Here is a 136,687-nt window from a genome sequence, read left to right on the forward strand (position 1 = left end):
AAACATTATACTACATGTTTGCTTGTGACTTCTGAACGTCTCACAGACCTCAACGCTAAGCATCAAATGCACCAATTTGTGAAACTCAAACCATTTGAGAACATTAGGTGATTGAGCCTATCATGGCAATAAACAGTACAGCCTGTTTTGACGTTCTCAAAAAATAGGCCTACGGTAGACCTACACCTGGATTAAGGAATTGAGTGTTAGACTGAAAATTTTACAAGTAGGCCTATTCAATGGTTAGTTTTGTTGATGGTTTTGATTTCATAACAGTTAAAGTATTCCTGTTTGTTTAAAAATACATTGGCATTTATTTTCTATGCATTCCTTTTGTACTTTTGACTTGAGGTAGTTTTTGTTACAAAATCGATAGTTATGAACTCAACATTCATACTCAACCTCATCTCACAAAATATTCAAAATGATAACGATATTGACTATGATAGAAATAATGAAATATTCTTCTCAGGCAACTTGAATATCATTATCATTATATATGAAAATAATTAGAATGACAGAGATGGAGAGAGAGCGTTTGAATGAAACGTCTGTCGTGAATTTTGCCAACAGCAGCTCATAAGCTTAGAGGAATCCTTTCACCTCATGCATCTTTAGCGGGAAATATTTGACGTCTCATCGGCTGATTCTTTCTCAGCTCTGATTGATGGGCGTAAGTGACGTCATGGATAGAGGTTTAAAAAACCCATACTTATTGCAGATAAATTATAACAATGAAAATACATTTTTTCTTGGAATTGAACCAAAATATGGTTGGTGATTTATTTAAATAGCTAGTGGATATTGTTGAAGGATTATAAGTTAAATAAATATGTCATATTCAAAGGAATACTTGACTGTGTTCTGGCTACGATGTTAGGTGTGCGTGCGTTTGTCCATGAAGCTCTAGTAAGCGAAGGTAACTACCAATCACAGTTGAGGAAGTTATAGCCAATCAGAGAACTGGAATATCCCGCCCAGAGAGAGAGAGAGAGAGAGAGAGAGAGAGAGAGAGTTCTGGGGACTTATGAGTTGCTGTTTGAAAAACCTACCCGAATATCCATACAAGTTATTTAAACGCTCTAGCTATGGGGGACGTAGCTGAATTATTTTTATCTTTTTATTTTTAAGTGAATTAGGTATATTTTCTTCAAATTATATAGATACAGTCTCTTATAAGATGTTTTAATAAATTGAGGGATATATTCTGATTACTATAAATCATTATTTTTATTCAGAAAAGCCGTCTTTGTAACGTCATTAAGAGTAAGATGAATTTCACAGCTTGTCTTTGCCTTTTGTTGTTGGTTTGAGCGAGATCTTTATTATATTGAGCTTAAACAATTATGTAACTTTGTAACTTTATTTCTTATTTAGGTACATTTCAAGTATAAATGTAAATGAACAAATTATTAGTGTTACAATGTCAGCAACATACATATTTCAGATAATTAAATGATGACTTAGAACTGCAAATTTTATGTAAAAGCAAGCTGAAAACAATTATTTAATAATACTAAAATGGACCTTAAATATTTATTATTCAAATGCCTACGAAAAAAGTCCTTTAAAACGAAATATCTCGTGTGAATTTCACTTGCTTGCCAACAGCACCCCATAAGCCAAAGAAACCCTCTCACCTAGTGCGTTTCCTTAGCGGGAAATATCTGGCGTCTCATTGGTTGATTCGTCCTTGTCTGTGATTGGTGGTTGTATGTGACGTCATGAAACTCGTAATCTATGAATGAATTTCACTGGGTAGAGGTAAATTACCTATACTTATTAAAAATAAATTAAGACTTATAAATTGCAATTTTATTGAAAACAAGTACAAAATATTAATATTTTTACAACAAAATAAATAATGAAACTTGTTCAAATACGTAAATTACACAAATATGTCATTTTTTAAGGAATAATGAACTGGGTTTTGGCTACGATGTTAGATGTGTATGAGTGAATTTGTAAACAAAGGAAACAACCAATCACAGCTGAGGAGATACAGCCAATCAGAGAACTGGAATATCATGCCATGAGAGAGTTCCGGTGATTTATGAGCTGCTGTTTGAGAAACGAGTCCGAATTTCAATACAATTGGTTTTAAACGCTTGAGCTATGGGAGATGGACATAAAGACTTTTTTTGTTTTTAAGGGAATTGGAGATATATTCTCTACAAAAAAAATATAGAGAAAGTCCCTCGTAGTTTTACTTGGGTATTTTATCATAGGGATACATTTTAATTACTGAAATATTATGTTTATAAAAAATGCGTCTTTGTGACGTCATGTGGACTAGGATGAACTTTAAAGCTTGTCTAAATGACTGGTCAAATCTGTTTGCTGGTTTTGAGTGAGTAACACGTGGCTAATATTCGATATTCAATTAAATACTATCATTTTATCGAGCTTATTTAATGAAGGAACTACAGTACATGACTGTAATTCGTACTTTGTTACATTTTAAGTATATAATTCGAAGAAATAATTGATTGGTCTGTTTTGGTTACGATATTAGCTCGAAGTGTGTGTGTGTGTGTGTGTGTGTGTGTGTGTGAAGCTATGGTAAAGAAAGGCAGCGACCAATGACAGCTCAGGAACATATAGTCAATCAGAGAACCGGAATGTACCGCCATGAGTGCGTTTTGAGCATATTCATATATCCGTTGCAATTCGGATAATTAACCTGAATTTCTATTCACACGCTCTATCTCTTTGCGACGGGGCTAAGATTTTATGTTTTTAAGGGAATTGGTTATATTTTTTGTTTTCAAAATATAAAGAAACAATCTTTAAGATGCATTTATAATATATTCTATCAGATGAATAAATTCTGAGTACCAAATCATTATTTTTATTAAGAATAATACGTCTTTGGGACATCATAAGAAGTAGGATGAACTTCACAGTTTGTCGAAATGACTGATTAATTTGTTTGCTGGGTTGAGTTCGGTGTTAAGTAACACGTGGCTATTATTCGATGTTCAAATAGATACTATTACATCGAGCTTACGTAGTAAAGGAACCGCATGACTGTAATTCGTATTTTGTTGCATTTCAAGTATAATATATAATGTTTCGGGCTAGGGTGACCAGATTTTGAAAACTGAAATGAAGGGCACCTAAATTTACGCACGGAGTGACAAGTCCTTCTCAGCATTGTCCATTGCCCATTTGATTGACTTTTCATTTGTTTTTAAAGTACGTTCAGTTTAGATTTTTATTACAGACAGCTGTTTATCACATGATCAAAGCATTACAATATTACAATAAAGCAAATTTTGCAGCTTTAAAGAATATTATAATTAAAGTGACTTGCCGTAATATATTGAATGAATTGCAGACAGTAAAATACGCATATTGAAAACCTTTCCATGATCATTTTAGAATTATTTTCCTTATTTGTCTTATTTTGCACTGGATCCAACTTCCCTCAAGAGATGATGTTTGATTAGAGCATGTATGATAAACTCAGAACAGGGCTAGTGTATATTGTTTTATTAATATTTAAAATACGGGGCAAAGGCATCCGGGGAGGGTCAATACGGGACAAATGTCCTAAATATGGGATAATCCCAACACCTTGTGCAACACTGTGTATAGGGTTTGCCAAAGAAAACATCTAAGAAATTCAGAGCAACTGCAGTTTCACACTAAACTCTTGCATTTCATGAAACTTTGAATATGAGTCTATTATAGAAGTAAATAAGTCTAATGTAGAATTTTTTCTGGCATTTTTAGCATCATAGTCATGCCATTGAGCTCAAGGTCAAGCAACCATTATTGGTGGCGAACAAAATAGTCAAACATCCTTGTACTTATGTGAATCGTCTGAACAAACACACGAGTCTCTAATTCAGCACCAACTGATATTGTTTAATGTAAATTGTCACCATTATCTGGCACCAGAATGCAAAGAAGATATTAGAAAACTGAATCATGTAGAAGACTGAAGTATTCTTCACCACATAAACACATAAAGACTTCTATTGTTTTAAAATGCATGCGTCTTATATCTTCAAGTTTTATCTTATCTTGTCTGTACGAAAGGGCAGTCAATCTTACAGTATAGCAGTACAACAGTTGGTTGTTTCTCTGAAGTAAAACAAAATACGTACATATGCAATCACAATCTCTCTCTCTCTCTCTCTCTCTCTCTCTCTCTCTCTCTCTGAAGTAAAACAAAACACGTTCATATGCACAATCACAGACTCTATCTCTCTCTCTCTCTCTCTCTCTCTCTCTCTCTCCGTTCTTCCTCTGAAGTAAAACAAAACACATGCATATGCACAATCTCTCTCTCTCTCTCTCTCTCTCTCTCTCTCTCTCATGTTCTTCCTTTGAAGTAAAACGAAACACGTCTATATGCACAAAATCTCTCTCTCTCTCTCTCTCTCTCTCTCTCTCTCTACAATTAGCAACAACGTAATATAAACTGAAAGAAGACTAGGCCTACCCTTCCAAAAATGTGTTCTTATATCAAATTTCACTTGTCATATCCATTAGTAACTGTCAAAAGGTAAATCACCTTTAAAACTACGCACAAAAACACTAAACTCACTTTTCAAATCACGTGGGTCAGACCTGCCAACTTTGATACCGGTAAATGCGTTGGTAATTCGAGTTATCATCTCATACTATTCATAGCCATGTGGGGTTTCGATTGAAAATATGTTCATGACAGTTAATACTATTTATGGCTCTCTCTCTCTCTCTCTCTCTCTCTCTCTCTCTCTCTCTCTCTCAATTAATGTCAGCATTTATTAAGATATGAATAATGCTTTCTTTACCTTTTAATGAATGTATGTTAGATGCACACCCTTTTGAAAAAAAAAAAAAAACTGAATATATAAGGAAAGATTTAAGATAAAGTTAACATATACTATGAAAAATGTGTCAATTAAGAATAGATCTGGAAACAGAAATATTGTGAAATATCGTATTCTGTATTCTCTATTCATTTCATGTCAAACATTTAAAAACATTTTTGTGAGAACCAATTAACGGCATTAGGTAGATATATTTAGGTCTAGAGGTTCGTTAATTATTATTATTATTATTATTATTACTATTATTATTATTATTATTATTATTATTATTATTATTATTATTATTATTAGCCAAGCTACAACCCTAGTTGGAAAAGCCAGATGCTATAAGCCTAGACTTTCCAAACCAGTAATCCATACTAATAAATTTACACAAAGAAATATATTTGAGAAGCCTTTTTAATTGTCAGTACTGAAAAGTCATAATTTAAATTTAATCCATGATTTATTTCACGGTAAATTCTTTCTTATTCTCTAATCTTAAATAGGGATCCCTTCTTTTGTAAGACTACGTTGAGATACTACCGCTAGAGAGTTATAGGGTCCTTTGACTGGCCAGACAGTCCTACATTGGATCCTTCTCCCTGGTTACGGTTCACTTTCCCTTTGCCTATACATACACCGAATAGTCTGGCATATTTTCTACAGATTCTCCTCTGTCCTCATATACCTGACAACACTGAGATTACCAAAGAATTCTTCTTCACCAAAAAGGGTTAACTACTGCACTGTAATTATTCAGGAGCCACTATCCTCTTGGTAGGGGTAGAAGAGACTCTTTAGCTTTGGTAAGCAGCTCTTCTATGAGAAGGACACTCCAAAATCAAACCATTGTTCTCTAGTCTTGGGTAGTGCCATAACCTCTGTACCATGGTTTTCCACTATCTTGGGTTAGAGTTCTCTTGCTTGAGGGTACACTCGGGCACACTATTCAGTCTGATTTCTCTTCCTCGTGTTTTGTTAAAGTTTTTATAGTTTATATAGGATATTTATTTTAATATTATTCTTAAAATATTTATTTTTTCCTTGTTTCCTTCCTTCACTGGGCTATTTTCCCTGTTGGAGCCTCTGGGCTTATAGCATTCTGCTTTTCCAAATAGGGTTGTAGCTTAGCAATTAATGATAATAATAATAACTCTAGTCAATTTCTTTTACACTTTCCCTTTCGTGGTTATAATACGTAGGCCTATATCATGTTTATCACATATCACCTGTCATGATCTTCACACACTTATAGCCCATGTATGTATGTATGTGTATATGTGTGTATGTGTGTATGTATATTCATCCGGCCGTCATGATGACGCAGCACTTTTTTCTATCTATTTTTGGGTATTACTGAAATTTACTGTAAAGATTACTTATCATGTCTGACGTCTCAAGGCAAAGCTTAAGCGAGCCAAAGAACCAACGAGATTTGCTTGTCATTCGCTGGGGGGGGGGGGGAATCATATGGCGTAATACATTTATGTTTTAATGGTCAAATCCACATTAACAGAACATTCGATAAGTAAATCTTCGACTTCTTCTCGATAGACTATATTATCAGGCATTCTAATGTCGAGAAATAGATTGTAAAGTCTTGGTTCATATAACTTGAAACAATCTGACACGATTTATTAGTTATATAATGTGAATGGCGAGCGATTGTGACGCAGTTCCGGTAGGCCCTGCTGCTTCCTCCGGTGCCTTAGATGACCGCGGAGGTAGCAGCAGTAGGGAATTCAGCATTATGAAGCTTCATCTGTGGTGGATAATGTGGGAGGTTGGGCTGTGGCACCCTAGCAGTACCAGCTGAACTCGGTTGAGTCCCTGGTTAGGCTGAAGGAACGTAGAGAGTAGAGGTCCCCTTTTTGTTTCAGTTTCATTGTTGATGTCGGCTACCCCCCAAAATTGGGGGAAGTGCCTTTGGTATATGTATGTATGTATGTATGTATGTATGTATGTATGTATAATGTGCAGCAAATTTCTACAATATTTTCGATATCCATTTCTAATAGATTGGTGAATAATATATTGCACACATCCTTAAAACTCTCCTAGCTTTGACAGTCAGCCAGTGAAACTATATCAATAGGCTACAGGAGTAGGCTGATTCCTTTTTTAGGGGTGTAACATCCCTTATTAGAATTGCTTTTCTGTTTATTATATATTTCCCAAGTTGTTCTTTGCGTAAAATGTAATAGACAGAGTTTTAATAGTAAATTATAATAATGACTCAGCCTATCAGCCTATGTGACATTCATCCAGACATTTCTTTATAAAAGCAATTTCTGAGATTATGTCCTAGGTTTTTACCACTACATTATTATTATTATTATTATTATTATTATTATTATTATTATTATTATTATTATTATTATTATTATTATTATTATTATTATCATCCAAGCTTGAGGGTACACTCGGGCACACTATTCTTTCTTATTTCTTTTCCTCTTGCTTGTTTAAGTTTTTATTTTAGTTTATATTTGAATTTATTCTATTGTTACTGTTTCATTCAATTATTAATTACTTCTCTTCTAGTTTATCCATTTCCTTACATCCTTTCCTCGCTGGGCTATTTTCCCTGTTGGAGCCCTTGGGCTTATAGCATCTTGCTTTTTCAACTAGGGTTGTGCTTAGAAAGTACTGTAATAATAATAATAATAATAATAATAATAATAATAATAATAATAATAATAATAATAACAAAGCAGGATGGTATAAGCTAAAGGGCTCCAACATGGAAAATAGCCTAGTGAGGAAAGGAAACTTAAAAACAGTTAGAACAGTGTCAAAATTTACTCTCAAGCGAGAGCATGAGTTACAAAATACAGTCCATTAATACATCCGTATCCTGTTTTTTCTAGCTTACGATAACGTTCTCCTAACAGCTGTTTTCATCACCGGTCAACTTTCACTTTTTAATAAAGTGTTTTTTTTTTGTTTTTTTTTTTTATGGTTACAGGTGTCTGAACTGAGTCTGTGCGTGTCCTGTTGGTATTATAATGGGGATATCTTCAATTGGATTTGAAACTTCAGACCCCAAACTCACAAAATAGTTTTATTATACCCACTACTACTATAGATTTAAATGCTATAACATTATACCAGCTTGCTAGTGATAATTTTAACATTGTAATGAACCAGATTTGCTTATACACACGATGGTAATGTACCTGAGTGTCCTAAACTAATGTAATATTTATATACACATTTCTAGATACGAATTATTGCAATTAACTCATGGCATTCTTTTGGGGTGAAGAAAGGACATCATATCAATAATCATGATATAAAAGTAAGTATTTTACGCATAGAAAGAATATAAAATGAATTAAAATAAGGAAGAACAATAGAGAAAATAAAATACATTATGTATTAAGGTATTGATAAACCAAGATGTACTATTAACAATGAAACGTCCGAATAAAAATGGGAAAATCGAAAAAAGCATAAATTTGAAGTTTGAAGATTAATAGGTAATATATGAGAAGGGGAATTATGTGTATAGTTGAATTAAATAATAATAAAATCACAAAAAAGTATTTAAAATCAGAATATAATTTAAAATCAGAATAAGAAAGAAAAAGATAATTTTTCCTTATCTTTTATTATGAAAATTCAATTATATTATATTAACATACATTTTTTCTTTTATAAAGAAGTATTCCTTTGCAAATTATATTTTACATTTTTGAATAAATATTATAATATCTATTATACAGAATAAGAAAGAAAAAGATAATTTTTTCTTATCTTTGATTATGAAAATACAATTAAATTTGATTAACATACATTTTTTTCTTTTATAAAGAAATATTCCTTTAAAAATTATATTTTACATTTTTGAATAAACATTATAATATGAATCAGAATATAATTTAAAATCAGAATAAGAAAGAAAAAGATAATTTTCTCTTATCTTTTATTATGAAAATTCAATTACATTTTATTGACACATTTTTGTCTTTGATAAAGAAATATTCCTTTACAAATTATGTTTTATATTTTTGAATAAACATTATAATATCTATTATAATATGAAAAAAAATCAGAATAAGAAAGAAAAAGATAATTTTTCCTTATCTTTTATTATAAAAGTACACAATTACATTTTATTAACATACAATTTTTTCTTTTATAAAGAAATATTCCTTTACAAAATATATTTTATATTTTTGTATAAACATTATAATATCTATTATAATATGAAAAAAATCAGAATAAGAAAGAAAAATATATTTTTTCCTTATCTTTTATATTGGAAGTACAATTACATTTTTTTAACATACATTTTTTTCTTTTATAAAGAAATATTCCTTTGCAAATTATATTTTAAATTTTTAAATAAACATTATAATATAAAAAGAAATTACAATTTTATTTTATTATTTTTCTAAATATGTTTTTAAGTTAGAAACACACTGATTATGAAACTTCAATTACATTTTATCAACATTTTTTTCTTTTATAAAGAAATATTCCTTTACAAATTATATTTTATATTTTTGAATAAACATTATAATATGAAAAAAATTACAATTTTTTTTTATCAACACATTTTTTCTTTTATAATGAAATATTCCTTTAGAAATTATATTTTACATTTTTTAATAAACATTATAATATATATTGTAATATGAAAAAAAATACAATTTTATTTTATTATATTTCTAGATATGTTTTTAAGTTAGAAACACACTGATTATGAAACTTCAATTACATCTTATCAACACATTTTTTTTCTTTTATAAAGAAATATTCCTTTACAAATTATATTTTACATTTTTGAATAAACATTATAATATATATTATATGAAAAAAATACAATTTTATTTTATTATTTTTCTAAATATGTTTTTAAGTTAGAAACAAACTGATCGAAATCATCTACAGCGAACGATGCCACATTTTTTTCTTTTATAAAGAAATATTCCTTTACGAATTATATTTTATATTTTTGAATAAACATTATAATATAAAAAAATACAATTTTATTTTATTATTTTTCTAAATATGTTTTTAAGTTAGAAACCTACTGATCGAAATCATCTACAGCGAACGATCCCACTGGCACGATGGCAGCAGAGCGGTGACGGCCAGCGATCAGTTATACCTGTACGTTTACTCAGGTTACCGGTATTCCTCCGGTAATTATACCTCGTGACATAACGCAAGTGTTTTCTGGTTACACCTGTAACTCATGGAGGGAGTCAGATACAGAAAGGTAATTGTTATTTAGGTCATTGAAGGTTGGTGGACTTAAGTCCCCGTGTCATCATAGGCCTTCGTGCCTAATGTAAACAAATCATGTTGGGGTCTGCCATTCTTAATTTTCCTTCACGGGTTTTTGTTTACTGATTATTTTGTTGTTTGCAAGCTCTATAATTTGTAAAATATTTCTTGTTGAGGCTTTTTAATCTATGAACCGGTCAAATTATTGACGTACGTTATAAGGACTGGTGTATTAATGAGAGAGCTGGCCTATATATTTAGTTGGCTAAATTATAGAATAGTGCAGTAAAAGTTTTGTAGAAAATAAGACTACTTTTCAATGTATTTTATGATGTTTTGAATGTTTTTAAAAACAATTCCAGGCGGAAATCAATAATTTTTGAGTTAGGGGGCTCGAATAACGTAACTGAGAAGCGATGGCTTTCCGCTAGGTATCGTCATTAATTATGTTTGGAACATCATAGAATATAGAGTACTTGTGTAAATGGGTTGATATTTAAATCATCTATTTTAAACTTTTCCTGCTAGATATTTTCATGAAAAACCTGTCATTGTAACAAAAAAAAAAAGATACCCTAATTAAACCGATTAAAAGTAAGAGACACGGTCAAAACACTGGAGCTTTTGATTCACAGGATTTCTGGAAGCATAGATAATGGGGGTTTCCATCCTATTATCTATGGAGTTCATGGCTACGTTTGTATCACAAATAGTTCCTTACTTAATTAAGCTAATTATTTTTTAGGTTTTGCTCTGCCATATGCACGCTTCTCTCACGATTAAACACCATCTCGTTGCTCTCAAGTTTTGGCAAGTGGAACATGTTTCACTACACCCGTTATCCCTGTCGGCTAGTATTTCGGTGTATTGTACAAACTTGAAGGGGCTCTCTTGCTTGAGGGTATGCTTGGGCAAACTATTCTATCTAATTTCTCTTCCTCTTGTTTTGTTAAAGTTGTTATTATTTATATAGGAAATATTTATTTTATTGTTCTTAAAATATTTAATTTTCCCTTGTTTTCTTTCCTCTTTGGGCTATTCTCCCTGTTGGGGCCCCTTGGCTTATAGCATCCTGCTTTTCTAGCTGGGGGTGTAGCCTAGCAAGTAATAATGATAATACTGAATACACACTTAACAAAGGGCCAGTTCTAGCTTCACGCTCCCTCATCTGTTCGAACATGGACTTGGCGTCCACATCCAATGATCAGATTAAATATATCTAACATGTCTACCCTAATCAAGTATATTAGTGAACTTTATGGATTTTATTAGTATTTCAGGTAGGCTAAACAGTTGCCCGTTCACTGTTACTGGTACTCTACCATCGAGAAACCTCGCGGTTTGGAACCTAACCCAACCCTACTCATTTTGGGGGTTGTCCCCTTTGGTTTTATGGTGGACATTGTCTCCTTACTCTCATACATTGGGTGAAATTAGAGAACAGTGCAAGAAAAGTTTTGTAGAAAGTAAGACTGCTTTACACAGTATTTTGTGATGTTTTGACCTTTTTTGATAATCATTTCAATGTTTGAGTTAAGGTGGGTCGACTATCATAACTGTAAAGGTATGGGTTGCACTAAATATTGTCATCAATTACGTTCGAAACCCCTTAAAATATGCCATGTACCAGTTGAGTTGTATGGTATTTAAATTAACTATTGTTTATGCCAGTCGTCATCATCATAAAAATTTAGTCATCGTAATAATAAAGCAGTTAGCGTAATCACAACCGAATAAAAGTAATGAAACATGGTCAAAACACAGGAGCATTTGTTTGCCAGGACTTCCAGATGCATAGAAAACGTGATTTTCCATTCCATTTTCTATGGAGTCATTCATAGCATTGTTCATTGTATTACAAGTGCCTGTACCTCCTTACTCGTTTAATCTAACTATTTATTAGTTTTGCTCGTGATTAAACATAAACTCATCGCTTCTATGTTTTGGCAGGTGGAACAAGCTTCCCTAAGTGCATTAGGCCTATGGGCTAATATTTCGGTGTCAATTATCAATTATACAAACTTATCAAAGGTGTGAATGCATACTTAACAAAGGAGTGATTTTTTGCTTCACGCTCCAGCCCCTGTTCGAACATGGACTTGGCTTTTCTTTCCCATTATCAGACTAAATATATCCATCACACATTTCTGGCCTAACTTCATTATTAACATGATGAATAAAATAAGAGCTATAATTATATTGTAGACAGTATTCCAATATTGAAATTAGATAACAGATTTAGACTATAAAGCATTGGGGCCTTTTTGTTCGAACAAGTAACTTACGACGGAAGCACCACCTGTCAGCGTTTTTCTGAACTAGCGGGTGGAAGGAGGCTCCTGTGGCGTGTGCAAAGATGACAAAAGGAGGAAAACGGGAATTTTTTATTAATATCTGTAACTTCTTAAATAGAGTTTTCAGCAAGTAGTATATGGGATTCAAACTAAAGTATTTGCGAAGATCTATTCAATCATGGGAGTTACAATGTCCTAATTACTATTGGACTGTTCTATAATGAAACCAAACATTGTATAGTCCATTTCTTTTAGCGATGCATATTTGCACCGACTCGCGGCGGTGCCCTTTTAGCTCGGAAAAGTTTCCTGATCGCTGATTGGTTAGAATTATCTTGTCCAACCAATCAGCGATCCGGAAACTTTTCCGAGCTAAAAGGGCACCGCTGCGAGTCGGTGCAAATATGCATCGCTAAAAGAAATGGCCTATAGTACTGTACCACCATGACAAACTTCGAGACATCCAGGCCAAGAGCGAGGCACAGCGAGCAGACACGAATGATGCCAAGAAGCAGGCTGTCACCTGCAGGTACTGTGGGGAGAAGATCCATAGAGGAAATCCACCCTGGCACATTTGAAGGACTGAGTGCTTGGCTTATGGCAAGAAGTGGTGTGCTTTCGGCTGCGACATTCACATCGACTGTGCTTTAGGGTTCAGATCGGACCTACGTGTCAAGCCGTGACACTGCTGGCTATGGCATACACTGGTTGCTAGAGCTGCGTGGTCGGCGTCAATGTTATCGAGTGTATGGTCATGAACAACGCAGACCTTCTGTCGGTCTCGATGTTGATGAAAGCAGGAAACAAACAGGATACTGTATTAGGGTCTTGGGGATGGCCGGCAGTCTCTAGTTCTTGGAAGTTGCAATCATCGCCTTAAATGGTTTCAGTTTAAAGCCTTTTGGTCAGTAAATTGATACTCTGAATTATTTAACGTTTTACTTGGGTCTTGTGTTGTGGTTTGATAGACATTGTAAGGCAACTTAGGGTTTTAATGTGGCTGCCAAGTTGATTTAGCTTTAATAAAAATAATTGCTGAAACTTTGTAATAATTGTTACTTTTTTCTTGCGTGTTAAATGCTGATAATGCTGAAAATTAGTTATCAGTTTTCAGTATTATTAATAGCAATTACATTGTGTTTATCTCTCTCTCTCTCTCTCTCTCTCTCTCTCTCTCTCTCTCTCTCTCTCTCTCTCTCTCAATTGTATTCAGCCAGTCATTCAAATTGAATTGATGTAAGAATTATGTATTGTTACATTATAATTACAGTATATCTTTGGGAGGTGTTTGTTTGAGCTGCAAGTGTTGAAGACACATGTTACACCTGCTCATGTCAGCAAGTGTTCTGTTTGGAGTTTCTTCACTCAGTGCTGTAGTTTTGCGAATTTGCTTCAGTAGTGAATCCTAATATTGAAATCTTGCCTTTTAAATCTAAAATTGTTGTTGAAGATAGTTTTGCTGTGGTGTAAAGTGACCTATTTAATTACTGTATATTAGTGTTTTTATTTGGAAAACTATTTTTCATTGTTATTTCAGTATTAATTTGTGTCGTAATTTGATTGTTGTTCAATCTTGTTGCTTATAAGTTTTTCATTCCTTTGAAAAATATAAAAGTTCAGTTAAAATTTTGTTTGCCGTTGACCTCTCGCTGACAAAAAAGAACCGAGGCTTGTGGATTTGATAACTTAATTTTGTTCAACCGAACTGAAATTATGAATGAAAGCGACTGTAATGGCTTACGGATGCGTGGTGTTCAAAAGCCATCCTTGGTGAATAGCATACAAAAGCCCCCTCTCACCGATAACACTGGCGAAGCTTTCTTTGTTGATATAGAAATGGTATGGTTTTGATTTCATTTAACATTTTAGTTTTTTATTTCTCATATTGAATCATTATAGTCACTTCATTGATATATCTTTTATTTAATATTGCAGAGTAATTTAACTGTACTACAGTATTTGATTCACATACTAAACCACTCATAGTGTAGGGCCTATAGGGATTCCTGTTTAAAGGTTACTCATGAATGGCAGATGCAAGGGACAGTGACACTACCCAAGGAGGACAATGCCCTAGAGCCTGACTATATATACATATGATCAGCACTCAAGCCCCCTCTCCCCCCTAGTGAGAACCAGGGAGGGACAGGCATAGTTGATTGATGACTTAGCAGGTAAACCTATATTCTCTCCCAAACCTCCCAACCTTAGCTCACAAGGATGGTGAGGTTGTATACACTGCAAGAAACTATCAAGCTAGAGCGGGTGTCGAACCTCACTCTGGTAGGTCTTCAGGCAAAGTAAAAGGTGTTGGGTGAGTTTGTTGAAGAGTGAAGAAGTTTAGGGGACCAAGAAAAAAGTTACAAGAATTAATAGTGATTTTTTCCCACCTAAAAGACAAACCCTTGTACTTTTTTTTTTTTTTTTTAGGAGTATCTAAAAACAATCTGAAATACTGTTTAACAAAGTACAGTCATTCCCTGTCATTCACTACTGTTAGGTAACAGAGATACCTGCACATTCCATGTCAGTAAATTATTGATTTTTCCACTAAGTAAATGCTCACTGCCGTTATCAAGTCTCTTGTTTTCACACAATTGACTCCTCCCCCTAACCAAGCCCGCTGTATTCTCACAATAACTCAGCTCTCATACCAGACTTCAAAATACCGGCATATTGGTAATGAATGATTTGTCAAAACTGAAAGATTTACTGTACTCTGGCAAACCTTCCCTTGCCAACTCAACTGTCATTCTGAGGTTCCCATGTACTTTAGGGCAGTAAGTTGACCATGCTCAATAAAAAATCTTTTAACAATATTTAATATGTGTACAGTATGTTTCGGTACTCTACTGTAGTGACTATTAATGTAATCTGTACTTGATTAAATGAGGTCACGGTATTACGGAAACACTATGGAGAGTATCTTCAAGGTACCTACAACTAAAAAAAAACATTATAGGAATACATTTACGATTATACCTCGAAGAGAATGGCAACTGTACAGCAGTCTAAATGGACTTGTCATCATTGCTGTACAAAAAGTATAGAATTAAATCTTTCCTGGAAAAAATGTTAATTTTTGCAAAGTTAAGTTGTTTGTAAACATATCTCAAGAGAGGTGTAAAAATACTGTAAAATATGTATCTTCATTGTTGCAACAACCCACTTGGGGTCAGAGAAGAGGACCAAGGTTTAGGGAAATCTAGGATGGGAGGTTTCCTTCACGGATTAAAGATAATGGTGAAACTATTCTCGGGTGCTTCGTCTCCTCCTTGATATTTTGTAGAAAGTCCCCAACCTAAAGACATTCGGAGATACTAACTCAAATCAACTGAAATCATGTCTCACTTATTGTATCAAAAGTTTGTATGCTATAATAAGATAAAAAAAGAGAGTAATAAAACAATATGTAACTGTTCCAACACGGAGTACTTACCTCAAACTACTTTCTTAGGAGTACCTGGGATCTCCTCCCATCCGACCAGAGTTTTGTGTAGTTTACCTTTCTTCCGTTTTCTGTGAGGGCTAACCTCAGGCGGATTGATACGTGCCCTGAGGCTAAGCCCGGGTCAGGGAGCGTGCTAGCTTGGGTCTCGACCCTCAGTAAGTTCTCTGGTCGCGTCGCGATATCTCGACGCTCTCCTTAATCTCAGTGCGACCCTTTGTGCATTTATTCATATGAAACAGTACAAATTGTAGCTGTAAATTGTAGGCATGGGAGTCAGGTTAGGCCTACCCTAGATCAAAATTCGCCGTACAAACAGCCTTTGCAACATATCATGTTATACTTCATCTGGTGTAATACCTCCCACAACTTCTTGTTTGTGATGCCCTGTTCCTTTCTTGGCTTTTGTAATATTTTTTTCTTCCTCAAATGAGTGAACTAATTTAACAAGGCCCTCCTCAGTCAGTTCAACATCATGCCCTTCAAGCAATTCCAAGTCGTCGTTCTTGCCCACTTTCTGGAAGATTTTGGCTATCATTTTCTGTGTACTCTGTGCCAATTCCACTATATTTACTATCTTGCTAAAGGCATTGTCCGGACCCTATCCATTAAAATTTGAGATGCTGTCTGACCACAGGCATTTACTGTCTGTGGTTTCATGTCCTTGAAGGACTCCTATACCTCAGAGGCAGTCAGCAATGGAGAAACACTCCAATCTCTTCCAGGTCATGATCGTCATCCATGGCCTGATTGGAGTCGGGTCATAACCTTTCTTTGTATAGGGCCTTAAAAGTTTTTGACAAATCCTTGTTTAAAACGTATCCATGAGTGACATAGGCAAGGAACAAGGTAATTGCCTAGAGACTGATCATATTTACAGTAATCCTGGCAGTTTGGTAAAATGGTCTCGTACATTCCTGTATCCTGTATCACACACTAACAGTTACTGTACACCTTGGAGCTTTTTGATGGCATGAATCTTAGGTGTGTCTTGGCAGTGAGATATTTTCATTTATACACAGGCTTATGTGATGCTTGTAAACAGAAAGAAATTCTTAGGTGATGTTTAGGAAGAGTTTATTTTTCCATATGTCTGTTGCTTCAAGGAAATGAAAATGGTGACTCTCCTTGGCACCACCAGCGGTGTCAATGGTGCAAAGGTCTTGTTTCGAGAGGTATATAATGATCATGTTAATGTAAAGATATACTTTATATGACCATATACTGTATGGTACCAATGTTGAACTAAGTCATGGTCGTACTAACTCAAAATTACACTATGGTCATAAAATATACATCGTGGTCATATCAATATAAGAAGGTTACAGCTATTGGATTATACTGTAAAGGATGGTTTAATTTTGAAATATACTATCATCTGAGGTAATTGATAATACCATAACGAGACAGCTCAAGAATAGGTTAGGTAAAATTAAAGGTCCTTGACTTAAAAACTTAACCCTTTTACCCCCAAAAGGACGTACTGGTACGTTTCACAAAACCCATCCCTTTACCCCCATGGACATACCGGTACGTCCTTGTGAAAAAATGCTATAAATTTTTTTTTTTTCATATTTTTGATAATTTTTTGAAAAAAATTCAGGCATTTTCCAAGAGAATGAAACCAACCTGACCTCTCTATGACAAAAATTAAGGCTGTTAGAGCTATTTAAAAAAAATATACTGCAAAATGTGCTGGGTAAAAAATAACCCCCTGGGGGTTAAGGGTTGGAAATTTCCAAAGAGCCTGGGGCTAAAAGGGCTAATTGGTTCCAAGAAGCTGTTAGTAAGTTAAATTTTGGCCTAGAGTATGCCTTACCTGAACCCCATGCCAATAATTTCCAGCTACAAAAGTCAACAAATAATCAGATTTTATATGAAATAGATATCTGGTTATTACAAATGTCATTTTTCTTACTGTATTGAATGATATTATATTGTTTGATTACAGTATTTCTTGATTTTGTCTTTGTTATTTTCAGTCGGATGTGTGTTTGTATCTCCGAATATTTGTAAGTCGAGGAATTTCTATATGTACATACTCTAACTCTTATGTAATTGCTCCGGAGTATTGGAATGAGTAGACCATGCACATACTCGGAATGCTTTGTAAAGGAGTTGGAATAACTTTTTTCACTATAGTCCATTTCTTTTAGCGATGCATATTTGCACCGACTCGCAGCAGTGCCATTTTAGCTCGGAAAAGTTTCCGGATCGCTGATTGGTTGGACAAGATAATTCTAACCAATCAGCGATCAGGAAACTTTTCCGAGCTAAAAGGGCACCGCCGCGAGTCGGTGCAAATATGCATCGCTAAAAGAAATGGAGTATAGTATTTATTCTATCTGTTCAGGTTCTTGTATGTAGAGGGTGTAGAGGAACCTTGGAAAGTAGGTTTTCAATGTTTTGGTGATGGCAATATATCAGATGTTGCAGAATATTTAGGAATCACTTTGCATACTGAAATTTATCCTTTTTTATGTGGGGAAAATTAATAAGCCTTTCTAGAGAAAAGGAGAAAAAGCCTGCCCTAAGAAGTCTATCCTTTAATAAATTGTATGAGTGCACTAAAGTATGTTACATTAAATGATTACAATACTGCGATCTTTATCACATAGAAAAGGGAATGATCGAAGAAGCATTCTAAGTTGAGCACGGCTAATCTACATATCATCTTTGAAGTTATATGTATGATAGTAATACTGTAATACATTGTTGTTAATGTTGTTACTGTTCTTAAAATATTTTACGGTAATTTTTCGTTACTTTTCTTGTAGTTTATATATTTTGTTAGTTCCTTCCCTCACCAGGCTATTTTTCCATGTTAGAGCCCTTGGGCTTATCGCATCCAGCTTCTCCAACTAGGGTTATAGCTTAGCTATTTTTATTATGATTATTATTATTATTATTATTATTATTTTTGTTGTTACTATTTGCTAAGCTACAACCCTAGTTGGAAAAGCAAGACGCTATAATTATGCCCAAGGGCCCCAACAGGGAAAATAGCCAAGTGAGGAAAGGAAAAAAGGAAAAACTACAAAAGAATTTTAAGAACAATATTATTAAGATAAATCCTTCATGAATAAACTATAAGAAACTTGAAAATAACAGGAGAATAAAAACTTCAAAGTAATAAGAGGAGAAACAAGATATAATAGTATGCCTTTGTGTACCCTTAAGCAAGAGATCTCTAACCAAAGACATTGGAAGACCATGTTACAGAGGCTATGTCACTACCCAAGACTAGAGAACAATGGTTTGATTTTGGAGTGCTCCTCTCCTAGTAATGATAATAATAGGAGAAAATGATAATTAATTTTGGTACTACTACATTAATAATAATCAAAACCATAACAATAGTAGAACAAAGGTGATCAAATATCCTGAATAAGTAAAAGCATAGAGATGGAACTCGAGATCTAGGTTAGTGATTAAAAATCTGAGATATATATACCCTTACCATCCCACAATTGAAGGCATGCCAAGGATGTGCTAAGGTAATCCATTGACTGCACATTCTCATAGGGTTATTTTTAAACCACAAACAATGGTCATTTCTTTGTGGCACAAGCATATTAATTTTACTGTAATATATTTAAATTTTTTTATGTATCTTTGCCCTTTTGCTCTGCCATTATTAGTAATTGTATACATTATTTAGCAGAAAAGATGTTTGCCTACTGACGTTATCTGTAATATAAAAACCCCTAAATTTTAGGATAATAGTGTTACTGATGTATACAGTATTATAAATCAGTTATACTTGATAAGATTTTTTACATTATTTTTTTAATATTATAGATTTTCTGAATAAATTTATTGCATCGCATGTATGAGTTTTTTTTTATTTAAGATGTGCAAGAAATTAGTGATTTTTCTTTTCTCGAGTGATCGTTTCATTCAAGGTCGAGAATATTTAAAACGTATTAATTTTCTCTGGTGTAAATCTTAAGATATGATTTTCCCCTTTCACCTGTTTGGCATCAGTCCCAACATTGATTTTATGGGGTTGAAGTGACATTGTTTTCCATGTGACTGAACTTGGCATTCAATTCTCATTCCTTGTACAGTATGTTGACATTTTGTAAATGTTATCATTAATATTACAATATAAGCTGGCTGTTTTACCTATAAATAGTTACTAACAAGAACTTTTGAACTACAGGCGAATGCTTTATTACTACAGTTGCAGAAGAAAAAACTTTTAGCCCTTATTTTTTGTCCATATTGCCGGCTTAATATTGTATAGTACACATCACCTTTGGTTGATTGGATGTTGAGAATTGATTGAATCGTCTCGCTTCTGGATAGGTGATAAAAGGGCAAAACCATAGTTAAGGGAAGCAGTGATATCTGCTGTCAGTCCATGCATCTAAATTTGCGTTCTCCTTTTTTCCCCTTTACACATTATTTTTTCAATATTAAACTTACCCGATAATCATGTAGCTGTCAACTCCGTTGCCCGACAGAATTCTACGGGAGGGATACGCCAGCTATCACTATACTAGAAGGGGGTGTACTCACAAGCGCCACCTGTGGCCAGGTACTACAGTACTTGTTGTTGACGCCACCTCACTTTTTCCTCTGTCGTGCTTCCGGCAAGACGTTCTTGGATACGCTTATGATTTTGGAGTATTGTTCACGGTTTGGTGAAGTATTTCTCTAAATTTGCAGCTATTCGCTATACTGGAAACTTCTATATTAGCTTAGTTAGCTTTTGGAATTAATTTGATTTATTATGGTGACGAAGAGAGTATTAACTCTCTTTCACCTTTAAATGGCCGACCCTTCCCTTAGACGGAAGTGTTGGTGTCTAAGAGAGTATAGACTCTCTTTCTTAATTTTGCTTACAAAAGTTATAGATTTATTTTATATCTCTCCGCCTCTTATAGGCCTCTTCGATTAACTTCCTTTTATTATAAACTTATTAAAATTAATTTTTATATTTGTTTATATTCGACCTTCCTAATAGTAGGCGGTCTTTTCTTGGTACCGAAGTTAATTAACTTTGAGCCCGTCATTTCGGTTTTACCTGTTAACATATTATGCTATTTTAATGTCTTTGAAAGATTTTCTTTGATAGTCTCGTACTGTTTTCAAAGTTGAACTAACGTCTCTGCAGTTGTTGACGTTCAGAACGTTCAACTTGCGCTCTATCGTTACGATAGAGAAAGAATTTTCACAGTTTCACGTTGCAGTAAGAGTAACCGTGTCTAGCGTTTTGTTCATTCTTTCTTAACTTAATGGTTTTAATCCTAATAAAGGAACTTTTCATTTTGGGAAATATTTCAGTTTTTTCCTTTAACAATAATATGTTTTAACGATATATATGATTGGGCTCTTCTCTCAGGTTCTAAGTCAAGAGAGAGAGAGAGAGAGAGATATAGAGACGGAGGGAGAAAGAGGAGGATAAACGTTTCATTCAAGTGAGTAACGTTGTTATCGTTTTTGCTCTTCTCCCTAGTCTCTTTAGGGGAAGAAGGTAAACGTTTCTAGAGTGATCTAGTGTTTAGTCTCTTTCCAGCCACTGAATTATTTATCTTTCATTAGATTTTTCTGTTACATTGTAATTCTGTTTTCGCAATTACTAACTTTTGAGAAAGGATAGAATTGCGTGTTTCAGGTACAAACCACTTAAAGTTTCGAGTTCAGTGAAATAAGTGCAAACAGAAAATCAAAGTGATAAGTGATTAGTGCGTGAGGGTACTTCTGTGCGCGCCAGTCGTCCTCCCGGTCCGGGACCTCTTGCAAGCTCCCAAGCCCAGGGGAGAAGCAATGTCGAAGGGCAAAAGGGTTCAGCAGGCCTTGATCGGCGCACAGAAGTATCCTCGGTGGTTGCGGGCGTGTCTTACCGAGATCGTCACTCCCACCCGCAGACGATTGAGCCCTTATTTTGCTCGTCTGCAGAAAAAATTTAGGGGAGAAAACGCTGGTCTCAGGTCTCAAGACCTCTTAAACGTAAAGTCCAGACCTATGCCAGACGTACGAAGTTAGAGTTCAACAACCCGGATGCAGTCATTGGGTTAGCTCTGACTCCCCGCAGTCATCAGTTGAATGCACTCCGCCTAAGAGGAGTAAGGTTCTGCCGCAACAGATCTCTGCTGTTAAGGCTTTACCTCAGCAGACCTTAGTGTCTGCCGACCCCAAGTTGACTCTACTGCAGTCCATGCAGTCACAACTTTCGGTCTTGATGCGTGAGTGTCGGGCTGAGAAGGTTGCGCCTCCGCCTGCGCTCGCTCCGCCTGCGCTCGCTCCGCCTGACCGCAGCCCCGCCTGCCAGGCGTACGATGTTGAGCCACGTTATGAGTTTACTGATCCCAGTGGTGTGCAGCTCCCTCCGCCTTCCTTAAGGCAACCTCAGCAATGGGAACAGGAGGCTTATACCTCTCTTCCTCCGCTTCCACTTGCTGTTCCACCAGTGAGGCAACACTCGCTTGAGGTACAACAACCTCTCCCATCCATGAGTCAGTCTCCTCAGCTCTCGCTGCAGCGAGCTCAACCCTCCTCAAGGCAAGCACCTCAACACCTTAGCCTTGCGCCTCAGGAGCCTCAACTTGCGAGACTTTTACTGCGTTCTGCGCAGCCACTTCCTTTTCGCTCTCAGCTCACACCGCAGGAACCTCAACTCGTTCCTCAGGAACTTGCTACTGCGCATCCGCCAACCACTCAGCAAGCGCAACCCTTGAGTTCAGCCACTCATGCCAGGAGTCAGCCTCCTCCACCCATGAGCCTACCTTCTGCTGATCAGCCTTTGCAGACTGAGCCTCAGGTGTTCCCTCAACAGAGTCTTGAAGAGGAAACCACAACTATTGTTGTTCCAGCTCGTTCTGACTCTGCTGTTCAGCTTACCTTACCTCCATTGTCAAACATTATGATAATGGAGGTTATTTGTATTACTTATAAAAATATATTTGTATTCCTTGCAATATATTTTTAACAATATCGCAAAATATGGCAAAAATATGAATCATGAGTTATGAATGTAAGGTTAATATTATGTTGATATTAAAACCCCATGCAAGCATGCATAAAGCACTCTAGCACTGGTCATGGAATTTCTGAGAAATGTTAAACGCCATGCACACGCTCTGCTTACCTTACAGCATGCTCTACATACAGCATGCTCTGCTTACAGCATGCTCTGCATACAACATGCTCTGCATACAGCATGCTCTGCATTCAGCATGCTCTGCATACAACATGCTCTACATACAGCATGCTTTGCATACAGCATGCTCTGCATACAACATGCTCTGCATACAGCATGCTCTGCATTCAGCATGCTCTGCATACAACATGCTCTGCATACAGCATGCTCTGCATTCAGCATGCTCAGCATACAACATGCTCTACATACAGCATGCTCTGCATACAGCATACTCTGCATACAACATGCTCTGCATACCTTACCGCATGCTTCCCAGTCACACATCTTTGGTTGTTGCCAACTCACTAGACTGTCAAGCAGTTTCATAACGTTGCCTTCTAGTCTGCTGCTTTTGCACCAGTGAAACCCTCACTGAGAGAACTTAGCTTTTCTAGGATATGGTCCCTGTAGATGAGAAAGTTCTTTTCTCCCTCCTTCTGATATTCCCTTGAGGACTCTGTCATTTGGAGGGAGCCTTTAGCTGCGTAGCCTCCTATGGACTTTTATTTAAGCATAACATGCTTCCAGGGAAGGTAATGGTTCCACTGCAGTCGCTAATCCCGTCTGTTACCACACCTGCTCCCATAGACCTTGAGCTGTGTTGCAAGACATGCAGTCCAAGCTTAGTCCTTGTTAGAGGATTTTTTGTTTACGGAGTCATTGTGTCACGGGGAAGACGTTCAACAACCAGCAGAAGTGACTTGTTGTAACGCAGTGCGGCAACCTCAGCAACCCGATAAGGAGTTGTCTGTACGACCCAGACAGTCTAGACAGATTCGGGTTGTCACTGTACTTCCTCGCTTGCCCATGGTTGACAGTTCACAGACTGTGCAGCAGTACCATGATCTTGTGTCCGGCTCCGTCAGACGACTGGCTTTTAAGAGCTCCCACAAGTCGTCGCTGTCTGGAGATTTTCAAATGGACTATGGATCTGACCAAGGAACTGGGCCTCCTGGTCAATTTTGAGGAGTCTCAGCTCGTCCCATCCCAGACCATTGTCTCCTTGGGTATGGATCTTCAGAGTCGAGCTTTTCGGGCTTCTCCGTCGGCCCCAAGGATCTTCCAAGCCCTAGAATGCATCCAGAGCATGCTGAGAAGGAACCGATGCTCAGTCAGGTAGTGGATGAGTCTAACAGGGACACTTTCATCGCTGGCCCTGTTCATCGGGTTAGGGAGACTCCACCTCCCCCCCCCTTCAGTATCATCTAGCTGCTCACTGGATAAAGGACATGACGCTAGAGACGGTCTCAGTTCCTGTTTCCGAAGAGAGGAGGTCTTCTCTCGCGTGGTGTAAGAACAGCTTTCTTCTCAAGGAAGTCTACCTTTGGCTGTTCAGAAACACGACCGCCGTCTCCTCTCGGACGCATCAGACACGGGCTGGGGTGCGACTTTGGACGGACAAGAATGCTCGGGAACATGGAATCAGGAGCAAAGGACACTTCACATCAATTGCAAGGAGTTGTTGGCGGTTCTTCTGGCCTTGATAAACTTCAAGTCCCTCCAGCTTAACAAAGTGGTGGAGTTGGACTCTGACAACACCACAGCCCTGGCTTACATCTTCAAGCAGGGAGGGACTCTTTCGTGGAAGTTGTTCTAGATCGCAAGGGACCTACTCATCTGGTCTAAAGATCGAAAGCTAACTGGTAACGAGGTTCATTCAGGGCGGTATGAAGGTCATGGCAGATCACCTCAGCCGGAAGGGTCAGGTCATCCCCACAGAGTGGACCCTTCTCAAGAATGTTTGCAGCAGACTTTGGGCCCTGTGGGGTCAGCCAACCATAGATCTGTTCGCTACCTCGATAACCTAGAGACTCCTGTTGTATTGTTCTCCGATTCCAGACCCAGCAGCAGTTCACGTGGATGCTTTTCTGCTGGATTGGTTCCATCTCGACCTGTATGCATTCCCGCCGTTCAAGATTGTCAACAGGGTACTTCAGAAGTTCTCCTCTCACAAAGGGACACGGCTGACGTTGGTTGGCTCCGCTCTGGCCCGCGAGAGAATGGTTCTTAGAGGTACTGCAATGGCTGGTCGACATTCCCAGGACTCTTCCTCTAGGAGTGAACCTCCTAAGTCTACCTCACGTAAAGAAGGTACACCCAATCCTCCACGCTCTTCGTCTGACTGCCTTCAGACTTTCGAAAGACTCTCAAGAGCTAGGGGCTTTTCGAAGGAGGCAGCCAGAGCGATTGCCAAAGCAAGGAGAACATCCACTCTCAGAATCTATCAGTCTCAAGGGGAAGTCTTCCGTAGCTGGTACAAGACCAATGCAGTTTCCTCAACTAGTACCACTGTAACCCAGATTGCTGACTTCCTGTTATATCTAAGGAAAGTAAGATCCCTTTCAGCTCCTACGATCAAGGGTTACAGAAGTATGTTGGCAGCGGTTTTCCGCCACAGAGGCTTGGATCTTTCCACCAACAAAGATCTACAGGACCTCCCTAGGTCTTTTGAGACCTCAAAGGAACGTCGGTTGTCCACTCCAGGCTGGAATCTAGACGTGGTCCTAAGGTTCCTTATGTCATCAAGATTTGAACCTCTCCAATCAGCCTCTTTTTAGGACCTCACATTAAAAACTCTTTTCCTCGTGTGCTTGACAACAGCTAAAAGAGTAAGTGAGATCCACGCCTTCAGCAGGATCATTGTTTTCACATCTGAAACGGCTACATGTTCCTTGCAGCTCGGTTTTTGCTAAACGAGCTTCCTTCACGTCCTTGGCCTAAGTCGTTCGAGATCCCAAGCCTGTCCAACTTGGTGGGGAATGAACTGAAGAGAGTACTTTGCCCAGTTAGAGCTCTTAGGTACTATCTAAAAGGTCTTAACCTTTACAAGGACAATCAGAAGCCTTATAGTGTGCTATCAAGAAACCTTCTTTTCCAAGTTCTAAGAACTCAGTTTCTTACTATTCAGGCTTCTGATTAGAGAAACACATTCTCATCTGAAGGAAGAAGACCTTGCTTTGCTGAAGGTAAGGACACATGAAGTGGGAGCTGTGGCTACTTCAGTGGCCTTCAAACAGAGCCATTCTCTGCAGAGTGTTATGGATGCAACCTATTGGAGAAGCAAGTCAGTGTTCGCATCATTCTATCTCAAAGATGTCCAGTCTCTTTACGAGTACTGCTACACCCTGGGACCATTCGTAGCAACGAATGCAGTAGTAGGCGAGGGCTCAGCCACTACATTCCCATAATCCCATAACCTTTTAACCTTTCTCTTGAATACTTTTTATGGGTTGTACGGTCGGCTAAGAAGCCTTCCACATCCTTGTTGATTTGGCGGGTGGTCAATTCTTTCTTGAGAAGCGCCGAGGTTAAAGGTTGTGATGAGGTCCTTTAGTATGGGTTGCAGCCCTGTATACTTTAGCACCTTTGAGTTGATTCAGCCTTCCAAGAGGAACGCTGCGCTCAGTAAGGAAGACGATCTTATTAAAGGCAGAGTAACGGTTCAAGTCGACTTCCTTACCAGGTACTTATTATTTCATTGTTATTGTGGATAACTGATTATATGAAATACGGGATACTTAGCTATCCTTTAGTCTTGTACACTGGTTTTTCACCCACCCCCCTGGGTGTGAATCAGCTACATGATTATCGGGTAAGTTTAATATTGAAAAATGTTATTTTCATTAGTAAAATAAATTTTTGAATATACTTACCAGATAATCATGATTTAATTGACCCACCCTTCCTCCCCATAGAGAACCAGTGGACCGAGGAAAAAGTGAGGTGGCGTCAACAACAAGTACTGTAGTACCTGGCCACAGGTGGCGCTTGTGAGTACACCCCCTTCTAGTATAGTGATAGCTGGCGTATCCCTCCCGTAGAATTCTGTCGGGCAACGGAGTTGACAGCTACATGATTATCGGGTAAGTATATTCAAAAATTTATTTTACTAATGAAAATAACATTTTTTTTATTATTATTATTATTATTATTATTATTAGCTAAGCTACAATCCTAGTTTGGCAAGCAGGATGCTATGAGCTCATTAGCTCCAACAGGGAAAAGTAACCCAGTGAGGAAAGGAAGCAAGGAAATAAACTAACTACAAGAGAAGTAATGAATAATTAAAATGAAGTAAATACTTTAAGAACCATAACAGCATTGAAATATATCTTTCATATATAAACTATAAAAACTTAAAAAAAAGTGGTAGAGAAATAAGATAAAATAGAGTGCCTGAGTGTACTCTTAACCAAGAGATCTCTATCCCAAGACAGTGGAAGACCATGTTACAGAGGCTATGGCACTACCCAAGACTAGAGAACAATGATTTGATTTCAGTGTGTTCTCCCAGAAGAGCTGCTTACCATAGCTAAAAGAGTCTCATCTACCCTTATCAAGAGGAAAATAGTCACTGAACAATTATAATGCAGTAGTTAACTCCTTGAGCAAAGAAGAATTGTTTGGCAATCTCAGTGTTGTCAGGTGTTTGAGGACAGAGGAGAATGTGGAAAGAGTAGGCCAGACTATTCAGTGTATGTGTAGGTAGAAGAAAAATGAGCCTACCATAATCATCATGCATGTGATTTCCATGTGCTAACGGTCAGCATGCTACATTCCAGTATACCTGTGGTATATATAAACTTTCCATCACAGCTTGAGCAATCTCGGTTTGACCTCTTGCCCAGCCGTGTCACGAAGACACCTCTGACCGATCTCTCCCTTTATACGTGTGGGAGTGACAGCATGTGCTGGAAACATATTATCCAGCCGAGTGATGAGAACATCCATGACCAATCTCTCCTTGCTTACACATGGAAGTGACAGTTCACAACCGTACCGTATTGTCTCGGGAGAACGACCGTTGCGCATTTTCATCTCGTAAGCAAGGTGAGAGGTTACATATTGGCAACGTTACCTTCCCTATAAATTCATTTCGGTACGTGGTTCTCGTATTCTTCCGTGACTTCTGGGTCACAGAATGTTGGTTTCATGTGATCGGCAGGCAACCATGATTGTGAGCTATTTAGATCTTTAAACCACGTGATGGGTTTCCCTCTTGCTTTTCCAATCATGTTTTGTCTTCACTGGAGCATTCTGATTGTGTTCTCTCCCAGCAAGACAACACTCCATACAGTTATTTTTCCCTAATCGTTTCCCACGAGGTCTCCAAAAACCGTGATCGGGAACTCTGCAACTGTGATCGCTGGTCGTGATGGAGAAACATGCAAGCGGTAGCCATAATCGAGAACTATGCAAGCCGAAACTTGCTATTTCTTCAGGTGATGGTTACCTTCAAGTTGCTGGGATGCCACATCCTGCTCGCATGGTTGATATCAAGGTCCCTTCCCAAAGTAGGACAGGCATTCGATTGCTCTTTTCTGCCCATTGGCAGAAACAGTACGGTACTATGAACCTTCCCCTTGTGGTCAGGGTAGGCCGTATGCCCTAGCCTCATTTGCAAAGTAATATGATAGGTACTGGGAATGAACCTTCCCCAATTAGGCCAATCGTCACTCTGGGAAGGAGCTCACGTACCTGTTACTGTAATGTGCTCAGTTTCCACAAGAATGAGCACGTGTTAAATGTGCTCTGTTCTCAAGAGAGTTGTCACCCGCTCTAGCATCCGTTACTTGCGCTCCATTCACACGAGAACCAGCACATACGCTATATCCCGGTGTTCAGTTCTCCTGTGAACAAGCACCCTCACTAGCTGCCGGCTTTCAGTTCTCACAAGAAAGAGCACACTCATTAGCTCCTGGTTCTCAGTTCTCGTAATTATGGGCACACACTGTAATACCCAAGAGGTATAGTTAGAAGAAATAAAAATTATTGTAACAAAGGTTTTTCGAGAATCTATTTATCTTTTATCCTGTAATACTAGCATCCGCTACCATTGATCTCTTCTTATGAGGATGAGCACAGGCACTGCCAGTAGGAATAAAGAGTGCCACACTTCTTTTCCATTCATGGAGGTTCGACCTCTCTCTCGCTCTTCGGAGGATTGAAAAGCAGTGGGTGCCTTCATAATAGGAGGCAGGAGTTGCCGAGGCACAAGATGACTAACTGTATCAAGTCTCATGACACGTTGACCAATACCTCTGCGTGGGAGGAGTTTTTCTATGGCAAAACTTGACTCTGGAATGGGTTTAAAGGTTGCTCATGAATGGCAGTGGTAAGGGACAGTGACAGTGCTCTAGAGACTGACCATATATACATGTGATCAGCACCCTAACCTCCTCTCCATCAAGCTAGGATAAGGAAGGGCCAGGAAATGGCTGCTTATGACTCAGCAGGTAGGCATATAGGCTTCATGGCACCAGGTATGGGAGCTCACGCTCCTGCTACCTCCGCTAGGTCTCTCGTAAGACAGAACATGAGCATTATGGGTTAGAACATTGGCAAGATGCTTTGGTGTGTCTGTCTCCATTGTTTATCGATTAAGTGATGGCATTGATGATAAAGGGATCCGACACTCAACAGTAGAAGTCTTCCTAGACAGGTCTATTGGCTTCTGTAGTCAATTGTTCCGGGTGGAGGAGTCAATGAGTGTCTATTAGCTTTTGCAGTCAATTGTTCCTGGTTGAGAAGTCAACAAGAGTTTTGAGACAGGTTTTTGACCTCTTTCCTCTGAAGAAGTTTGTTCTACAAACTTTGTTCAAGATGGAGACGGCAAGCACAGTTCGTGCCGCTTTCTGGAGAGGGGACTTATTTACTGTTCATATGAAGGATGCATATTTTCAGATACCTATCCATCGATTGAGCAGGAAGTACCACTCCTTGATGGAGTGGTGTACCGTATCAATTGGTAAATAGAAATAACATAGAAAACAGAGAAACTATTCCTGTAATAGTAAAAATGAAAGAATATCAAGGTTGGAAATATACATCTATAAATACAATGACAACGTTTACTTTATATAAAAAATGTATACTCGATTTCAACTAGATTACAACTAGAAAAGTCACCCAGATGCTACAATGGGGAGTGAACCCCCAAGCACATGTCATCACACTATGCAGAAAAGAATAGTCCACATTTCCTTCTTATATGAGCACAAGGTTGCCTATATCTCTAAGGAATGGAAAAAAACATACACAACCCCTGTAGCCTGAAAGTCTTGGATTCTTTGGTTATTTTGATCGCCAAGAACTCTCCTCAAAACTCTCGGGTAGTGATATACTCTACTTTGAATTATTCTATATTTGTGAATTAGGTTATGCATGAGTGATGGGTTTATGGTTGTCATTTGAATTTACAGATCCTCAACTTACAAACACAAATCCAACTGAAATCTTATATCTCAGACATCCCTTTTACCCCCAGGCTATTTGGAAATTTCCAACCCTTAATCCCCAGGGGTTATTTTTTTCTAGCACATTTTGCAGTATTTTTTTTTAAATTGCTCTAACTGTTTTAATTTTTATCATAGAGAGGTCAGGTTGGTCTCATTTTCTTGGAAAATGCCTGAAGTTTCTCAAAAAAATTATCAAAAATATGCAAAAAAAAATTTAAATAGCAGTTTTTTGCAAGGACGTACCGGTACGTCCATGGGGATAAAGGGATGAGTTTTGTGAAACGTACCAGTACGTCCTTTGGGGGTAAAAGGGATATTGTATCAAAAGTTTATAATGAAATACTGTAATCAATACTATATTATTTAATAAAGTAAGCAAGACAACATTTTCAATAGGAAACAGGATTATTTGTTGACTTTTGCTGTTGAAAATCTTAGGCATGTGAGTGAGGTGAATCCTACCCTAGGCCACAATTTAACAAAATTCAACTTACAAACAGCTTCTTGGAACATAATAAGTTTTAAAGTTGAAGACATTTTGTATTCTATTAAACAAAATTGATTTTTCTTATTGTACAGCACCCCTAGTAATGGTTGTTTCAGAGCCTATTTCCCGACATACAAAAGAAAAAAAAAGTTTGGCAGGTGTTCCACTGTGGCACATATGGTTTTGGCAACTGCCTTACACCTGTTTATTAATCGAAAGACTGTTGTAGTCTTTCTGGACAATTGGTCATTATGAGTGAGAGCTGTAGTTTAATGGTGGGTTTTTTGTTGAAAATAATCAATTTGATTTTAGAGAATGTTGAACTTTACATCTTGACAATTTGTGTGAATTTGTTTATTTTACTTACGTTAAACCTTTCTCTACAGTCGGGGTCAGACATGAGTGCCACTACCAAGAGTGTACGGTCGTCAGGAGCAGTCCACAGATCATTCCGCTTGGCTAGATTATTTTTTTACGCTGTCCTATTTTCGCTCACCACGCTCATCATACTAGGTAAGTGATGCTTTATGTTTTTATATTGGATTAAGATGTTACAGGTTGTCTTACAAATTGTATTATTATTATTATTATTATTACTACTACTATCCAAGCTACAACCCTAGTTGGAAAAGCAAGATGCTATAAGCCCAGGGGCTCCAACAGGGAAAAATAGCCCAGTGAGGAAAGGAAATAAGGAAATAAATAAATGAAGAGAACAAATTAACAATAAATCATTCTAAAATAAGTAACAACGTCAAAACAGACATGTCATATATAAACTATTAACAACATCAAAAACAAATATGTCATAAATAAACTATAAAAAGACTCATAGAAAGTATTTAAGCTTGAATGTGTTTACACAATGGAGATCTAGCATTAAGGCAGTTCAAACATCTCATTGTACTGTACATTGTAAAAGGTTTTGGCACGAAACAGTACAATTGAAATTGTATTTGTTTCTTTCGGAATGTAGGTACAGCAACTGTTGATGTACGATTGATCAGTAAACTATAGAATACTTATAAGATTGTGAGCATTCCCTCCTGAGCTCTACCCTTAAACCAACTAATCGCTTTTAAAATGTTTGCAAATTTTCTTTCTGAATCGCACGCTATTCCTGAGGTTTAAAACTGTAGAAATATTGTAGAAAATTACCCTGAAAGTGGCGTGTATATGATTTGTTGACTTCTGATCTTATATGATGATATGCAGTAGCTCGTTATTGTTTACTATTTTACATTATACTGAGAGAGAGAGAGAAAGAAAGCTCTGCTAAAGAAAATGTAATGTATACTTGGGTAAAAGAAATATGCGCAGACTATAAATGTCAGTTGTCAGTTATAACTAGAACACCATCAAATGAGAGAGAGAGAGAGAGAGAGAATTATTTGAGTTTAGAAGAATTTTTCGCTAAAATTGTCGTCCTCGGCATCCTTCCTCGTTTGGTTGGGCGTACCTTAGGGGTCATTGTGGGCTCTGCAATCTCTTTGCTAGAAATTGAATGTTAAGCAAAACCTATCAACTTAATCAGGTACCTACAATCAATCTTATTTGAAGTAAAGAAAACTGAAAAGATTGGAATTTATGAAGACTTCTCCCAATTTAAAAAAATATCTAGTCGGGGTTTTAGCGAGTTGAAGTAAATTCAGCTTACCCATCTAGAATACTGTCTTGTAACCTCCTTTGCTTCATGTAAAGTCTGTTTTTAAATATTAAACTTAGCCGGTGAATATATAATAGCTGACGTCTCGGACGGCTCGACAGAAACACAAAAACTCGCGAGCGATCGCCATGAAGGTTGCGGGTGTGCCCACCAGCGCCGACTATCGGCCAGATACCGCATATACATGTAAACAGCCTCAGTTCTTCTCTGTCGGTCTTGTCGACAAGTTGATTCCGCTCGCTGTTGACCTGGAGTTTTCGTCATTCTTGGTGAAGTACTTCTTTTTGGTTTTGAGCTTTCGCAGTGACAGGTGTTTTTCTCTTCAATTAAAACTCTTGAACCCTTTTTTGGATAGCGTTTATTGTTGATGACTTTGGATTGTTTTTGGATTTTCTTTGACTTTTCAAAATGGCTGACCCTTCTCCTATCCCTGGACCTAAATTTCGTAAATGTAATGCTAGGGATTGTAACAAACGTCTTCCCAAGGCCTCTCTCGACCCACATACCGTGTGTTCTAATTGCCGGGGTAAAACCTGCCAATTAGGAGATCGGTGTGATGAGTGCGTGGTACTTTCGGAATTCGACTGGCTAGAGTTTGATAAATATTCTCGTAAGCTTGAGAGAGATAGGGTGAGGAGAAGTTCCTCTAGGTTGTTGGATTTTTCCTCCTCCCATGCCCCTGATCCTAATCCTTCCCCTGTAGTAGTTGTTCCTGAACCCTCTACTAGCACTCATGAACCATCCATGCGGGATATGTTGCTTGCCATTCAAGCTTTGGGGGAGAGAGTTGAGTCGTTAGCATCGGACCGTAATCAACTCATGGCGGATGTGAATGTGTTAAAGTGTCAGAGTGCCACATTAGAAAATCGTGGGGATAAAGTGATTAGTGCGCAAAGTGTTTTTAGTGTTGCGACCGAGGGTTCGTCTGTTCGTGCTTGTCGTTCACCTAGTCCGAGACCTCTTTCAGGCTCCCCTGCACCAGGGAGAAGTAATGTCGTAGGACTTAAGGGGACGAGAGGCTTTAACCAACGAACAGACGTTCCCTCTGCGGTATCGGGCGTGTCTCGTCAAGATCGCCCCTACCATAAGACGAGCGAGGCTGTTTTCTCCTCGTCATCCGAAGGCTTCTCGCAAAAGAAACCTTGGAGCAAAGTTTCTAGACCCTTAAAGCGGAAGTCAGTCCCTTCAGGACAGGTCCAGCGTCCTGGCTGTAGCCATTGGGACAGCTCTGACCCTTTGCAGTTGTCGGAAGACTGTTCTCCGATTAAGCGTAAGCGTAACACGGGCTCCGAGAGTCTCAGTAAGAGCAATGTTTTGCCGTCACAGACGTTACCATCGTCTCGGCCCGTACCGACTCCCGTTGATCCTAAATGGGTTGTCCTGCAGGATATGCAGAATAAGCTTGCCTCCCTTATGGAGGAGTATACTGTTGAGCAGGTTCACGATGATCCTCGCCGTTACGCTGATCGAGACTCTGGCCGTCAGCCGCCCAAACGAGCCTTTACTCGTCCTTTTGACGTTACGAAGCGTGATGTCGGTAGTTTGTCATGACAGTCACGTGACTTGGAGCCTCACTCGATGCAGTCCCGTGTTGACTTTCAGACGCTGCCGCAGTCTCGTGTTGACGTTCAGCCGCTGCCGCAGTCTCGTGTTGACGTTCAGGACGTTCACCAACCAGCTCAGTTGCCTTGTTTTGACGTTGAGCGTCAAGCACCGCAGTCAAGGGTTGTTTTGACTGCTCAGTTTAGGCAGTCAAGGCAGTCTCGACTTGACGTCGAGCGTCCATCAGCTCCTGTTGTTGTTGCTGGTCAGTCCTTTCAGCAGCGACTTGACGTAGCCTCGACTGCTACTGCTGCTCCTTTGCGTGTGGACTTTGCTTGTCAAGCGTTGCCACCGCGGCAGGTCTCTCCCTTTCTTGAGACTCATCAATTGTCGGACGAGGTTCCTTCAGATGAGGATGTTGCTGATCCTCCGCCTACTGATATTCCTTTGGATGTTTTATCAGACCTAGAAGAGCCTAAGGCTGCTCAACCTTCGATGGACTTTAAGAAAATCATGATGATTTTTAAGGATCTTTTCCCAGACCATTTTGTTACTTCCGCTCCTCGTTCGCCTCCGTCAGAGTTTGCGCTAGGCTTAGCTGCTGCGAAGCCTTCTTTTACTAAGCTAGTGCTCTCGCGCTCTTCTAAGAGGGCTTTACGCTTGCTGGGCGACTGGTTGGTTACCAGGAGGAGTTTGGGGAAGACGTCCTTTGCCTTCCCTCCTTTTAAACTAGCTTCTAGAGCGAGCGTCTGGTATGACACGGGAGAAGTTCTCGGCTTGGGAGTCCCTGCCTCTGCCCATGGTGACTTCTCAAGCCTCGTAGACTCTCCCCGTCGCCTAGCCATGAGACGCTCTAAAGTTTGTTGGTCCGCCTCGGACCTTGACCATCTCCTTAAAGGGGTTTTCAAGGCCTTCGAAGTTTTCAACTTTTTAGATTGGTCTCTAGGAGCATTAAGCAGGAAGATCTCGTCTGCCGACCAGGATGTTTCCGTACTTATTATGTCTTGTATGGACAAAGCCATCCGCGATGGCTCTAATGAGCTCGCCGCCACCTTTACGTCTGGAGTCCTGAAGAAGAGGGAAACTCTTTGCTCATTCCTTTCAGCAGGAGTTACTCCCTGTCAGAGGTCGGAGCTTCTCTTTGCCCCCTTATCAGCTGCCTTGTTTCCTCAACAGCTGATCAAGGACATTGCGGCTTCACTTGTGCAGAAGGATACACACGACCTGATGGGTACTTCTGCTCGCAAGGGAGCTCCTTCGTCGTCTTATGTCGTGAGGCCCAAGGTCGATACCCCAGCGACTAGATTTATCCCGCCCTTTCGTGGCAGAGCCCCCAGCAGGGGAGGCGCTCGTGGCGACGGAAAGAGAGGCAAGAGGAGAGGATCCAAGTCCTCCCGTGGCAGAGTCTGACTGCCCACGTCCTCAGACAGCGGTAGGGGCCAGACTGAACAGCTTCTGGCAGGCCTGGGAGAAGAGGGGTGCAGACCAAGAGTCTGTGTTGTTGCTCAAGGAGGGGTACAAAATACCTTTTGTACGCAGACCTCCTCTAGTAACAGTTCCTCTAGACCTCTCTCCCAGGTATCGAGAGGAGTCAAGAAGACAAGCTCTACAACAGCAGGTGTCTCTGTTACTAGAGAAGGGAGCGGTGGTGAAAGTCTCGGACCTTCAATCACCGGGATTCTACAACCGTCTCTTCCTAGTCCCAAAACATACAGGAGGTTGGAGGCCAGTGCTGGACGTCAGTGCGCTCAACGTTTTTGTTATAAAAACAAAATTTACGATGGAGACCACGAAGTCCGTCCTAGCAGCGGTCAGAGAGGGAGACTGGATGGTCTCTCTCGACCTGCAGGATGCGTACTTCCACATTCCTATTCACCCAGATTCTCAACCGTATCTGAGGTTTGTTTACAGGAATGTGGTGTACCAGTTTCGAGCACTGTGCTTCGGGCTCAGCCCTGCTCCTCTCGTGTTTACGAGGCTCATGAGGAATGTGGCAAAATTCCTTCATTTATCGGGAATTCGAGCCTCCCTGTACTTGGACGACTGGCTTCTCAGAGCATCGTCCCGTCATCGCTGTCTGCAGGACCTTCACTGGACGTTGGGTCTGGCAAAGGAGTTGGGACTGTTGGTGAACTTAGAAAAGTCTCAACTGAATCCATCCCAGACTATTCTCTATTTGGGGATGGAGATTCGCAGTCTAGTTTTTCGGGCTTTTCCGTCTGCCACCCGGATAGAGCAAGCCCTGCTCAAAGTCCGCCTTATGCTGAAAAAAGACCGTTGCTCAGTAAGAAGTTGGATGAGCCTCTTAGGGACTCTGTCATCCCTGGAGCAATGTGTCTCACTAGGGAGACTTCACCTTCGTCCTCTCTAGTTCCATCTAGACTCACACTGGAACAAGAGCAAGACTTTGGAAGCTGTGTCAATCCCGGTCTCCGAGCCAGTAAAAGCATGCCTGAACTGGTGGGACAGCAACATAAGTCTGAGAGAGGGTCTGTCCTTGGCAGTCAAGAACCCAAACCACGTGTTGTTCTCAGACGCGTCGGATTTGGGTTGGGGAGCGACTCTGGACGGTCGGGAATGTTCGGGTCTTTGGACGTCGGATCAGAAGAGCATGCACATCAACGGCAAGGAGTTGTTAGCGGTTCACTTGGCCTTGATGAGTTTCGAGAGCATTCTTCGAAACAAGGTGGTAGAAGTCAATTCAGACAACACCACAGCATTGGCGTACATCTCCAAGCAAGGAGGCACTCACTCCCACACACTGTTCGTCATCGCAAGGGACCTCCTCTTCTGGTCAAAAAATCGAGGCATCTCCCTGTTGACAAGATTCATCCAGGGGGACTTGAACGTCTTGGCAGACAGAGGTCAGGTGATCCCCACGGAATGGACCCTCCACAAGGACGTGTGCAAGAGTCTTTGGGTGACTTGGGGTCAACCCTCCATAGACCTCTTTGCCACCTCGTTGACCAAAAGGCTCCCGACCTATTGCTCTCCAGTCCCAGATCCAGAGGCGACTCACATAGATGCGTTTCTACTGGACTGGTCTCACCTGGACGCGTACGCATTCCCACCGTTCAAGATCATCAACAAGGTACTGCAGAAGTTCGCCTCTCACGAAGGGACAAGGTTGACGTTGGTTGCTCCCCTCTGGCCCGCGAGAGAGTGGTTCACAGAGGTACTTATATGGCTGGTAGACGTCCCAAGGAGTCTTCCTTTAAGGATGGATCTCTTACGGCAGCCCCACGTAAGGGATCTTCATCAAAGCCTCCCCGCGCTTCGTCTGACTGCCTTCAGACTATCGAAAGACTCTCAAGAGCTCGAGGTTTTTCGAAGGAGGCAGCCAGAGCGATTGCGAGAGCTAGGAGAGCTTCTACCATCAAGGTATACCAGTCGAAGTGGGAAGTCTTTAGAGACTGGTGCAAGTCATCATCCATTTCCTCTTCCAGTACCTCTGTAGCCCAAATTGCAGACTTTCTCCTACATCTGAGAAATGTTCGCTCCCTCTCAGCGCCCACTATTAAGGGCTACAGAAGCATGTTGGCTTCTGTGTTCAGACATAGAGGCTTAGATCTGTCCAATAATAAAGATCTCCAAGATCTCCTTAAGTCCTTCGAGACCTCTAAGGAGCGTCGTATGGCAACTCCTGGAAGGAACTTAGACGTGGTCCTAAGGTTCCTAATGTCCGACAGGTTTGAGCCATTACATTCAGCCTCCCTGAAGGATCTCACCCTCAAGACGCTTTTCTTAGTGTGCTTGGCTTCGGCTAAAAGGGTCAGTGAGATCCATGCCTTCAGTAGGAACATCGGCTTTTCTACAGATAAAGCCACATGTTCACTTCAGCTTGGTTTCTTGGCCAAAAATGAACTGCCTTCTCGTCCTTGGCCTAAGTCGTTTGATATACCTTGCCTGTCAGAGATCGTAGGCAACGAGCTTGAAAGAGTACTGTGTCCAGTCAGAGCTCTTAAGTTTTATTTAGCTCGTACAAAATCCTTACGAGGTGGATCTGAGGCCTTGTGGTGCTCAGTTAAAAAGCCATCATTGCCTATGTCTAAAAATGCTTTATCGTATTTTATTAGATTTTTAATCCGAGAGGCTCATTCTCACTTGAGTGAAAAAGATCGTTGCTTGCTTAAGGTCAAGACGCACGAAGTAAGAGCTATAGCAACTTCCGTGGCCTTTAAGCAAAACAGATCTCTAAGAAGTATTATGGACGCGACCTTTTGGAGGAGCAAGTCGGTGTTCGCTTCATTTTACTTAAAAGACGTCCAGACTCTTTATGAGGACTGCTACACACTGGGTCCATTCGTTGCAGCGAGTGCAGTAGTGGGTGAGGGTTCTACCACTACATTCCCTTAATTCCAATATCCTTTTAATCTTCTCTTGAAATGTTTTTAATTTTGTTTTGGGTTGTACGGAAGGCTAAGAAGCCTTTCGCATCCTTTTTGATTTGGCGGGTGGTCAAATGTCATTTCTTGAGAGCGCCCAGATTAAGGGTTTTGATGAGGTCCTGTTGTATGGGTTGTCGCCCTGGATACTTCAGCTCCTGGGAGTCTTTCAGCATCCTGAGAGGATGGCTGGGCTTCGTGAGGAAAGCGGACTAACAAGGCAGAGTAATCGTCAGAGTCAGCTTCCTTACCAGGTACCTATATTTATTTGGGTTTTGTTATGATATAACTGTCAAAAACTCTAAGCATATACGCCTATATTGTATTAATACTGGTCTCTACCCACCACCATGGGTGTGAATCAGCTATTATATATTCACCGGCTAAGTTTAATATTTAAAAATGATATTTTGATTATAAAATAAATTTTTGAATATACTTACCCGGTGAATATATAAATTATAGGCCCTCCCTTCCTCCCCGATAGAGACCCAGCGGAATGAGAAGAACTGAGGCTGTTTACATGTATATGCGGTATCTGGCTGATAGTCGGCGCTGGTGGGCACACCCGCAACCTTCATGGCGATCGCTCGCGAGTTTTTGTGTTTCTGTCGAGCTGTCCGAGACGTCAGCTATTATATATTCACCGGGTAAGTATATTCAAAAATTTATTTTATAATCAAAATATCATTTTTTCTGGAATACCAAAGGAATTGGTTTGTATTTCACAAAAAAATTAAATTTTTCCAAAAGGTTTCTTATTTTCTTTAATACATAGATTTTTTTTTTTTTCACTTGAATAAGGATATAGCATGTTGAAAAATGTGTGGTAATAAGGACTTCCAGCCAGCAATAAATGGGTCTCCTTGTCAAGTACGATAATATATATTCGTGTAGGGGTAAATCACAAAAACTAAAAGTAATTTGTATTTTTCCCTAAGTATACAAACCTTAGTCCTTTAATTTCCCACATTCTCCTTCCCTCCAAAAGCCCCCTCCCCCACTAACTACCGGCTACTGCCAACAATTCGTTACTGTATAAGGTTTTAAGTGCCAAGTTCCAATTGCACTGGAATTAATTTCCTATTAAAGGACTCTGGTCTGTATAGTTAGGAAAAAAGTTGCCGGTGCTAAGGAGGAATGAGGGAGAGAGGGTGGGGAGGGGTAGGGTGAGGGGAGGATAGTCGTAGTAGGAGGCAGCAGTCTGGTGTAGATCGGCACCTCGTAGTTCTGGGGGATGTTGAAGAAGGAGAGGTCTAACTGGTGAGGGACCTATGGTCGTGGTTCTAACACGCCCCAGTTATTATACCGACACCTATTAGAGTGAGCGAGCTGTTTTTATTCCTGGCATTCCGTGCATCCTTTTTTCTCTGGTATATTTAGCAATATTTATGCCTTAGAAATGGTGCTGAAAGGAGCATTTCAGGGAGCGATACAGGTCGAGCCCAGAAATAGATTTTTCCTTCGTCAAAATCACTTTTTTAAATTTGTGCTATTGATGAACTGTAGCTATTGGTGAACCGAAAATGTGAATGGGAAAGTGAAAATTAAAATAGAATGAGAGTATGGTTGAAGATTCAGGTGAATGCAGTTAATATCTAGAGGAAATTATTATTATTTTTTTTTTTTTTGTGCTAAAAATATTATAGTAGGTGTGGTTGTCGAAAATTAGTTAAGCCTTGTAATAGACTTCAGTCCTGGTTGTGGATTTTATGAAAGAATGATCTAAGTGGTAAATCCTCAGGGCTGTGGTAGCATGAGGAGCAGAGTTATTTTACAATTCTAAACTGATATATTATCATATAATGCAGGATATTGAAAACGATAACATAGCTATAGCCAAAGAACGTATGAATATTGTAGAGAAATTATGACAATGCTAACAGTACAAATTATTACTCTCCACTGGGCCATTTGGAACTATTTTATCAGATCTGTTGAGATTGGACGTAACTTTCTTAAGCAACATCATTATACGTAGGTATCTTATCATCATCATCTCCTATGCCTATTGACGCAAAGGGCCTCTGTTAGATTTCCCCAGTCGTCTCTATCTTGAGCTTTTAAATCTATACTATGCCATTCATCATCTCCTACCTCACGCTTCATAGGCCTGGGTCTTCCAACTCTTCTAGTACCTTGTGGAACCCTGTTGAAAGTTTGGTGAACTAATCTCTTTTTTTTGGAGTGCGAAAAGCATGCCCAAACCATCTCCATCTACCCCTCACCATGATATCTCAAGAACAAATAATTATCGTAAATGTTTTGCCTTCTTTAACCACAGTTACGTTGAATAATACATGGCCCTTGAAGAGTATCGGGCACAGCACAAACTCTCTGGACCGCGTCTCTGTGGCCCTCGGAGTGCAAGAACGTGTTTACGCGGTTATCATCGATGCTGGTTCAACTGGTTCAAGGGTTCTAGCATTTACATTCTTCAAAAGTTTAGCAGGTATGTCCTCCTGCATTGCATAAGTGTACAATATAGACCATTTTTTAGGTATGATATAATAATGTTATGCATTTTATTTTTAATGTAGTTATACATAATGACATATTGTTCTACAGTATTTGCAATCAATAGATGATAATACATTAGTGCTTTAAAATTCACATTGTGTGTGGTTGATAAGCTTTTTGTATATACTGTACAGTACATGAAATTAAACATGAACATTTTATTTCAAAACTCATGAACTCATCAGACTGTAAATATTGAAAATTAGATTTTTGTTATGCTAGGGAAGTGTTTAATTTTCTATTTTCCATTTTTTTTTTTTATTATATGTGCAAATGTTCTTCTTAATATCGTATTGGTGTTTGTGATGTCCTGTATCCTTTTTATAAACATAGTATGTACTCTACTTCTTTTATAATTTCATAGATAAAGACTATGTAAAAGAGCTCCTACATAATCCATGGTTACTTATTTTTGTAATTGCCATATTTCATCCCATCAATAATTGATCCTTCATAAAAGAAAATCTATTCACTCTACTGTATCTTAAACTCTGCATTGAGAGTGAAGGCTTATAGCATTGAAATTTCGGTAGCAACGAATTTAATATCAGCTCATCTCTGATCACAAATGTATTAGTAAAATGTAAAAGAGAAGCTTATTGTTTGGTAATATACTAAGTGATGAGCAAGTGCAGATCAAAGATATTAAGGGTAATTTTTTTTCTTTTTCCAACAAAAGTTTAATAGTATAGAAGTTTAGGCTTTTCAATTTAGATACATGATGATTATTTAGTACTTTTTTTTTGTAATATTTTGTTTTAGTAGCATCTTGTGGAACTTATGCTGGTTTCTTTAATAAAAGATGAATGGTATAATATTCAATGTAAAATAATGCAAAAAATTTTGAAATTTTTTTTTTATAATGGAGAACAAAGTTTCATACTTTTACGGCAAGTTTTTTTGCTATGTATTTTTTTGTGTTTTAACTAATGCTGTATTGAAATTTATATGAGGATGCAAATTGAAATAAAGTTTTCAAGTCAAGAATAACAATGTTAAACCAGCGGCTTTTAGAATCTTAGTTTGTTGTTGAGGGATACTAAATAAACGCTTGGTCTTTTAAATGCATAATTGGGTCAACAAATTTATTTATACCCGCTACAAGTTTTACAAATCGGCCTTAAAGATTGGGCATAATATACCTAGGGTGCTTTGCATGCTTTGATAGTTACACCTTAAGAAATATAATTTCTACCAGTGTATATACACGTATTATTATGCTAATTTGGTTAATTTTTTTTTGCCTGCAAACATCTGTTGTCTGCTAAAAAGTCATACTAATGCCATCTGCCAGCTTAGTGCCTTTGTAGGATTCTAAAAAGGGAAAAATAATGCATTCTAATTCTTAGACATTCCTAAAAACCATAATGTCCTATACCACGTCTTGAACAATCTTTAGGAAAGTTAGTACCCACTGTAATTGCGTCCCGTCAAGATATGGTTGTAAAACATTAACCCTTTTACCCCCAAAGGACGTACCGGTACGTTTCACAAAACCCATCCCTTTACCCCCATGGACGTACCGGTACGCCCATGCAAAAAAATGCTATAAATTTTTTTTTTCATGTTTTTGATAATTTTTTGAAAAAATTCAGGCATTTTGCAAGAGAATGAGACCAATCTGATCTCTTTAGGACAAAAATTAAGGCTGTTAGAGCAATTTAAAAAAAATATACTGCAAAATGTGCTGGAAAAAAAATAACCCCTTGGGGTTAAGGGTTGGAAATTTCCAAAGAGCCTGGGGGTAAAAGGGTTAATGCCCCGAGAACTTAATTCACTATGATTGATTGATTATCAGTTATCTGGCATCCTGACATCTAAGGTCATTGACGCCGATAATTTTAGTATGGAGGTTAGCTATTTATAGCAAAGGTCACAGTCTCCTAACTTTGGTGTTTTCTGAAAAGGCTTCATTAGTTGAGTATTATTATTACTGTATTATTATTATTATTATTATTATGATTATTATTATTATTATTATTATTATTATTATTATTATTACTAGCCAAGCTACAACCATAGTTGGAAAAGCAAGATGCTATAAGCCCAAGGGCTCCAACAGGGAAAAATAGCCCAGTGAGGAAAGGAAATAAGGAAATAAATAAATGATGAGAATAAATTAACAATATATCATTCTAAAAACAGTAACAGCGTCAAAACAGATATGTCCTATATAAACTATTAACAACGTCAAAATCAGATATGTCATATATAAACAATAAAAAGACTCATGTCAGCCTGGTCAACATAAAAGCATTTGCTCCAACTTTGAACTTTTGAAGTTCTACTGATTCAACTACCCAATTAGGAAGATCATTCCACAACTTAGTAACAGCTGGAATAAAACTTCTAGAATACTGTGTAGTATTGAGCCTCATGATGGAGAAGCCCTGGCTATTAGAATTAACTGCCAATGTAAAAGTTGTAAATGTACAGTCTATTGAATTAGACCTTTATTGCAGGTTTGCTTCAGAATAATAAGAAAAAGAATAGAGATAAGAGATTTTTATCTTTTATGCATGTGTAGAGTTTGCCTTAATGCCAAGATTGACTGAAATATCTTAGATTTTTATAGAAAGACTTTTAATGACTGTTCAAGAATGTTAGTGAACAGACAGATAGACAAATTATATAAAAACTAGTCCATCTACTTCACTGGTAGACAAATGATAAGTGAAGCTAATGAAAATACTCTCACTCTATAATTAAAATGCAAATTCATAAGGTGGTACGTTGAATATTCAGTCTGTGTTTACTCCTTACGTATGGAGATTAACATACCGGAGTACATTCCAGAGATAGTGTTTGCCTATACAAAGTTTGATAGAGCTTTTGTTAAACAAAATGAGGTTATGAAAGTAAGATGCCATTTTCTCTAGAAATCAAAGTATTTAATCAGATGGTCCTACCTGTAATATCAGAAACTTGGAGCCTTACATTTGAAAGTAGGGTAACTTAAGACTGGTGTGGAGTTAACTTTAGTTTACTTTACAATTTTTAATAGGATTTCATATCTACAGTTTTGTAAAGATTTTCATAATTACATTTTCAGTCGTAATGCTTGCCATTAATTGTAGGCTAACCTAACAAGTTTATTTTGTTACCTCCGCCAACGAAGTTGGAAGGACGTTATGTTTTCGCCCCTGTTGGTGTGTTTGTTTGTGAACAGCTTCCTGTTCACAATTTTAATCGTAGAGTAATGAAACTTGCAGGGATTAACCATTATTTAAAAAGCTGAAAATGAATAAATTTTAGAAGGTCAAGGTCACGGTCAAGCAAAATATCCAATTCACGTAATCAGCCATAAGTTTGGACATCATTGTCACAGAGATTTCAAACTTGGTTCATATTTTAGTGTATGAAAATCCACGCCAATTAAAACATGATAAAGGTCAAAGGTTAAAGTCAAGCAAAGGGTTGAGAAATAAGCTGCTGCAGCGGAGATCTGCGCTCTACTGAGTGCCCCTTTATTTTTATAGGCCGTATTTTCCATTGCTCTTCCAATATCTGGGAACTGTTGGCCATCAGAGAGGTCGAAGAGAACGCCCTCCTATCCTTAGTCGAAGGGGCTCTATTTTGTTATTAATAGTACAGTATTCATTACTGAGAAGGTGACAAATATCCTCTTGGAGGAATTTTGAGTAAAATCTTTTATTCTCAAATATGCTAGAAATTTAATTTGTTAGATACTATCCAATATGCTTGGAATTGATTTTAGTTGAAATACTGGATGGTATAAATAACCCAGTAGATTAAGCTATTGATCTTAATCTTATGATAAGATATAAAGTGATCTCATCACTTATAATTGTAGTAGTTCTGATAAGCTATAATGGCATGGCTATATGGAATTTGATAAGAAAATTAAAAGTTTTTTTTTAGATTATGTATCTGAACTATTAGTTTTTTTTCTTGGTTATCTTTGTTCAAAAGGGTAATCACACTTTCAAAACTAACAATACTGTATTGTGGTAGATATTATTTCATATAAAAGATGGCTTAGATCTTAACCCTTTTACCCCCAAAGGACGTACTGGTACGTTTCACAAAACTCATCCCTTTACCCCCATGGACGTACTGGTACGTCCTTGCAAAAAACTGCTATTTACATTTTTTTTTGTATATTTTTGATAATTTTTTGAGAAACTTCTGGCATTTTCCAAGAGATTGAGACCAACCTGACCTCTCTATGACGAAAATGAAGGCTGTTAGAGCAATTTAAAAAAAATATACTGCAAAATGTGCTTGGAAAAAAAATAACCCCTGGGGGTTAAGAGTTGAAAATTTCCAAATAGCCTGAGGGTAAAAGGGTTAAAAACCTTTTAAGCTTTACGTTGCAAATTTGATAGTTATGAATGAGTTATGAACGGAAGCAAACACACTTATGTTATACCATTCAAGTTACACTGTATGTTTGTGTCCTTAGTTGCTCATTACCATTATATGAATGTCTATCAGTTATTCATTATCTGTGGCATATTTCTAGGTTCGAATGATGTAGTTACATAGGGTTCATGAATATGAAATTTCAGTGAAAAAAATTACAACTTTATTCACAAAATTTGTGCTAGTTTTTCCTTTGAGCTATTTGATTTGTATCCAGTTTTTACATTATAAAGGCATGGCTGTTGTGGCTGTCTAGTATTTTTATTACCACTATCCAAGATGGGTTTTATTGTCACAAAAAAAATAAAAAAGATTTGCAAATGTATAAATAATTTATTTAGTAAACATAAAGCTTATAGATACTGTACACAAGTTAAAAGCAAATTAGTTTTTTTTCCACATTTTTTTTTTAAATAAATGTATATGTATACACAATTTATTCAGTAAAAATCAAGCTATATATACTGTACACAAATTGAAGGCAAATTTTAGAAATTCCTACAAACCTTTATGGAGTAGAACTTAGAACCATGGTTTTTGCTTAAGACCTTTTGCTGAGCACACCACTACTACCACATTTTCACAGTAGATTATTGTCTTCATTCAATTAGTAAGGCAGAAAAGGAAATTAAAAGTAAAAACTAGGACAATGATTGACTTACTGATGTGTTGAATAGATTGATTTGCTCTGCCATCATGACACTGGCTTTTATTGTCTCGGACCAAAAAGGTGAAATAGACGATGGAGGAATGGATTCGAACTCGGGTTTTCTGAGACATCACCCACTGGAATCTCCTCGTTTTCATAATATAATTTGTCTATTTTTAGTCTCAGTCGGTGTTGTATGAATTGTTTAGCAGACAACAGACAGTTATGTATGAAAAGATATAAAATGAGTTAAAAATTATATCAACATATTTCTTAAGGTATAAAAATCTCAAGAAGACCAAATACTGTAGGTACTTTTATGTGGATATTTAAGATTCAGATTTTTCCTTTCTTTAATTCAAGTTATGTATCTTAAAACAATTTTTGGGGAAGTTATTATAAATGTAGAGTTTTGAAGAGATAACAGTGCAAATTTAGGTGTCAGCGAAAATTATTGACTATAGGGCACTTTCATATAGGAAAAAGTTAAGTTAAAGATGCCTTTATTATGATTTATAGTTCCTTTATGTTATTGTGTAATTCTGATAAAGAAAGGTGAAACTGGAATATATTGCACGCTATGAAAAGCTATGAAAATTCTGGACATTTTAGTAGTTATTAAATTGCTGTCGGTACTCTTGAAATAAATATAATTTTTTTACTCCCACTTGAATTTAATCCAGTAAAGAAAGAACTTATATGTAGATGTTTTTATACTACAGTATTCCCACGATATTTGCCAGAGCAGTAAATTATAATTAGATCTCGTTTTCAGTTTCATGTGTAAAGTAAGCGTACCGTACTTCATCAAATGTGGTAGCTAATAGGCAATTGATAGGCAATTAGATTCTTGTTTTTACCCAATTTTAATGCTGTAGCACATTGCATGAATATCTGCATAAGCAAGAGACATTTTAGTAACGAACATTGTCCTTGAAGGATTAAAGTATTGTCTTTATTACAAGGTATAACTTAAGAAGAAATTATGTACATCCGTGTATCGGCAAATAAAAAGATTCTTGTAACTCTAATAGCTGGGAAGTGCCAAATTAAGCAAAGCATCGTAGGTGTGAAAATGTCACCCATCTCGAGGCAGATCTTGAGTGCCAAAGTTCTGTCGGATTTGCGATACTGTAGTTATTTTGAAGGGATATTTTTAACATAACTGTTTCATCACTTGGCTGTTCTGTTGGTACAGGTATATCTGTCTTAAAACTATATATAGAGTACATTATTTCTGCAAAAAGATCTTTTATTTCTGTGAACTTGCCCTGATCTTCATTTTTGCCTCTCTCGAAGCTCAATGGATATCAGTGTTTACCCCAGAAACTAAAATAATCTCCCATTTTATTTCTTTCCCATAAATATATAGGTTTCTAGTATATTAATGAGACAATCTAGCTGCTAATGTTAATAAGCATAGTTTTGTTACGTTGTAGGTTATTTGTCTTTGTTTCGGTGTTATTCTCAGTTTGATAGGCAGTTTCACGTTCTTGGGCCACGTGACTCTCATCCTCAAGGCCTTCACGTGTATCTTTTGTGAGCTGCTGAGGAGGCTGTCAGACAGGGATCCGACACTCGAGAGACCTTTTCCTAGCCTTGGCATTGACGAAGTGCCGCTACATCACTTAAATTTGCTGAAATCTTTCTTTTGCAAGGGTTTTAGTAGCAGCTCCTTGTCATATGAACTTGGTATTTGCTAAACATTATTTTAAAGAATCCTTGTTTTCTTATTATTATTTCTGGACTTTAGGTGCTATAGTGGCTGCTGGTGATAACTGTTGTTTTATTTTTACCTCCTCCTACGAAGTTAGGAGGAGGTTATGTTTTCGCCCCTGTTTGTCCATTTGTTTGTGAGTGAACAACTTCCTGGCCACAATTTTCCTGATAGAGTAGTGAAACTTTCTGGGATTAATTTTGAAAGTCCTAGGTCAAAGGTCAAGCAAAAGGTCAAGAAACAAGCTGCTTTGGTGAAGGTCAAAATTTTACTCATAGAGTAGGGAAACTTCAGGGATTAATTGTTGTGTTAGAGATGTGGAAGTGATTCAATTTTGAAAATCCTAAGTTAAGGTCAGGGTTGAGCTAAAGATAGAGAAGTAAGCTGCTGCGGCGGAGGTCTGCGCTCTTCTGAGTGGCCCTCTAGTTGTTATGATTAGATTTAGATGATTTTAAACTAAATTTTAAATCAAGTTACAAAGGAGTCAGCGATATGCTCATTAGTGGTGGTGTTTAGAAACAAAGAATTTATTTTATAAATTTTATTATTTTTATGCTCACCTGATGCTCATATACGTGTCCACACTCCTCCCCACTGACAAGTGGTATCAGTAATTTAGGAAATAGTTTTGATTTCAAGAGAAATGAAGATGGTAGGGGTGTACTCGAGCTATTATTACAATATTGCCTTTAGCTCTAACTTGTCTCATTACTATACTAGGAGCTTGAGTTTATTGAAAAGAAAGAAAATGGGAATTCTTTTTATAAGTGTGGTTAAACATCGATATTAAAGCGCCTCGCGAGAGAAGCAACGTGAATGTCTGGTTTGTATAGAAATAGCAAATCTTATTAAAATTCCATTTTTTTTTCCATTCTGAAAAAATCTAATTCCCTGTTTTATCTACATCCTTATAATGTAAATGCATTGTCTGAAATCAGTGTTTGTGCAACTGTATCAGTGTGTGTGGTGTTGTTGGCAGGCGGAGTATGTGAGGATACTTTAGTGGCCAAAGGACCACTTAGCTTCATCGCAAATAACTCCTCTTATGGTAAACTTTTGTCTATGAATTTTGTTAATCCTTTTTCTCCCTTCTTGCTGAGCATGCCAAGCTGTGATGGGATTACTTGCACTGCTTACCATTGGTGTATTTATTTTGCAAAGCCCCAACTGTACAGTATTCTGCTTTATGAAACATTTCAAAATTTCAGTGATACAAAAAGGAAGTCTGGAGTTGATGGTAAATTTGATTATGGTAATATTTTTGATGATTTGCTTTTATTTTTTATTTTTTATCAAGGTTTGTGACTACGAGACTAGTAGGAGTAATATGATTTTATTCCATAGGGGCAGAAATAATGAATTGGAAGATTCCTACCAATTTTTGTTGGATGACAAAATTATAATTGAAAGAATATCATGCAGACATAGAACTAAAATGTAGGTTCAACTTCAGGTCTATTGGAGATAGTTGTTCTTTGTATTGTTTAATAGGGAATACAATATTTCTGGGCTCCGACCCGTGTCGCCCAGTGAAATGCTCCTTTAGCACCATTTCTAAGGTATGCCGTTATATACCTTAGAAATGGTGCTAAAGGAGCATTTCACTGGGCGACACGGGTCTCTCGCCCAGAAATAGATTTTTCCTTCGTCAAAATCCCTTAATTCTATCCTTATGTTCTTATAAATATTAGCATAGTTGGGCATATTGTATATATTAACGATGGCTATGGTAGATTTAATGATCAGAAAATGAAAAAGCATTTTTGTTCCATTAAAGTGAAACTAATGATTGAGATCTATTTTTATCAGCTTCTTGTAAATGGCTCTTCATTTTGCATTTTTTGTGGCTTACAATGATTTAGATTATGCTACAAATTTTGCCCGATGAAGGAAGTCAGTGTTCATCCCTGAAGATTTATTTGTCTGAGATAATATTGAAATTTATTATGCAATTAACTAAGAAAGTTTATGATTGCAAATAATTGTATTAAGATGAAAAGGTAAAATAAAAGGTAGCATTCATTTCGAAGAATTGCACACAGTGAATTAAGGGAAAATTGGAGCCTGCTCTTTCTAAATGATTTACTGTAGTCTGGGTAAGGGTAACAACATTCTGTAGGATTCAGTAAATAAGTATATTATATTACTGTTTAGCTAACTATGTCAACCTGAAAATTTACAAATTTAAAGTATTCCAATGTAGGGGAAGATATTAATGGTAAATTTTGCATTTAAATTATATTTTTCAATATTAAACTTAGCCGGTGATCATATAAGCTGTCAGCTCTGCTGCCCGACAGAAAAACCTAAGCACAAAATACGCCAGCGATCGCTATACAGGTGGGGGTGTACATCAACAGCGCCATCTGTCGAGCAGGTACTCAAGTACTCCATGTAAACACAGAACCAATTTTCTCTCTGTCGTGCCACTGGCAAGACCTACTAAATACGCTGTTGCTTACTGGATTGATTTTCACAGATTTTGGTGAAGTACTCATTTCTAGTTTTTAGCTTTCGCTTTGCAGAGGTTATCTTCAATACTTCCTTGCATTCTTTGATTGAATTTTGGATTATTTGTTGACGACTTGGATAGATTTTGAATTTCCCCTTTGACTAATTCAAGATGGCTGACCCTTCTCAAGTCCCTAAATACAGGAAGTGTAGTGCTAGGGACTGTTCAAGGCGTCTTCCGAAGGCCTCTATCGATCCTCACACCATTTGTTCCAATTGTCGGGGTAAATCCTGTCAATGGGAAGATCGGTGTGAGGAATGCGTTGGGCTTTCGGAATTCGATTTTCTCGAATTCCTTAAATATTCACGTAGGCTAGAGAGAGATAGAGTCAGGAGGAGTTCATCTCGCTCAGTTGATTTTTCCTCTCCCCATGCCCCACAACCTATTCCTTCCCCTGTAGTGGTTACTCCTGATCCCCCTTCTAGCACTCAACAACCTTCGATGGCAGATATGATGCGTGCCATCCAGGCTCTGGGTGAGAGAGTCGAGTCATTGGCGAGTGACCGCAACCAACTCATAGCAGACGTCAGGGAGTTGAAGGGTAAGAGTGCAGTGGGAAGTGAAGTGAGTGGTAGTTCTGTGAAAAGTGTTAGTGTTGCTCATGAGGGTGCGTCTGTTCGTGCCTGTCGTCCTCCCAGTCCGGGACCTCTTGCAAGCTCCCAAGCCCAGGGGAGAAGCAATGTTGACGACCAAAGGGTTCGACAGGTTTTAATCAGCGGACAGACGTTCCCTCCGTGGTTTCGGACGTATCTTGCCAAGATCGCCCCACCCACATGAAGACGAGAGAGCCCATTCATTCCTCGTCTGCGGAAGAGGTTTCACGCCAGAAACGATGGACCAAGGTCTCACGGCCTCTCAAACGCAAGGTCCCTTCCGCGCAAGTCCAACGGCCCAGGTGTAGCCACTGGGTCAGTTCGGACTCGCTGCAGTCTTCCGATGACTGCACACCTCCTATGAGAGGCAAAGTGGTACTGCAACAGGCAGTAACACCGTCTGTTGCCGCACCTGCTGCTGTAGACCCTAAGTGGTCTTTGCTACAGTCTATGCAGACACAGTTAGCATCTTTTATGCAGGAGTATCGTGCGGAGAAGGTTGACGCTGCACCCGTTAGCCTACAACCAACCACGGTTGTGCGTCCAGTAGACGCTGAGGCTACCTTCTCCCGCACTCCAGCTGTGAGAGTCCCACCACCCATGCGCAGTGTACCCTGCCAGCCGCACGTTGACGTTCACAGACGCACGGAACCCTCCGTTGACGTTCGCGAGTTACCACAACAACAGGAGGGTGGAGTTAAGTTGCTTTGTTTTGACGCTGTGCGTCAACCTCCGCAACCCACTGTGGTTACCGCTACTCGCCCGCAGCAGTCACAGACTGACCAACAGTTCCATGACGTTGCGTCCAGTGCAGTCACGCATGCACCCGTGCTGCCGGACTCAGCCGACCAGCTGATTCCTCCTCAACATTCAGACGATGGACTCTCTGATGATGACGACGCTGCACATCTTGACGACCCGCACACGGACATCGACGAACCCAAGACCACGCCTCCCTCCTTGGACTTTAGGAAAGTGCTTGCACTGTTCAAGGATTTATATCCTGATCAGTTTGTGTCTGCAGCACCACGCTCTCCTCCCTCTGAGTTCGCTTTAGGCACGCAGTCATCCGCACCTGCCTTTACGAAGCTCGTCCTCGCCCGCTCGTCCAAGAGAGCTTTAAGAGTGCTGGGAGATTGGTTGCAGTCCAAGAAGCAACTTGGGAAGACAGCTTTCATGTTTCCCCCTGCCAAGCTTGCTTCCAGATCTAGCGTCTGGTATGCCACGGGAGAAGTTCTCGGCTTGGGAGTTCCTGCCTCTGCTCAGGGCGACTTCTCAAGTCTTGTAGACTCTCCCCGCAGGCTGGCCATGAGACGCTCCAAGATTTGTTGGACTCCTTCGGATTTAGACCATCTGATGAAAGGAGTATTCAGAGCGTTCGAAGTTTTTAACTTTTTGGACTGGTGTTTGGGAGCGTTGAGCAGGAAGACCTCCCCTTCTGACAAGGAAACTTCCATGCTCATAATGTCCTGCATGGACAAAGCCATACGGGATGGTTCTAGTGAGCTTGCGGCTTCTTTCGTTTCCGGGGTCCTCAAGAAACGGGAACACCTTTGCTCCTTCTTGTCAGCTGGAGTAACCCCATGTCAAAGATCGGAGCTAATGTTTGCTTCTCTCTCGAAGTGCCTCTTCCCTGAGGAGTTGATCAAGGAGATTGCTGCCTCCTTGATTCAAAAAGACACACATGACCTGGTTGCGTCATCCGCACGCAAAGCCACCCCTTTGCCCTCCGTGTCTAGACCCAGGATGGATACTCCAGCGTCAAGGTTCATTCCGCCCTTTCGTGGCAGAGCCTCCAGCAGAGGAGGTGCTCGTGCCGAAGGTCAACGTGGGAGCAAGAAGAAAGGTTCCAAGTCCTTTAGAGGCAGAGTCTGACTGCCACCTTCTTCAGACAGCAGTGGGAGCCAGGCTCAAGAACTACTGGCAGGCCTGGGAGAACAGGGGCGCAGACGCACAATCTGTGAAGTTACTCAGAGAGGGGTACAAGATTCCATTCTTACGCAAGCCCCCTCTAGCAACAACTCCCATCGACCTCTCTCCCAGGTACAGAGAGGAGGACAAGAGACTAGCTTTGCAGCAAGAGGTGTCTCTCTTACTACAAAAGGGAGCGGTAGTCAAAGTCCGGGACCATCAATCCCCGGGCTTCTACAACCGTCTCTTCTTAGTCGTGAAGAAGACAGGAGGGTGGAGACCGGTGCTAGACGTCAGTGCTCTGAATGTCTTTGTCACAAAGCAGACGTTCGCCATGGAGACGACAAAGTCGGTTCTAGCATCGGTCAGGAAGGAAGATTGGATGGTCTCTTTAGACCTCAAGGACGCTTATTTTCACGTCCCCATCCACCCAGATTCCCAACCTTTTCTAAGGTTCGTTTACGGGAAGGTTGTATACCAATTTCAAGCCCTGTGCTTTGGCCTAAGCACGGCGCCTCTTTGTTTTTACGAAACTGATGAGGAATATTGCCAAATTCCTGCATTTAGCAGACATCAGAGCCTCCCTCTATTTGGACGACTGGCTTCTAAGAGCTTCGTCAAGTCGTCGCTGTCTGGAGAATCTAAAGTGGACTCTGGATCTGACCAAGGAATTGGGTCTCCTGGTCAATATGGAAAAGTCCCAACTCGTCCCATCCCAAACTATAGTGTACCTAGGAATGGAGATTCAGAGTCAAGCTTTTCGGGCTTTTCCGTCGGCCCCCAGAATCAGTCAAGCCCAAGAATGCATCCAGAACATGCTAAAGAAGGACCGATGTTCAGTCAGACAGTGGATGAGTCTGATAGGGACGCTTTCATCACTGGACCAGTTCATTGCGTTAGGGAGACTGCACCTCCGACCCCTTCAATTTCACCTAGCTGTTCACTGGAGAAAGGACAAGACGCTAGAAGCGGTTTCGATCCCTATTTCCGAGAAGATGAAGTCTTCACTGACTTGGTGGAAGGACAACATTCACCTCAGAGAGGGTCTGCCACTGGCTGTTCAGACCCCCAACCACGTTCTCTTCTCGGACACATCGGACACGGGCTGGGGTGCGACATTAGACGGTCGGGAATGCTCGGGCACGTGGAACGCGGATCAAAGAACGTTACATATCAACTGCAAGGAGCTACTGGCAGTTCATCTGGCCTTGAGAAGCTTCAAGTCCCTCCTTCTAGGCAAGGTGGGGGAGGTGAACTCCGACAACACCACAGCCTTGGCGTACATCTCCAAGCAAGGTGGGACTCATTCGATGACGTTATACGAGATCGCAAGGGACCTCCTCACCTGGTCAAGAGATCTAAACCTGTCTCTAGTAACGAGGTTCATTCAAGGCAACATGAATGTCATGGCAGACCGCCTCAGCCGGAAGGGTCAAATCATCCCAACAGAATGGACCCTTCACATGAATGTATGCAAGAGACTATGGGCCTTGTGGGGCCAACCTACCATAGATCTATTTGCAACCTCGATGACCAAGAGGCTCCCAATTTATTGCTCGCCGATCCCGGACCCAGCAGCAGTTCATATAGATGCCTTTCTTCTGGATTGGTCCCATCTAGACCTTTATGCATTCCCCCCGTTCAAGATTGTCAACAGAGTACTGCAGAAGTTCGCCTCTCACGAAGGGACAAGGTTGACGTTGGTTGCTCCCCTCTGGCCCGCGAGAGAATGTTTCACCGAGGTACTGCAATGGCTAGTGGACGTTCCCAGAACACTTCCTCTAAGAGTGGACCTTCTGCGTCAGCCACACGTAAAGAAGGTACACCCAAGCCTCCACGCTCTTCGTCTGACTGCCTTCAGACTATCGAAAGACTCTCGAGAGCTAGAGGCTTTTCGAAGGAGGCAGCCAGAGCGATTGCTAGAGCAAGGAGGACATCCACTCTTAAAGTCTACCAGTCGAAGTGGGAAGTCTTCCGAAGCTGGTGCAAGTCCAAATCAGTATCCTCAACCAGTACCTCTGTAACTCAGATAGCTGACTTCCTTTTACACCTAAGGAAGGAAAGATCTCTTTCAGCTCCCACGATCAAGGGTTACAGAAGCATGTTGGCAGCAGTCTTCCGTCACAGAGGCTTAGATCTTTCCAACAACAAAGATCTACAGGACCTCCTTAAGTCTTTTGAGACCTCGAAGGAGCGTCGTTTGGCCACACCAGGTTGGAATTTAGACGTGGTACTAAGATTCCTTATGTCAGAAAGGTTCGAGCCACTACAATCAGCCTCCTTTAAAGATCTCACTTTGAAGACTCTTTTCCTCGTCTGCTTAGCTGCAGCTAAAAGAGTCAGTGAGATACACGCCTTCAGCAGGAACATCGGATTTTCATCTGAAACGGCTACATGTTCTTTGCAGCTTGGTTTTCTAGCCAAAAACGAACTACCTTCTCGTCCTTGGCCGAAATCGTTCGATATTCCAAGCCTTTCTAATTTGGTTGGAAATGAACTAGAAAGAGTCTTGTGCCCTGTTAGAGCTCTTAAGTTCTATTTAAAACGAACTAAACCTTTACGAGGACAGTCAGAAGCTTTATGGTGTGCTATTAAGAAACCTTCTTTACCTATGTCGAAGAATGCAGTTTCCTATTATATTAGACTGTTGATACGAGAAGCTCATTCCCATCTGAATGAGGAGGACCATGCTTTGCTGAAGGTAAGGACACATGAAGTTAGAGCTGTCGCAACTTCAGTGGCCTTCAAACAAAACAGATCTCTGCAGAGTATAATGGACGCAACCTATTGGAGAAGCAAGTCAGTGTTCGCGTCTTTTTATCTTAAAGATGTCCAGTCTCTTTACGAGAACTGCTACACCCTGGGACCATTCGTAGCAGCGAGTGCAGTAGTGGGAGAGGGCTCAACCACTACATTCCCCTAATTCCATAACCTTTTTAATCTTTCTCTTGAAATATTTTTTTTTTTTATTGTTGTTTTTGGGTTGTCCGGAAGGCTAAGAAGCCTTTCGCATCCTGGTTGATTTGGCGGGTGGTCAAATTCTTTTCTTGAGAAGCGCCTAGATTAGAGGTTTTGATGAGGTCCTTTAGTATGGGTTGCAACCCTTGATACTTCAGCTCCTAGGAGTCGCACAGCATCCTATGAGGATCGCGAGGCTCAGTAAGGAAGACGTACTTAAAAAGGCAGAGTAATTGTTCAAGTCGACTTCCTTACCAGGTACTTATTTATTTTATGTTTGTTATTTTGAATAACTGCTAAAATGAAATACAAAATACTTAGCTCTTAATAATGTAAACATGTAATGCTGGTCTCTACCCACCCCCCTGGGTGTGAATCAGCTTATATGATCACCGGCTAAGTTTAATATTGAAAAATGTTATTTTTATTTATAAAATAAATTTTTGAATATACTTAACCCGGTGATCATATATTAAAGGACCCTCCCTTCCTCCCCAATAGAGACCCAGTGGACTGAGGAGAAAATTGGTTCTGTGTTTACATGGAGTACTTGAGTACCTGCTCGACAGATGGCGCTGTTGATGTACACCCCCACCTGTATAGCGATCGCTGGCGTATTTTGTCCTTAGGTTTTTCTGTCGGGCAGCAGAGCTGACAGCTTATATGATCACCGGGTAAGTATATTCAAAAATTTATTTTATTAATAAAAATAACATTTTTTTTCACAAATATCTTCAATATTGTTATCAAAATAGTGAACTGAAGTACATTACAATAGTTGAATAGACTTGCGCACACCTTTTACTACATCAACCGTCTAAACAGCATTGGAATTAACAAAATCCTCTTGAAATGTAACTTTTTGGTTGCTAAGAAACCAAATTATGTTTGCTAGATCTTTATGACATAACCTATTTGAATATTTATAGATAAAACGTCTGATAATTCAAGGGCCTTTTTAGACCAGCATGAATGAGACAGACTTACCTTGCTCATTCCATCTCCAATTTTTCTTTCCTTTTTTTGGCATAAAGCAATTAGGAAAGAGTCAAGGCTGAGTCGCTATTATTTATTAGATTTTCAGGTTTTTTTTTTTTCTTTTTGTACCAAACATTTAGGAGAGAGTCAATGCGTAGTCACTTGTTTATTGAATTTTAAGTTTTTATCCTTTTTTTTTCACAAAGCAGTTAGGAAAGATGCAAGGCCGAGTCGTTGTTATTTATTGAATTTTTAAGTCTTTTCTTGCACAAAGCAATTAGGAAAGAGTTAAGGTAGAGTCCCTGATTTTTTTTTTTTTTTTTTTTTTTGCACAAAGCAATTAGGAAATAGTCAGGGTAGAGTCCCTGTTATTTTTTTTTTTTTTTTTTTTTTTTTTTTTTTGCACAGCAATTAGGAAAGAGTCTAGGTTGAGTCCCTGTTATCTATTAAATTTTTAAGTTTTCCTTTTTTTTCCCAAAGCATTTTGTAAAGAGTCAAGGCCATGTTGCTGTTATTTATTCAGTTTTTAAGGCTCTTTTTTTCCCACAAAGGATTTAGGAAAGAATCTAGGCCGAGTCCCTGTTATTTATTAAATTGAGTTTATTTTTTTGCTCAAAGCAATTAGGAAAGAGTTAAGGCCGAGTCGCTGTTATTCATTAAATTTAAGGACTCATTTCGCCAGATATGCTACTGATTTTTTGGAAGTAAATATTGTGTGCATGGGCATAGTAAATAATCTATCTATGTGATCCTGTGAAAAGGGAGACTAGATCTGCCTTGGTAGTATAGAAGTGTTCTCAAATTTCAGTTTTAGTCAACCAGTGTCAGAGAACCATGAAGAAATGTTGACCTAACAGTCACTGTAGGAATAGGAATAAAAACTGGGATCATGAGAAGTTTCGTAATTCATTTTCAGGACAGGATTTTGGACTCTTTTCATCATTTGTTGAATCAATTTGCATTTTAATGCTTGCTGCTAAGCTAGCTAGAATTGCAATGTCACAATATTTTTCACTCTTGGACACCATGCAATTTATTTGATATCGGGCCCTTGTTGTTCTCTTCCTGTGCATGTTATGCAGAAGATATTTTATTTCTACTCACATGGGCCAGTAGAGGAACCCTGTAGTTCTACAATCAAATGTCAAAATAGGTCAGTCTGCCATTGCACTGTTTCGAAAAAATGCAAGTTATATATATTTTTGCGTTTTGTGTTCGTCATATGATAATTTGTTTTGTCGTCTGCTGCACAGACTGCTATTTAAAATGAAAGTAGACAGGCATTCTTTAAAGTGACTAGATGTTTGAAGAAATTAACAGAAAATAAACTATTCGCTGGATTAGATTGAATATCAAATGAAGGGACAAGAATTCAATGCATTATCTTTATGTAAACAAGTGCATGTAAAAATTGTTTATTTGCATTTTTGCTTATCTTTTAAATAAAAGTTCTATACTTATGAATGTTTAATACCTAGTTAACTTATCTTATTAGTCTTATAAAACCAAGCAGGTAGATGAGCTATCTTAACCCTTTTACCCCCAAAGGACGTACTGGTACGTTTCACAAAAGCCATCCCTTTACCCCCATGGACGTACTGGAACGTCCTTACAAGAAAATGCTATAAAAAAAATTTTTCTCATATTTTTGATAATTTTTTGAGAAAATTCAGGCATTTTCCAAGAGAATTTGACCAACCTGACCTCTCCATGACTAAAATTAAGGCTGTTAGAGCAATTTAAAAAAAAATATATTGCAAAATGTGCTGGGAAAAAAATAACCCCCTGGAGGTTAAGGGTTGGAAATTTCCAAATAGCCTGGGGGTAAAAGGGTTATTATTTCAATTACTGTACAATACATTTAGTTTTAATTGCATTGTATTTACTAAGGGTAATCAGATTTATTTCATACTTCAAAATGCATTGTTTAGACAGCCCAGAGTTCCATTAATCATAACATGCCGTTAATGTTGTGAGGGAATCTCCAGATGCATCCATGAACATTGAAATTAACTTGCCCCAGTACAATTCTCTGCGGAAATGAAGTACAGTAATCGTTCATTTTAGAATTTGATATAAAAGTGGTACTTGGCAAACTGAGCATAACATTGTCCATTACTTGTATTGATGCAAAGGTTGGTCTGGATCCTCGCATGCACTATTGCCATTGACTTGTTAGGTATTACTATGTCCATTGACTCATTGGCTATTACTATGTCCATTGGCTATTACTGTCCATTGACTCATTGGCTGTTACTATGTCCATTGACTCATTGGCTATTACTATGTCCATTGACTCATGGCTACTACTATGTCCATTGCCTCATTGGCTTATACTATGTCCATTGTCTCATTGGCTATTACTGTCCATTGACACTTGCTATTACTATGTCCATTGCCTCATTGGCTTATACTATGTCCATTGACTCATTGGCTATTACTACTGTATGTCCATTGACTCATTGGCTACTACTATGTCCAATGCCTTATTGGCTATTACTATGTCCATTGACTCATTGGCTACTACTATGTCCAATGCCTTATTGGCTATTACTATGTCCATTGTCTCATTGGCTATTACTGTCCATTGACACTTGCTATGTCCTTTGACTCATTGGCTATTACTATGTCCAATGCCTTATTGGCTATTACTGTCCATTGACACGCTATTACTATGTCTTTTGACTCATTGGCTATTACTATGTCCATTGCCTCATTAGGTATTACTATGTCCATTAGCTATTATGAGAAGAATTCACTATTCAAGCCAAGTTTATTCTTGAACTTTAGTTGTATTAGGAAAAAGTTAGGAGGCAGCAGCAACCCTATCCAGGATCCTTCGAATCCCTTCATTTTAACAAAAGTGGTGTCAGCTGTTGCATTGGATGAAGTAGAAATACATACATACATATACCAAGGCACTTCCCCCAATTTTGGGGGGTAGCCGACATCAACAAAGAAACAAAAACAAAAAGGGGACCTCTACTCTCTACGTTCCTCCAGCCTAACAAGGGATTCAACCGAGTTCATCTGGTACTGCTAGGGTGCCACAGCCCACCCTCCCACATTATCCACCACAGATGAAGCTTCATAATGCTGAATCCCCTACTGCTGCTACCTCCGCGGTCATCTAAGGCATCGGAGGCAGCAGCAGGGCCTACCGGAACTGCGTCACAATCGCTCGCCATTCATTCCTATTTCTAGCACGCTCTCTTGCCTCTCTCACATCTATCCTCCTATCCTCCTGAAGTAGAAATAGGCCGACTTAATGCTCAAGAGTGGACAATGTAAGCATCTTTTTGGGCTTTGTGGTAGGAATAGTAAAGTGTCAAGCAGCTGAGCCAATGGCCGTGTTCCCTCAACGCGTGGATATGCTGGGATCTTTTTCCGCTGTCTGCAGGAAGATTAAATCCTTTACCCTTTCAATCTCTCCCCCTTTGTAAATAAATTTTTTCCCCAAATGGCGGGGATATCTTTTCAACTCATCTCAGAGCTAAAACAGGGCATTAAGAATTATAGATTTCTTTTTATTGTTTACCTGAATAGATTTCCTTTACATTGTTATTCTGTGTAGTTTCATATATTATGTAACAACCATATACATATGAACAGTAAAATAAAACAAAGCACATCGTGTATAGTTTACATCTGGTGGCGCTAAACTGAGTAAAAATACCAGGACATGAATGCACTACACCAGAGTAACCCCGACTGAGCTAGAATGCCTTAAAAATGTGAATATCTATCCCACTTGTAAGATTAACTCATTAAAGAGCATTTTGTAATAGAAGGGAAAGAGAGCATAACAACAACAGAACCCTCTTCTCTACAGTAGACAAAACAGAGAACACTATTCATCAAAGATCTGGGAACCTTGAAGTTTACAAATTTAATGCTGTGAAAATTTCTCTCTTGTTTTAAATCTCATGTTTGACATATACAGTACTAATTTTTACAGCATGTAAGAAATAACAGATGTTGGTCTTGTTTAAAGATAATGGTAAAGAAATAAGACTTGCCTGGCAAGCCAAGCCCTCTTGCATGTGTTAATGCATTACAAATAGTGCATATCCAGCATTGCCCTAGGTAAACAAACAAATTTACACCTTGACTTTGGTGGGCAAGGGTGTACAGCCCTACCACAATAGAATACGGACCCCTGACGAGAAATTACACGAGAGAAGCCTAAACATTTCTCTCCAGGAGAAGAAATAGAAGAGGTGGAAATAAAAATTGTGTAGACAACATGAAACTTGTAAATTATGGAAAACTAATATAAGACTGCAGATTGGTAGCCCAGAAGAGGTTAACCCCTACTAGTGTGTAATGTATATAAGATTAGAATTTATTAGTGTTTCAACATAAAAATACAAATATTTCTTGATTCTATCAGTTTAGAACCAATTTATTAACTTCAATGCAAAACATCCAGTGAGGGAAGGAAAGACACATATGTTGTCTGAAAAAATGAATGCAAAACATCCAGTGGGGGAAGGAAAGACACATATGTTGTCTGAAAAAATGAATGCAAAACATCCAGTGGGGGAAGGAAAGACACATATGTTGTCTGAAAAAATAAATGCAAAACATCCAGTGGGGGAAGGAAAGACACATATGTTGTCTGAAAAAATAAATGCAAAACATCCAGTGAGGGAAGGAAAGACACATATGTTGTCTGAAAAAATAAATGCAAAACATCCAGTGGGGGAAGGAAAGACACATATGTTGTCTGAAAAAATAAATGCAAAACATCCAGTGAGGGAAGGAAAGACACATATGTTGTCTGAAAAAATGAATGCAAAACATCCAGTGGGGGAAGGAAAGACACATATGTTGTCTGAAAAAATAAATGCAAAACATCCAGTGGGGGAAGGAAAGACACATATGTTGTCTGAAAAAATAAATGCAAAACATCCAGTGAGGGAAGGAAAGACACATATGTTGTCTGAAAAAATAAATGCAAAACATCCAGTGGGGGAAGGAAAGACACATATGTTGTCTGAAAAAATAAATGCAAAACATCCAGTGAGGGAAGGAAAGACACATATGTTGTCTGAAAAAATGAATGCAAAACATCCAGTGGGGGAAGGAAAGACACATATGTTGTCTGAAAAAATAAATGCAAAACATCCAGTGGGGGAAGGAAAGACACATATGTTGTCTGAAAAAATAAATGCAAAACATCCAGTGAGGGAAGGAAAGACACATATGTTGTCTGAAAAAATAAATGCAAAACATCCAGTGGGGGAAGGAAAGACACATATGTTGTCTGAAAAAATAAATGCAAAACATCCAGTGAGGGAAGGAAAGACACATATGTTGTCTGAAAAAATAAATGCAAAACATCCAGTGAGGGAAGGAAAGACACATATGTTGTCTGAAAAAATAAATGCAAAACATCCAGTGAGGGAAGGAAAGACACATATGTTGTCTGAAAAAATAAATGCAAAACATCCAGTGAGGGAAGGAAAGACACATATGTTGTCTGAAAAAATAAATGCAAAACATCCAGTGAGGGAAGGAAAGACACATATGTTGTCTGAAAAAATAAATGCAAAACATCCAGTGAGGGAAGGAAAGACACATATGTTGTCTGAAAAAATAAATGCAAAACATCCAGTGAGGGAAGGAAAGACACATATGTTGTCTGAAAAAATAAATGCAAAACATCCAGTGAGGGAAGGAAAGACACATATGTTGTCTGAAAAAATAAAAAGTGAAGGTTGGAGACACTTCAAGGAATGTTTTCTGTTTCCGGAGGCATAACAAACAAAATGAAACTCAACCCTCTGGTGTTAGGGTAATTCAGAACGTTAATTTTTAATCTTCCGGATGCATCCAGAGATAGTCCCACAATTAAAAAACTGTGATTCTTGGGTTATTATGAACAAAGAAAGACTCATGGTTTTTAGATTCTTAAAACAACACACATAACAATAAGATATTTGAGCACATTGCAATCTGTAAAAAACTTATCAAGCTGCTTAGCATCATTCAGTATATTTTTTGCTTCTATTGCTAATAAATTATTTATCTTTGCTACATAAACATACGAATAATTTCACTTGTTTGAAAAGTAACCTTTAGGTATGATCAGTATCTGGAAGAGTTTGCTCTTTTTCGTCTAACTTTGTAACACAAAATTTGTCAACTTTTATTTATAAAGGTTTTGATTGTTTATTGAAATTGGGATACTAATGAATTAATGGTACTCATATTTATTCTACATGTAACTTAATGCACAGCAAGAAAAACAAGTTTTTTTTTTAACACTTGTAAAGTAATATGGTCAGAAATTTCACGTCTAAGTAAATCTGGCTGGGACTTTCGTGAACAGTATTTATGCACACAAACAAAACCTGGCTGTAATTTGCCTGAGAATGTTCTATTTTTGCCTTCAAATCCTCTCGTAGGATGCCGCTTGCCCAAGCACAAAATCTTGAAAGCAAAAATTTCATGCATCTACTTTGTAAGGGATTCTTAACAAAGCTTGGATGAAGTGCATCTATATATTTGAAGTACCTTTTAGAGATTCTGCTCATTAATCTATCTCTATTTTGATATATGTATAAATTTTGTTTTTAAAAAAAATTTTGGGCTAAAAAGTGTCCATTTAATGTTTTATCATTGTATTTTTCTTATATAGTTTTAAATGTTGTCATGTTAAATGTTGTCTATTGAGTTTTCACTTGGGTTAACTGTCATGTCCATTAGCAGTAGTGTATGATTGTTGTCCAGAACATTATTACTGTTTGCTAATTGAACCATTTTGTTATTTCGTGCCTCTATGGAGAGGCTTTTTTTTTTTTCTTTTTATAAAAGTAACCCATCAAAAATATTGCATTAATGCTGTTTTCCAATAAGCTTCCTCTGAAACTAGCAATCCCATCTCGGCTTGGCTCCTTTAAAAGACACGCTACCTCAAAGTGAAGGTGTCGGTTAGAGGCTACTGTCTTTTACCTCACTCCTTCCTGATTGCAGTTCCCTTGAAAGAGGAGCGGCAACCTCTAGCTGATGCTAGAGGGACCTGCAAATCTTGACAGGTGCTTGCTTGATGGCTCGGAATTCTCAGACGTCCCCCCCCCGTCTTTGGTGCTGCTATGTGAATTAATATGCCAATTGTAGTTATTGTATGCTGTTGTAGATTGTGGGCTGATGCCCTTTTTAGAAAATAAACAAGAAATTAACTTTCTTTTAGCCAAAAAAAGGTACTGTAGTAACTAGAATTGTAGAAGCTTGCCCAAGGTACGTGGAAAAATCTAGTCGAAGTATAGTTTTAAAATGCATGAGATTCCATTGCTAGTTTTGTTATCAGTCAGTTTTGCCAAGATTTTGTCTTCAGTTATAGAGTATTTAAAAAGGTTATTTTAGGTGTGATGTTTTTAAAACACCCAGCAGTAAACAGCTACGATTAATAATGGTGTCAGAAAATTTCTTATACAAGCGATATTGAGACATTGTAAGGTCCATCCATATTATGAACATGTGTCACTTGTCTGGATTTAGGTTTGCAAAGGCATTATACAGTCTAGTAGTCTACTGATTGCAACTTCAAAGTCAATCTGTTCCTGTGATTAAATTTCACTGCAACTTGAAAGGAATTAAAATAAATATTTCTGTAAATGTACTGTTGAAATTATTGCATGAATGGAAGATTTGATAAATGCCATTTACAGTTAAAGAAGAAAAATAAAGAAATACAGTTACTTGATTCTAACGGGGTGATGAATTGTATATCCTACTTTCTGATGTTACTAGCATCAGTTTGACAATCGTCACCTTGTTCAGTAATAGAGTTTGATGGGACAATATTAGGTAATAGCTGTAGTCTTACTAATAGTAGCCTTTTAGTTTAATAAAAAGAATAGTTCTTTCTTTTCCCTATATAAATGAGCCAGTGTTTTGAATGAGAACTTCGTTGTTCGATTTTTAGAGAAGACATTTCGGTTTGAAATAAGAGAATCCACAAAATCACACTAGTAGAGCATATACTTTAAACAATATTCTAAGGGTACTTATCAAGTACTTTCTACATGAAATTTGAATGGAATAGAAATCATAGACTTTGAATTAATAGGATTAATTCAACATATATGTTTTGCAGTATAGGTCATTAACAAAATAGCAGAGAAACGGTTCCGTATAACCTTCAAATTTGTGGAATTTTGTTGTTAGAGGGATTAATATTGCAAAATATTGTTAAAAGCTTTGCAATTGGAAGTTTCATACAAGATGCAGAAAAGTTAAACCCACATCACCAATTATATGAATGGTATGGATGGATGGCTCATGATGTGACTGGATGGTTCAATTTTAGTTTAAATCATAGTAAGAAGACCCTCTATTATCTGTAAATCATTGTCAAATATTTAACCTTTGTGGGGTATAAATGGTTATCGCTTTATCCAATGCATTGACTAATTTGTCGGAATCAGTGAACAGGAAAATTTAATGGGGTAGGATTAAGATATAATTTTTTTTAATGTTTTTGTATTAAGATAGATTTTAGATATTTTACATATTCAAATCCATCATCTACATTTGTGGTTTTTGAATGTCCTAGATAATTCTTTCTTCTAGATCTTCTAGCAGACTGCATAGTGCTGGAGTGCACATACACCACCTTGATTTTTATGTCTTACGGAAGGTGACGTCCTTAATTTTAGTACAGTATGTTTGCAGTAAAAAATATTAATATAATTTCTTAACGTATTCAAAACATCATAATGAAAATACAACAGCACAATATATTCTAGCTTATCATAATTTCATACATTTTGTTTATACATACATACATATACCAAGGCACTTCCCCCAATTTTGGGGGGTAGCCGACATCAACATTTCGTTTATAGCTATTATTATTAGTTATCACATGCACACATGAATAAAATCTATGTTCGTTGGTATGCTGGGCTTTAAACACGACATGATTTTTTCCGCTGAGCTTTTATTTTTAGCTTATGACATAATATATATGTACTGAAGGAATTCTTAAAAAATTATGATTCTCCATGGTAACTGAGCTTCATTTTTGTACTTTTCTATTATCAATTTAATGTGCATTGTAACAATGGCAATTACTGATTGTTTCATTTTGGTTTGTCAGCTCATTTCAAGATGCCGTTATCAAGATTATGAGTATCGATATAATTTGTTAGCTTATACAGTACTCTATTATTAGTCAATTTCTAGTGCTAAATTTCCCTTTTTAACTCACGTTCTTTGGTGATTTTTAATATGGTGCTGTATAGTATTATTTGCTGATTACTAATGCTAAATTTTACATTTTGACACGCACTTTTTATATATGCTTTATGTGGCGATTTGTTACTAAATTTCACGTTTTACTCTCTTTCTTAGGTAATTCTTATTGTTTGCCAATATCTAATGCTAAATTTTGCATTTTGACTCGCAGCTTTTAACATTACAGTGTATTTGGCAATTTCTAACTTGAATTTCACATTTTGGTGTCAAATTTAGCATTTTCGCGTTATAAGAAATTCGAAAGTACCAATCACAGGGATGTCGTGATTCAGACTGTACCACTTTTCTGTGAAGACACTGGAACTCCATGGTTGGAGGCTATCGAGCATCTCCAAGTGAAAGGCTTTTTGCGAAGTACTGCACAGTGGATATCTGGGTACCTGTATCGGTCCTCTGCAGTTATCTACCATGGGAAGTGGGCCATCATCTGCGATTGGTGTCATGGAAGGGATACCTCTCTGGCAGAAGCAACTTAGGGTAGATACCTTATTTCCTCGTCTTCCTTTGCTGAGAGAAATGCCTGTTTTTTGCTGCTGTCAAAGGCTAACGCCATCCTAAGACTTGGGAGTTGTCTTTGCCCATGGGGAGCTTCGCGCAATCTAGCTCACCGCAGGACCTCATCTTCATCCTCAAGGCTCTTACGCATACCTTCTATGAGCCTTTGAGAAGGTCGTTAGACATAGATTGTGTCCCATAGGGCTCTTCTTTTCTATTTGAAAAGGACCCAATACTTCAGGCATAAGTGTCAGCAACTCTTCGTTGACACTGGCAGGACCAAGAAAGAGATGTCAAGGAGGACAATCTTTCTTGTGTATGCCTTGACTTTTGAGAGGGTCAAGGTACCAGGTAGGACCAAAGCTCATGCAGTTAGGGGTATAGGACCCTTTAACCCTTTTACCCCCAAAGGACATACTGGTACGTTTCACAAAAGCCATCCCTTTACCCCCATGGACGTACCAGTACGTCCTTGCAAAAAAATGCTATAAAATTTTATTTTTTCATATTTTTGATAATTTTTTGAGAAAATTCAGGCATTTTCCAAGAGAATGAGACCAACCTGACCTCTCTATGACAAAAATTAAGGCTGTTAGAGCAATTTAATAAAAATATACTGCAAAATGTGCTGGGAAAAAAATAACCCCCTGTGGGTTAAGGGTTGGAAATTTCCAAATAGCCTGGGGGTAAAAGGGTTAAGAGGCTATTGTCTTTACCTCCTTCCTGATTGCAGTTCCCTCAAAAGTTGAAGGCTGAGGTTTGGAAATGTCAGACCACCTTCAAGGCCTTTTATCTACTGGAGTATACTAACAAATCTGCTCACACCTTTCTGATTGGTCCTGTGGTGTCTGCTGAATTAATTGTGTAGCCAGCTGAGCTCCTAACATGGGACGGGAAATATCTTGTCTAAGTAACGTATATCTGCAAGAATGGAATGAAAGGTACTGTTTATGCAGAGGTTTCACATCTGAGCACTGTTCTTTAATATAAAGAGGTAACTCTTGTATCCTCCCTAACAAAGTGGAGGATGATGGTATTTATACCAACCTATTGATCATCATTTGTTTACTTACTCATTAATTTGATTGGCGGCTCTTTTCCGTGAGAAAAGTTTTATGTGCAGTACATAGTAGTTAAAAATATTGTTGTTTATTGTGGTTGAAGCTTTTCATCTGAGAATAGTAGCATATGAAATCCAGGAAAGTACTATTGAAATAACTAATTTTAGTTTAGATTTTTATTCATGTAAAGCCATCAGTAATAAAGCAAGTGTCATCTTACCAGTCCTCCTGATCCTGTATTTAACAATCCGACATGATAAAAAGAAAGGGAGTTACTTATTTAAAGGTTTAAAGGCTGCTCATGAATGGCAGAGGCATGGGATAGTGACATTGCCCTATCAAGCAGGACAATGCCCCAGAGATTGACTATATATACAGATGATCAGCAACCAAGCCCCCCTCCCCCTCTCTACCTAAGCTAGGGCCAAGGAGGGTCAGGCAATCGCTGCTGATGACTCAGCAGATAGACCTATAGGGTCCCTCAAACCCCCATCCATAGCTCACAAGGTTGGTGTAGTTCAGCGACCAAAGGAACTAAAGAGTTTGAGTGGGACTCGAACCCCAGTCTGGCGTTCACCAATCAGGGACGTTACCACATCGACCACCACAACCCTATTGTGAACCTAAGGATCAATAACACTATTCTTTATATTAAACATGATGCTGTAGTGTCTGACATTCAAAAACCACAGATGTGAATAGGAAATGAGTGTTGGGTTTGTATTGGAAAAGTAAATTTAAACTTATGGGAGTTTTGGTGTTTGAAATAGAATTTAGTGTCATGTTATTAAGTTATTGCGCATAGGATATAGTTTATGTATTGTGAATGGTTAATTGAAGCTGGTATATTTAGATTTTGGTTTATGTCTTGCTGCTAATAATCTTTAGTTTGATAGGCTATTATTCGTCATTTTTATACAGAAAGTTTGGTAGGTATTTTTATGATTGCCGCGCTATAATGTAGGATATATGTTAATGTGTTAGCATTGATTCAATTGCAATGTACTGAGATTTCGTGTTGACTCTGCATTGTAAACAATGTTATATACTGTACATTGTTCTTTAAATGATACCCCAAATGTTCAAAAGTGTTTTCTATCCCGAACAGTAAAAAGCTTAAGACTTTCGCAGAAGTTCTTAAGGACAGCATACAATAACTCGCATTTGATTTATAGTTCACCATAGAAGCTCCTCCTCCTAATTCTTTCTTGGACTGAACAGTCTTTACTTTCAGCGTTAAGATGCCACAACGTTTTGTTATATTTTTTGTTTTATTATTTACGACAATGTTTCTCAAGGATTCTTATTATTTCTCACCCGAATAGGTTTGCTTCCCACTCCGTCATTTGAGTTAATTCCCATTTTCAGGACATGGTATTGGTCCCCTCCCCATTGGCTAAAACGACTTGCATAACAATTGTCGTCAGCATTCAAACATTTAATCTTATTTCATAGGTAGTTACCTTGTATTTGAAGTTGCAAACTAACAAGAAAACTTATGATTGGTTTAGTTTTGATCAATTTTTGGGTCATTCTATATGAGAGAAGACTCATTCTTCTTTTTGTGTTTGTTTTTTTTATTTTGATTTACTAATTGTAATGCTTGTATGATTAATACATTATCATTGCTGAAGAAAGAATAGCATCTATTAATCTTTGATATTTAATGTTGTTTGAGAATGCATCATTTAGTGACTATTTTCCTAGGCTATTTATTTTTATTACATTAAGTTTTTTAGTCTTTGAAGAAGTTTTTTTGTTGTAATTTGAATAGAAATATGGTGAAAGGATTTAAATTTCATTTATAGTGGCTTAATGTATATTTCCTTAGTTTTGATAAAGATTGCTTTTTAGTGGTACTTTTGGCAACTGTACTTTCTAAAATTTGAATGTAATTCCAATAATACTGTAGGTTTTTGCTTAAGTATCAATATTTTAAGTTTATCTCTCAACTCAATACTTTGAGATTTATTTATAACCATTTTTGTTTACTATCAATCCTTACAAATCATAAATAGGCCAGTGTTTGTGTCCGTCATGTTTCTAGGTTTAGCCATCTTTTGTCTGACAGACGACAGGATGTAATATGCACATATCTGGATTGTTGGGTGTTTTCAACAACACAGTTCTCCAAGTTTTTATTATGCAGAGGATCGGTATTTCAGCGCTTACTCATTAATCATAATTTATTTCAGCCTTTTTTCTCTTAAATGCACGGTTTTAAGGCCGCTCATGAATGGCAGAGGTAAGGGACAGTGACATTGCCCTAGTAAGCAGGACAGTGCCCTAGAGACTGACCATATATACATATGATCAGCACTCAAGCTCCCCCTCTCCACCCAAGCTAGGACCAAGGAGGGTCAGGCAATGGCTGCTGAGTCAGATAGACCTATACCCCCCCCATCCTTATCTCACAAAGATAGTGAGGTTGTAGCGACCAAAGGAACTAACGATTTTGAGTCGGACTCAAAACCCCAGTCTGGCGATCACCAGTCAGGGACGTTACCATTTAGGCCACCACGACCCATAAGTAATTAAAGAGTGAATTCCTCATTTTGCTGTAAATTTTTAGTCACCAGTGAGGATGAAATAGTAATCTTTAGCTGCGTCTGTATATGATACTCTTTTATCTATTTTGGATTTTTTTTATTCCAGAGGGTGCTTTCAATTTTTTTTTTCTATTTTTTTTCTAATTTTTTTTTTTTTTTAATATAACTTCACCCAATTTTTATTGCTATGTTTTCAACTGTGATTCATCAAAGTGTGTTTACTATATTGTGCTTCTTTCAGTTTGAGATATTTTAGTAAATCCTAGACACCCAGTCTCCAGCCTCTCCACTAATGTCTTAATTTCTGAAAATTATTTCAAGTTATTCCTGTGGCCATTATATTTAACGATTATGAAAAGACTGTAGCCATCCAAATTGCTTGATTTCCCACGTTACTTTCCTTCGTGTGTGAACAGAGGTTCGAGTTGCATGTTTTACGGGCCGATTGCCAAGTCCCCAGACGTGGTCTTTTGACCCAATCACCATTTCGTCAGAGTGTTTTCTGATTCCAGGATCAGACTATTCTAGAGATGATTGTCATGAAGGGTTAGACTAGTTAAGTTGGGACTGGTTATGGTGGCTGCCATGTTATACCAATCAAGAGATTTAGAGCACTTGAAAGCGTTTTGCTTAACATTTCATAAGGTTTTATACCTTTAGAAACTTTTCTGTTACAATTGACTCCTGACTCATGACAGTCCCCAAATGCTCTACTGGATTCTACATGTATATGAAAACAATTTAGGATATTCGGCTCCTCAGTCCCTCACCCTGAATAGCAGTTTTTCCATATATGATTGTTATCAAGTAAAATCTGTTTATACATACATACATATACCAAGGCACTTCCCCCAATTTTGGGGGGTAGTTGACATCAACAAATGAAACAAAACAAAAAAGGGGACCTCTACTCTCTACGTTCCTCCAGCCTAACAAGGGACTCAAAAATCTGTTTATAACATTAAATATTTTTTTTTTCTTCATATTTTCATAAAAATCTTGTCAATCAAACAGCGCACTTTCTCCTTGCAGTATATTAATCTCATTTCATCACATTTAGTTCAAATTGAAAGTGAATGTGTTTTATATATACTCAAGAACCTAGATGTTAGATGTGTAGTGAGAGCACCTTATGTCTGTCAGACAACAGACTTACCTCAAAACATGAAGGGCACAAATAATGGCATATGTTTGATTATGGTTTTTGCATGAAAAATTCTTTGCTATTAAGTAAATAGTTTTCTTTTTTAATTTGTTACGGAAGTGTAGGTTGTATAATCCAAAACCTAAACATGGTGTTTAAGTAACCGTGTCTCATAACTCATGGTACATATATCTTTTGCTCATTATTTTTTTAGCTCTTCTGTTTTTAAAATATATTGCAGGTTTTACTGAGAAACCCCATTGCTTTATGGTTATCCCTAAGATATTGAGTTTGTTTGTCCCCAGATAGCTTTGTTTTTCATAATTTTCTCAAGAGAGATAGTATGAACATATTTTTGTTTGGAAAATTACAGTACTGTACCACTATACATTTTCAATGTGCTGTGCTGTATATTTCCTGAATTTGATCTTCCCTTTGCATATTGTAGGATCTTGACTAACCTGTCTATTCTGTCATTCCTACAGGGCATACATAAATTGCTCAACTGCCTGTTTTTACTTATGATACAGATATTTGAATCGCACATTTGTCTTGACATGATGCAAGTACAGGTATATGTCTGGAACTTCCATGTCAATTACACACGGTATTGAGGGTGTTTTCCAAAGGTATGGGTGTATGTAAAATTAAAACCCCCAAATTTATAGTACAATCTAATACAAGAGATATTTATTTTAAGTGGAACATTTTAAAACTAAAGTTTTGACACAAATAAGCATTGGAATAGAAATTTTAACCAGACCATTAAGCCAAACTTATTGAATAATTTGAATTAGGCTATATTGTATGTAGGTTTGTCAACAAATCTTAGATATTAATTTTGGGATTAATATCTGTGAATTATATATTGTATACTAAATTCTTCATTATGTTGAAGTTTGATATGGCCATTGATTTGTTTTAATTTATTAATTAAAGGCTAATTTCCAATGTCTGTATCATGAGATGAAAACTTTGTTTTAAATTTGCGTTTTGTTTACCTAACAGGTAATCGTTTTGCGTGATCCCTATGTTGTTTCTTTTCTATACAGTAGTGCAAACTATCTGGTTACCAATATATTTAACAGTGTGCGCTAGTTGGGGCGGGTAAGCGGTCAGGATAAGCTTTTCCTTTGCTAAGAAGTTTGAATAATTTCAGATAAGTCCTTGAAATTGGATGACGAGTTGTGGCATGAAGTGAAGCCTGGTCTGTCCAGTTATGCTGATAGTCCGGAGGAGGTAAAGAAATCTATGCAGCCTTTCTTGTCTTGTCTTGCTATTTGGTTAGCATTTCCATTTTTGCTGATTTAAGCTGGAAACCTATGTGTGTTTGCTGTGCAGAATATATTGTATTTTTATTACCTATATGAGTTCAAGTCAGGGAGACCTAAAATATGAAAATCTTCAATTTCATAAATTTCTGCTTGTCCTAATTGAATGATTGATTGATTTAAAGTTTTCTGCCATCCAGACATCTAAGGTTATTAATGCCACCCTGCATGTCTTAACCCTTTTACCCCCAAAGGACGTACTGGTATGTTTCACAAAAGCCACCCCTTTACCCCCATGGACGTACCGGTACGTCCTTGCAAAAAAAATGCTATAAAATTTTTTTTTATATTTTTGATAATTTTTTGAGAAAATTCATGCATTTTCCAAGAGAATGAGACCAACCTGACCTCTCTATGACAAAAATTAAGGCTGTTAGAGCAATATAAAAAAAAATATACTGGAAAATGTGCTGGGAAAAAAATAACCCCCGGGGGTTAAGGGTTGGAAATTTCCAAATACCCTGGGGTTAAAAGGGTTAAAAACACACAAAAAAAACTATTACTGCTTTTTTAAAGGGTACTTCCCAAAGGTAAAAATACAATGTAAACATATAACTAATGAAAGAAAAATCTTTATTTACATTTACAGTGGAAAGTCTAAATGTTTTTTTGTTAAACATACAAAGGGATTCTAATAAACTGGTCTGATCAACATTTGTTGTTAAATCTGTCAGCAATGTTCTCATATATTCCTTTTTATTGAAAGCCCAAAGATCAATTTTTAGTGTATTTACTATTTTTGTTTAATTCTTAACTTATAATTTTAAAAATGCTAATGAAAAGTATTATATTAATTATCAATGCTCGTGGTTAAATAGCCGAGCTATTTAGCAAATAAGGAAGGAAGATTTCTTTGTTGATAACATTCTGTCGTTGCTGATTAATATTAGTCAGACATTCATTCACAGCTGCAGTGCATCACAGTTATTCCAATGCTCGCCTGACATTCATATCGCTTCTTCTCCAGAAGCTCATTTTATTAACTTTTACCATCGGAATCTATAAAAATTTTCCCATTTTCTTTTCTTACAAAAAAGATGCAGTACATACCCCAGTAAAATAATGTAACAATCTAGCAGTTAATGATAAGTAGCTTAGAATATTTCAGACCCAGTGCTCTCTAACTTCGCTAAATTAACGAAAAAACAATATTTTTAACCCTTTTATCCCCAAAGGACGTACTGGTAAGTTTCACAAAACACATCCCTTTACCCCCATGGACGTACCGGTACGTCCTTGCAAAAAAATGCTATTTACAAATTTGTTTGCATATTTTTGATAATTTTTTAAGAAACTTCAGGCATTTTCCAAGAGAATGAGACCAACCTGAACTCTCTATGACAAAAATTAAGGCTGTTAGAGCAATTTAAAAAATATGCACTGCAAAATGTGCTTGAAAAAAAATAATCCCTGGGGGTTAAGGGTTGGAAAGTTCCAAATAGCCTGGGGGTAAAAGGGTTAATGTTGTAGGGTCATAGCCCGGGAAAGTTACAGACATGACGAGAAAAGATTGCTTTCGACATGTTAGGGACTTGCCCTGGTGAAGGTGTAATCATGAATACGTACAGGTAACCCCATCATTTTCAAATTTCTAGACTTCAAGACTGATAAGACAAAGAATCTGTGCCTTAAACAAGCCATTGATGGTTGCCATTAACTGTTAAAATGTCCCATTACTTTACTAGAGACATAATTCTGTTGAAAGGAAAGAAAAGGAGAAATTTTCTAGTTTTAGGGTAAATGTCAATAAAACTGAACTTCCAGCAATAAGCAGTGTGACCATTGAGTGAGTATAGAAATAAAAGATTTTATTAATAAGATTTAGTTTATTTTCAGGGTGCAAAGTCCTTGATACCCCTCCTTGAGCTCGCTAAGGGTCAAATACCCCAGGAACACTGGTCATCCACACCTTTGGTGCTAAAAGCAACTGCTGGGCTACGATTGTTGCCAGAGGATAAAGCTGAGGCATTGCTGCAAGAAGTAAGTAGACAACTGTTATTTCTATTTATATAAGTTTATTGTTTTCCTAGATATTCAGTTTCAGAATTCCTCTATTTTGTTTTAGAAATATAAGGGTTTGAAGTAGACATATCTCAAGCTTCATCTAAAAGAGGAGAGAGGCAATTAAAACAGACAAACTCTGCATTATAAAGTAATTTAGACTGACCATGCTAGATCTGGTACAATTCAGCCTGGCCGTACTGGATCATGGTACTGTATTTAATATTGAATTGAAAGGGAGTAGACAGCCTGTCTATGCCTTCAAAGGTGATTTTGGAATTTTGTTTTAGTCTAAACTATGTTAGCTGAGACAGCCTGTCTATGCCTTTGAAGGTGATTTTGGAATTTTTTTGTTAGTATAAACTATGTTAGCTGCAGAGTAAAACTTACTGATGAGGATACACTAGTATAAACCAATAGCACTCGAATGAATTTCAATGTCATGACAGCAGAATTGAAATAATTCGAGAAAATTTCTGCATCTCAAGGTGTAGGTTATATTAAATATTTTCTTTATGCTACTCCAGAATCGAATTTCTTGAAGTACACAGAAACCCACAATTGTATAGAATGTAAGCATAAGATTATTTTGTATTTTTTCATAATTTTCAATGTTTCCTTTCAGGTTCGAAAACTATTGGGAGGATCAGGATTCCATACAACTGATAACTCTGTTGGTATAATGGATGGTCGAGATGAAGGAATCTTTTCCTGGTTTACCGTTAATTATCTCATGGGTAAGTTTTTAGGTTTGGTGTCTGACTTTGCATGTTCATATTAGAGTATAGGGACTAATGCTTTACAGTTGCTGATCATCATGGTGAGATTAGACCTTAAATTAACCCTTTTACCCCCAAAGGACGTACTGGTATGTTTCACAAAATCATCCCTTTCCCCCCATGGACGTACCGGTACGTCCTTGCAAAAAAATGCTATTTAAATTTTTTATTGCATATTTTTGATAATTTTTTGAGAAACTTCAGGCATTTTCCAAGAGAATGAGACCAACCTGACCTCTCTATGACGAAAATTAAGGCTGTTAGAGCAATTTGAAAAAAATATACTGCAAAATGTGTGTGTTTGAAAAAAAATAACCCTTGGGGGTTAAGGGTTGGAAATTTCCAAATAGCCCGGGGGTAAAAGGGTTAACTGTAGAAGTTGTCTGCTTGTCAATATAACGCTTTCTCCTATTCAATCTAATTTTTTTAAAAGACTCCTGTTTCTGTAATATCAAGAAGTATATTTTATTTATTTGCTGGGCATTTTTATGTTCATTTTTATATCAATACCCCACGAGAATTAAAGAGTTGTATACTGATTCGGGAAAGGCCTGACCATTTTGTGATACAACAAATTGGTTACACAAATTGGACAATGGAAAGCAAATTATTCGGGATTTGTGCATTATCCTGTTTTACTGTTGACTCATCTAGAAGGACTGTATTTCTTATCAGTTAGTCAGTTTGTATAGTTATATCTCATCTCTCACTGAGCAGGATGCATTAAAAATATGTAGTATTGGAATTATCATTATAGATAAAATAATACAATTTGATAGTCAATTCAGACTTATTATTGGAAGTTGTACTTAGGTTCTCATTACCTGTGAAGGTAATTTGCGCTGTAAGTGGTACTCCTCCTACTTATAAGGATCCTATCTTATCATTAAGAATTATTATTTAATGAATACTGGGATGCAGTTATCAGAATGTCATTTGTGTTTTATATCTTATGTAGCCAGCTTTTGTGCTTATTAACATCCTGCTTTTCCAACTAGGGTTGTAGCTTTAGCAAGTAATATTAATTATATTAACCCTTTTACCCCCAGGCTATTTGGAAATTTCCAACCCTTAACCCCCAAGGGGTTATTTTTTTCCCCAGCACATTTTACAGTATATTTTTTTTAAATTGCTCTAACAGCCTTAATTTTTGTCATAGAGAGGTCAGGTTGGTCTCATTCTCTTGGAAAATGCCTGATTTTTTTCAAAAACTTATCAAAAATATGAAAAAGAAAATTTATAGCATTTTTTTGCAAGGACGTACCGGTACGTCCATGGGGGTAAAGGGATGGCTTTTGTGAAACGTACCAGTACGTCCTTTGGGGGTAAAAGGGTTAATAATAATAATGATGATAATACTGTACAGTACTGTACGTGGTAAAAGGGTTTGTGTATCACCATGATCAGCAAAGCTGTATTAGTCAGGGTCACCCATACTACGTTGGTTTGCTGTGAGCAATCATACTAGTCGCCCACCATCACAAATGTGCAGTAGTCAGCATGATGATGAAAATGACTAAACTTCTAGCATGACTAAGGAAATGTGATGAGACTTTTTTTTCTGCAGTAGACTAGAAATGCCTGCATTTGTTGTTGTTGTAAGTAGCTACTGTAAAGTGCAATAATTAATCCTTGAATCCTAGTCAATAATCATAATTTATTGATGGTAATTTAAATGTGACAAAATATCTGCATTGTATTTCTTCCATACTTTGCTGGTGAGCAATTATGAATTATGTATGCTTGTGCATCTTATTAGTTCATACTGATTGATTACTGGAACTTCATAAGTTCAAACTTTCAGCAAATGTTTTTATGTTGAACAGGATGACATAAGTCTCTCTTTAGACAGTACTTTATTTATGAAAGACCTGTTTTAACATTGCTACTGATCTAAAACTTAGATTTAAATTAATTTATTCTCTTTTAGTTTATTTTCTTATTTCCTTTCCTCACAGGGCTATTTATCCATGTTAGCCCTTTGGCTTATAGTATCCTGCTTTTCCAAAATTTGTTGTAGCTTAGCTAGTAATGATGATGATAATTATTTTGCAATTGCAGATCGTGTCGGTGGCGATGCCAAGGAAACCATGGTGGCGCTTGATTTAGGAGGTGGTTCCACTCAGATTACTTTTGTTCCTGTGGAGAGTGAAACATTGAGGAGCACTCCTGAAGATTACCTCACGTCTATCTCGCTGCTTCACAAGGAACTGAAGCTCTATACACATAGGTAGCTAAAATATACATGAACTACATTTAGCATCTCTTTGTTGATGTCTTGCCGGATTATATACAGGAGAGGGGGTTCCCAGCCCCCTCGTCCCGTCCCTTTTAGTCGCCTCTTACGACACGCAGGGATAACGTTGTCAGGCTGGGAGGAACGTAGAGAGTAGAGGTCCCCTTTTTGTATTGTTTCATTTGTTGATGTCGGCTACCCTCAAAATTGGGCGAAGTGCCTTGGTATATGTATGTATGTATGTATTTAGCATTAAACCTCTTTCCTTTTATCTCTTGAAATTTTGTTATTTAGTGAGTTGTAATTCTAAAGACTTATCTCAAACCTACTTCAAATAGGTCATTTTAAATTACAGTAAGGGTTCTTTCATTTAGATTGAAGTTATTTGATTTATAAGGTTAGGTTCACTGTCATTAATGTTCCAACTTTGAAGAAAACATGAATTTTTGTGTAGTGACTATGGTATATCATGTTGCAGTTCTGAGGACTACTTTAATTTTTATTTAAAACAAATCATATTAGATTATAGGAAAGGTTCTTTTATTTAGATAAAAGTAATTTAATTAGGCATTAATATTATTAATTTTATGAAAAAATAACTGAATTTGTTTTGTGTAGTAACAGTGGTGTTTTATTGTTATTTATTGCTATTCTGTTTAGTATAACCCCTTTTTTGTCTCCAGCTACCTAGGTTTGGGGCTCATGGCTGCCCGTCAGGCTGTGCTCCTTAAACATCGAGGAGAAGATGGAATCATACGTTCTCCTTGCATTAACCCCATTATAGATCATCAGTGGAGTTATGGTGGTAACACATATACTGTGAGGTAATTATTATTTTATGATATTTTGTGGGTGTACTGGCCTATTACTTACAATTATCACATTCATGATCTTCTAATGTACCCTAACAATACAGAGTCATTTGTTAACCCTTTTACCCCCATAGGACTTACTGGTACGTTTCACAAAAGCCATCCCTTTACCCCCATGGACGTACCGGTACGTCCTTGCAAAGAAATGCTATAAAAATTTGTTTTTCATATTTTTTGATAATTTTTTTTGAGAAAATTCAGGCATTTTCCAAGAGAATGAGACCAACCTGACCTCTGACAAAAATTAAGGCTGTTAGAGCAATTTAAAAAAAATATACTGCAAAATGTGCTGGGAAAAAAATAACCCCCTGGGGGTTAAGGGTTGGAAATTTCCAAATACCCCGGGGGTAAAAGGGTTAAACAGACTAAAGAAGAGTGGACATTGCCCTTTACATGTGTCTTTGGATCATTTGGCTTCTAGCTGTTAATATTTTTTTCGTTCTTGTGAGTCTTGCACCTTTAGCTATAAGGAGAGAACAAGGCTGGATGACTGGAAGCCATAATCTAAGAAGAGTTTGTATAAAAAAAAGTTTCATATAAAGAAAATTAATTTGCCAAAATCCTAAAGTAGTTGGAATGAACTGTCGTTCTACATTTCAAGAACTGGATGATTGAGATCCATTAGATTGTTTGTGGTTGGGATTGCCAATTATAAAACCAAATTTCAGAGGAAAACCAGGGAGTTGTATTTGAAATGAAGAAACCCTGCTGAAAACAGTTGATTAAAGGCTTTTGCAATTGGTTAGACTTATACTTTTATGTAAGATGTAATGTGGAATATCTCTGGAGGCTTAACTTTCAAAGTATGCTGGAGAAATGATCAAATACTAAGAGAAAGAGGATGATCGTGCAACTAAGTTGAACGTCTTTGCTGGTAAAGTACTACTTATCCTGCTTCAAAAATGGTCCTGATGGTTTTGAATTTAATCATTTCTGATTTACATCCCCAAAGTAAAGACTTTTGGTTATTTTAAGCACATCCAAGTAAGAATAATTAAAACTGAATTTATATCGTATCTGTTTAAAAGATATAAAGAAGACAGAGCTTTGATTCCATGGGCTAGATGCTTAACTTTTGCTGTTTTGTCATCTGTCACTTTGATGTTTGTTCTTGATATAACTTAAGTTAATAAGAATTCTTAATGTTTGAAATTTGGACTTTTATTTTATTGCCTTTTCCCCATTCACCATGATAAGGATGGACCACATGATGCCATGGTGACCCGAGAGAGAGAGGGTTTCCCAGACCTGTGACCTCTTTTGCCAGATCCTCTTTAATCATTACCACCCAGGAGAGATCTTTCATAACCCATTTCTTTTTACAAGACCTAAACCCCACTCATGCTTTTTCTGACTGTATGGAGATTCTACTTTCTTTTTTTGAGCAAATAGTATTTCAAGGCCTTCTACTCCTAGACTATTGGTACTTATAAAAAAAGGTTCACATACTGCTTCTATCAGCATCAGTGAATGATCTACTTCAACTGACGTAAATTGAGGGATATCATAAGGTTTTACTCTTTGTAAGTAGGCCAAGAATAACTGCCAATCTATGTTGATTTCCATGCTGAGACACATTGGAGTTGATCTGTCTAAAAGGCCAAACATCATACACATTGTAATATCCATTATAATATGCACTCCTCTTACTTCTAAGCACATCTCTTGGACTCTAGATGGGGTACTATAGTCCATTCTTTTAGCGATGCATATTTGCACCGACTCGCAGTGGTGCCCTTTTAGCTCGGAAAAGTTTCCGGATCGCTGATTGGTTGGACGAGATAATTCCAACCAATCAGCGATCAGGAAACTTTTCCGGGCTAAAAGGGTACCGCTGCGAGTCGGTGCAAATCTGCATCGCTAAAAAAAATGGACTATAGTATGGTTATCTGGATTTCCTTATGAACTCATTTTCTTCATTGGGTTCAAAGCTCCTGTAACTGACAAAGATGGTAAGCTAGGTACAATCTTTGTTATACAATGTGGTCCTCAATTCTACTGAGATTATGGTAGCCATTTTTCCATAGTTCAGAGAAAATTATGTTTAAATGACCAATGGCCAATTGAGGAATGTATTATTACCAGATCTGGATTCTTTTGTATATGAAGACAAAGGCAAGATGCCATTATGTCTATTCAAGGTATTTAAAGTCAACATAGTAGAAACATTACCTAATTGAAACAAGATGAAGAAATACAAACATATCGAAAACAATCCAATTCATATGTCAAAGACTAGTTTTTTAAATTTAAATTTGATTTCTGATGCCCACTGTAATCATGGTAAGGCTTTTCTTTTACCTTTGATAAAGGCAAATCCCATAGCATTAAACGAGGGGATATTTATCTCGGTTTTCCAAAGAACTTGTCCCTGGACTAAGCTATAAATGCAAACCATTGTAGGTTCATTTATATTTGAATGATACTTAAATAGTTTGCTTATTTGTACAGCACCTTAGGATGCTAAGAGCATACTTATAATGGTTTTCTATAAGCTTTGAATTAAATACAATTTAATATTTTGTGCAAGACCCTTTTCATGGGGATTTTGTTTATGTTCTTGGATATAGGCCATTGTAGGATATTGATATAAAATTATAAAATGCATTATTTTTTTTTTCATATAATCAGAGGGCCAGAGCAAGCCAAATACCAAGAGATCAGAGGCCAGGCTGGTCGTCTGAGTGAAAACCGTCCTGTTGCCGATCATGCAACCTGCCTCAAGACTTGTGTCGAAGTCATAAAAGATCAGGTACGTTTCAAAGAAATGGTATGTGAAGAAGACAAATTTCATGTGATTATTATAACCTGTTGTGTACTCTATGTTGGGTAAGGGCAACCTACCCTATGTTGTTGACAAATAATCTATTATTGGGCAAGAAGTTCTCTTGAAGAGAGGAATACTGGAATTTTTTTTAGGATAATGTCAATATAAGTTCATTTAGAGAACAAAGTAATATGAACATCATGTGCGAGTCTAAAAATTTTATTTATCAAATTGCAATTTTTGTGATGACTGCAGTTACTACCTTATCTTTGTTCAGTAATTTCTATTCATCTGTGACTTTGTAAATTTATCGTATGTGATTGAAACTTTTCTGCTTGTGTTACAGGTTCATGCTCCTGCCGAATTGAGAACGAGAGATGTCATAGCATTCAGTTATTTTTTCGATAGAGCAACAGAGAGAGGGTTGATTGGTAAGGGACTCTTATCATTATTACTGTTCTACTTTGTTGTTATTTTTGATATATAATGTCACAAAAAATACCATATATATATTTGATTTTTCTTTTTGTGTTGAAATGGCAGCTGTTTGAACTGAGGAAGGTTTTGAGTTATGTAGTGGTATATTTTTGTGATACAAATTTTTATTCAAATAAAAACTCAATCATAAGTTGTCTGATCTGTCATGGGACAGTCTTAAAAATATTAGAAATAAATGCTTCCAACAGCCTTGATTCCTACTGGGTGACCTACTTTGTTCTCTTTACACTGTTGTGCCCTAATTACTAGATTGAATAGGCTTGTATAAAAAAAATAGTTTTTATAGTTTACAAACCTTGCGAGTGCATGCGACTCATAAAAAATGATGGCTAAATATTGAGACACACACACACACACACACACACACACACACACACACACACACACACACACACACACACACACAGATTCAACCCTTCTCACCCCCTCCCCCTTTCCTAACTAAAACCCGCTGGTTGGGTAATTTGTGGAAGATTGTAGTTTCCAAATGTACCTTTCAGGGTATCCCCTCTCACCAAGGTATGACTACTCCTTGTCCCCCTGCTGCTTGGCATGACAGGAAAGAAATATACTATGCTTATATATATAGCAAGGTTTGAGTCCCAGTCAAGCTTGATAGTTTCTTGTAGTTTCTGCAACCTCACCGTCCTTAATTTGTGCAAGCCTATAGGTATACTTAGTAAGTCATCAGCAATCATTACCTGACCCTCCCTGATCCTAGCTTGGGTGAAGAGGGCCCTTGGGTGTTTATCATATGTATATATGGTCGTTTTCTAGGGCATTGTCCTGCTGGCTAGGGCATTGTCACTGTCCCTTGCCTCTGCAATTCATGATCAGCCTTTAAACCTTTAACCCTTTTACCTCCAAAGGACGTACTGGTACGTTTCACAAAAGCCATCCCTTTACCCCCATGGACATACCGGTACGTCCTTGCAAAAAAATGCTATAAAAAAAATTTTTTTCATATTTTTTATAATTTTTTGAGAAAATTCAGGCATTTTCCAAAAGAATAAGACCAACCTGACCCCTCTATGACAAAAATTAAGGCTGTTAGAGCAATTTAAAAAAAGTATGCTGCAAAATGTGCTGGGAAAAAAATAACCCCTTTGGGGTTAAGGGTTGGAAATTTCCAAATAGCCTGGGGGTAAAAGGGTTAAAGAGGAACAAAGTCATCGGTAGAGCTGTGTACCACTCAAGTCTTCTTTATTGCTTACAGATCCCTTCAATGGCGGCACCATCTCAGTCCAAGAATTTCTGCAAGCTGCTGTACAAAGTAAGATATTAGCTGGATAAAAATAGTGAAAGTTTTTTTATTGTGAAATTTGTAATACAAGACGAAGAGAAACTGCTGAAGGCTCCTTTTTTTTCAAAGATTTTTTTCATTTTTTCAACAGCTTGCAATATTCCAAATGCAGAACAGCCAATGGCATGTTTAGATCTAACATACATTGGAGCATTCCTTACAACTGGTTATGGCTTGAAGGGTGACAATTCTATCAAGGTAGGTGTTAGTAACTATGTTTCTTAGATTTGTGTTTTGTTGATTTCCCCAAACATTTGACCCATTTCATTACAAATCCATTTTGTAGAATGAGCCCTTACACATCCTACGTGCTTCAGCTTCCTAGAAGGAAGAAAGAAATTGCTAGTCAGCTGGTTTTATTGCTCACGAGTTTCAAACAGCTGTATTTTTCAGTCTTCTCCACACAATAAGGGGATAAATTTGATTTTCGTGTGGCTTGCTCGCATATGGAAAGTAGACAACTATTGAAATGTACTGTATTTTCCTCTGCAGTTGATGGTAGTTTGCTAATGATAGAATGATTCAAGTATGGGGTTTCTTGTTTATTGATAGGTTTGAAATTATAGTATTCATATTGTTTTAGTGTCAGTAAATTTTAGCTAGCTAGTGAAATTATAGTATTCGTATTGTTGTAGTGTCAGTAAATTTTAGCTAGCTAGTGAAATTATAGTATTCGTATTGTTGTAGTGTCAGTAAATTTTAGCTAGCTAGTGAAATTATAGTATTCGTATTGTTGTAGTGTCAGTAAATTTTAGCTAGCTAGTGAAATTATAGTATTCGTATTGTTGTAGTGTCAGTAAATTTTAGCTAGCTAGTGAAATTATAGTATTCGTATTGTTGTAGTGTCAGTAAATTTTAGCTAGCTAGTGAAATTATAGTATTCGTATTGTTGTAGTGTCAGTAAATTTTAGCTAGCTAGTGAAATTATAGTATTCGTATTGTTGTAGTGTCAGTAAATTTTAGCTAGCTAGTGAAATTATAGTATTCGTATTGTTGTAGTGTCAGTAAATTTTAGCTAGCTAGTTATATACTGTAGTATATAGTGTTGTATAATATAGTATTAACTCATTTGTCTTTATTATATTACCTCATGAAAATAATGACAACCATGGTAGTTAACTTATTTAATGTGAATGCTCTAAATTCAAGTGGGAGTGCAAAGTATAAAATCTATTTATGTAGATACAGTATTAAACTTTTAAAAGAAGGACAATTTATCAAATGAAAATTAGATATGGATAACCCCTTGACTTATACAATACAATGTATGTTTGTTTTGCTTTCCCTTAATTGTCAAGATTCTTTTTTCCAATTTTGTAACTTAACCCTTTTACCCCCAGGCTCTTTGGAAATTTCCAACCCTTAACCCCCAAGGGGTTATTTTTTTCCCAGCACATTTTGCAGTATATTTTTCAATATTAAACTTAGCCGGTGATTATATAAGCTGCAGCTCTGCTGCCCGACAGAAAAACTCTACGCTCAAAATCCGCCAGCGATCGCTATGCAGGTAGGGGGTGTACTTCAACAGCGCCATCTGTCGTGCAGGTACTCAGTACTCAATGTAAACACAGAACTCAATTTTCTCTCTGTCGTGCCACCGGCAAGACCTACTAAATTCGCTGTTGCTTACTGGATTGGTTTTCACATATTTTGGTGAAGTACACATTTCTAGTTTTGAGCTTTCGCTTTGCAGACGTTATCTTCAATACATCCTTGCATTCTTTTGTTGATTTTGGATTATTTGTTGACGACTTTGGATAGATTTTGAATTCCCCTTTGACTAATTCAAAATGGCTGACCCTTCTCAAGTCCCTAAGTTCAGGAAATGTAATGCTAGGGACTGTTCAAGGCGTCTTCCGAAGGCCTCTATCGATCCTCACACCGTTTGTTCCAATTGTTGGGATAAGACCTGTCAATTGGAAGATCGATGTGAGGAATGCGTTGGGCTTTCGGAATTCGATTTCATCGAATTCCAGAAATACACACGTAGGCTAGAGAGAGATAGAGTCAGGAGAAGTTCATCTCGCTCCGTTGAATTTTCCTCTCCTCATGCCCCACAACCTATTCCTTCCCCTGTAGTGGTTGCTCCTGATCCCCCTTCTAGCACTCAACAACCTTCGATGGCAGATATGATGCGTGCCATCCAGGCTCTGGGTGAGAGAGTCGAGTCATTGGCTAGTGACCGTAACCAACTCATGGCAGACGTCAAGGAGTTGAAGTGTAAGAGTGCAGTGGGTAGTGACAAAGTGAGTGGTAGTGTTGTGGAAAGTGTTGTGGATAGTGTTGCGCTTGAGGGTTCGTCTGTTCGTGCCTGTCGTCCTCCCAGTCCGGGACCTCTTGCAAGCTCCCAAGCCCAGGGGAGAAGCAATGTCGTACGACCAAAGGGTTCGAGAGGCTTTAATCAGCGAACAGACGTTCCCTCCGTGGTTTCGGGCGTATCTAACCAAGATCGCCCCACCCACACGAAGACGAGAGAGCCCATTTATTCCTCGTCTGCGGAAGAGGTTTCTCGAAAGAAACCATGGACCAAGGTCTTGCGGCCTCTTAAGCGCAAGTCGGTCCCTTCCGCGCAAGCCCAACGGCCCAGTTGTAGCCACTGGGTCAGTTCGGACTCGCTGCAGTCTTCCGATGACTGCTCACCTCCTAAGAGAGGCAAAGCGGTACCGCATCAGGCAGTAACACCGTCTGTTGCCGCACCTGCTCCTGTAGACCCTAAGTGGTCTTTGCTGCAGACCATGCAGTCACAGTTAACGTCATTGATGCAGGACTTTCGTGCGGAGAAGGTTGACGCTGCACCAACCTCTAGCCTACAACCACCCACGGTTGTGCGTCCAGTGGACGCTGAGGCTACCTTCTCCCGCACTCCAGCTGTGAGAGTCCCGCCACCCATGCGTTCCAGTGTACCCTGCCAGCCGCATGTTGACGTTCAGCGACGCACGGAACCTGCCGTTGACATTCGCGAGTTACAACAACAGCCTAGGTTGTTTTGTTTTGACGCGGTGGGTCAACCTCCGCAACCCAGTGTGGTTACCTCTACTCGCCCACAGCAGACTAGACAGTCTGGAGTAGACGCTTTGCGTCCCCGCGCTGCTATGGTTGTTGCCAGTTCACAGACTGGGCAACAGTTCCATGACGTTGCGTCCGGTTCAGTCACGCGTGCACCCGTGCTGCCGGACTCAGCTGACCAGCCGATTCCTACTCCTTTGCCGCTTCCTCCTCAGTTTTCAGATGATGACGACGCTGCACACATTGACGACCCACATACGGACATCGACGAACCCAAGACCACGCAACCCTCCTTGGACTTTAGGAAAGTTCTTGCACTGTTCAGGGAGATGTATCTTGATCAGTTTGTATCTGCGGCCCCACGCTCTCCTCCATCAGAGTTTGCTTTAGGCACGCAGTCATCCGCGCCTGCCTTTACGAAACTCGTTCTCGCCCGCTCGTCCAAGAGAGCTTTACGAGTGTTGGGAGATTGGATGCAGTCCAGAAAGAACCTTGGGAAGACAGCATTTACGTTTCCCCCTGCGAGACTCTCTTCCAGATCGAGCGTCTGGTATGCCACGGGAGAAGTTCTCGGCTTGGGAGTTCCTGCCTCTGCCCAGGGCGACTTCTCAAGTCTAGTAGACTCTCCCCGCAGGCTAGCCATGAGACGCTCTAAGATATGTTGGTCTCCTTCAGACTTAGACCATCTGTTGAAAGGAGTGTTCAGAGCCTTCGAGGTTTTTAACTTTTTGGACTGGTGTCTGGGAGCTTTGAGCAGGAAGATCTCACCTTCTGACAAGGAAGCTTCCTTGCTCATTATGTCCTGCATGGACAAGGCCATACGTGACGGATCCAGTGAGCTTGCGGCTTCGTTCGTTTCCGGGGTCCTCAAGAAACGGGAAAACCTTTGCTCTTTCCTGTCAGCTGGAGTAACACCGTGTCAGAGATCGGAACTTCTTTTTGCTCCTCTCTCAAAGTGTCTCTTCCCAGAGGACTTGATAAAGGAGATTGCTGCCTCCTTGATTCAGAAAGACACCCATGACCTGGTTGCGTCTTCTGCCCGCAAAGCCACCCCTTTGCCTACCGTGTCTAGACCCAGGATGGACACTCCAGCGTCAAGATTCATTCCGTCCTTTCGTGGCAGAGCCTCCAGCAGAGGAGGTGCTCGTGCCGAAGGGAGACGTGGGAAGAAGAAAGGTACCAAGTCCTTTAAAGGCAGAGTCTGACTGCCACCTTCTTCAGACAGCAGTGGGAGCCAGACTCAAGAACTTCTGGCAGACCTGGGAGAAAAGGGGCGCAGATGCACAATCTGTGAAGTTGCTCAGAGAAGGGTACAAGATCCCGTTTGTCCGCAAACCCCCTCTAGCAACGTCTCCCATCGATCTCTCTCCCAGGTACAGAGAGGAAGACAAGAGGCTAGCTTTGAAGCAGGAGGTGTCTCTCTTACTAGAAAAGGGAGCGGTAGTCAAAGTCCGGGACCATCAATCCCCGGGCTTCTACAACCGTCTCTTCTTGGTGGTAAAGAAGACAGGAGGGTGGAGGCCGGTGCTAGACGTCAGTGCGCTGAATGTCTTTGTCACAAAGCAGACGTTCGCCATGGAGACCACAAAGTCAGTTCTAGCAGCGGTCAGGAAGGAAGACTGGATGGTCTCTTTAGACCTAAGGGACGCATACTTTCACGTCCCCATCCACCCAGAATCCCAACCTTTTCTGAGATTCGTTTACGAAAAGGTTGTCTACCAATTTCAAGCCCTGTGCTTTGGCCTAAGCATGGCTCCTCTTGTTTTTACGAGGCTGATGAGGAATATTGCCAAATTCCTACATTTAGCGGATATCAGAGCCTCCCTCTATTTGGACGACTGGCTTCTAAGAGCTTCTTCCAGTCGTCGCTGTCTGGAGAATCTAAAATGGACTCTAGATCTGATCAAGGAATTGGGTCTCCTGGTCAATATGGAAAAGTCCCAACTGGTCCCATCCCAAACTATAGTGTATTTAGGGATGGAGATTCACAGTCAAGCATTTCGGGCTTTTCCGTCGGCCCCCAGAACAAGTCAAGCCCAGGTATGCATCCAGAACATGCTAAAGAAGAAACGATGTTCAGTCAGACAGTGGATGAGTCTGATAGGGACGCTATCATCCCTGGAACAGTTCGTTTCGTTAGGGAGACTACACCTCCGTCCCCTGCAATTTCACCTAGCTGTATACTGGAAAAAGGACAAGACGCTAGAAGCGGTCTCGATCCCCATTTCCGAGAAGATGAAGTCATCACTGACTTGGTGGAAGGACAGTATCAACCTCAGAGAGGGTCTGCCCCTGGCAGTTCAGACCCCCAACCACGTTCTCTTCTCGGACGCATCGGACACGGGCTGGGGTGCGACATTGGACGGTCGGGAATGCTCGGGAACGTGGAACTCGAATCAAAGAACGTTACATATTAACTGCAAGGAGCTACTGGCAGTTCATCTGGCCTTGAAAAGCTTCAAGTCCCTCCTTCAAGGCAAAGTGGTGGAGGTGAACTCGGACAACACCACGGCCTTGGCGTACATCTCCAAGCAAGGAGGGACCCATTCTATGACGTTGTACGAGATCGCAAGGGACCTCCTCACCTGGTCAAGAGATCTAAACCTTTCTCTAGTAACGAGGTTTATCCAAGGCAATATGAATGTCATGGCGGATTGCCTCAGTCGGAAGGGTCAAATCATCCCAACAGAATGGACCCTACACAAGGATGTGTGCAAGAGACTATGGGCCACATGGGGCCAACCTACCATAGATCTCTTCGCAACCTCGATGACCAAGAGGCTCCCAATATATTGCTCACCAATCCCGGACCCAGCAGCAGTTCATATAGATGCCTTTCTACTGGATTGGTCCCATCTAGACCTTTATGCATTCCCCCCGTTCAAGATTGTCAACAAGGTACTGCAGAAGTTCGCCTCTCACGAAGGGACAAGGTTGACGTTAGTTGCTCCCCTCTGGCCCGCGAGAGAATGGTTCACCGAGGTACTTCAATGGCTGGTGGACGTTCCCAGAACTCTTCCTCTAAGAGTGGACCTTCTACGTCAGCCACACGTAAAGAAGGTACACCCAAGCCTCCACGCTCTTCGTCTGACTGCCTTCAGACTATCGAAAGACTCTCTAGAGCTAGAGGCTTTTCGAAGGAGGCAGCCAGGGCGATTGCTAGAGCAAGGAGGACATCCACTCTTAGAGTCTACCAGTCGAAGTGGGAAGTCTTCCGAAACTGGTGCAAGTCGGTATCAGTATCCTCGACCAGTACCTCTGTAACCCAAATAGCTGACTTCCTATTATACCTGAGGAAAGAAAGATCTCTTTCAGCTCCCACTATCAAAGGTTACAGAAGCATGTTGGCAACAGTCTTCCGTCACAGAGGCTTAGATCTTTCCAACAACAAAGATCTACAGGACCTCCTTAAGTCTTTTGAGACCACGAAGGAGCGTCATTTGGCTACACCTGGATGGAATTTAGACGTGGTACTAAGATTCCTGATGTCAGAAAGGTTCGAGCCACTACAATCAGCCTCCTTTAAAGATCTCACTTTAAAGACTCTTTTCCTGGTTTGCTTAGCCAGAGCTAAAAGAGTCAGTGAGATTCACGCCTTCAGCAGGAACATCGGATTTTCATCTGAAACGGCTACATGTTCCTTACAGCTTGGTTTTCTAGCCAAAAACGAGCTACCTTCTCGCCCTTGGCCGAAATCGTTCGATATTCCAAGACTTTCAAATATGGTTGGAAATGAACTAGAAAGAGTCTTATGCCCTGTTAGAGCTCTTAAGTTCTATTTAAGACGAACTAAATCTTTACGAGGACAGTCAGAAGCTTTATGGTGTTCTATTAAGAAACCCTTGTTGCCTATGTCAAAGAATGCAGTTTCCTATTATATCAGACTGTTGATACGAGAAGCTCATTCCCATCTGAATGAAGAAGACCATGCTTTGCTGAAGGTAAAGACACATGAAGTTAGAGCTGTCGCTACTTCAGTGGCTTTTAAACAAAATAGATCTCTGCAGAGTGTAATGGACGCAACCTATTGGAGAAGCAAGTCAGTGTTCGCGTCTTGTTATCTTAAAGATGTCCAGTCTCTTTACGAGAACTGCTACACCCTGGGACCATTCGTAGCAGCGAGTGCAGTAGTGGGTGAGGGCTCAACCACTACATTCCCCTAATTCCATAACCTTTTTTAATCTTTCTCTTGAAATGTTTTTTATTGTTGTTTTTGGGTTGTCCGGAAGGCTAAGAAGCCTTTCGCATCCTGGTTGATTTGGCGGGTGGTCAAATTCTTTTCTTGAGAAGCGCCTAGATTAGAGGTTTAGATGAGGTCCTGTAGTATGGGTTGCAACCCTTGATACTTCAGCTCCTAGGAGTCGCTCAGCATCCTAAGAGGATCGCGAGGCTCAGTAAGGAAGACGTACTTAAAAAAGGCAGAGTAATTGTTCAAGTCGACTTCCTTACCAGGTACTTATTTATTTTATGTTTGTTATTTTGAATAACTGCTAAAATGAAATAAAAATTCTTAGCTCATATGATGTAAACATATTTTGCTGGTCTCTACCCACCCCCCTGGGTGTGAATCAGCTATTATAATCACCGGCTAAGTTAAATATTGAAAAATGTTATTTTGATAATAAAATAAATTTTTGAATATACTTACCCGGTGATTATAAATTAAAGGACCCTCCCTTCCTCCCCAATAGAGACACAGTGGACCGAGGAGAAAATTGAGTTCTTTGTTTACAATGAGTAATGGGTATCTGAACGACAGATGGCGCTGTTGAGTACACCCCCTACCTGTGTAGCGATCGCTGGCGAATTTTTACGTAGAGTTTTTCTGTCGAGCAACAGAGTTGCAGCTATTATAATCACCGGGTAAGTATATTCAAAAATTTATTTTATTATAAAAATAACATTTTCCAATATTAAACTTACCCGATAATCATGTAGCTGTCAACTCCGTTGCCCGACAGAATTCTACGGAAGGGATACGCCAGCGATCGCTATACAAGAGGGGGGTGTACTCACAAGCGCCACCTGTGGCCAGGTACTGCAGTACTTCTTGTTGACACCACTTCAATTTTTCCTCTGTCGTGCTTCCGGCAAGACGTTCATGGATACGCTTATAATTTTGGAGTCTTGTTCACGGTTTTTGGTGAAGTATTGCTCTAAGATTTCAGCTTTCGCTATTCAGGAAGTTTTATTATTAGCTTAGCTAACTTTTGGAATTAATTTGATTAATTATGGTGACGAAGAGAGTATGAACTCTCTTTCACCTTTAAATGGCCGACCCTTCCCTTAGACGGAAGTGTTGGTGTCTAAGAGAGTATAGACTCTCTTTCTTAATTTTGCTTAACAAAAGTTATAGATTTATTTTATATCTCTCCGCCTTTTATAGGCCTCTTCGATTAACTTCCTTTTTTATAAATTTATTAAAATTAATTTTTATATTTGTTTATATTCGACCTTTCCTAATAGTAGGCGGTCTTTTCTTGTACCGAAGTTAATTAACATTGAGCCCGTCATTTCGGTTTTACCTGTTAACATATTATGCTATTTTAATGTTTTTGAAAGAATTTCTTTGATAGTCTCGTACTGTTTCAAAGTTGAACTAACGTTTTGTTTTGTCTCTGCAGTTGTTGACGTTCAGAACGTTCAACTTGCACTCTATCGTTACGATAGAAAGAGAATTTTCACGGTGTCACGTTGCAGCAAGAGTAAACCGTTTATAGCGTTTTGTTCATTCTTTCTTAGCTTAATGGTTTTAATTCTAATAAAGGAACTTTTAATTTGGGAAATCTTTCAGTTTTTTTCCTTTAACAATAATATGTTTTAACGAGTATATATGATTGGGCTCTTCTCTCAGGTTCTAAGTCAAGAGAGAGAGAGAGAGAGAGAGATAGAGACGGAGGGAGAGAGAGCTGGATAAACGTTTCGTTCAAGCGAGTAACGTTGTTATCGTTTTTGCTCTTCTCCCTAGTCTCTTTAGGGGAAGAAGGTAAACGTTTCTAGAGTTTATTCTTGTTCTCAAGCTTTATGCGGTGAGAGATTTTAAACGTAGTTTATTTGATCTAGTGTTTAGTCTCTTTCCAGCCACTGAATTATTTATCTTTCATTAGATTTTTCTGTTACATTGTAATTCTGTTTTCGCAATTACTAACTTTTAAGGAAGGATAGAATTGCGTGTTTCAGGTACAAACCACTTAAAGTTTCGAGTTCAGTGAAATAAGTGCAAACAGAAATTCAAAAGTGATAAGTGATTAGCGCAAAGTGTGTCAGTGTTGTGCGTGAGGGTACTTCTGTGCGTGCCAGTCGTCCTCCCAGTCCGGGACCTCTTGCAAGCTCCCAAGCCCAGGGGAGAAGCAATGTCGAAGGGCAAAAGGGTTCGGCAGGCCTTGATCGGCGCACAGAAGTATCCTCGGTGGTTGCGGGCGTGTCTTACAGAGACCGTCACTCCCACCCGCAGACGATTGAGCCCTTATTTTACTCGTCTGCAGAAGAAATTTCGGGGAGAAAACGCTGGACTCAGGTCTCAAGACCTCTTAAACGTAAAGTCCAGACCTCTAGAGTTCAACAACCCGGATGCAGTCATTGGGTTAGCTCTGACTCTCCGCAGTCATCAGGTGACTGCACACCTCCTAAGAGAGGTAAGATGATGCCGCAACAGACCTCATCTTCTGTTAAGGCTTTGCCTCAGCAGACCTTAGCGTCTGCCGACCCCAAGATGACTTTGCTGCAGTCCATGCAGTCACAACTTGCGGTCTTAATGCGTGAGTGTCAGGCTGAGAAGGTTACACCTCCTCCTGCGATCGCTCCGCCTCACCGCAGTCCAGTCTGCCAGGCGTACGATGTTGAGGTTCCTCAGGATACCTTACCGAGTACTGAGTTGCCAGTTACCAGCGGTGTGCAGCAACCTCCGCCTTCCTTAAGGCAACCTCAGCAATGGGAGCAGGAATCTTATGCCTTACTTCCTCCGCTTCCGCTTGCGGTTCCACCAGCGAGGCAACAATCTCTTGAGGTACGACAACCTCTTCCATCAATGAGGCAGCCACCTCAGCACTCGCTGCAGCGACCTCAACCCTCCTCAAGGCGAGAGCCTCAACTCCTTAGGCTAGCACCTCAGGAACCTCAACTCGCGAGACAAGAACTGCGTTCTGCGCAGCCGCTACCTCAACTCTCGCAGCTCACACCTCAGGAACCTCAACTCGTTCCTCAGGAACCTGCTACTGCGCATCCGCAACCCTTACAGCAAGCGCAACTCTTGAGGCAGCAACCTCATGCTATGAGTCAGCCACCTCAACGCATGCATCTGCCACTTTCTCCTCAACTTGAGCCTCTTCCAATTCAACTTGGAAATAACAAATGACAATAATAACACCTCATTACTTTCATAACTTGCATTCGTAATCATATACATGTATGCCTACACAAACATTATGATAATGGAGGTTATTTGTATTACTTAATATAAAAATATATATGTATTCCTTGCAATATATTTTTAACAAAATCGCAAAAGAGGGCAAAAATATCTTCAAAACAAAAATGAATCATGAGTTATGAATGTAAGGTAAATATTATGTTGATATTAAAACCCCATGCAAGCATGCATGAAGTAATGCAGTGTTGCCAACAGGGCGAGTTTCCCTTTCCTGAGGTGAAGTAGATTATAGTACATTTAGTGCAGCTTAATTCTACGATTATCATGCCGGCTATCAAATTCATCAACAAAACAGTCTAAATCAATTCCCTCGACACGTGCACTTTCAATGGACAGTAATGCGATATTACTCACTCTAGCACTGGTCATGGAATTTCTGAGAAATGTTACACGCCATGCAACACGCTCTGCTTACCTTACAGCATGCTCTACATACAGCATGCTCTGCATACAGCATGCTCTGCATACAACATGCTCTGCATACCTTACCGCATGCTTCTCAGTCACACATCTTTGGTTGTTGCCAACTCACTAGACTGTCAAGCAGTTTCATAACGTTGCCTTCTAGTCTGCTGCTTTTGCACCAGTGAAACCCCCACTGAGAGAACTTAGCTTTTCTCGGATATGGTCCCTGTAGATGAGAAAGTGCTTTTCTCCCTCCTTCTGATATTCCCTTGAGGACTCTGTCATTTGGAGAGGAGCCTTTAGCTGCGTAGCCTCATATGAACTTTTATTTAAGCATAACATGCTTCCAGGGAAGGTAATGGTTCCACTTCAGTCGCTAACCCCGTCTGTTACCACACCTGCTCCCATAGACCTTGAGCTGTGTTGCAAGACATGCAGTCCAAGCTTAGTCCTTGTTAGAGGATTTTTTGTTTACGGAGTCAGTGTGTCACTGGGAAGACGTTCAACAACCAACAGAAGTGACTTGTTGTGACGCAGTGCGGCAACCTCAGCAACCCGATAAGGAGTTGTCTGTACGACCCAGACAGTCTAGACAGCTTCGGGTTGTCACTGTACTTCCTCGCTTCCCCATGGTTGACAGTTCACAGACTGTGCAGCAGTACCATGATCTTGTGTCCGGCTCCGTCAGACGACTGGCTTTTAAGAGCTCCCACAAGTCGTCGCTGTCTGGAGATTCTCAGATGGACTATGGATCTGACCAAGGAACTGGGCCTCCTGGTCAATTTTGAGGAGTCTCAGCTCGTCCCATCCCAGACCATTGTCTCCCTGGGTATGGATCTTCAGAGTCGAGCTTTTCGGGCTTTTCCGTCGGCCCCAAGGATCTTCCAAGCCCTAGAATGCATCCAGAGCATGCTGAGAAGGAACCGATGCTCAGTCAGGTAGTGGATGAGTCTAACAGGGACACTTTCATCGCTGGCCCTGTTCATCGTGTTAGGGAGACTCCACCTCCCCCCCTTCAGTATCATCTAGCTGCTCACTGGATAAAGGACATGACGCTAGAGACGGTCTCAGTTCCTGTTTCCGAAGAGAGGAGGTCTTCTCTCGCGTGGTGTAAGAACAGCTTTCTTCTCAAGGAAGTCTACCTTTGGCTGTTCAGAAACCCGACCGCCGTCTCCTCTCGGACGCATCAGACACGGGCTGGGGTGCGACTTTGGACGGACAGGAATGCTCGGGAACATGGAATCAGGAGCAAAGGACACTTCACATCAATTGCAAGGAGTTGTTGGCGGTTCTTCTGGCCTTGATAAACTTCAAGTCCCTCCAGCTTAACAAAGTGGTGGAGGTGGACTCTGACAACACCACAGCCCTGGCTTACATCTTCAAGCAGGGAGGGACTCTTTCGTGAAGTTGTTCTAGATCGCAAGGGACCTCCTCATCTGGTCTAAAGATCGAAAGCTCACGCTGGTAACGAGGTTCATTCAGGGCGGTATGAATGTCATGGCAGATCACCTCAGCCGGAAGGGTCAGGTCATCCCCACAGAGTGGACCCTTCACAAGAATGTTTGCAGCAGACTTTGGGCCCTGTGGGGTCAGCCAACCATAGATCTGTTCGCTACCTCGATAACCTAGAGACTCCTGTTGTATTGTTCTCCGATTCCAGACCCAGCAGCAGTTCACGTGAATGCTTTTCTGCTGGATTGGTTCCATCTCGACCTGTATGCATTCCCGCCGTTCAAGATTGTCAACAGGGTACTTCAGAAGTTCTCCTCTCGCAGAGGGACACGGCTGACGTTGGTTGGCTCCGCTCTGGCCCGCGAGAGAATGGTTCTTAGAGGTACTGCAATGGCTGGTCGACATTCCCAGGACTCTTCCTCTAGGAGTGAACCTTCTACGTCTACCTCACGTAAAGAAGGTACACCCAAACCTCCACGCTCTTCGTCTGACTGCCTTCAGACTTTCGAAAGACTCTCAAGAGCTAGGGGTTTTTCGAAGGAGGCAGCCAGAGCGATTGCCAAAGCAAGGAGAACATCCACTCTCAGAATCTATCAGTCTCAAGGGGAAGTCTTCCGTAGCTGGTACAAGACCAATGCAGTTTCCTCAACCAGTACCACTGTAACCCAGATTGCTGGCTTCCTGTTATATCTAAGGAAAGTAAGATCCCTTTCAGCTCCTACGATCAAGGGTTACAGAAGTATGTTGGCAGCGGTTTTCCGCCACAGAGGCTTGGATCTTTCCACCAACAAAGATCTACAGGACCTCCCTAGGTCTTTTGAGACCTCAAAGGAACGTCGGTTGTCCACTCCAGGCTGGAATCTAGACGTGGTCCTAAGGTTCCTTATGTCATCAAGATTTGAACCTCTCCAATCAGCCTCTTTTTAGGACCTCACATTAAAAACTCTTTTCCTCGTGTGCTTGACAACAGCTAAAAGAGTAAGTGAGATCCACGCCTTCAGCAGGATCATTGTTTTCACATCTGAAACGGCTACATGTTCCTTGCAGCTCGGTTTTTGCTAAACGAGCTTCCTTCACGTCCTTGGCCTAAGTCGTTCGAGATCCCAAGCCTGTCCAACTTGGTGGGGAATGAACTGGAGAGAGTACTTTGCCCAGTTAGAGCTCTTAGGTACTATCTAAAAAGGTCTTAACCTTTACGAGGACAATCAGAAGCCTTATGGTGTGCTATCAAGAAACCTTCTTTTCCAAGTTCTAAGAACTCAGTTTCTTACTATTCAGGCTTCTGATTAGGGAAGCACATTCTCATCTGAAGGAAGAAGACCTTGCTTTGCTGAAGGTAAGGACACATGAAGTGGGAGCTGTGGCTACTTCAGTGGCCTTCAAACAGAGCCATTCTCTGCAGAGTGTTATGGATGCAACCTATTGGAGAAGCAAGTCAGTGTTCGCATCATTCTATCTCAAAGATGTCCAGTCTCTTTACGAGTACTGCTACACCCTGGGACCATTCGTAGCAACGAATGCAGTAGTAGGCGAGGGCTCAGCCACTACATTCCCATAATCCCATAACCTTTTAACCTTTCTCTTGAATACTTTTTATGGGTTGTACGGTCGGCTAAGAAGCCTTCCACATCCTTGTTGATTTGGCGGGTGGTCAATTCTTTCTTGAGAAGCGCCGAGGTTAAAGGTTGTGATGAGGTCCTTTAGTATGGGTTGCAGCCCTTGATACTTCAGCACCTTAGAGTTGTTCAGCCTCCTAAGAGGAACGCTGCGCTCAGTAAGGAAGACGAACTTATTTAAGGCAGAGTAATGGCTCAAGTCGACTTCCTTACCAGGTACTTGTAATTTCATTGTTATTTTGAATAACTGATAATATGAAATACGGGATACTTAGCTTCTTGATATACATGTACACTGGTTTTCACCCACCTCCCTGGGTGTGAATCAGCTACATGATTATCGGGTAAGTTTAATATTGGAAAATGTTATTTTCATTAGTAAAATAAATTTTTGAATATACTTACCCGATAATCATGATTTAATTGACCCACCCTTCCTCCCCATAGAACCAGTGGACCGAGGAAAAATTGAAGTGGTGTCAACAAGAAGTACTGCAGTACCTGGCCACAGGTGGCGCTTGTGAGTACACCCCCCTCTTGTATAGCGATCGCTGGCGTATCCCTTCCGTAGAATTCTGTCGGGCAACGGAGTTGACAGCTACATGATTATCGGGTAAGTATATTCAAAAATTTATTTTACTAATGAAAATAACATGTTTCAATATGAACGGAGTTAGTGAGGATCGACAATTGATTTCTCGGTTTTGTTGGATACAATTAAGTGAAATAATTCTTATTTCTTTGGATTTTACACTATTGAGAAAGCATGTATTCTTTTTGTTACAGTTGTATAAGAAGATCGATGGTTACGAAATAAGCTGGGGCCTCGGTCTAGCATTCCACATCATAAACAATGGAATCTAAGTGGGTGGTATAATTCAATGGTGGTGTGAGAGGTTGTGGTTGATGAATGCTGTTGTTATGCTGTTAGGAAATTATTTAGAAAGTCATAACAAATGTACTAAGCCAAGTGGAAAGGTACATAACAACTGTGATTTAAGCATCAAATTGATAATCAGGGGGCATTTTGCTTTTCTGTTTGAATTGTACGATGAATTATATGTGGGTACTGTTAGTGATTCTCAGCTTTTTATACAATGCCCTGGTCTTTTCGAGACAGTGGAAATTTTATTTTTTATGAATTATCATCACACCAATTTTCTTATGTGCAGATTTTAATTTTTAACCAATTTACAGAACTTTTTATGAATAGCTTTCTTATGTAAGATGACAATCACATAAACAAAATTATACATCACTTGTCAACCAATTAAAATAATATTTTTGCTGACTTGCAGATTAGTTTAAGTACTGTATCAGATATTGCTGGTCTTTGTTTTTATGAAATATGAACTTGACATGTTTCGGCAAACAACCGAATTTTAACCACCACCTGTTTTTATGTAAGTGTGCCACTCTTAGAATATACCTCATTATTCAAGTATACTAGGGAAGGTACTAGGTTTGGTAGAAAGACGCATTCATTTTGCTATCTTCCAAAACTTTTTGCAAAACTGAAGTCATGCATGCCTGTCACCTTGCCATCAATGTCAGCATCTTTATGAAGAAAAAAGGACAAGTGGGTTTCAAATAAGCCGTGCTTGATGGGGTCCTTCATCCTTCCTTCATTCAGCTTTCTCAGCTAAGAATAATATAACTTTAATAATTCCAACAAAAGTATTTTTGGCTTAGTGAAACTACATTGCGAGAAATTTTAGTATACAAATTTTCCCCAATTAATTTTTAACATTAAAGTTGAGGTAAAGCTTTTGGCCTAGACATTTTTCACATTGTACATTTTGATGACAAATAAACAAGAGGTTGATCGTGTATGAAGATAATAGTATAAAGTTTATTATTCTGACATGCAATTGATTCTTTAAGAAAATTCCTATTGCAGAAAACAACTGAAAGTTCTGTAATTCATGCACTCTGTTCCTTATTGTAGCTTGCATAAAAAAAGTTCATGTGGAAGGACAAGTTGTCACGTGTCATTCTGATTTATTTGAACAATCTTGAAACCTTAGCAGTGAATGTGTAGAAACTGCCTGAGAGTTACCAGAAATTTGATTTAGGTGGCTTTGATATTTGAGTTAGAATACAAGAGGGTTTCACAGTTTCGGGATATTGTTTATGATGAAGTTTGTTTTGTTTTGCAGATACCATTGAGAATCAAATGACTGTTGGTTATTTAATTTCTTGTTGATATTGTACAGGTTTTTATCTTGTATGTGTCACTTCTTATAAGGAGTATGTGGTATATTGTTGACTAGGTTGATAAGCAAGTATTGATATATATATATTTATTACTTAATACATCAATTATTTAGTTACCAATGCCTATGTATTAAGCTGAAGGAAGTTGTAATAAATATAGTTGTTTTGAGAGTGTGTTGGTATGTTTTCCATTTATTGTGAGCAATAAACATTAAACCAATCGAGATAAGAGGTGTGATCAAATGATTGAACTACAAGGTTAGGTAGGTATCAAATTTGAAATGATTTATATTGAAGTAAATATTGATGAATTACAGAGTACGTATGTCACTTTTTTATTGTATTATTCTTAGGTTTATTAAAAGAATGACCTCATAATTTGATGGTAATGAAGATAATTTTGTGATTTTGAGATTTTGTTTACATACAGCAAATCTGGTGCAATGACCACAACTTGTGGAATGCTGAACTCTTGTTACCGAGGCTTTAACCCTCTGTAATTCTGACAATTTCAAATTATGTTTTATCAGATATCTTAATTCTTATCCTTATTTAGCAAGGTTTTTTTAGCCTTTATATAGTTCAGAGGCTTTAATTTCTCTTTGTACTACACAGTAGTTACCATGAACATCATATTCTCCTCCTCACACAGTTAGAAAACTTTTTATTTCATATTTCTGTACCTTGTTTTTATAGTCACTGTAGGAATGGGGATTGGTTGGTAGTTAGATACTTCATTCATTTACTTTGAAATAACATCCATCACATACATTTGTAACAGTTCTTGTTCGCCCGCAAGTTTGCGAGACAGACTTGCAAAGACTCTCCATGGATTTCAAGAGATTTTATTCTTTTCCTCATGTTAGTGAAGTGTACATTTTATATTCAGTGAGAAATTTAGATGTTAAGTCTAAAAGTATACTTTTGTCCAAGATTCTTTACAAGGAGTACAAAAAGTCAATGTTTTTTTTAAGCAAATGTACATAATTTCCATCTGCTGGTCACTGTGTTGTGGTTCTCTGATACTCCCTTTTAAGAATAAAAGTTATATTTTGGGGTTATAAATATAAAATTATTTAGTTATAAAACATATTTCAAAAAATAATTGGTTAAGAAACTTTTATTTTAAGATTTTAAAGTGCTACAAAAATTAGATACGGTGCTGAAAGAAAGGCTAAAGAAAAAACTTAAAATTAGTGTGAGTCAGTTTACAAAACTGAGGAGAGTAGAAATTCATATTACGTTTTATCTCGTAAAGAGAAAGTTGTATGCGCAAAAAAGTACATGCTAATGCGATTTCCTTCATTTTTATTATTATGAATTTGGAATGGTTAGATCTATTAAAAAGTATCGTTCTCCTCCTCACCTATAGATGAAACAAGTTGCTAAACTATGAACCTTTTTGGAATGCAGGAACGTCTTTGGATAATCATTCATATTTTGCAGTTTATACCTTTATATCAGCTGAACTCGGCTGAGTCCCTGGTTAGGCTGGAGGAACGTAGAGAGTAGAGGTCCCCTTTTTTTTTTGTTTCTTTGTTGATGTCGGCTACCCCCCAAAATTGGGGGAAGTGCCTTTGGTATATGGATGGACCTTTATATCAAAGTATCAAGGGCACAGAATGGAATTGGAGCTGAAAGGTGCAGAAGCTTTAAGAAGTTTGTTTCCAGATTCTTATTGGTTTGTATAATTACTTCATAGCCTAACGTCATCAACCCTCCTAACATTACCAGTAGGGAATTTTCATCTGTTGAAAGATATTTATCATTGGTAGTTAATTTGTTACTTTAGGATTACATATCTTTTTGAAACGGTTTCCAATGTTTATGGTGGTACTACTGCTACTACAATTAGGCTTATTAACGTAACAACCAAAATCACTTTTATTCTTTTAGGGGAGTCCTTTTATTATGTAACTGGTATGATCATCATTAAATTTACCATAAATATTTTTCAGTATTTCTATTATAGAAATAATTGTCTATTTCTGTAACATGATTTATCAGAGGTTTTTATCAATAAAAAAATTTCCTTCGCTTTTGGGAGTTTATGATGCCTGCTATGTCAGTGGTTCAATTTGTATTTATTTGTAAAATGTGGTTTTATTCTAGATTTTGATTATAGGTGCTGTTGTGTATTATTGTATTGAAAATTATTTTAATGATCCTACCCTGTCATTCATATTGCTTCTCTGTTGCAGTTAAAAGTTGATATCTACCCTAAAACTAAAAAAAAAAATAAAATTGCTGTTATCTTTACTTGCAATTGCTCTCTGCCTCTATGGTAGTATTGGGATTATATGGCAGTGCATGTTTATACTGTCACTTGGGTATGCCATGTCCCTTTGTCTTCCAGTTCTTTACCCACATTTCAGATTGTGATTTTGTGTTTAAGTCCCTGATTTAGGCTGAAGGAACATAGAGAGTAGAGGTCCCCTTTTTGTTTTGTTTCATTGTTGGTGTCGGCTACCCCCCAAAAATGGGGGAAGTGCCTTGGTATATGGATGAATGGATGGACCATCTGATTCTCTCTCTTTCCCTTCCTCCCTCCTTCTCTTTCGCACACACCACTATTAATTGCAATTGTCTGTCTTGAAGGTAAGAACTCTATAATAAAACTATTTTTTGTTGCATATCATAGTAATCTTTTATATAATTTTGTGAGTTTATGTTAAGTATTCTTATGTTTATGCTATGCAGTATTGCAATCAAAAACATGTTTTTTTCCATTGTTATTATCATTGATTTAGGTGTTTTTAGAAGACGGGAATGGATTAGATTTTATTCCATTATGTTGTGGAAAAATTGAATTGAGATACAAGCAAATTGATATACGAGCTTGGTCCAGGAATGAATTGTACTCATTGTCGAGGTGTTATTGTACCAAACCATTATCATCATACAACAGGTATATTATTCATGAGTGGTTTCCCTTCTGGGGAAGGATTTCTTCATCTGACCATGCACGATTCATCTTAGCCAGACCCTGTCAGTCTTCTCATCCCTATGAAAGACAGGTATGAGGTTAATCATCTCCTTTGTTCCCTTATGGGGCTAGGCAGACTGACATTTCCAGGGAAGGAAAAATACCAACTAGTTTGGTTCTAGGAGTACTTCTAACCCACCAAGCAATGTCTCTCCTTATTTACTTACTTTAGTTTAACCTTAAGGGCTGTTTTTTCTGGTCCTATACAGCAGGGGAACCCTACTCTCTACAGGCCCTCCACAGTCATTTTATCATGTTCGTTCAAAAACATGCAACATTTCATTTAAAGGATGATATTTGGTTGTTTGTGTCAGCCCTGTGGTAGGGGTGTAAGAATACTACCACCGTATGTCCTGCGTGTCGTAGGAAGCGACTAAAAGGACAGCAGTCTGCCTTGCAGTATTGATTTTTAGCAAAAGGCTAGGTCCACTGCCAGTAACTGTGGAAACTGCAGAAACTGCTGCCGTGCAGTTGGACATTTCAGTCGGAGGTTAGGCCCACTTCCAATAACTGTGGCTGGTGACTGCAAGGGCATGCAATAATAAAAACTCTGCCAAATTATTAACCTTGCCTGATGCCAGTAACTGACCCCTAATGTAGGGATAATATTGGGAAAGAGGAAGGTTTGTTGTTCGCTCAAGAACAATTAACCAATTTTTAAAGTAATTTTTATTTTTCCTAGCTACACAAACCTAAATCCTTAGTTAAATTTCCCTCCTCAACTACCCCTCTTAGTCCTGAGCCGATAGGTCAAATTGAGGGTTTTCTGACTAGTGATGGGATGGGGCTACTCGCTCGCGCTTACCACCTGTCGTTTAACTACCTCAATAAACAATTTCATCAGCTGTTCCAGCTTACGTTGAAAACGTCTCCCTATTTAAAGGATTCAGGTTTGTATAGCTAGAAAAATACAATTTTTAAAAATTGTGATATTTCTGTGATCTGATTAGTTCTTTATGATAATCATATTCTGCGATAGAAGATTGGGCTGGCAGGTTGAATCCAAAGATCCATCTGCTCTCTAAAATAATCCCTCAGAGTAATCTTTATCTTCAATGTGGCACTCTTAACAGTGCCAACAGGATTCACCAATCTTATTGAAAAATACAATGATGGTCCATCACTAACGGTCCTGGTAGGAGGAAGGCTTTCCCAGTTTACAGGTTCGGAAACCCAATTCTTAGATCCTATCCATGGTGGCCGAAGTGGTAACGTCAGACTGGTGTTCGAGTCCCGCTCAAACTTGTTAGTTTCTTTGGTCGCTGCTACTTCACCATCCTTGTGAGCTAAGGACGGGAGTTTGGGTGGGCATTAGGTCTATCAGGCGAATCATCAGCCTTTGCCTGGCCCTCCTTGGTCCTAACTTGGGAGGAGAGGTGACTTGGCCACTGATCATATGTATATATGGTCAGTCTCTGTGGCATTATCCTGCTCGATAGGTCAATGCTATTGTCCCTTGCCTCTGCCTTTCTAGAGCTGCCTTTAAACATTTAAAAAAAAAAAGGGAATGGTATCAAATTCCTCTACTGAAATCCATCCTTGTCCAAGGAGCCTTTTTAATTTGCCCATCTTTTGAAATTAAATTTTACAAATCTAGAGAAGAATATGATAGATTGTTTTTTATCCATTCCCAGGATTTTATAAATGGTTGTAGTACCCAAGGCATAAGGGTAGTGGAGGCCAGTTTTTGATACCTCAACTTTAAACAGTTATACAGTTCTCACCAAGTTTTCCATGGAAATACCTCCAACAGTCCTGGGAGCAGTGAGGAAAGGATATCTCTCTCTCTCTCTCTCTCTCTCTCTCTCTCTCTCTCTCTCTCTCTCTCTCTCTCTCTCTCTCTCTCTCTCTCTCTCTCTCTCTCTCTCTTTTTTTTTTTTTTTTAATACTTGACAGACACTTACACAATTGACTCATTCAGAGTCAATGAAACTCCTTTAGTTTATGAACAGGTCAAAGGTTTACCAATTTGAATCCCTATGTTTTAGTCTCGGATGATGTCTCCCATCTGAAAATGGCATCAAGAGTTTAGTTATACCTGGATGATTGATATTTTTACTCTGGTTACTCAGGTTTTTTAAAAGTATAGCAATCCTGGTCAATAGGAAGAAATCTCTTCAAGTTCCCTCTCAAAGGATTCTATTTTGGAATGATGATAGCAACAGTACTTTTGGGGGCCTTTTCATCAGAAAAGATTCATTCCTTTATTTTCTTATTGGAGAAATTCAAGCAGATGAAAGCGGCGTTGGGTTGGATTTGAATGAGGTTAATGGGCACCGTGTCATCTATAGAGAAGATAGATTCAATGGCTCACTTAAAGATGAGGGAATTCCAGTTCCATCTTCATTGTCATAGGAAAAAATGTCTAATCTGGACAGGACTTGTATTCCAGTGATGGAGGAAAAGTTTCCTGCTACCTGATTGGTTAGAATTATCTTGTCCAACCAATCAGCGATCAGGAAACTTTTCCGAGCTAAAAGGGCACCCCTGTGAGTCGGTGCAAATCTGCCTCACTAAAAAAAATTTGACTACAGTGAACCCTCGCTACTTCGCGGTTCGACAATCGCGGATTCACCACTTCGCGGGGTTTTCCCATAACCCATATATATATACATATCGCGGATTTTCCGGAAAATTCGAAAATACCGCGAAATCTGAAGACAACCAAATACGATATTTTGTTACCTGTAATTCCATTAATACTGTAATTAGTAATATCTGCTCTTACTGATTGTTCATTGCATTACATATGATATATAATTCAGCACAGAAAGAAATAAAACACGAAAAGAGAATGTGATCATACGATAATTCAGTACGTAGTAAAATTAAATCGAACATGAAACGCAAATCAGATGCAGTCATACCATATTAGAATGGTGTGTACTGTAATGGATGTGCTTCTTTTCCATGAATCTTTTGTATGTATACGTACGTAGTACAGTACTGCATCCAATAATATTCTTTGTTGCAAAAATCACATTTCGAATACTGTAAGCGTACGAGAGAGAGAGAGAGAGAGAGAGAGAGAGAGAGAGAGAGAGAGGCGTAAAATAGCGTACGTAAATTTTTATTATTATTGTTATTATTATTATTATTGTTGTTGTTGTTGATAAAATTATTATTGTTATTATTATTAATCATTATTATTATTATTACTGTACAGTATTATTATCATTATTATTATTATTATTACGGTTCAAGCGCTGATAGATGACGAATCAAAACTCAAGTTTTGTTATCTAGCCTGTGATTGGTGTTTTGCCCGCATCTTCTACCCGCAGCATCAAAGTTCTCGCGGGGCTGGATCGTTCACTTTCTCTTTCCGCGTATTGCTGAGTAGACGTTCTTAAGTTTGTGAAGTTTAATCTGTGCTGTGTGCGACTGTTTTAAGTTGAACTTTTTGTTGAACTTTCTGTTAAATCCTACTGTACAATGCCTCCCAAGCGTTCTGCTTCTAGTAAGGCTGGTAGTGAGCCTAAACGCCACCGAAGGATGATGACGATAGCTGAGAAGGTTACGCTTCTCGACATGTTAAAAGATGGTAGAAGTTACGCGGCCGCCGGCCGCCATTTTGGCATCAACGAATCCACCGTTCGCTATATCAAAAAGGACGAGGCGAACATTAGAAAGACTGCTGCAATCACCTTTAGCAGATCAGCGAAGCGAGTCGTTACAACGCGTAATAAAACGATCGTACGCATGGAAGGTGCTTTAGCTGTGTGGATTGCCGACTGCCGGAAGAAGAACAAAGCGTTGGATACGAACACCATCCAAACAAAGGCTTTGAGCTTATATGAGAATTTTGCTGCAAAGGAACCTAAAGACGACAACGGCAACCATGCTGAAGATGATGATGATGCAGATGATCCTCAACCAGGGACATCCACTGATTCCCAGCCTCAGAAACGTTTTTCCGCAAGCAAAGGATGGTTCGCGAAGTTTCAGAAACGCTTCGCCCTGAAAAGCGTTTCCCTGCATGGGGAGTCTTCTTCCGCTGACACTGCCGCTGCTGAAACTTACGTGAACCAGACTTTCAAGAACATTATCGCTGAAGGTGGATACAAGCCGGAACAAGTGTTTAATATGGATGAAACCGGCTTGTTTTGGAAGAGAATGCCGTCGCGAACTTTCCTGTTCAAAGAGGAAGCCAAAGCCTCTGGCTTTAAGGCATTCAAGGATCGCGTTACCCTCGTGATGTGTGGCAATGCTGCTGGATTTTTGTTAAAGCCGGGGCTTATTTATAAGTCGAAAAATCCTCGCGCTTTGAAAAATAAAAATAAGAATCTCCTTCCCGTGTACTGGATGCATAATCAAAAAGCATGGATTACGAAGATGCTGACCTCCAACTGGTTCCACCAGTGTTTCATCCCGCAAGTCCATGAATATCTCTTAGAGAAGGGCTTGCCATTCAAGATCCTTCTCCTTATGGATAACGCTGGTGGACACGCAACTGACCTGTCGCGTGAGGGCGTTCAGGTTGAGTTCCTGCCACCCAACACCACGTCATTAATTCAACCGATGGACCAGGGGGTTATCAGGGCGTTCAAGGCCCTCTACACGAAGAATACCTTGGCGGACCTCGTTGCGTGTGTGGATGCTGCCCAAGATGACGAGGATGAAGATTTCAACTTGAAGGCGTACTGGCGGCAGTACACCATAGCCACGTGCCTGCAGAATATTCAAAAGGCACTTCAAGAGATGAAACCTGCAACCGTGAATGCGAGCTGGAAGAAGCTGTGGCCCGATATTGTTTACGACGACAAGGGATTTACTCCGTCGGAAATCCAACACTCTGCAATACGGAAATCTGTGCAGTTGGCTGCCATAATTGGAGGTGACGGGTTTGGCGACATGACGACTGAAGACGTCGACGAGTTGTTGGACTGCCATTCTCAGCCCCTAACTGACGCAGACCTCGAAGACCTGACGAAATCGGCAAGTGAGGAAGAGAGTGAGGGTACCCAGGAAGAGACCCAAGAAAATGTCGAAGAAACGGGCTTAACATTAGAACGGCTTGCCAAGTTCTGCAACCATATGAAGGAGGCGAAAGAAATGTTACAAGAGTGGGACGAGGATATGGTTCGCTCGATGCAATTCTCAAATAAGGTCGATGACATAATGACTCCCTACAGGATGCTCTTGGATCGAAAAAAGAAGCAGCGGCAACAACTTCCTATCACAATGTTCTTCCAGCCTCGCAAAAAAGAGCCAGTTCCTCCTGCTAGTACGCCTTCGGAAGAAATTGAAGAAGTTTCCCAGGAAGAAGTTGAAGAGGTGTCCCAGGAAAAGACACCTCCGTCTGAAGAGACGTAAAATACTATCATTGACTGCACAGTAGAACACATCATCAGCTTCATCATCTTCATTTCTACTGTGCAGCAAATTCATCGCCATCGTCATTCAAGTTTTTCTTGAACTTCTTTCGTGGTGAGTACAGTAACAATCTTTATTTTTTACTTTAACCTGTTTTATAGTTTAGTAATGTACGTACTGTATGCATTAAGTTAAAGGGAAGGTTTTAAAAGTCTACATGTTGTAACCTATCATATTTTTTTTGTTTAAAATTTACATTTGTACGTAAAACAATCTCTCTCTCTCTCTCTCTCTCTCTCTCTCTCTCTCTCTCTCTCTCTCTCTCTCTCTCAAATTGTTTTCCTGTTTTGCTACGTACAAGTACTGTATAATTTATATTTGTAAGGTAACATATTTTGTAAATGCTTTTACTGTAAATACTGTATGTACTGTATCATTATTTATCACTATCATCATGCGCGTTAAATGCCTTGTTTGTTCTGAGCGTGGTTGTTTACTGAGCGTACACGCCGTCGTTTCAGGCGGCGTCATAAAGAAAAAGATTTCATTTGGAAGTCCTAAGAAAAATACGTAAACTAAAACATTGGTAATAAAAAAATCAACATACAGTACTGTATAATCAATATAATCGATGCAAAAACTAACCTATACATATATGTGTACTGTACACTAAATGAGTTTGTTTCTTCATTATGATCAGAGATGAACGTAAACAAAACATTGGTTGCCATTTTTTATCGTGCTTTTTAGGTGTTTAGGAAACACATGATATAAAATCGCCTTTAATATTTGTGCCTGTTTTAGTTTAGGGTGCTGTAGTACATGCATTAAGTGTTCTGTACATTAAAGGGTGGTTTGTTAACAGTACTACGTACAAGGGAAGGTTTTAAAAGTCCGAATATACATGTTAAATAAATAGGTAAATATGCAGTCACTACTTCGCGGATTTTCACCTATCGCGCCCGCGTCTGGAACCTATCTACCGCGATAAACGAGGGTTCACTGTATAGTGAAATGGTGAGATGATCCTCTTGGGTTAGGCTCAGGTTCTGTCCTTGAAAGTAATCGTTGGTCGAAGAAAAAGTCAACATACATTTGTTCCTACACGTCATACAAACCTCCGTCCTAACTTCATGGGAGAAATTGATTCGTTGCCAGCTGGAGTCGGTCATTAAATTTGGATAACAAATGGTTATTCAGTGGGTGAGGGTGCGGGGCAAGATGTTCCGTCCCCTTTCCAGCCGGAGAGCCTTCGCTTTTGATTTGGCAGCTGTTGTGTACGTATGTATAGACATTTCCTATCAAATGTTATAGGTAGTAGGTTGGCCAAGGCACCATCCACCCGTTGAGATACTACCACTAGAGAGTTATTGGATCCTTTGACTGGCCAGACAGTACTACATTGGATACCTCTCTCTGGTTACGGCTCTTTTTCTTTTGCCTACACATACACCGAATAGTCTGGCTTATTCTTTCCACATTCTCTTCTGTCCTCATACACCTGACAACACTGAGATTACCAAACAATTCTTCATTACTGAAGGGGTTAACTACTGCACTTTAATTGTACTTTCCACTTGATAAGGGTAGAAGAAACTTTAGCTATGTTAAGTAACTCTTCTAGGAGTCGGACACTCCAAAATCAAACCATTGTTCTCTAGTCTGGGCTTACCATGGGCTTTCACTCTTATTTCGCTACCATTTCATCAGAAATTTTATTTCGCTACATAACCAATGCTGGCTTTTTTTTAAACGACCTTCATCCACAATACTGCCACCTCTTCTCTACGCTTTCTCACTACTTTATTGTGCTTACAAGAAAGTAGCTAATTTTTAGTGAGGTTAATTTTTAATCCTCCCTTGTTATTTTTCACACACTTCATCCCGCTTAAATTCTTTTATGCCCTCATGGGTGGACTTATCCCTCACCATTATCTTCAGGCTTTTCACGGCCTGTTGATGTGGATATGTAAATAATTTTTTAACCCTTCAGCAAATTTGGCAGTAAGGGTCCTAGGTTTATTCTTCATCCTTCTATTCTTTGGTAGTGTTTAGGGGTTGTAATTTTAGGTATAATTTACCAAACTTACAGTCAATTCATATGAAATACAATCCATTTCTCAACTCTGGTCATAAATCTTAAAAAGTTTTAGCCACTTTTCTTGGTCATAAATCCTAAAAAAAATTTGGGCCACTTTTCTAAAGTCTGTTTTCCTTATGTTTCTGGTGCTTAGATAGTTCAGACCTTATGTACCTATAGTAGGTTTCTGCTTTCTCTACTAATGAAAATTTTTATTCGCCAGATAAGTAGCTTTATTTCTATTTCATTCATGCTGCTGCTATTATCGCACCACTCCCATCATGCTCTTGTACTAGTCCTTTGTCATTAAGGTAACAGTTCTCCAATTCTCTCTTAATACTTTTTCTTTTAATCATCAGCACGAGAACTTTGGATCTACTCACTGTCTCCATCTTCTTTTTCTTAAGCTTAAAAAGGGAAATAAGCTCTCAATTTTTTTCCAGACCTTGCATCAACTCTAGGTTTTTAGTTTTCCCCCATTTTCCATGATTACTTGGCCCTTCCATTAGATCTTCTTAGCCATTTAATTTCATAGTTACTGATTTTCTAACCACTTGTTCTTAATTCCTCCTCATTACACTTACAAATCATCTGTCTTGAGATGGCAGACTTATTTTCCAGCCAATTTGTTACGTTTTCATTTACAATATGATCTTTTAATTTTACTCTGGTTAAGAATGTTGACATGGTTGCATGTTTTAGAATTTCCTTTATGACCTTACATTTTTCTATTGCATAGATTTGTACTGTTCCTTTGCAATTTCTCAAATCTTTGGGTTTTACAGCTAATGTAATATATGTACTTTCAGTAGTGTAGCTATATATATAATTAATTTGTGTTGAAGCTTCTTTTTACTACTCATTCAACCCATCTTTCATTGTCCAGTATGTTTCCAAGATAACAGAAATGTTCCACATCTTACACTTCATTTATCACAAAAGGGTTTTCAAATATCCTCACTTACTGTGACACTATATCACACTGTACAAAGAAAGGGATTATCACTCAACAACCACATACCTACTTAATCTTTATTTATTGTACATTTTCTTTGTATTCTTTTTTAATCTCCATAAGCTTTTCTTTTGCTTGTGGGTTTTCAGTCCTCCCCGCTATATTCTACTTTTTCGCCATTTTAAATATTTCGACCACCTTTCAAAAGGTTTGAAGTTGCCATCAGAATCATAGTAAAGATACCTCACGAGCTTCATGATTCTTTTCTTTTACCCTTTGCCTTCATAAAGGCCATTTGATGGTTTTGGTACCCCTTGGATATATCATTCAGTGGTATCTATTGACTACTTTGTTTTATATATACTAGTACTTATGGGCTTTTTATTATTCAGTTTCCAATTGTTTTTTATTCACTGGATCCATTTTCATATTCCTGTGTTGTGGCCACACTTCTTTTACCCCAACATTCCTCCTATTTTCTTCTTTGCTGCTGTTTGAGGGCAGTAGTTTCTGCTGCATAGATAAGTACAGGTTAATATATCTGTTGTAACTTTTCTCTACTAATACAGGATTTTTATTTACAGTACCAGTTTTCTATTTTTCTCTTTCTATTTCATCCATTTTGCTTCCTCTGTCATAACTACAATCTAGTTTACTGTATCTCCAAGATCCTCTACCTTTTTTAAGACTGAAGATAGTGGGTTGGCCAAGATACCAACCACCGTTGATATACTACCATTAGAAAGTTATTGGATTGGTTGACTGGCCAGATGGTATCTCATTGGATCCTTCTCTGGTTACGGTTCATTTTCCTTTTCCTACACATGCAGTACACTGGATGGTCTGGCCTATTCTTTACACCTTTTTCCTCATACACCGGACAACACTAAGATGACTGAAAAATTCTTCAAAAATGTGTGTAGTTTAATGTGCATTTATGATAGCCATTCCCCCAGGTAATGCTCATATGGCTAAAGACTCTTATCATATGTTCTGTTACTCTTTTCAGATTGCCAATGTTGTTAATTTCTCTGGCATGAAACCAAGCTGACGATTTCCAATACAAGTGATAATTATCGTCGATCTTACATCCAGCATATTTTTTTAAGTATTTTCAGATTGATCTCAGTCGGTGACAAGGTATCATGCTGCTTGTATCAAGATTGTTTTACAGATTTTTATTTTTGACAAGGAGAAAATGGTTTTATATGTCTACTGATTTTTGAATAAAATAAATTTGCGTTTTATTAATTCTCTCCCTCTCTGTTTACTAAATTGCCTCTAAATCAGCCATGTTTATGAAAACCATGACTGTACAGATGCTATGTATGTCACTCGTAGCTTAATTCCTGATTTCCAGTTATTTAATTTGGTGTCTTTAAGGTGGTTATTTTTCTTGCCTGTTGTTATTACATAATTTAATGTAACTAAGGTTTTTATATTGCTTGTTTGCTTGTTGTCATTACAAATTGCAGTATTTGTTGTTTTCAGTGCATAGTGTTAGTGTAGAATTCCCTGTAACCTCTGAAGTCTTGAAGATAGAAAAAATCAAATACTATATTTGCTATTTTCAGGGAAGACCTTCTGGCATCATTACTGTATTTTATGTGAGCTGTCGAGACAGCCACATGATATCTCACCAGCATTGTTTAAGATGAAAACGTTTTCTTTAATTTCACACCTTTCCTTCATAATTCTTTGCTCACTCATCCTTCAAGTTGTCTTTCTTGTGTTGTAGGATTTCCTCTTTGAGAATGTATGTTTGATTCTCCTTTTCATTTTGGTGTCAATTTTAATCACCTTACAGTATTAATATTTCTTGTACTGACTACTAAATGAGGAGAGGGGATTTCTCTTAAACTTTTTATTTGCCTTTGTTTTCCGGTATAGTAAAAGTAATTTGTTTCCCGTCAGAATTTTTTAAAATGTGTCCTGCCATAGGTCAACCGTATGTCCTGTTTAGCTCTTAAAGTGTGATGTTTGGTTCTGTGAGTAGTTTGGCTTTTGTGCTGTGTTTTGACATATGCAGTTCTTTTGATTTTCTTTAATGTTTATGGTTGCAGAAATAATTTTGCTAAGGCTGTCCTGAGTACTTTTTGTCAAGTAGTCACGTCGTCTCTTAGAATCTGGTGTGTTTACCATTTCTTGGATCCATTGCGTTCCCTTTACCAGCCAGAGTGTCTGATCATCTTGATTTTGCAAATAAACACCATGTCTTTTGATGTTGCTCTGATAGTGGCAACGGAAACCATGTTTGTCACCGTGCATTTTCTTTACTAGACTCCTCAAACCAAAGAGAATGTTTTTACTTTGGTGTCAGGTAATTTAAGAGCATCTACATAATTTAATTGCCTCTATTATGGCAGTTTTTGGCTGCATCACCTTTTGTCCCCAATCTGTTATAACTGTTCTCTGCTGTTCCTGCATGGAATCGCAGCTTATCGGGTTATTGCTGCACTTTCTTCTGCTGTATCTACACTTTCTAAATTTGTCATCTGTCGGAAACATCATTCCTGTGACTTTTAAAAGACCTCTGTTAGAGTTTAGGTCTTGCATATGGACACCTTTGATAAGGCAAGACGTTGTATCAATCCAAATAAGCCTTTTCCTTAGAAGAGCAAGGCTGCATTTATATACGTATAGAATTTCTACATTCGTGGTGTACCCTTCCCTGTACGCAGTCGGTACCATTATTATGTCTAGCATGTTATACTCTAAGTCATTCCTAAGAGATCTTTGCTACATCCCTTCAGCCCTTTTATAACTTTTTGTCATGTGTTATATTGTGTACCCTTTCTCTTTTGTCAATTATTCTGTTCAAATTCTTTTAGGTTTTACATTGAAATGTAACTGCAGGGTTTTCCCCTAATTTCATCTCCGTGATGAATGGCTTCCAAGGCCCCAGTGCTGTGGTGTAATTCAAATTTACAGAACAAGAAAGGTAAAGAGGATGTTCCATCATAAATTGATGCTTGGACTGTTTATTTTGAACTTGACCAAATCAGAGGCAATCTTTCTGTAATTGTGGCCTTATAACTATCCTTCTTCCTTCTTCATCTTTTTTTGCCAATGCATCAGGTCTATGACTTGTTTTTTTCTGCCAAATATGGAAATTTGTTTTTATGGCTATTTCTAAACACACTCCGGAGGATGTGCTAGTTGCAACGCCGTCTTGACAGTGATATTGCTAACTCTAGATTATTCTTAGTTCAAAACCTGGTAGTTCACAGCTTGGTCTTTACTGATCGGTGGTTAATTATTTTGACGTTTAAGGGTACATTTTGTGAGCGTTTCTTGTGTTACTGAATGTCATTAGTGGTCACAGGAATTTGTAGCTTGATATTGCAGTAATAAGGAAATCAGGAATTAATGTAAAAAATTGAGGTTACCTATGTGAAACTAATGACTTGATGTCTCCATAATTTCAGTTTTATCAAGAAAATTATCTCTGTCTCTCTCTCTCTCTCTCTCTCTCTCTCTCTCTCTCTCTCTCTCTCTCTCTCTCTCTCTCTCTCTCTCTCAATAACATAAGTTATCTTTTATATAATGTAGTATGCCTCTTAAAGTTACTCTCTTCATTTAATATGCCTGCTTCTCTCTCAAGTTCCTCTCCTAAGGATAAATCAAATTTACCAATCTCTCTCTCTCTCTCCTCTCTCTCTCTCTCTCTCTCTCTCTCTCTCTCTCTCTCTCTCTCTCTCTCTCTCTCTCTCTCTCTCTCATTTCTTCTAAGACAGTCTTCTCTTAGGTTATTTTCTCCCTGACAGTCGCCCCTTAAGTTATCCCTGACAGTCTTCTCCAATTTATTCTCTCCCCGACAGTCATCTCTCTGTTATTTTCTCCCTGACAGTCATCTCAGTTATTTTCTCCCTGACAGTCTTCTGTAAGTTATTCTCTCCCTGACAATCTTCTCTTAAATTATTCTCTCAATGACAGTCTTCTTTAAGTTATTCGCTCAATGACAGTCATCTCTCAGTTGTTTTCTCCCTGATAGTCTGCTCGAAGTTGTTCTCCCTGACATTCTTCTCTTGTTATTCTCTCTAACAGTCTTCACTAATTTATTCTCTGACAGTGTTCCCTAGGTTAATCTCCCACTGACAGTCTTCACTAGGTTATTCTATCCCTGACAGTCTTCAATAAGTTCTCTACCTGACAATTTTTACTAAAGTATTCTCTCCGCGACAGTCTTCACTAGGTTATTCTCTCACTGACAGGCTTCACTAGATTATTCTCACAATGGCAGTCTTCACTAGGTTATTCTCTCACTGACAGGCTTCACTAGATTATTCTCCCACTGACAGGCTTCACTAGGTTATTCTCACAATGGCAGTCTTCACTAGGTTAGTCTCACAATGGCAGTCTTCACTAGGTTATTCTTTCACTGACAGGCTTCACTAGGTTATTCTCTCACTGACAGACTTCACTAGGTTATTCTCACAATGGCAGTCTTCACTAGGTTATTCTCTCACTGACAGGCTTCACTAGATTATTCTCCCACTGACAGGCTTCACTAGGTTATTCTCTCACTGACAGACTTCACTAGGTTATTCTCACAATGGCAGTCTTCACTAGGTTATTCTCACAATGGCAGTCTTCACTAGGTTATTCTCACAATGGCAGTCTTCACTAGGTTATTCTCTCACTGACAGTTTTTACTAAATTATTCTCCCTGGCAGTCTTCTCTATGTCATTCTCTCCCTGACAGTTTTTCCAAGTTATTTGCTCGACGACAGTTTTCACCAAGTTATTCTCTTCCTGACAATCTTTTAAGACTCTCTCTCTCTCTCTCTCTCTCTCTCTCTCTCTCTCTCTCTCTCTCTCTCTCTCTCTCTCTCTCTCTTGGAAAGGAAGTATTAATCTATCTCTTGAAAATGAAGTATTAATCTCTCTCTTGAAAATGAAGTATTAATCTCTCTCTCTCTCTCTCTCTCTCTCTCTCTCTCTCTCTCTCTCTCTCTCTCTCTCTCTCTCTCTCTCTCTCTCTCTCTAAAATGAAGTATTAATCTCTCTTGAAAATGAAGTATTAATCTCTCTTGAAAATGAAGTATTAATCTCTTGAAAATGAAGTATTAATCTCTCTCTCTCTCTCTCTCTCTAAAATGAGATATTAATCTCTTGAAAATAAAGTATTAATCTCTCTCTCTCTTGAAAATGAACTATTAATATCTCTCTCTTGAAAACGAAGTATTAATTCTCTCTTGAAAATGAAGTATTAAACTCACTCTCTCTCTCTCTCTTGGAAATGAACTATTAATCTTCTCTCTCTTGAAAATGAAGTATTAAACTCCCTCTCTTGGAAACGAAGTATTAATTCTCTCTTGGAAATGAACTATTAATCTCTCTCTCTCTTTTGAAAACGAAGTATTAATTCTCTCTTGAAAATAAAGTATTAAACTCTCTCTCGAAAATGAAGTAATAATCTCTCTCTCTCGGGACTGCCAATCGTTATCTATCTCTTTCTCTATAGGGACTTCCAATCGTTATGTTCCCCGCTCTACTGTAAATGCCGTTATGTAATCTGATGTGATTTAAAAATATAAAGAAATACAATCAAGGCAAAAGAATGAATGAATGAAACGCCCTCTGAAGTACTTTCAAATTAAAATTATCGAATAATGAACGTCAAAGTCAACTAAATTACGTTAATCCTTCGTAATAATGAACTCTTCACTAGTGAATAATGTAAACGTCACAAAGACAACGGAAGTGTCTTAAACAAATAAATGATTGCACAATGGCGTAATAGATATGATGACGTCAAATTTGTAATGTATGAGGCGAAAATAAAATTTTAAGTTCTACTGGAAACACTTTTATTTAAATCCATATAAATACATTATGAAAGAATACACTGGTTACACCTAAAATTTCAAAGAAAATGGGAAATATTTTTTTTGGCCCTTGGAGCCAGCATTACAATGACCCAAAGGAGGTTCTCGGCAGGGAGTAACAACCCAATTACCAGCTACGAAGCAGATTCAAAGACCCGTTTTCTAAGCCGACGGCTGATTGCTAAGATGGTAAAGTTCCCCCTTCACTTGTACTCTTCGAGATGCATACCCGTTTTCTATGTCCCTATTGGAGAATATCAGTACCTTAGTAATGTAAGAGAAAACGGCTATGCACAGAAGTTCAAGGGGTGGGGGGCAGGGGCAGCCCTGAGAAGAGCCAGAGCTTACGCTCCCTCTCATATGGCCGTGATTTGTTACGTAAGCAAACACTAGTCTGACAAGTAAGGCTTTGCGAAATATGGTGTGGGAATACGTAGAGTTTCGTCATCCGAATTTCGTATCAACGCCTAAGCGAAATGGCCAAAACAAATTTCAGTCCAATTCCTCTATAGATATCTCATGAGGAAATCTACGGGGTGTAAACATACATTATCAACATCCTACTTTAGTTTGCCATATTTTACACAGGAATTTGTCCGTCTTGTTATAGAAAATGGATGTTGATTTCTTTAACCTCATAGAAAACCAAGAAACTTCGCTCTAAAGAATTACAAAACATTACCGAGCGTGACATTGACATATTTCTGAACTTGAACGCTAATATTTACAATTTTATAACTGGAATTTACTTAAATTTCAAGTTTTGAGCGATTTACTGAAAATTCAGGAGATTGCAAGAATTACTTTATGACGAACTGAATTACGAAAGTTGACTTTTTAAGTGAAATGGCTTACGAAAATTTATAATTTGAACTCAATTACAAAATTTACTTAATCTAAATTTAATTGTTAGTTTATTTATAATTTAAGCTAGATTAAGGACATTCACTAAATTATTTAAACTCTATTACAAGTTTACTTGGATGTAATTATTAATCTTATTTCTTTCAAATACTCTTCTCCTGGACTTTCCCATATAAATTTGATGATTTGGTATTTCTATTTACGACTCGAAAGACACCAAAATTCATGATTAGAGATTATATATTGACAAGGGAAATTATCCCCGGATTTTGATGCAACTTGTAAAAGCCATTGACTAAGCATTTAATTAGTTTGAACTTTTATATTTTACCTTGATTTTGATGGATAACTTTAATAAAACTACCTTATTCTACTTTCACTACCATTGTTGATTAAATTAAATTGATAAAATTACCTACTTAATTTTGAGGTTTTTATTTTGATCTAAAATTTTGATATGACCATTTTACTTTAACTCTGGATTAGTTTAATCTAGTTGAGATTACTGTACTTAACTTTTATTTTTATTCGCTTAACCTTTGCACAAATTTCAACTAGAAATCGTACTTCCAATTGAGATAGCCGTTTTCTACCTATCTTTGCTTATTTTGCATATTTATTCAATAGCTTAATTATCCTTTATAATTTAAAAATTATTTTATATATAAAAAAATAATGGTGTCCTTCTTACCGACTTAGGTACTATACACATACTGATTTTTAACAGGATTTATAAGCACCTTTTGTCTTGCATTTTGATACATTAGAAAAAAAAAAGTTAATTCACGTTAAATTGAATTAAAATTTGATTGCGCCAATTGTCATGCATTGTCGAAATAAGTAAATTTGAAGATTTAAGACTTTCTGGTATGGTAAATTATACTCAGGCTTAATCACCTACTTAAACTTAATATCATTACGTAAATTAGCTATTAAATGACTTTTTTTTTTGGGGGGGGGGGTGCATCACGTTATTTCATCACTTTCAATAGCACAAACAAATTCTTAGTTTAAATTACACTTAAACGGCTTAATTTGAAAATCGAATTATGGGATGATAAATAAGGATATCAAATTTTTAGCGACAGAAAAAAGTTTTCTCAACTTGAATTATTTTAAAAATTCCCTTTTAACAGTATACAATTTTAAAAGGGGATAAATTACGTTATTTCATCACGATTTACATTCATAACAGAAAAAAAACCTTAGGAAGATGAATTACATTAAATTGCCTTTCTAAACACAGACGATCGTTTTTTTGTAGAGGGATAAATTACGTTGTTCAATCATGTAAATTATGCTTTTACCATCAAAATTACATCAAACTGATTTACTCTTTAATTAATCCGGTGCTATATTCGACGACAACTTGCATGACTTTGTCTACAAACCTTGCTAAGTATAGGTTATATTCTTGCTCATTCATTTCCCATGAAAACAAAACAAATTTCAATAAACTTTTGATTTTATTCAGATTTACAAGTCATTCTTCAGTTTGTTATAACAATACATTTAGTTACATTAAGACACATTGACCCAAGAATCAATACTTTGCATGCTGCCAGGTAATCTGATGGACAGGAGTTCGAGACCTAAAGCACGATCTTCAAGTGCGCAACCTCACCATCCTTGAGCTAAGGATGGGGCTTATACGTTTACCGCCTGTCATCAGCAGCCATTGCCTGGTCCTCCATGGTCGTAGCTTGGGTGGAGACATTGAGCAAGCCTTTGCTGTACACATCGACCACCAGGCCTATTTAGTGTCTGTAGGATAGGCCTTTGAAGTTGAGATATCTTATTTTCCCAATGATTTTTATAAGGTTATGAAATGAGTTTGATTGTCACTTAAAATAGGCCTAATTTCAATCATACTCGACAGAATAAGCCTAAAAGTGAATATACTGAACAGAAAAATACTATAGTGTTCACCAAAGTAGACCTAAAAATCAATTATTCTAATCACCAGAATACCTCCAAAATATGTATTTTGGGCTCTTGAATAGACCTACGAATACACACATTGTGTTCATCATAAACATGCCTACTAATGTATATAGGTGCTTGTATAGGTTTTCAGCAAGGGCATCGTGAATGAAAATTTCAAGTTTACAATATAGTAGAGGTTATACAGGCATCAAGGTTCTATGGAAACTTGTACGACATAAAACACTGCCCATAGGTCAGAACTATTATTTCTACATTCTTCAGTAATTAGAACTGGTTTAGAACCTCTATATGAAACATTTTTAAATAAACCTGATGTAAGTTTTTAGCCTTTTATTGTTTTGGACAAAATTTTAGCCCGATATCTTACTTCAGGAGAAATTGGCCTCACTTATGGCCTTAAAAACATAATTTTACTCAATTATAAATTTCTAATAGTTCTGTAAATCATTATTGTGCTAAATCAATTTATAAGTGTTCTCCATTCCATTTGCTAATCATGCATCTTGGTTATTGAAATACTATTAAACAACAAAGGGCTTGTGGGTTGCAGAATTGCAAGAGTTCGTACCTGGCCAAAAACAACAAGACACTTTCAACAGTCTTTAAAAAGAACTATTGAACAAAGACTTTACAGGCAGCAACACTCGATCATAAACAAATATTATAGGCAGCAAAAAGCACTCCTGAACAAAGACAAACTGCAAAAACCACTTTGAATCAAGACTTCATGGGGGGGGAGGGGCAAAATGCCCTCTTGAATAGACTTCAACGAAGCAAAATGCACTCTTAAACAAGACTTTATAGACGGCAAAAAACCCTCTTCAAAGAAGACTTTATAGGTGGCAAAAAAACCCTCTTCAAAGAAGACTTTATAGGTGGCAAAAAAAAAAAAAAAAAAAAAAAAACTTCAAACAAAACTGTATAGTTGGGAAAAAACCCTCTTCGAACAAGACTTTATAGGTGGGAAAAAACCCTTCTTCGAACAAGATTTTATAGGTGGGAAAAAAGCCCTCTTCGAACAAGACTGTATAGGAGGCAAAAAGCCCTCTTCGAACAAGACTTTACAGTATAGGTTGTTAATAGCCCTACTCGAACAAGACTTTATATTTAAAAGTGGTAAAAAGTCCTCTTCGAACAAGACTTTATATGTGGCAAAAAAAAAAAAAAAAAAAAAAAAAAAAAAAAAAAAAAAAAAAAAAAACAACAACAACAACAACCAACCCTCTTAAACAAGACCTTATAGGTGGCACAAAACCTCTTTGAACAAAACTATATGGCTAAAACCCTTCTTTGAACAAGACTTTAAAGGCAACAAAATAAAATAAACCTCCTGAACCAGACTTTAAAGGTGGTAAAAAACCTCTTGAACAGGACTTTAAGTCTTTGTTTAAGAGGAGATTTTGCAATCTTCAAAGTCTTGTTCAAGGGTTTTTTTTTTTTTTTGGCAATCTTGAACAAGACTTTATAGGTGGCAAAAAAAAAAAAATACCTTTCGAACAACTTTAGAGGGGAAAAAAAAATCTTGAACAAGACTTTATAGTTGCCAAAAAAAACCCTTGAATTGAGTATATAGAAGAAAAAACACCCTCAAACAAGACTACAGGTGGCCAAAAATCCTTTGAACAAGACTTTACAGGTGGCAAAACATCATCTTAAACAAGACTAGGTGGCAAAACATCTTGAACAAGACTAAGTGCCAGAAAAACTATCTTGACCAATACTTTAGCAGGCAAAAAAACCCTCCTGAACAATACTTTATGTGGGGAGGGAAAGAAACCTCTTGAACAAGACATTATAGGTAGGGAGAAAAAAAAAAAAACTTTTATGGTGGCAAAAAAAAAAAAAAAAACTCTTACACAACACTTTTAGTGGTAAAAAAAAAAAAAAAAAAAACCATCTGGAACAATGACTCTTGGGTAGTAAAAAACCCTATGGAACAAGCCTTTTCGGTGGCAAAAATCCCTCTTGAACAAGACTCGGGTGACAAAAAGCAATCTTGAACAAAATCTTATAAGCAGGAAAAAGCACACTGACAAAAATTTTATAAACCACAAAAAGAAATTTTGGGCAAAAACTGTAGACAGCAAAAAGCCCTCTTGAACAAAACTTCATAGGCAGCAAAAAGCAGTAACAAAAAACCTTAAACTGAATTTTTTCTTTGGAAAAAGCTCTAACTTTTGGACTTTCTACGAAAAAAAAGATCGAATTGTCAGACTTATCGCCATAGTTTTTTTTCCCTAAAACAAGACATTCTCTAAAAAATCTATAGAATAAAAAAATTATGGCAGAAAACTTGCCCCTAAAATTCTCTCTAAGATTCTCCCAAGCTAGCCATCAAAAGTAAAGATTCCAGTCAGCAAATTAACTACTCCTAAAGTAACACTTTTCTGTGAAACAAACTTGCAAACCCAAGATAAAAAATTCTACGGGTAAAAAACACCACTTCAGGATAAAAAAAAAAAATTGTCAAAATAAACCTTCACACGTTCTAGATGACAAAATATCAAGAACCAGTTTCCACCATCCAAAAGAGCAATATCAATCAATCCTCTTTCTCAATATTGATTTCTACTCTCTTAAAAGAATCCTTTACTTTTTTTAAACAAGGGTCTCAATTCTAAGGCAGAAATAAAACTTGGTAAAAAAAATTTCCCTACTCTCCTAGCAGGAATTAATCTATCTTTTTGGCAAAAGCAAATATTCATAATTATAATCCTCTTCCTTTTATAGATGAAACCTTTAGTATTAATTAAGTCAAAACCTTTTTCCATTCTAGGCAAATGTACCAACCCTTTCTAGGTTAAAACATCTGCCACTTCTAGGCAGGAAAATTCTTCACATTCCAGCAAAAAGCTTCTTCTAAATCTAAATCTATAAAGGAAAATCGAACTCTCAATATAACAGGTATTTTATGCTATATAACTCCTTCAACTTGAAAAACTAAAATCCTTCCACACACAATGATAAAAGCAAAAGTGAAAGAAACGAAGCAAAAATTCTTTTACTGTCACACTTTCAGTAAACCTCTCCAACACATTTTAGCTGAAAGAATTCATTGAAACAGAATCGTTTCTGTGTTAAAATATCTCCAAAAACATGACATACCACCCAATAGACTTTCTGCAATTATCAAATATCTATTGAGCATTTTATGAAGACATTCTTCTAACTTATAATCCTGTATGGATTAACATCTTGGGGGAAAAATAATTTGACTCGCTTGCATTAAATAAATAAAAAAAGGTGTTCGAGGGATAGGCCTAAGTAAATGTAGTACAAGAATAAGCAAAATTCTAGAGAAAGAATTAAGCGACAGACTTCCCAGGGGGAAAACAATTTCAGTAAAATACGGAAAAAAGGAAAAACTCACAAACCAAGAAACACTCGGCATCCATGACAGTCCATACAACTAAAAATCAAGTTCAGACTTTGTAATGTAGTAAAAATGAGACTACAGAGAAACTTCCTATTTTGAAACCTTTGCTGTGGTATACAGGTAACAAAACCAAAATTAACAAATTGTACAAAAAAAAAAAACCTTCCTGGAGTTTGAAGCAAGTTGTATAACACTTCCTGGATGCCAAAGCGGCAAGAAACGGAATGCATGCAAAAATTTGGCAAAATAGTATAAACCCTCTTAAGACATCCATGATATAAAATGATCACAAACTAAGAGAAGTTCTTAAATCTAAACTACCAGAGCCTAGTTAAACTTTATGGTGTTCTAAGTATCATAAACCAAATTTTAAACAAATTCCAGACAGGTTCGAGTGTTCTGGAGACAAGATTTAATGGGAAATAAAAATCTTGAGCAATAAATGTTTTCTGAACCTTCTAACTCCTTAAATATCATAAACTACAAAGTATAAATTCAAAGATGACAAATACTGAATGTCATATACAAATGCAAAACCCAATTAAATATCACAACTTCCAAAGTTACAAACTAATTTGGAATACCAAAATCTAGTCCTGAAATTATTTCGATGAACCATTATTAGGGATTAAATTTTTCATGCCGAAATCCACTAACACAAATTCCTGACTAACAAACCACTAAATTTGATGTCGCTGCCTAACATCTGAAAATCAAATCCGTCATCAAATAACAGTAAATACAACCATTAAAAAACCTCAACAGAACTGACAAGGTTTCTCTTGGTGGGAGATCTTAAGGATCATATTGGGAAAACCAGGGCTTGTGCAATGTGAATGCTAATAGCCTTTGACTATTCCCTTATGCAGTGAAAACGTTCTTAAATTGAAAACACATAGTCAAACGAGAACAACCCAGGAAGTATCAAACACCAAAGCTCTGGAACATGTTAGGTTACATCATAATCAACCAGGGTAACACTAATGATATACTGTAAGCATATTTAAACTCATAATGAACTAAGCATCGAAAATTAGATCCATTTTAAAATTCTAAATTAATTCTAAAATCTGGAACTACACAGCATTCAAAAAATTTAATTATATGAGAATTTTTTTTTGTGCTTAAACTGCTGACGACTTCTGAGCCAGCAATCCTAAGGAAAATCCAATTGGTGTGTGGAAGGGGCAAGTAGGAGCAGAGAGGCTGCAGCAAAAGTCAAACATGATAGCAGGTCCCCATGACGTCAGACGGTGATCATGTCCAGCCAGATACCATTCATGGTTCTAGGTTTTTCATCACCTACTCCAGAATACAGTACAGTATTATGATTGCGGGCATACCTTTCGCAGTGTAGGTAAAAAAGTTTTGCAATCTGAAGTGTATAGAAATTAGTTACCCTCAATAAACCATAACTTGCATACTTCTATTTTCAACTTCCATAGCCTGCCTAATACATCAGACTACAGAAGCAATAAGTAAGATCATTAAATACTCTAACAGACTGCTTCAACAAGAGCTTGAATGCCATACACCAATTACTTGAACAAGCTCAGAATTTTTATCCATCCCAGTGGAAATAGTAATAAAGCAAGGAGAGATTCCAACTGCTATATTTTTCAATCTGTTCATCTCCTTAATAATGATTGCAACAAGTTCAACAACCTGTTCATCTCAGATGGTTACACTCACAAAAAACATGAAACGTTTCTAACCGGGGACCGTACTGGCTCAAGTAAGGAGGTACCTGAGGTATGGTGCAGAACATCAAATATAGATGCTGCAGAACTGCTAGTGAATACATAAAGCTAAGGGAAGTCCTTCCTGACCAAATCAATGTGGGAGGGTTTTACGATACTGTCAAACCCATCTATGGGCCTAAGAGAAGCACAATCAATCCAGTTATAGGCACAACCATCCTAAAATGGACTGAGGTTCTAAACAACTGGAATGAGTATTTCAATGCTACACTGAACCACCACACAATGAGTTTTTAAAATGCTCTGCCTAACTGACCATTTATCCAAGCCTTCAAGCTTTCAGAATTGCAAGATTATAGTGCAATAAAATGCATTAAAAAAGCAAAAGCTGTTGTCCTGAGAGCATTTCAGGTTGAATTTGCAGGCACATGGGATATATTCTCAAAAATCAACTGTACAAGAATAGGTTCAAATACTGTACCTATATCACATAGATCTATAATTATACCTAGGCAGCTACTGCAACAGCCAAGATAAAAAATTCTCTCTTCAGCTGTTATAATACCAGTGTCTCTTATGTTCTTGCGCTTAGCTAACCATAAATCTGAATCTGTAAGTGTAAGATCAAAGACCAAATACAGTTTTAGGAGGGAATGGGGGAGCATCCAGATGACTTACTCTGAGGTCACTTCAGGAGACATGTCAAGAATATAATGCAAATTTATATAGTCTATTCACCTTACCATGGCCTCTGACACTGCACCCTACAGAGATTCCCTCCATCTCTCCTTTCCAATAGGGAAGCAAAATTACTGTATGTATTGATGATAGCTCAGAATTCTTATCCATACCATTGAAAATGGTAATAAAGCAGGGAGAGTTTCCACTGCTGTACTTTTCCATATGTTCATCGCCTTGATAAGAATTTTATTGCAACAATTACAGCAGCCTGTTCACCATTAGATGGTTACACGCCCAAAAACATCTATTCGCCAGTTGGTCGACCTGCCATATGCTGACATTTAAATTGTGTTCCTCATGTGTTAATGATACAAAACTGAAGAAGATGCAATTATTTCAAATATCTTGGTAGCATTGTTTCATCTGGAACTACGAGTATGAGGATCCCGAGAAAATAGAACAGGGCTGTGTGTGTTTTTGTCAGTCTGAAGTGTTTATTTTTTTTTCTTAGACCCACCAAGAGTGAACAATATTATTTAAGTATATAAAAAAGCTCTCCACTATAGTGCAGAGGCCTGAACTGTGAACTGAAGCAACGTCAAGCAACTGTTTACAGGAAATTATGTGCCTCACCTGGAAACATTAGAATCCACACACAAGATTCAGGAATAAATAGGATGCACAAGCAGAGAAGCCACGTTGCCAACTACTATGGTTTGGTCAAGTGTTCCGTATGGCTGAATAACAGCTATCAAAACCAAAACGAAAAACTAGAAATAGGCCATCGAAGACCTGGTAGCCCAAAAAGGAGTTACAAAAACCAAACCAAATTAACCTTAAAGATATGCAAGATATGGAAACTTCCACCAACTAAACAAGAAACCACTGTTAGAAACAACATGGTACGGAGAATGAGCGGTAAGAATGGGTCACCTCCCTGATGTCATGCATCACGTTTTAAATAGGTATCAGCTATGCTACAGTCTCTCTTCCCTGCAACCCAAATTGCTCATCTAATGTTTCCAATGCAACAAAGTAAGCAAAGCCATAAATGGTCTGGTGAGCCATAACAATGCACGCAGACTGCAGAAGCAATAACATCAGGTCCTAGCCATCATAATTTATTTATCATTTGCCGTGGCACTGCAATGCCATTGGTCACAATGAACTGCTATTACAGTAACCTATATTAGATTAGATTTGAGGTATGAACACTATCATGAAATCATTATTTCATAATTCCATACACCACTGTCATAACCAAATAGCTTGTTAGTCCAAATCTAGGTTTTTAACCCAAATCCAGTTCCACCATAATTCATTAGTTCCTAAAAAATATCCCATCCTGATTTACCTTTCAAAATCATAAGTTAAACATTGACAAGTAGGCATAAATACTTTCATAGATATTCCTTCAAGGTTAGTAAACGCACACCTGTTCGTCTAATAGCAGACGTGTAAATTTACAGGACTTCTCCAACAGACATCTACAAAAGTCCTTCATGATATCTATCCCCCTTAATCCTAGTACCACCTCTTGAAACAGCAGCATGTGTCTAAATGTAATAAAATAGTATTGCATTATCCTTAACCAAAGGAACAACTTTTGACATACTAATTTTCTCAATATCTAAATTCAACTTTCAAGACATCTGGCAAGAAATAAAGAATATATTCATACTTAACAATATGTAGAATAAAAGTTTCATGCAAACTAATGTAAAAATCAGCATGTAGTATAGTTATGATATTTACACAATGCAAAAATGATATGTTCAGATCAAGCAAAATGATAGGCTATAAGAGTTAAGATTTCTCCATAATAAATCACAAATTTCATATGGAATTGGCCAGGAATCAGTAGTTCAAAGTTCAAATAAAAATAAAGCAATTAGAAAATATTTACCGAAAAGTTTCTTGAAAAAAATAATTAAAAATATTTCTCGGTTCCCTATGAGGTTTTGTAAGAAGCAACACATTTTCTTAACAAGACTACCTGTGTAAACTCATGAAAAACAAAGCAGATAATGTTGGTATGTTTACACCTAGGAGAGTTCCTCATGAGTTATTCATAGAGGAATTGCACATTAAAATTTTTGATGGTCATTACTCTTTGACATTGCTACATTGAAATTCAATTGGATAAACACTACATATTTCTACTTCATATATCAGAAAACCATTACAAGTCAGACGAGTAATTTACCTACGTACTAAATCACAGACATTGATGAGAGATAATGTAAGCAGATGGCTCGTCTCGGGAATAACCCTACCAACCACCCCTTGAACTTCTGTGCATAGCAGTTTTCTCTTACATCACAAAGGGACTAAACAGTCTCCAACAGTGACATAGAAAACGGATATGCGTCGAGAAGAGCAAAAGAAAAGGGTGAACTTTACCATCTCAGCAATCAGCTGTCAGCTTAGAAAAAAGGTCTTTAAATCTTCTCCGAAGCTGATAACTGGGTTGTTACTCCCTGCCGAGAACCTCCGTTGGGCCATTGCAATGCTGACTCCAAGGAGTTCTCTTTATTTTCAAGTCTTTCCAAGTTATTCTAACTACTACAATCTTTCGGAGTTTTTCTAACTACACATTTTATATCAGTGAACTTCTGTACTTCATCTTTGTCTCAGAATTGAGTAATAAATCATAGATGCTCCTATGAACCAATATTTAAAGATATTGCTCAAGTTCTCCTTTTTCCCTAATCCTCTAATATAAAGGATTTATAAAGAATGAAACAAGTAAACTTGAACTAAATCCTAATGGAATATTAACCAATTGAAATACTGAATACTGAAAATAAAACTTGAAAACTCACTTGACATTTGAACATGAAAATATCAACAACTGTTTCAACAACAGTTTACTATTCTGCCAAGTTAAGATCAGACTGTCAATAGTAAGAAAGCTAAAAGTGTAACATTAGATACAAGATGTCTCAAACCTACATGACAAGGAGTATAGTGGTGTTTTGGAGCATGTCAAAGATGCAGAGAACCTATCAATGAGAAGTGATGCTTGTGAGAAGTGCTGCTTTTGAGAAGCATGCAGACTAATTGTGATACTGATTTTCTACAATATTCTTTTATCTGTTTTCTATTCCTATCAACACAAAGATTATTGATACTTCAAATATCTCAAATTTACATTGAGGCATAACCCTAGAAGCTTCTATATGACTTGAGAGCTGAGCAAGTCATAATCCTACAGGGTCCTATATGACTTGGTCAGAGCTGAGCAAAGCATATCCTACAAAGTCCTATATGACTCGGTGAGAGCTGAGCAATGCACAATCCTACAAAGCCCTATATGACTTGGTGAGACCAGAACAAGGCATAATCCTTACATGGTTCTATATGACTTGGCAAGAGCTGAGCAAGGCATAATCCTACAAAGTTCTATATGACTTGGTCAGAGCTGAGCAAAGCATATCCTACAAAGTCCTACATGACTTAGTCAGAGCTGAAGAAAGCATAATCCTACAAACTCCTATATTACTTGAGAACTGAGCATGGCATAATCTATATTACTTGAGAACTGAGCATGGCATAATCTATATTACTTGAGAACTCAGCATGGCATAATCTAAAATCAATTGCTGAGAATCGGAGCATAAGTTGAAATTCAGAAGTCACGTACAATTAAATTGATATACAAATTGGCAATACAAAATTTTTCCCAGTGTTTCAATTTTCAAATAAAAATGTTCGACTTAATGAGTAGCTTATTAAGTCTAATGGGAATTAAGTGAAGTACATTAACATTCATATAACCTAAAAACCTCCATATCTCAAGACACTGTGGCATTGGGAATTAAATCTTACAAGCCCTATGAATCAAATACCAAATATTAATGTTTCAAACCATTAAATTTCGTGATCAATATCTAACTCAACACTGCCTGAGATTCAATTTCATTCCTGACATGAAATAAAACTGTACAAGATAACTAACTTTAAATATCACTGGATTCCTGAAATACCCAAACTTTCTGTGACTATTTAAATAGCTGAGCAAAATCATTATACGAGTAATTAAAGCGCAACCACCCAAACAACTTTGCATACTGTATCTATATGTAATAAGTTTATTTTTTATGACAAGGTTTATAAAATAAAATGCTCTGTAGAAAAAATCCTTGGGGAAAAAACCCTGAACTTATGATCAAGAAAATGCTATTATCAAGGTAAAACCAATCAAAATAAACCCTGGGTTTATGTTATCAATCTTTATAGAACCCAAAGACATCTATTTACTATCCAAAATTCCCCTTAAACTTGCACTTATGAGTTCACTTACAAACTTTAATACCTAAAGAAACCTACAATCTTGTTATATATTGAGTTTACTTAATTCATGTCTGCAATGTCAAACTCCCATTTAATTAAATGATAATGCAGTGGTTAACTAACACAAATTCTCAATACCCTTGAAGAACTTTCCTAGCTAATTTAGTATTTGGTTTTACTCAAATCTGCTTTTACCAAATTTTTACTTGATCAGTTTTGGCTTTACATGAAACTACAATTATTAGTGTAAAATATTCTATTTTGAGTCGAGATACCTACAAAAGACTAACAAACTATAAAAGTGCAAATTTGAGTATAATTGCTAATTCATGGCATGTATACCGAACATGCCTTTGTTAAGTATGCTATTTCAATCAAGATTGCTTACCAATCCACACCATTTACTAAGGCCAGCAGTGTCTTGAAATATGCAGATGTGCCATGATAACAATGCTCTTGATAAAATACAAGACAATGTAAAAAAAATTATAGTTTTACTCAATTTTGTCTTTAAAGTTTATCAAGATGCATTATTTTCAAGGCAAACTTAATATATATACAAAACCAAGGTCTATAGAATACAAGGTCTACCCAAGTGCAGTTCAAGTCGGATTAAAACCCAAGCTGCTGACTATATAGAAAAGCATTACGTCACCGTGTACGTGACTTGTTCAAAGTAGGCATGAAAAGTACCTGTTATCTGCGCATATACTGTATGTTAAAATATTTTATATATATTTTTTCAGAATTAATTATGTCTGTGCAATGTCAACTGATTAAATAATGATGATTTTCATGGTGCAATATATTGCATTTGTCAGATATAGTTGAATTTTATGAACATCCAATTGTGTTTAATTTGTGACTCGCATAAAAATTTTTTTTTTCCAATGCCTGAATTTGGTTTCTTATGTACCTTTGGTATTATGGAATACAAGACCAACTTTTTTAACATTCAAATATCAAAAAATTTCCAATGAAATAATTTGGATACTTAGCAAAATACGAAACTAGTTATAGTTATAATTTTATATTCCAAGTTTTATTCACGTCCCTAAGATCATACTAAATAGGTAGCTATTAATGATGCAGATTGGAATTCTTCCAATAATAATTGGATATCATCCAATACTGTAATGAAAAATTGGGCGAACATAAAAAAGGTGTTTCAATAAAGGCTGTGTGCAATTTTTACAGTTGGTTAGTGTTGCATTCTTGCAGTTATCTTTTTCCACATTTTCGTTGCTAAGATAATAAGGTTTGCATTTCCCAACTTATAAGTTGAGGTGATAATTAACTTTCTTATTAATTTTCTCACCCTCAAGAACTACCATATTCTCTAAATTTTGAGCCTTCCATTTTTCAATTGTTCAGCTATGAGATCTTTTTATAGTATACTCGGAAAAGAAAAAAAATTGCAATTAACTGTATTAGGCAGAAAAGCTTTAAGTCTCACCCTCTTTCTGCTATGTATTCTGTTTCTAAGACTTGGCATTGGCTTTATATTTAGTACAGCAATCTTGATGCTATTATAGACGAGATCAAATGGTTATATTTATCGGAACTTGTATAACAATGGTCACAATGAACTGTGCACTTTTCCGTTTAATAATTTAAGGATGCACTTTGTATGTGACCAATTTCTTTAAATAGAAAATGGTACGAATAAACTATATTTAGTATGACATTTGAATCCATTCTCAGGTGGAGAATTTCCTCACTAAAAATATTAATACCAATATCAAAACCCATTCAACCATGCATTTGTCAATTTTAGAGATTTATAAGTTAAATTTATAAAACTTAAGTTTATTTCCTTGAACAAATTAATTCAACTTATCAGAAGTAAACGTATTTGCTATCTTCAGTCATATTAGTATCATACTTTGTAAATAGCATATATTTCCTTGCTTAAATGGGTTGGCGTGGAGAAAATAGTTTACTAGCCCCGAAGCTAATGAAGTTATAACTCGCCCTGCGCATACAGCGGTCAGTTTTGGAACAAAAATGGGTAGACCTTGTATTCTATAGACCTTGTACAAAACAATCAAATACTTGAAAATTATGGCAAACTCTCCCTTGGTCAATAAATTCTATTCTAGAATTGCAACCAAGAATTGTAATCATCTAAGAACTTCATTCTGACAGGCTGTCTGAATTGACTAGATTTTTACACAACCTACCAATGCCTATGCAATTATCACAGTATTGCAAGGTTTTAAAAGCTATCAATAAATTAATTCTGAGCTTTGCCATAATTGGTTAATTTCTATGAATACCCTAACTAAAAGTCCCTATCATAATGGAAGCAAGCTAAACTAATCTATGAAACCAGTTAAAATTATTAGCAATAATTTATAACTTTGCTAAAGTGACCATGACAATGTAGGTACTGACTTTCTGGTTTTAAGCTACTAAATCATTCATAACTACCACAAAAAGTTATTACAAAACATCATTCCTATTCTGCATAACTAATGCCCTGTCTGCAATTAAACAAGTTAACTTCACCAAAAACTTGTGTCATTTATGTGAATTTTGTTACCGATCTAACAAATATTGATTATGATATAGTTTAAATAATTATTGAATATGTGGTTGAAACAACATACTGAGCAATGGGCTATACCTAAAACTAATAATATTCTCAGATTATGTATCTTGAAATGGTAAATTTCCCAAACATCTGATTAACTAAATTTAAGATACAGTAAATCTATACTGATAAGAGTACTTGAAACTCCCTGATACCTGATTATGGTAATCATATATAGTGAAGAATACTGAACTACAAGATACTGAAAAACCAGCAAGTTTTACTGTAAGCAGTCCTAACAAAGAAAATTGCAAATACTTTAAACAACCCTAACTTAAATAAATGCGTCATTGGTTTTTATGTTCATAACGTTATCTTCCATAAATATTATTTATAACAGTAGCAGCATCTTGATTTCGTTGAGATATTGACGTATAAAATCTGAAGATCTCTATCATCGCAGGAGTTTTTATCTGAGAAGATGAAAAGCTAGTTAATATTGTCATGCCACACAGATATATCTTACAAAATATAAAGAAGACAATTTGAGCTATAATCAGGCCTTAAGCAAATAGGGGTAAAGATAAACTTTTAAAGCTTTAATTTGCTAAAATTACAGTTACAGATAATATAATTACTCAAAAGTGTAGTAATACAAATCTTATTAAATAAGAAGGGAGTAGATTTACTATTATTAAACTTAATTTAATTTATATATTTCATATATATTTCAGTTTCATATCTTTTCTGACCCTTTTTAAATTCCCTTAATTTAGTAAATGCAAAATCATCTTTAATGAAGGAACGTGTTAGGGGGAGAAGATCGAGATGGCAAGATAAGGTGGAGGATGATATGGAGGTTTGGTGGAAGAGAATGCTTTTGGTAGAAGGTATCGGAGAGGGTCCATCAAGCAACCGACCCATTAATCTAAGGGTTAACAGTGGGGAAAGAAGACTATCCACCAAGATACATAACAAGGAAGCATATTTTCCCATTTATTAAACACATACCTCAATAAGTGCTGCAGACGAATAATTTCCTTAAAAAATTGTAGACATTCTCCCTCAACACATTTTAAGCTGTATTTATTATAATCTTCTTATAAGACCATTAATAACTTCTAGACCACCCGGAATCTGCAGTTTATTTTCTGAAATATAGAAACTAGTTAAATACTTCACATACTATACTACTTTAAAATCAATCAAGCTTCAAACATTGCTTCTAGGTAGACTCCTATTACCGAAAAGGGTAACTGGATTGGACAAGCATCTTTGGCCTATGTTGCAGTAAAGATTCAATGGAAACAATTATGAGGTACATACTATTACAATTTAATATACATGAATTAGTGTTACTACTATCATTACTAATTACTATTATTGTGAATATTGTCAGTATTACCATTACTACTCAGGGTTATCTATATCTTTTTAAGACCATTTTAACTTATTTGAAAATTTAATGATATTCTTCTAGATTAGCAAATTTGATTATTGTTATTTTCTTTCTTATTCCTGTCATAATTTGTTTAATTAATTTCCTCTCTACCTCAATCCTTCTAAGAAAGAAGGATCTAACTGCTTTACCCAACTCCATACCAACATGTTCTAATAATAATAATAATAAAAATAATAATACAGTAATAATAAAAAAAAAAAAAACAATACAACAATTAGGACAATAAATTAGAATCAAAGCCTACTTAGTAAGACGTTTGTTTTCAAACTTAATTTCATAATTGAAATGCATAAATCTTCAATTTTCAATGAAATTAGAGAAATGATAAGTGAATTTTAGCCGATAAAGAACCACACATTCTCGGTCCAGTAAACAACCTCTAAATTATTTCTTACACCAAGTAAATGATAGCAAATTTTATAATCAGCTATTAGAAAACAGTTCACATGCCAGAGAAATGTTCATTTCAGAAAATACTATACAGTATTCAATAAACACCAGCATTTTTGTATGAGCAATGCTATCAGTTATCATATCCAGGAATTTATAGAGCATTTTCTAATGAAAATTATTCTTGGAACAAATTTTCTCTAGGTTATTTTTTCTTTACATGCCAAATTTCCTATGTAAACAATTTTGCAAATATTCTTCTTTAACTACAATTTTTTTTTCTTTTAAAGAGATTTGATATTCTTATTCAACCACTATCAAATTAAAAGATTAAAGTGTAACTCGATGACATTTTAAATCTTTTCCCCTGTCCAAAAACCCTTATCGTTTTAACACTCCTAAATTCTAAAGCAAATATTAACATTAATTTCATTACCTCCATACAAATATTACAACATAATAAACAAACATTCCCAATTATTTGCAAATAATTATTAAAACTTACTTCACATTTTACACATTGTGACCATTTTTTTCTTCTGTAAAAATTTATAATTCAAAAGGATATTTTATAACTAAAATGAGTTCCCCTTTTCATTTAAAGTAATTTTTTTTCATATAGGTAACCGGCATCGAACTCATAATCTAGCTTCTTTTTTTTCAAGTATTGAAATAACGCAGCTACCTGGATGGGGATTATTAAAAAAGTGTCATGGGTTGAAAATTGTAACCAAAGTATTAGATAAAGGAATATAATTGAGTAAAGGGGGCACAGGCATATACTTTGTAATCTAAAAACTAGTGAATAACTAATCTAAAAACTAGTGTTTTATTCAACTTTTTAACCCATATATATAAACAAAGGAATCTTTCTATCCTGAACTTTAATTTTATCAAACTGATGTTGCTTCATGAAATATTTTGAGACAGTATCCTCAAGAATATGAAGACAATACACTTTACATCTCTCCATCGCATTCATATACAAATAAAATAACCATGACTAATGCAAGACATAAAACCTCAATGGTTTCAAATGGCAAAACTACTAAACTTTGTCTTGCGTTGTCCAATACAAAAAGAATATCCTCCATAAAATAATTTTTCCAAGCTACTAACATCCCTCAAAATGTTTGCCAAAACATTCATCAACTCTTCAGTAAAGCTTCACTACTGTGGTTGAAAGCATCATATATATTCTAAGCTTTATAACTGTCTTCAATATGCCCAACTTATCTTTAAAAATTAAATTCTTAATTTGAGTTTATAAAACAGACAGGCATTCATTGCTGTACCAGACTGTATTTCACTACCAGTTTTATGCAGTAACGTATCCTATTTACTAGTTCTGGGCAACAATATTAGTTTATTAAGCGTCTTACCTCTGCAAGTTGCAGTAGACCCCGATGACATAAGCCAATGAAAAAACCAACACATCCACAGTTCCTCCTATGATTGTTAATGGCAAAAGCTGTTCCACCTGAAAGAAAAACCTGTCATTAGATCCTGATGAGCCTTAAGTACAGTTGGACATGGGAGTTCAGGGTACACCTGGCTGGGGAAATGCACCCTTAATTGTGTAGCCCATCCCACCTCTCCTTACGCAAGCTGTTTGGTTACTTGCCGTGAAGTAACTGTGTGCAATTCAGAACAAGGTTTAACAGGAATATCTGTCGAACTGTACCTAAATGTCATGAAATTCTCGTACAATACTTCCTAAATAAACCTCTGAGCTTGGGGTGTTAACTATTCCAGCAACATTATTATTGTTAAATTGATTCCCTAAGCAGTATCATCATGAGAAAGAATTATATCCTAACTGGTTATCAATCACCATCAGAAAAATAATCTGTACATGCCTGTGATTTGTGACAAAGATCACCTTAATCAATGAAGATAAAAAGTTAGCCAATAAGTTCTAAGCTGGTACATAAAAGGTCTTAAAATTCTTATTTACATAGGCTATTAGCACTATTTTGACCTCGTGAACATGTACAGTAATTTGTTAAAACCTTTAAATCTTGGTTCCATTGTGCCAAAAGTAATAATCCATAAATGACAATTACTTAAACCATGCACAGCAATAGCAATGTAAAATAATTCTTAGTTCCCTTGGTGTAAAATTTAATCTCGATTAACTTTTAAAAATACCCTTACTGAAATTTACTTGAATTTAGCACATAAATAGCAACTTTAATATTCAGTTCCCTTTAAGCGAATTTACAGTTATGTAGATCATTTCCCACATCAGATTCAATGCCAAATTTCACCCTTTCTGATAAATCTTGATAAAAACCAAATCCATTTTCAGAGAGTTTCAGAGATTATTAAAACTATGAAATGTTTATAGAATTGACTGAATTCGGACCATATGATTAGGTGCTGGAACAGGTAAATCCAATCGGCACCTAAGAACAAGATTGGAATAATGCTGCGGACCATTTGGGAAAAGATCGTTGGTTTTCTTTCTCTAAAAAGTAAGCCTTGAGGTTACTTACAACTCCTGACTACCTAAAACACTTCATAAACTATGACCCACTAGTTTGGCAAATAATATTGAATTCTCTGTACTGTCTATAACTAGAAATAGATTCCCTTTATAATCTTTTATTGATAGATTTCAGTTTCTTATTGACCATCAGATTCTGCACCATTAAAATATTTCAGTAACTTCATACTTAAATTGTAATGTACAGGAAATGCTGTCTTTAAAATCATGATTCCTTTATTTTGGATATAGTCACCTAACAAACAAACTATTGCTGTATACTTCAAACTCACCAATAGAGGAGCAGGTTTCAATGCGCTATAAGCCAGGTTCGCTCCGAGTTCTTGATGGTACAGCTCTCAAAAAGTGTCTTGTGGACATCTGCTCTGTAAGCATCAACAGCAGAATCATGGCGCTTATCCTTAGTTTGTAGTGAATCTCCTTTCAGTTGCCTTTCCACAATAACATTCAGTAGAGCTGATGCATAGTATTCATGAAGGGGAACAGACTTGTTCAAGAGTTCCACAATTTGCACTAAACTTTTTTCTTTATTGGTTGGTTTTTCTTCCTTTTCATAATTTAAAATTAACCTTCTCCAGGTCCGTCTCATAACTTTGTCCAGAATTTGTTGATCTCTTTGCACAGTTAAGTTCCATTTTCACTGTAGCTGATCTATCTTCTTTCCCATGTCTTAATGAACCTTAGTTCTTTGGTGTCCTCTTCAATTCTTTTCTATCTGTTTTCTGATTCAGTATGTACTAACGCTTGTTTTCATCATTTGTGCCTGGTTCGTCGATGACCATTTCAAAGAGTTTATAGATGCAAGGCTTACTCCTCTAATTATTCTAAGTTCAAGTGATATATATCAATATAA

At 37.8% G+C, this 136,687-nt stretch overlaps 1 protein-coding gene across 3 annotated transcripts; it reads left to right on the top strand.

Moving 5' to 3' along the window:
- Positions 1-9,867: 9,867 nt before the first annotated feature.
- LOC137655626 (ectonucleoside triphosphate diphosphohydrolase 5-like) lies at positions 9,868-99,077 on the top strand. Of its 3 annotated transcripts, none has more exons than XM_068389542.1 (14): positions 9,868-10,038; positions 31,047-31,173; positions 40,538-40,705; positions 48,505-48,573; positions 72,153-72,232; positions 74,161-74,304; positions 74,951-75,062; positions 77,166-77,334; positions 78,024-78,164; positions 80,844-80,964; positions 81,326-81,410; positions 82,694-82,750; positions 82,872-82,978; positions 97,475-99,077. In XM_068389542.1, exons 1-14 carry the CDS (start codon positions 10,015-10,017, stop codon positions 97,550-97,552), a joined length of 1,482 nt encoding a protein of 493 aa, XP_068245643.1. In that variant the 5' UTR covers positions 9,868-10,014; the 3' UTR covers positions 97,553-99,077. The 3 variants fall into 3 exon arrangements, with proteins under 3 accessions (XP_068245643.1, XP_068245640.1, XP_068245641.1); XM_068389539.1 differs by lacking the exon at positions 9,868-10,038 and adding an exon at positions 14,039-14,179; XM_068389540.1 differs by lacking the exons at positions 9,868-10,038; positions 48,505-48,573 and adding an exon at positions 14,039-14,179.
- The last annotated feature ends 37,610 nt before the right edge of the window (positions 99,078-136,687 follow it).

The sequence above is a fragment of the Palaemon carinicauda genome, chromosome 16, assembly GCF_036898095.1.
Source record: "Palaemon carinicauda isolate YSFRI2023 chromosome 16, ASM3689809v2, whole genome shotgun sequence".
Taxonomy (NCBI): domain Eukaryota; kingdom Metazoa; phylum Arthropoda; class Malacostraca; order Decapoda; family Palaemonidae; genus Palaemon; species Palaemon carinicauda.

Coding starts and splice junctions, on each gene's coding strand:
- LOC137655626 (XM_068389539.1), top strand. CDS start 14,054: ATGAATGAAAGCGACTGTAATGGCTTACGGATGCGTGGTGTTCAAAAG. Junction 80,965..81,325: donor TCGAAGTCATAAAAGATCAG/GTACGTTTCAAA, acceptor CTTGTGTTACAG/GTTCATGCTCCTGCCGAATT. Junction 82,979..97,474: donor AGGGTGACAATTCTATCAAG/GTAGGTGTTAGT, acceptor TTTTTGTTACAG/TTGTATAAGAAGATCGATGG.